Source organism: Sylvia atricapilla, chromosome 8 (assembly GCF_009819655.1).
Source record: "Sylvia atricapilla isolate bSylAtr1 chromosome 8, bSylAtr1.pri, whole genome shotgun sequence".
NCBI classification, from domain to species: Eukaryota; Metazoa; Chordata; class Aves; order Passeriformes; family Sylviidae; genus Sylvia; species Sylvia atricapilla.
Window position 1 is genome coordinate 4,652,493 of NC_089147.1, and position 130,867 is coordinate 4,783,359.

Consider the following 130,867-nt stretch of genomic DNA (forward strand, 5'->3'; position numbering starts at 1 on the left):
CTGGATTCAGAGTGCACAGGAGCAGTTTCCACTGATACCTGCACACTGTGATCAGCTCATCCCCTGCCTTGTGCTTGACATAATTACCTTAAATCAAATGACTGACAAGATGCAGATTCTCCTTCTAGTGCTGTCACTTATTATCAATTTTAAGTTGTAATTACTTTTCCCTCTCTCTCTCTCTCTCTCTTTTTTTTTTTTAATTCAAATGGTCCCCAGCTTTCAGAAACAAGATCTTTCATCCCTACAATTCAGGAAATGAGATGTTGGGAGGAGCAGACACTATGGCAGGGGTTTCTTACCTGTGATGTCGTTTTGTACACCGCTTTCATACCTGTGATGGCTTAAACCACAGAGCAGAGCTGGACTTTATGGTGGTGTGTACAGAATTATCTGCTCCAGCTGTCTGCAGAGAACAGCTGGGATGCAGAATTGCAGCCATTGCTAAAGAACTGCTGCAGCCAAAGGCATTTCTGGGATGCTGAGCAGCAAATGAGTGGCCTGCACAGCTCCTGCTGCCTGCCAGCACCAGCACGGTGGAGAGAAAGTGAAAACTGGTTTTTGCTGCCATAAATGTCCCTCTGTGGCAGCTCTGTGTGTGTGTGCTGATCCCTGGCCACCGGTGAGATCATCTGACTTTTCAAGGGTTAATATCTCGCTTTGTGCATGCTGCTGGCCTTAAAAGCAATTAAAAAGCTGAGAGATTGCACAGCCTGTTCCCGGGAGCCTCTGCTAATCAAGGTGGTTACCCCCAGCTAACTGTGGCTGGTTTGATTCCACTGAGAGATGCAATCCTAGTTCTGTGTTTGAACTATATTTTACAGTAAAAAATTTAAAATGCTACAATACAAACAGCTTTTCCTGAGAACTCCATGAATTCACCAGAGCCAGTGAGGCTGAAAGCTGTTTTCATTTTGTCCTGCCTTGAAGCCCTGACTGTGCTCTGTAAGAGCTGCAGAGTCTGAATCCCTCCCTCATTCCTGGGGGTGCTCACCTGGAGAGGAGAAGCTCCAGGGACACCTCAGAGCCCCTTCCATGGCCTAAAGGGGCTCCAGGAGAGCTGCAGAGGGACTGGGGACAAGGGCTGGAGGGACAGGACACAGGGAATGGCTTCCACTGCCAGAGGCCAGGGATGGATGGGATATTAGGGAGAAATTCTTCCCTGGGAGGATGGGCAGGGCTGGCACAGGGTGCCCAGAGCAGCTGTGGCTGCCCCTGGATCCCTGGAATTGTCCAAGGACAGGTTGGACATTGGGGCTTGGAGCAACCTGGGACAGTGGAAGGTGAAATTATGCAGCAAAGAAACAATTTTCTTTGATTTTTCTGTAGAAACAATAAAGAACAAGAGCATCAATGCTCAACGAAAACTCCTTAAATGAGCCCCTGATTTGGCGCTGCAGCCTCTTCAGGCTTTTCATGCAGAACTAGGGGAGTCTAATCTGATTTAAAATGCATCCAAACTCCCAGCCACAAGCAGCAGGGAAGCAGGACAAAGCTGACATGCAGACAGGCAGCTCTGGGAGGGGACCTGGAGCTGGGACAGGCTGGGACACCTGATGGTCAGTGTCTGTCTGCAGGCACCTCACTGCAGCCAGGGCAATCTTCCAGTGCCACCAACAGCATCAAACATTGTCCCATTTCCAGCCACTGGCTCCAATCCCATCTCCTCTGCCTGACTGGGGCTCGTGGCCACCTTGACCTCAGTCTCCCAGGTATGGAAATAACAGAAATGAAAATGCTTCTGTAGATGCTGGGCAAATCTAGAGCAAAAGTGGTTAAGAGAAGAAAAAATAATAATTAAAAGAGCACTATTTTAAGCCTGTGACTGACTGTATTTCTTGGGCCCCGTGCAGCCCACAGGCCATCTGTCTCCTGCAGAACTGGTCTCTGAGACTGGGCACAGACAGATCCTCGAGCACACCATGGCTTAGAAATCAGCTCCAAGATGGGCAGCAATGTTTTATTTCCTGGCTCAGGACACATCCAGGGGCAGTAATCCCCTCCTCATCCTCCTGAGGAGAGCCAGCTGAAGGAGAGGTCACCAGGATTTGCCCCGAATAGCCTGGGTTCACAGTGCAGGCTGGAGCCAGGGGCTGGATAAGCATAAAAAGCTTTGGATAAGTCCTATTAAAGCAAAGGTCAGATGAGATCACTCGACTCCTGATCAGTCATGAGCTGAGTATTGTTTTCAGTTTCCACAAGGGATCCTGACTTTTGAGGAGATGGATTTTCCAGGGATTGCTTCTCTCTGATGTTAACAGGAGGTGTCAAATCAAAGGGTTTGTTTCCCCCCTGCTTGTCTCATCCTCAGAAGAGTCCCATCGAGGCCAGCTCTGAAAAACTCCCTGGCCTGCACAGTCCCTCATTTATCACAGCAGAAATTACCAGCAACTGATGAAACTCTGCAAACCCCTCCTCATTTCAAAAGCACCAGACATACATATGCTGGCATTCAGAGGAAAAATCCCCTAAATCTAGAAAAAAACAGGTTGGAAGCTGTCGGGAAGATGCTTTAGGAGAAACTCTTCTTGTCCTAAGCCTTGGGGTGAGTGAACCAAACCAACCCAGGGACAAACCTCTCCTTTTCCTCTGCTGCATAAACCAATGCAAAGGAGCCTGGTGGGTCTCTCCTCCTCCTACTCCTGATTACAGGAATGCTGATAAACCTCTGCCAGTGCCCCCCAGCACATCCTGCTTGGATGATTTCCCCAGAAAACATTTTTTCCTGGCCCAGTTCACTGCCCCACTCACGGATTTCCTTCATCTCAGTCACTGATTTGCTCTTCGCAGAGTCTCAATCACTAAATCAGAATATTTCACAAAACCAGACGTGTTTATCCAATATGAGGAGTCATAGTTGGCTGGGAGAATGTGGAAACAAGTGACGGAGACTGCCAAGTACTCACGAGCACTGTTAATGGTACAGTGCAAGAGAGATGTCCAAAAAGCTCCAAAAAGTGGAACTTAACCCTTAAGGGCTGAATGAGTCTTCAAATGCTCAGCATAAAGTAAAATTGGAGCAAAACTTCCCCTGCTGATTAAGGCTGGTAATCACCAGAGTGTGAAGAGGAAATTCAGAGATTACTGAATTACTCCTGTTAGAAATGTCATTCCAGTGACACACAAGGATGAGAACTTGAATTTAGTAACTACACGCTTGTGGACATTTTACTTTCATTGGAAAGCCCTCCAAAAATTGTAAAAGGGCTTTAAAAAAAGTTGCTAAAAGGAGATGAACATCCTCAGGATCTCAAGAATATGTTGCAAAAGCTCTCTTAAGGTTGGGAGAGCACAGGAGCAAACCCACAAATCAGAAGTTTCTTTAGGGAAGATCAGGCTCTGACCTGGCTGAAGAGATACCAGCCAGTCCCTCTGAGCTCCAGATTTACAGACACTGATTCTTTTTTTCACTGAAAATCTGAAACTGAGGATGACTTGACACTGCTTAAAACACGACATTGAATGTCTCCAATGAAGGCAGCAGCAATCAGTGGTTTGGACACCAGGCTGATTTTTTTGGTTGAGTCTCTGCCAGTGTTCAAAAACCTTCCCCCCTTGAGCATTTGAAGGAAAGAATTAAAACCATTTTGGTGAGGATGAAAGGCAGGAAGTCCTCAGAGAAAGGAAAGAGCTTCAAGAGAGAAATTCCTCTTCCCCTGTCAAACATTATCTCATACTTGCAAGTGTTTTGGGCTTACAGCTAAAAGGGTCGTTTAAAGAGAAATATTGCCTGTGCAGCTAATTCAGGCTGCTACAAAAGATGTAAGGAATTTTAGGAAAAGTGCACTCCTTAAGGGATTACTAGTGCTAAGTGTGGAAGAAAGGAGGGTTGGGTGGCTAAAAAAGAGGGCAGGGTTAGATGGGATATTGGGAAGGAATTGTTCCCTGTGAGGGTGGGCAGGGCTGGCACAGGGTGCCCAGAGCTGCTGTGGCTGCCCCTGGCAGTGCCCAAGGCCAGGTTGGATGGGGCTTGGAGCAGCCTGGGACAGTGGAAGGTGTCCCTGCCATGGCAGGATTGGCACTGGATGAGCTTTAAGGTCCCTTCCAGCCCAAACCATCCTGTGATTCTACAGTAAAATGCCAGCCCCATCCTCCCACTCTCATCCCTCTGCTTTAGACTTGTTCCAGAAAAGTGCATCACCTGTCTCCCTTGGAAACCCGTCCCTATGGCAACAGGAATATCTCCATGCAGACATGTCAGAGCTTTGACAGCCCCTTCTTTCGGTGACACTTCTCATGGCACCGTCCCGAGGTTGTCGCAGAGATGATGGGAGCTCGCCTCTGTCAAGACACCACTTGGAAAGATTTTCCACTGAGAACTTGTTTTTGCAGTCTTTCACTCTCCTGGCTCTTGAACTCTCAGTCTGTGTATCACAACTGTGATTTTATCTGAAATGTGTTGCGAGATCCATGTGTTTGCCTTTATCAGCAAAAACCCATAACCTCAAATGAGATGCTTTTGACAAGACCTACTTTCCATGGAGCCACCCTGCCAAGCACCACGAGCTGCTTCTGTGCTTCTTTCCAAACTCAATCCCACACTGGCTTTTCACTTGTGGGTTTTTTTTTTCTCAGATGCTAAGAAAGAGCACCTGTACCTACGCCACCAAGGCTGGGAATTTCTTGCTACACTCTTTACAGGATTAACATTGTTATCATTTTTCCCCACTCTGCTGAGTAAATATGCCATAGCTGAGCATGTCACAAATTTACCAATTAAATATACCCCGTGCACTGCTGGCTGGGGGTGATAAGAAGGAGTGTATGTGCCTGCAGGGTGATAACCTTGGGCTCCAGGAATTGCAGTCAGGAATTCTGATTTCAGAAGCACAAAACTCCTCCCCAAGGACACGTTACCAACCACAGCCAACAGCTCCATGCTGTGTCCTAAACATCTGTAGGTCTAGAGAGGTCAAGACCCTTTGGAGTGATGCTCACAATGAAATCTGTCACAGCTGGGCTTTCTTTGCACACAAAGTCATGGTAACACAGGCTGCAAGCATGTTTTTTGTTTAATCCCTACTGGACAGAAATGCATGACTAAAATTTCACATGAGGAAAAAAGGTTAAAAATAAACTGTGGTTTGTGACAGCAAGATGCACTTGAAACTTTCATTCAATTGCACAACCAGTATTGAGCTGAACTTGTCTGATCTAGATTTTAAAGGCCAAAAGAATTGCTTATTCCTCACTGAAAACAAGGGACAACTTAGAGCCTTGCAATCACTGTGGAAAAGCCAGGTATGGATGAACACTGACATAAATTAAGTGGTACATTCTCACTCTTACAGAGAGCTCAAGGCCCTCCTCAGCTGTGTTCTCCTGAGAAGTCCCAGAGCCTCTTGATGCCCTTGAGAAGACCAGAAAAATAAGGGAACACTGTTTGTACAGCCAAAACCAAGAGGAGAGAAAGGAATAATGGCTGAGAGTTTCTCTCACTTAGAGATCGTGAATCTCTTTGGAGATCGTTCCTTGAAGGTAAGAGGGCAGAGTTACACTCAAACCCAGCACTTACTCAACTGAGCCACTAATAAATCCAGCTGATAGAAAAGATGAAAAACAAGTCCTGTCATTTTTAATGGCAGCAGAAAGTATTTCAACATCAGCCTCTGCTGTTGACTTTGAGGGAGGGAGGAGAAGCCTGTGGCTGCAGCAGGAATTAACCTCAAAACAACCAACTTTCCACTGCACCTGTGACTGGGAATAAATAGCTCTGCACAGTCATGGCAATAAAAACTTTAAAATATTTTCTGCATTTTTAATAGAGTTTAAAAAAATATTCCTTCTATTTAGTTTGTGTTTCTTTTCCCTCTGTCCTTGTCTTCCTGTTAATGCTTATGCCAAGAACTGTCACGAAACCGCTCTGAAAACACCAATCCACAAAAGTGGTTCATCCTTCCTAGATATCCACAGGCTCACTTCAGGGTCAGAACTGAGCAGGAAAAATGTCTTTTTTTTTTGCTGTAAAAAGCAAAGCAGGGCCCGTGATGAGCTGGGAGGCAGGATGGGATGGAGGCAGTGGGAGCTGCCTGAAGATCCCAGTCCTGGCTGCCATCAGGAACGACAGATGGTGTTTGTCAAGAGGATAGAGATTTACCTTCTTATTTTACCAAGGAAATATAGCAGCAAGAACACTACCAACATCCACTATTTTATCCAACAGATTTAAGAAAAATATCCCACATTAAAACACAAACAAAAAACCAACAACAACAAAAGCCAACAGGATTCCTGCAGGAAAACAAGAGCGCCAGATGCAGCTGGAAATCCCAATTAAAAGAAGCAGTTGTGTTTACCACGAGACAATGTCAGCCATTGCATGTAATTTATTTTCTCATTAAGGAAATGCACTGAGCATATACAGAGATTACATTCAATACAGATTTATCATTACAGAACCATATGAAGCTAAAAATATAATCAATACCTGCTTCCTGCAGCAGAAGAGATTGAAGGAACTGCTTCAAGCTGAGAATGAAATGAAAGATACTCCAATTTAAGTGATTTTTATACAGATGAGACACTGCGAGTCCAAATTAACATTCTCAGCCAAAATCTGCTCCGTTGCTGCAATCTTTATATTCAACAGCTTTATCAGACTGGTGCCTAGAGACTAAAAATAGACCAAACTGCCTTGTCTGAGCCCCTCTGAACAAAACCCCAGGAGAACCCAGCCAGTCTGAAGCCACAACCTGCATGAGATGATGGAAGGATCCACAGTGGGCAAAGAGCACAGAAAACAAGGAGACAGCTTGGCCCCTGTGACAGGCAAAGCTACAAGGCAGGCAAAGGGTTACACTCTATGGGGAGGGTTCACTGAGTGACCTTGAAGCAGCGCTCTCTGGAGTTTGCAACCTTAATAAAATTTTGCTCAATGTGAAGACTTCTACTACACACTGCCTGGAACTGATTTTTCAAAGAATTATACTGAAAAAAAGTCACAACACAAAGCTAGGGGGAAAACTACTTTGCCACATGTATTTTCTGAGTTCCATAAATTTCATGGCTTAATCTTTTTCCTACTAGGCAACTAAAACTAGAACTGGAAAGGGAAGTAGACCTAGTAAAACTAGAACTGGAAAGACCACCTGAACTTCAGTTACCAGGTGGACTTTAGGCCAATCCTGTGCATGATGTGTGCCACGGATTGGACCAGATCATCACAGCTGGACATTAAAATCTACAAATATCACTCATTTCCCTGCCTGGTGCTCTGAGTTTTGGATCAAAGGAGGTAGTGATGCACAATGCCTTCTACTATGTGACCCCTTCTGGATCATTTATTTGGTAAAACTTCCATGAATGAGTTTATTAAAAATATTGATTTAGTCTCTAATGCCTCTCAAGACCATCAAGGAATTTCATTTACTTTGCCAAATGGAAAGGATACATAAACCACCTCAACTCAATCACATCACTGAAGGAGGAGACATGCATAGATAAACACACTCTTAGCCTCAACAATTGCAGTTTAGGACAGTGGAGAATTATCTAGATAACTAAAACCTCAAGAAGAATTCTTAAATCAAGTTTTAATTTGCCTACAGGACAGGGATTAATTAATTGTTTTTAAAACCAGCAGGAGAGATAGATTGAGCCAATCTTTGGATGGAGTACTGGTTCAAAACCAGCTTCCAAACCCAGATTCTTTTTTCTTCTTCTTCTGATGCTGTGGTAAGATTCTCAAAAGATCAGGAAAGAGAAGACTAGAAGGTGTTTTTTTCCAAGGAAATACATAAATGCAAAAGCATAGAACCATTGAATGGTTTGGGTTAGAAGGGACCTTAAAGACCATCCAGTTATAGCCCCCCTGCCAGGAATGTATCATATACAATAAAATAGACCTCCATGCATTATTGTCTTAATGACCTTCTCTTACCAGTTTGTATTAATACTAAATTATCCGCATTTCAAGTTTCCTGGCTTTGTCCAGTACGCCTAAGCTCTCTGAAAGATTAACTTGCTTGCTAGAATTTTCAGTCACTTTGTGCTTGAAAATTTTAGCTTGCTTTTGAATGTCTGCCAACAGTAAACAGCATTTGGCAGACATTTGCCCATTGCCTTAGTACCAGGCTACCTTCAGCAAAGACGTCTCCTTATCTAAATTGCAGGAAAATGTTACATATTCGCACAATCAACCCCTCAGGATAAACAGGGCAGCGTTTCTTCCACAGAGATCAAGACCTATTTAGCAGATGAAACAATTCTTATCTAAACATCTGTCAGGTCTTCCTACAGCTTTTTTGCCTAGTGAGATACATGGTACACAGAGCATGATTAGGAAATATTATCATCCCTTGCTAAGAAGGCAGAGTTGTTGCTTCAGGATACTTTTTTTTTTTTTTCTCCTTTCTTTTTCCCCTTTTTTTTTCCCCCTCATGTCAGCTTCAACAAGGGGTGGCAGAGCAGTGTGAGGATGAGGAGGGAGAAGCAGCTGCTGGAGCTGGTGACCCTGGGAGCCAGGCTCTTGGCGTTGCAGTTGTTGGAGTAGCAGCAGTGCACGCTCACCCCGGGCGCCCTCGCTCCGTCCCTCCTGGCCCGCTCGCAGAAGGACCTGAACGAGCAGGACTTCATGATGCCACCTGGAACAGAGCCACAGTGAGCCCAGAGGGGCTGCAAACAGCCACCTGCACCCCCTCAGCACCAGCCTGACCACCCAGCACTGAGCAACAACCTGGGGTTTGGCTGCTCCTCACAGATAAATGAATACGACCACAACAAGCAGCAGCACACCACAAACTCCCACTTAAATAACTCTGATTTATCTTAGAGGTAACTGGTGCACCTCAAATGTCTTTGGCTGCACCCAAGTAAACGGGCACATTAGCTTCTTTTCCATCTTAATTTCCAGGTAAGTCACTTAAGTAAAAAGTGGGCAATGCTTAAAAAGCTTCTTTCCAGCTTTCACACAGAGTGGGTGCAGCTCATCGTGGCACACCGACAAGCCATTCCCAGCAGGATTTTGTGTCAACAAAACTGGGATTGAGACTTATTAATGGGGTTTATTTTGAGCAGAGACATTTACTTTTGGTTTTCTCCTTAGCTTACTATGCACTCTTCTCCTCCCAACACTGATTATTTATTTTTGTGGCAAATGCAACAAGTCTGACACATCTGTGACACTTACTTGCTTGTCCTCTAATGACTGCACACGCATCTGCATGGCCTGGACACTGCTGACTTCCTTGTCTGTTGCAGTCATCATCACTAGAACCTACACAGGTGTAACACTGCAGTGCTTCACCTGGGTGAAGGGAGAAGAGACCACTTAAAGAGTTTGCAAGAAATATTTCAAAGTATCAATCTTTCTAGTATGGTTTCAAGCACACGTAAAAAAAAAATTGGAAGGAAGTTTTGGAAAATCCAAAGGGTCTGCAAATCTTATCAATGGTTCTTTTTTAGAAATGGTTCAGATACTGATCCAAAAAAAAAAAAAAATCAACCACAGATTATTTAGTTGTTATTGTCTGCACTTAAAATAATACAAGGAATATTTCATGTTTTGTAACAGCATCCCTATCTTCTTGTAAGAATATAATACAAGAAACATTTAATACAAGAAATAAAATAATACAAGAAACATTTGATGTTCTGTAACCGCATCCATATTCTTCTTGTAACATTTTCAGAGCAGAACCCACAAGTTGTCTTTCCCCCCTCTCCATCATGATCTTTGGTCCACAGTACCATGAAAAAGCACATTGTATATACATAAAAACTTACAGTGATCCAATTTTCCTTTTCTCCTAAAGTATCAATTCAGCTGGAAAGCAGAAGAGTGTTATCTTGAGTTTTGCTCTTGTTTAAACATTACAACCAGACCTCAATGCTCTTTCTTTTCCTTGTCTCAAACTACATGGTATTTTCAAAGGCAAACATGAATTTGAAAGGTATTTAAAATACCACACTTGAAGTTTGCAGAGCAGAAATCCCACCCTTGCTATCAGTGGGGACATCTGAACCTGCTAGCACACATATTGATCTTTACAGAGGTGCAGTTCTGTGCTGCCAACCACACACACAAAATGAGACCTGAAACCAGCCCAGCCCAGGAGAGGAGCCCAAACAGCAAAGAGGCTCAGCCATGCCTGAGGCAGGAAATGCAAATGAAGTAAAAAAGGAAAGAAAAAAACGAGTTGACTTACTTTTGAGGACAAAAAGGGAGCTGACAAGAACCAGGCTGAAGACTGTCCACATCATGGAGATCCAAGAGATGCACCATTAGCCAAAGAAAGCAGTTTGTTTGCTATTAGAGCCTTAATGCTTCTCCTACATCCCTAATCCTGTGCAGAGGATAACTTACAGGATAAAGAGGTGTTTGAGAGTGCTACTTATCGAGCTTATTCTGGCTGCACCTCTGATCACACCAACCTCATCTCCACCAGCCCTGCCGGCAAATTCTTCCAGGAGGAGCAGGAAATGTATTCACCTTTCAGTGCCAGACATGCTTAAAAACCATCCTGTCACCACATGCCACAGCCTCCGACTCCTCCAACAGCCTCATTACATTTGCCCATGGGATTTGCTGGATCAGGGTCAGAGCATTAAATATTTTGGAGGATTAAGCCTATGCTTGAGACTTGAGTGGTCCAAATCCAACACATATATATATATATATATTTAGAGAGACAGTAAGATATAGACCTAGATATGTGCACATAAGCAGCAGACTCTTGTGACCCACAAAGTGTTCCAAGCAGCGACCCATGAAGTGCTTTCTGTGGAGGAATTAATTCCCAAGAGCATCTGGTGCTGAAATAAGCAAGTGAAGGACACAAACCAGAGCCATACTTATCTTCAACTTCCAACGAAAAAAATTTATTTACAATAGAGAATTTCATTTGTGACATGCATTTTCCCTTTTTTTTTCTTTTTTTTTTTAATTTTATTTTACAAATCAGCAAATGCAGATAAAGTTTACATTCCTTAAGGCAAGAGTCCCCATGCAAGTAATACATGTTTATATTAAATCCAAAAGACATCCAACATGGGAACTCATGTACAAAGGGAAGGCTAGGATCAGCAATTCGTAATTTCTTAGAGAACTTGACAATCTCCCTGATACAGGAACTTTGAGATCAACTTGCTATGAATTATACTATGAAAATGCAAACAATAGCAAGAAATTCTGATAGTCATCTTAGTACTGCATACAATTAAATCAACTTTATTTAGAAAGAAAATACAGTAGTGCATACGAAAAAGTGAAAATATAACCTGTCCACATAAATGTATGGACATCAGTGTGCCAATGGTCATATTGCACTCAATATTGAAGTCCAGAAATTTGGTTAAAAGTTAGCTTTTCCCCATTTTGGCAATCAGTTCGTCACAAATCTTTGTTAATTCTTCTATCTCTTTATTCTGGAAAATAAAACATGAAGTATTATGAAAAGGATTGCTGCATTAAGATGAGGGTTTTTTAAAAATTTATATATTATCTAGCTAGTGGGAGAGGTGTGGGAAAATTAACTGAGAACAGGAGATCTATACATATAGATACATGTGCAGATATAGTACAACTAAGTGTTCACATTCATAGTACAGCTACATGCATTCAAACAAATGCTTCCTTTGTTCCAAATACAGCTCCACCAGTTTTAATAAATCAAATTTAGCACCAAAGCAGACAGCTTCACAGCAGTCATTCCCAGCACACCACAATAATACATAGTGGAATTTTGTTTCTAGGCTGCACTTTTCTATTTTTTTCATTATTTTCACCCTGCCTTGCAGAGCTGCAAGGACGAGCTGTTCTATGCCAAAGCAAGCTCCCTTGGCTGAGCTAGAGAACACAGAGATATAAATAGGTATTTCCTACAGACACTTTGGAATTAGCACTGGAATTACAGCTAGCACTAAAAAGGGAAACAGAACCTGAGATAAAAACTAAAGCAAAGTCTGTGAGCTGAAGCAAACCAAGGCCTGGACTGCAGAGGTGCACCCTGAGCTCTGGCCAAGGCTGAGCCAGCCCCAAACACTTGAGCTCGAATCAAACTTGGGTCCAGCTGGTGCACACAGGGGTTTTGCCTTAAAATTTGGGAAGTGCTGCTGTCCCCAGGGCCAGGGAGCTGCAGGACAATCCTCAGGCAGAGCCTGGCTCCAGGGAGAGCAGACTTCTGATTTACCTTTTGTTCCAGTGTTCTCTCCAAGGCATCCACTTTGAGCTGCTCCTTCCGAAGGCTGGCCTGGTATGCTGCCTGCTCCTGCTGGGCCTTGCCTCTCACTTGTGCAATTTCAGCATTGGCTCTGCAAAAAACACAGGGTTTGGTCACATCAGGTTCTCTACAGGAAAGGACAGAGGGTGCCCAAGGGTGGACACAGCACCTTAATAAATGGGGGGAGAGGGCAAGGCTGCCTTCCGCACATCTTGGGTATATTCTGAGACTTGTTCTTAAAGGCTTTTCACAACTCCCTCTCCTGCTCAGCAGGGGCTGCAGAGTCCTTTCTTACTGTCTGTGTTGCTCCCTCCATGCTTCTCTCAGGTATCTCTGCTGGGGTCACAAATATGACCCAGGTAGAACTGTTTTATGGTAGTTTCCAAACCTGATCTCCAGTTCAGGGGATTGTACTATGAGTTCTGAACTCTATTCCTAGAAATGTTTAATTGGTCATTATGTGGAAATCTAGAAAAAGAAACTGGGTGATGGCTTCTTTCTTGATCCTCCCATGAAGTACATTAAAAAAAGACACTAGCTAAATATAGAAATTTAAGGGGTTCTGTATGGTCAGGAGCTAGAAGAAAAACCAGCACATTGCAGAAATTCTCATTACTGCATTTCTTTCCACCCTCTATCACTGAGCAGCCTGTGCTTTGCATATTGCAGGATCAGTTTGGGATTTTTGAGGTCCAGCCATGGGAACCCTTCCTGCAGCATGAACTCCCAAACAAATGTGTACAATCCATGCACCAGCCCTGGAAGTGTCCAAGGCCAGGCTGCACAGCGCTTGGGGCAACTTGGCACAGTGGAAGGTGTCCCTGCCCATGGCAGGGGGTGGAACAAGATGGTTTAAGACCCTTCCAACCCAAACCATTCTGTGAATCCATGACTCAATTACCTGTCCAGTTTTTCCTCAGCGTGAATTTTGAGTGCCTGATACCTCTGCTCTTCCTTCTTCACTCGTGACAAATATTCCTGCGCGCATTTCTTCAACACTTCCTCGTTCTTAAAAGAGAAGATGACATCAAATTTAGTCCAAGAGCTTCAAATGCAGGACAGGCACCTGTTTGTGGGAGTCACACATAGCTGTCTAAAGGGTTGCAGTCCAAACTGACACCCCCACAGAGGCCACCTGAAGGAGAGTATTACACAATGCAAAGAGCTTTACGTTTTTTCATTTGATAGCTGGCTGCAATCCTTCACCTGAGGATTATGCTCTGTCATGCAGGACATCAGAATTAGCTGGAAACACAAGTCCTGCCTTCTGTTCAGCAGCACAGCACATTTTGGGACACAGAATCTGCTCAGCTCTGCTCTTTAAAGGAGATGTTAACGTGACTCACCTTCCGAAACCCCTCCAGGACCTCTTTCATCTTCTCATATCTCCTGAAAAGATCCGCCAGGGATTTCTCCACTGAGTTCAGATCGGCCAGAGCTTGCTCCTTCTCCACTATGAGCTGCTGAACAGTGTGGTGGGAGACAGATTTCTCTCTCTGTTCATCCTCTGAAAGAAGAGAGGGATAGGGAAAAGAGAGGTTTTCAGAAAGGTAACAGGAGTAAGTCCACTGATTTCACTATCATCAACAATTTCTACTGTACTCTGCCCTACTTGTTTATTAGCAAGTTTACAGGATCCAGAAAAGTCAGATTTATATAAAGACAAAAGCCTGTTTTGGAAAACAGTTGCTAAATACAGTGATACTTAAATATTTTGATGTTGGGGGAAAATGTGAATGTATCTCTGTACTGAAGACTTCTTCACTCTGAACTCGGCTGTTCCCATCAAAAGGCAGGTGTTGGATTTCCCCTGTTTGCCTGAAGATGCACTAGCTGAAGGAAAGGACATTTATGCACATTCCTAGCACTGGCCACAAATTATTTGCCATTGCTGATAAATGTCTGTCATCTCCTGGCATCTTCTAACCCTGCACAAACAAGGCACTTTGTTCAGTGGAATTCAATTCTTCCCTTGGAAAAGCAGCATTTTACCAGCTTTCAGCATTACTGGAGCAAGTGGCAGAAAGGAAACCTAACAGCAGACAGACTTCCTAAGTGCAAAAAAACTGCAAAAAACATCTGCCAAGCTCCTCCTGTGTACAGTTAAATTTGAGCCAGGGACGGTGGGAAGAACGTAACAGGAATACAAATCCATATGGAGGAGGAATTTTCAAGGGAATTGACCTCATAATAAGTTGGAATATCCACATAACACTGGAAGAAAAGGTTTGGCATTGTCTTCTAAATTGCTGCATTGTTTCCTTCACATCCTAAACTATCATTCTTGTGTCCATGTTTTAAGGGCTACTTTGAATGATACTGAAAGGAAAACCCACCCACAAAACACAGCAGTTCTATACTACCATTTTCCTTGGTTTATGATAGAAATTAAAATGAGGTAAAAAGTTCTCCTGTGGAAAAAGTATGGGGCATTTCAGAATATACAACTTTTCAATAGGGACTTTACATTTGGAAACATAAAGAACTAAACAAGTTTGGGTTTTTTATTTGAATAGAGGATTTCATCTGAATTATTTATAGTGCTGGTCATCTCCAAAATGCCAAAGGTGATACTGTCAATTCTCAAACTGAGATTAATCTCTTCCTTTTGCATATTCCATCCAAAATACACACATTTTTGCTGGTCTGACCAAGGCCAGAGCAGAGATGATGGCACACTGTGCATCAGCTCCTGGGCTCCTCTGCTCACCCCTCACAGCAAGTGCCTGGGGCAGAGCCTGACCTGAGCTTATTTTGCATTGTGTGATACAGAAGATCAAAAGAACCAGAGAAGTTCTCAGGACCTGCTTTTAACACCTTTATTTTACTGGTGAACAAACACCTTTGACATGGCAGAGAAGCCCAGAGTCCTGTAATACAACATCACTTGGATATATTGAACACTTTATTAAAAATAAACACTCTTTTCTATTTTGCTTTCTTAGAGACACCCTGTATTTCCTCTGTAATGTCAAAACTAATGTGTTCTCAATTAAAACAAAAAAACATTTGTTGTCTTTTGTTTATTTTTCTAAACCTCAAAGGCTGTCTTCTTGTGTTCCAGCACTAGATTTGTTTCATCGTGCTGGAGATTACACCCTGCCTAGATAATTCCAAACCCCTCCCTGGCAGGATCCTGACCTTTGGCAACACTTCTGTCAACTCCAGGCAGCACAAGAGATCCTTTGCATGATCATCCAAAACACTTTAACTGATTTAATGTCATATCCTTACTTTTTGGGAGACTGTTGTCTGAGGTATTTTAGCAACTTCCTGATTTGTTTCCAGGGCGATCAGGAAGTTAGTAATTCATGTCACACTCCCTCACAACTACTGAGCTCCTTCTCTTGCTCCCAGCACATCATGGGCCCTCCTCTCTCCTCAGCTGGATCAGCTCCTCTAATACTCAGCCTACAGCACCATTTAAATTCACCCATAGGAAACTGGGGCAAATGGTACAGAATCACAGAATGGTTTGGGTTGGAAGGTACCTTAAAGCCCATTTAGTTCCAACACCCTGCCATGGGCAGGGACACCTCCCACTAGACCAGGTTGCTCCAAGGCCCATCCAAGTGATGCTCCCAAGCCAAAGTGGTTAAATACAACAAAATGTAGACACTTGGCTAGTGGGGAACTAGAGTTTTATGTGATATTTTCATTAAATCAGAGAATGGTTTGGGTTGGAAGAGACTTTCTATTTTCTAAGACTATGATTTAGTTTCAATAAAATGTGGTGGTAACACTCTGCCAGTCAAATCTTAGATAAGTGGTTACACATCCTTAATTCTAAATATATTTATGAGGTTATGTGATCAAAATATTTGAATTAAATGACTTCCACGTCTGCAACACACCCTGCCCAGGGCTCACCAACAATAACAGCAGTATGCTCAGGACTAACACTATCCAAATTGACAGAATCAGAGCAGCACCACGGCAGATCCGCTTTCAGGCTCAGCTCACTACTACTCACATGACTTAATGGGAATGCAGCAAACAGAGAACAAAAGCAAAAGAAACTAAAGATGCAAAATGCTGGTGTGAAAGTTGGTGAAAAGCTTTACTTACCAGGCTTGCCTGTTTTGTTTTTGCAAGCAAATAGCAAGAAGCAACGAAAACGGAAGCAAAATAGAAAAATCGGGAATTGTTAGGAAAGCAGCAAATAAGTAATGCAACAACCCGTAATGCACAAAGCATAACATCTGTTTGTTCTTCACAAGGAGAATTTCATAATGTATTCAAATGTAAAAGTAGGAGGATACATTTCCAACAGGAAAAAACCCCAAAAAACATAACCAACGTTAGAAACCTGTCAGTGGAAAGGAATTGGGGTGGGGATTTTGGCTGTGACTCAGGTGGGTGGAGGGTGGGAATACTGAGGTCACCTAAGCTCTGCTCTGTGGCTGTCACAGCAAACATGGGCACCAAGCACAAAGCAGCAGCACAGCCTGGAAAGCCTGGTCTTTCCCCATTCCTCAGTGTAAACTAAAATGTGTTAGGGGTTGAGATAAGTGTAAGGAAAAAAAGGAAAAGATAAAGTACCAGTAAAAAATACACAAAGTGACACTAAACAGAGATCTCCACACTGACAGCTTGCAAGCTCTGGCTGTGCAGTGTGCCATGAAGTAACCACAGCAAAGTTGGGTAATTTTGGGTTCCATATATGTATGACAGCAAATACTAAACCTTCCACAGCCCTTGGAATCAAAGGCAATCACTGTTTGCAATGCACATTGTTCAGTGCCTTTAGAAGCAAACATAGGCAGCCACATATTGTTAATATGGGATATTTTCAGTGTTCATTATGCACACACCAGCCAACAAAAAGCTCAGCAGGACCTATCAACCTCACTGAATATTCATCAAAGGGATTGGTGAAATTGGTTTATGTGCAGTGCCCTTCTAAGAGGGCTGTATAAATAGTTCAGAAGGGTTAAAATGATAAACAGAAACAGCACAGGCATTTCTTTTGTTAAGATGCATGTTCTGCTTTAGCACTGAGGCATTACTGGGACAACAGGTCACTGAAGTACATGCAAATAACAAACACACATTTTCCTCCACATGTGGCATTCGGATGAACGGATTCCTTTATCAGAAGGGACAGCAATTTGCAAGAAATGGCATGACAAACTGGGACAATTAGATCAAAAATTTACATTAAATGCAGGGAGAAGCCTCACATTTAACGTATTACCATGCTGTATGATTTGCATACTGCTCTAATTAACACAGAAAGGATGTTTTCTGTGTTGCTCTTGTTGGTTCAGTTCCTTTGCAAATGGACAGCAAATTAAATTACTTATAGTCATAGCCCTTAAAAACTCACCATAGAGCATCTGAGGGGCTCTGATACTCTGAATCTGAAGTTTAAAGGTCTATTTACTCATAGTCAATGGCTCAATACTTACTGAACCTTCATTTCTTTGCATCAAGAGGAAGTGGCAATGGTGGAATGTGCACACCAAGATTGTGCCTCTGCCTCAGGATTCCTATTCTGTATCTTACTGTTGCACTGCAGTCTCAAAGTTTGATTTTTTTTTTTTCCAAATCTCAGAAACAGAATTCGAATTTATCTGTTGTTAACTGTATGCACAGCTTGGGGAAAAAAGGACAAGTCCTTTGTGTGTCTGTAGCACTGGCCAGGGTCAGGGTGGAAGCCACACCAGGGTATGTTTACTGTAAACTTAAATGAAGTAAGTTCTTTGCATACTCTGGTCACTCCTACTCGAACACCTGCATGATGACAATGACAGACACCACTGTCAGAAGCAGCACATTGCCTCAGTTGTACTTACAAAAGGCAACGGAGGCATAACACCAGAGAAAACGAAGCCTGGCATATTCTTAGTGTTTATTATTCATGATTATATCGGTTTCATTAATTACTTTATCTATTATAGTTGTCATTCTCATAAAATTTATTTGTAGGTCTATTTTACCCTTCACTTGAAAGAAGGATGGGATGTTTCCCAAGAAATCCAGGACGGCAGCAAAAGCACCAGACACTGGTGCTCTTCTGAGCAACTTTGGCCTTGGAGAGCCCAAAATTCCACTCAGTCATTTGTCTTTCTGGGCAACAGCTGGAGCTGAAGCACAAGGCAGCACAAGCCACTGGTGCTTTCTAGAGCCAGACTAATAAAAAAAGCTTTAGAAATCTTACAGGAGGCTTTAAAATCACATCTCAGGGGCCAGACCTCCTGCACTGAGGAACCACATGAGCCCTGCAACCTTTGGGCTTGAAGTGCTTCTGAGCGTAGAGTTTTTTATCTGTGGGACATGCTGTTAGCAAAGGTGGTTTTTAATTACTGAGAGGCAAAACTTGTAATAATTGAGACTTAAAAGGAGACCCCTGTGTCAGTAAGTAACTAGGGGGGTGGATTGGGCACTGGTAACCTCCCAACTGGGATTAGAGTTAATCTGGGGTTTGGTTTGATCGATGCACTTAGCACAGATAATCCCTGTTGTTGTGAAGAGCTAAGTTTGGTATCTGCCCTTAAACAGCTGTGAGCTGATGCCTAAGGGGTTTTTAGGTCACTGAAAGTCTCTCCTGGAGAAACCCATGATTTTGAACCCGTTTCCTGTGGGCCAGTTTGCTCTGCTGCAGAAGGGAAAGCCCTGAGCTTTCTGTGTTACCTGAACTGCCCGGGGGCTGCTGGCTGTGAAACGAGGCCCTGACTTTTCCTTTTCTGGTGTCCTCAGATGCATTCACAATTCCCTGCAGCATCAGCAGATGCAGCCAGCATCAAAATGAAGCCCACAGACTTCAACCAGGGAGCATCTTTCACAGTAGGAACACCTACCTATCATCTGAGCAATCGTCTTCTCATATTCCGAAACTATTTTTCTGTAAGAAGGAAAAAAAAAAAAAAAAAGAAAAACTTTTGGCAAACAACATCATTGCTCATGCTTACTTAGCAAATAACACTAGCAGAGACTGAACTGCTTTTAAGAGATACAGGACCCCATCACACTTTTATATGTTCTTTATTGCCCAAATAACAAATAAAACTGACAGTTTTAACACTGCATCTGATTTTTAACTCTCCATGGAAATCAACAAAGTGAGGGGAGGAAGAAGAGATTGCTTTGAAACAGATTCTGTTTTTTTGAAAGATCACCCTTCATGATTACAAACAGAATCACAGTGGTCTAACTCAAGAATTACAAAGAGCCTGATTTTTCCATTACTTTCTCCTCTCTTCTCCAAATTTGTGTTGGTTTATTTTTAATACAAACTTTAAGTAAACTTATAATTGGTAGCAAGTAAACCTAACAGGAGTAGGCGTTGGCTATCATCCAAAATTATCTCATCTTCTAAATGAATCTTCTCGTGATCAAATGATTCACTACCACTTAAAAGAACGAGATCAAAATATTCAACTATGTAGCACAAAATCCATCATGTTCCATTTCCCAAATCTCTTCTTGAAGCAGAGGTGAAAAAATGCTACTTTTAAGACTGTTTTATTTCATATACTCACGGTAGGCTTTGAATTTCCTTCTTGAAAAGAGGTTAGCCAAAATAAGCAGATTAAATGTGATTTAGAAAGATGATCCATCCCTTCCCAAAGCCAAATAAAGCTAATGAAAAGACTAACTTGATCTGTGCTTTGATTCATGAGCCACTCAGGACTGGCTACAAAAAACAAAATTACCCCACACTTCATTTGAAATGGATATTCAAAACAGCTCGCTGGAGTTGGAATACACCTCTTTTGAAACTCGCTTTCACTTGCTCCATTTTTAGTGCTCTGTTACAGAAATGATGAGGGAAAATCCTAAGAGAAAAGTCGGCAAGGAAAGAAGAAACTTCCAGAGCTCCCAAAAAACTACTACAGTAATTCCAGAACTGCCTGAAATCTGAATCCCAGAGCCCAGAGTCCTGAGAGGGCCACTTGGCCCTAAGGTGGGCAGCATCTCCCCTGCCCTGGTGCTGCAGAGCACTCAGAGAACAAATGCTCTACTCCTAGGCACTGGGATTTTTCCTTTCAACCACAAATGACACTTTGGAGAGCAAAGATAACAGCAAGGATTTGGCCCTAAAAGGAAGGGTTTGGTTTCATGTCCAAAGCAGATTACCTCAAAAGCCTGCTGAAAGCAATGAGGATTTTAAAGCTTTGTCATATCCTTGTGACACAAGGCACCTTTAGGAAGTTTTATCATCCAAGAAAAGGAAGCCAAGGACTCAGGGTACTCGGGGTAAGGAACACAACATTACAACACTGCAGCACTTCCCAGAGAAGAATTTGCTCCAGATTCATGTCAAAGGCCTCTTTCAGTCAAGCAGCCCAAACAATGGTCATTACAGCTGGGGAACCAAAGGATGCTGCCACATCATTCCTCTTTGGGAGGGCACATCTTAACCCCAGGCTGACACATTAATAGGCTTAAATGTTGATATTTGAGATACTCAGTCTATTCACCAACTGCACATTTGTAAGGCATAAAACCATCAGAGTCCAGGGCTACAAAGGGTTTCAGAGGTCATCTGCTTGACTTCCTGTACAGAGTCATAATCCATCAGACCTCCAAATAATCATAATTAAGTATTTCTTGCCCTGCCTCTGGTTTGACTCTTGGATTATGCTACAGCACACTGTGGTTCAGCTCCTCCATAGCTACTGCATTATTAAAGCTTCTCATTTTGGCTTCTGTTCTCTGGAGTGGAATTTCCTCCAACTGATCTTTTCCTGGACATTTAGACAAATTCAGGATATTCCAGCTACAGTATGCAGGACATGGGTACAGGAGCATTGCTCCTCCTTCTCTGGGAAATGATGCTTTTGTGCTTGCAACTCTAACTAGTCCCTTCACTCCCTGCTTATCATTATGTCATATCTTATTGCTGCATCTCTAATTTATCACACATGGACTGCTTGAATGTTTAAACTTCCAAGAGCAATCTTTCGTTGTGCACATATGTGTATTTATCATTTTGTGACAACATTAGCCAGATTTCTTCCTCTCATCCACGCGTTCCAGGCATGTGCCTGTGGGAAAACTGGCTTGGTTATTGTGGGTTTTTTTTCAAAGCAGACTTTACGGAGGGTGGAGACACACACAAGCAAATGACTGTGTGGAGGATGAAGGTGCAGATCTGCAGTGTGCCAGCTGCTCTGTGTCACCCCTGGCTCCCCTTCCATGAGGGAAAAGGCTGGCAGTGCCTGCTGGCAGCCAGCAGACACGTGCACCCCGACACAGGACAGACTAAGGAGCACACTTGAGTGTGAGCTGCACACTGAGGCATTCCTTACAATCCCTCATTTTGTTCCCTCCTTGTTTTGCTCCCTGGGTTTGACTGCTTGCAGCCACTCTGTTCTGTTTCTCCTCATTAAGCATTTCAGGGCTATGCCAGGGCTTTGTTCCCCCATCCCAACAGAGCACAAGGGAGGTGAGAGAACTCAGCTGGGCACTGCGAGGTGGCAAAAAAGAAATAAAGAGGCTGCCCTTGCCTTTTGCAGATGCTTTTCTTAAGATGCTTTGGCTCAGAGCCCTGTGCTGCTGCTATTCCAATCTGCCATGTGCAATTCCTGGCATCCATGCCAGCGTTTGTGGAGCTCTGCACTGCAGCTCCCTTCTACTCTCCCTCCCCTAAGCAGAGTTTTCCTGGATATAAGCAATTGCTTATGTAGGTCATCAGCAGATACAGAGTTTAGCTTTAAATCACGGAAACTCTTCATTTTGGGAAAGTGGTGCTAGAACAGAAGGATTTAAAAGAAAATTCAGCCTCAGAAGCGACTGTATAAATTATTACTTAAACGAGGGATGCTAAAATAATCTGACAGTTTCCTTCTGAGTTCAGAGGGGGGACCATTTTTTCTCATTTTTGAAGGTAGAAAATAATATGCTTTAAAGACTCCACGTAGTATTTCATACATTCTCTTTTGCAGCTGATGGCTTTTTCAGACTCAGATCAATGAGCAGGCCAAGCTCATTGCTTTGTCCTTCTTATGGTCCTATTAACTGGAAAAAAAAAAAAAGCAAAGCTGAACCTTTCAGCTGACTGAATGGGAGGCAGCAGTGCCCTTTGAGCAGCACTGCTAACATCATCCACTACATGGATCTACAGGGATTTTGTTGTCATCCTTGCAAGTGGTAGGACCTGGGCTGGAAAAGAAGGTCAAGCCATGTTCCAGTATACAGATATTTAATATAATAAAGGCAAGTTGGCATAGAAATAGGACAGATACAACCAGAACAAACTGAAAAGCTCGGGGTCCTTCTGTCGGCTCTCAAAGGGAACAAGAAGGCAAAAGCCAAGAGAGCTATTGCTTAACTAAAATCAACCTTAGTGTGTGCAGTAATTAAAAAATCATCTTAGTTCAAAGTAAAGGGTGTAGAATCTCCTTAAAAGCCAACATTCATAGTGCAGAATGGTTCCTTTACAAGAAATGCTTTTCTACTGGCACTGGTTTGATTTCTACTGTTGAGCAACAGTGATGTCCTCGAAGCAGCCTGTACTACTCATAACTATCTGCAAACCTGCACATTCTTCCCTACATTCTTTCCTTTTCCCAAGCAAAACTACTTATGGAGAATGAATTTAACACTGGCCTGTGCACCCCTCTGCCAGCTCTGCAGGCAACTCATCCAGTCTGCAACAGGAACCTCACTCTGCAATCCTAGTGAGAATTCACACAAACCAGAGGAAATCCTTCCCTGACATTAACCTGGAGTAAAACTTCCCTTAACCTCAGTATTCTGAGGGTGTGAATGAAATTAGCAACGAAGAAGTTTTCAATGATTACCCTGAACAGTGGTGCCCATCATACAGAGAAAAGTATCAGTTCAGATCAATGCAAAGCCTGAAGTTAAAAATAATGAAGCCAATTCAGCTAAGGAAAACAACTGTATGAGCATGGCACTCTGTGTACTACCCACAGGCTGAGATGAGGCTCTCTGACAGAGTGATCAAGTTAATAGCCCACCTCATTTCCATCACTTCCCTTCTGCTTTCTTCATATTTCTCTTTCCACTCAGATACTTCCCTTTCCTTGGCCACAATCTGAAACAGAAAACAAAGGGAAAAAAACTCACTGGATTATACTCATCTTTTCATTGCTATTGCTAGCCACACTAATATGACACACAGCTTTGTAAAATACATAATTTTATTCCTATTTCAAGCAGCTTACCATTTTCATGTAATTATACAGCAATATCAAGATGCACAGTGTACACCCGAGATTTATTTTTATATCATATCTGCTTTTTACAAATATAAAACAAGCAAAACTTGCAGTGCAGCAGCACATTTTGCTTTAGCGCCGCTGAGGATGGTTCCAAGAACAGAACCAGCGATCACAACATAAAACATCTGGGAGAAAACAGGCAAGCAGGGAACAACAAAAAGCAGGTTTTTCCTTTCCCAAGTTGTGGAAAGAGTTACCTCTGCTCTGGCGAGGCGCAGTGCAGAGTCCAAGTCCTGCTGGGGGTAGAGCAGAGCCGTGGTGCTTTCCGCGTCTGAGGCGCCGATGCGGGAGTACAGCGCGCTTTTGGAGATGGAAACATCTGCTGGGATAGCAGGTTCTCTCTGTGTGTTTGTTTTTTTAAATACAAAGAAACGAACCATTAAATAGGTGTTTAGCTCAGGGCTTTCCTGGGTGTGGTGCCAGGACTAGAGTTCTGTGCACCTCTAAATTACAACAGCGGTAACACTGACATGGAGCTCTGAATTCGGCAATCATAAAATATACATTTAATATCCATGAGAAGCACCAGGAGGTTCATATTACCTATACAGAGAGAAAATAAAGACAGCACTTTGCCATCAATATTTTAAGGTCATATCTTAGAAAAGGTACTGCTTTTCACCACAACATCCCCGAAAAATGCACATCAGCAGAAGGAACCCAATTTGAAGGCAGAAAGGTTGTTAAGGGGAATATTGCTTCCAGAAAAATAAATCAAGAAAGCAGAAGCAAGAGGACAGCTCACTTTCTTAAGTCTAGCCTGTTAATACATGGTATCTATCATAAAGAATACCACACAAAAAGTGTGAATATGCAGGTGACACTGCTGCCCCACTGGTGTCCAGCATGCGATTAGTCAGTTAAATGAGGCTTTTTTTGCAGCTGTCAATTTTGCTCATGTCAGCAGCCCAGATTAAATAGGGGAGAGCAGCATGGGAAATGAGGAGAGCAAAGAACAGGAACGTGATGCTGAGATGCAGGAGATGTCTCATGAACAACTCTCGATGCAAACAACCCAAGCTATAGGATATTAAAACTGAGGAGATTATGAAAGACAGTTCATAGAACCCAGAATGGTTTGGGTTGGAAGAGACCTTAAATCCCATCCAGTGCCACCCCTGCCATGGGCAGGGATACCTTCCACTGTCCCAGGCTGCTCCAAGCCCTGTCCCTGATCCTTGGACACTGCCAGGGATCCAGGGGCAGCCACAGCTTCTCCAGGCACCCCCGAGTCCCCACCACAAGGGCTGGACCATGAGTGGGGAGGAAAGTCAGGTTGATCAACTCCTTTTTCCATCCACTGATGGAAATGGATATTCACATCCTGTTTTCCTGATGTAGCATTTCCTTGCTGCTGAAAAGAGGATGATGTATTTTCCAGTTTATTTGTTAACTTTGTGCAAAAAACAACGTATTCTGTTCCTTCAAGTTCACTAATGCTGTACCTAAGTTTTTAGGCCTTATCTGCAATAATAAAGAGTAGTAATCAAGAGTATTTCAATATTTTTTTTTTTACAAAGAAGAGAAAATAATTATTTTGCTATATTTTATTGTAAAAGAGGGTGGTGTGTTTTTGTTTTAGTTGTTTTGTTTGTATTTTTTTTAAAGTAAATAGCAGAGTCATGCTCTAGTGACTGAAGCACAGGGATGTGAAATGAAGTAGATAATGTCTGGATCAAAGTTCAGTCCTCATTAATTCCAACATCGCATATTCTCGTCTCAACACTGGTAAAGGGAATTTTGCCAGATGCTATTCCATAAAACATCCTTCCTCACAGTTCTTCTCACACTGCCCAGGATCACAGATAGCATCCAAACCCACTGTTAATTTTGTTGTAATCCCTTGTGAGTTCTCATATCACACCTGACTGAAGAAGCTGTAGTAAAAATTGTACACAATGCACACAGGACCAGATGTTCTGGATATCACATCTGTAGAGAACACGAAGAAATGCTAACAACACTAGAAGACTAGGCAAGAAAATTAAATTAGAGCAAGAATAACCTAAACAGTACTTACAGAACACCTCACTGCATCTTCCTTTACAGGAGACTCTCACTGATTTGCTTGGTACTTTTTGTTTTTAAACCTGGGAGTCAATTGACTCTTACTTCTGGGATTTATGGAGCAGGCTATCCCTTCTCTGGTTTTGCTACCTTTAACATGAACACCCAATATAATGATCAATTCCAGCAGAATTAGGAAGTGCAAACTCAGACTCAGTGGATTTTCCTATCAGAAGAAAAAAGCATTCCAAGATCTGTCAAAACTGCATGGCCTGTGCTCTTAAAATTATCTCCCAATGTACAACAACTACATAGGAAAAAAATACACCTGGGGTACAAGCTCAGACACCTCTGGAAACGCATAAATAATAAAAAAAGGAAAAGTACTTTAGTCTCTCCTTAATCACAAGGCAGGAATAACTGAGAGATAAAAAAGAGCCATTAGATCATCAAAGCTGTCCTCCAAAGAAAGGCCACCCCTCACACTGATCTGTTGAACTGCATCTGTCACATTACAAAAGCCTCCTGCAGCTTAATTTGCTGGATCTCATGAAGAGATTGCTGGAAAATATTCACTGTGCCAGGAAGAAACATAAACTTTTTTCAAGCTCATATAAAAACATGTCAAAGTAACTGCTGGGAGGGTGACAATTTTAAAGAAGATGACATTTAAAGCATTTAATATGTACTTACAGATATTTTTATATAGTGCATAACAGCTCATTAATAAGTTATGTTTTCTCTAGTTCTCTTTGCATTTGAGTAAATTGTACAAAATAATAGCAATAATGACATGCAGAACAGCTTAAAATTTCCAAAAATGAGCATTAAAAACTCTTGGAATTTAACCACTGAGCAGAAATGTTTGTGGTAGTGGTCCAGCCAGTGTTGCCCTAACCCTGGAAACACCCTGCACAAGTCACAGCTGGGCTCTCTCACAGGAGTCACCAGTAAAAGTTATCATGGTTTTACTTCAAAAACAAATTTTACACAGCTCCTAACTGATGCATAACTCAGTAACTGTTATTTGCTACCTGCAAAATATTCCTACCCTGAGAAAATAACAGCACCTGACCACCAGGATGATAGTGTTAGCCAAAATAACGCAATAATAATGCTTTAACACCTAATTGCTGAGAAGGTAAGCAGTTAATTGGGGTAATAATCAGCGTGGGGATTTGTAAGTCACTAAACCTTGCACAGAAAGATTAGAGTCTTCAGGGGAATTACTACAAAATGTAGGTCACTGCAATCTTAGTGTAAATATTTGAGACTCAACACGCTTCTGTTCCCAGCACCTTTCACAGAAACTAGATATTTGACCAGAAGGGAAACAAATGCACATCTATTAACCAGCTGCAGTTATCTCACTTCCAGGAGGTCAGAGAGGAAGAAAACAGAGAAATGGAATGAAAATGAAAAATAGTTTTTATCATAGCAGTTGGAGGAATGTGTGTTTAGCCCTGCTGAAAATGAGGCTGCCCTTTCCAAGCCCTTGAAATGCTGCCTGGGTGTGCATGGAATGATGGACTCTTTTAACTGATGTGTGAGCAGACAGGTCAGTGCAGGCAAAGTGAGACCTACTTGTGCTTGCAAATACATGGAAAGGCAAGGAAAACCCAAGCAGAGGTTTTCTGCCTGTAAAGTTTTGCTAAAATCAATGCCATTGCTGTTTGAAGGAAATAATCCTCCCCCACCACCATGAGAGGCCCACAAAGCTGGAATGCACTAATTCCATTTTTGCCCATGCCTTTCCTTTCAGTTTCCATTTTCCTTGGATCTCAGCACCCTACTCTCCATCACCTCAGCATCCACAGGCTGGACATAAACCCTGTTCAAGCTGCACCTACTAAAAAATTACCTCACTGCATCCAGAGACTGCTCAACAGAAAAGCTTTAATTCACCTCAACACTGGAAGACAGAAATACTTGGCAATGTAAAGGTGACTGGTCCTGCTGTTATTTAAGTCAGTGACAAGAAATTTGGGAGTGGCCAAAGAACTCCCCTCTGCCTGAGAACAACAAACTGCACATCTTTATTCTCACTCCTAGTGCTAGCACAAAATATTTAATTACATATAATTTAATCTTTATTTTAGGTGACCTAATTTGTCATAACAAGTGCTTCTGTCTTTATTTATCACCCTATTCTCATTACCCATCCAGTCATCGTTTAGCAAATGTTAAATATAATTATACAGCATTCAGAAAAGAATGGAGGCCAGCCATCCAGAAGGGAATTCTGCCAGGAGCATCCAAATTTAAGTCACTGCAGTCATCTGCTGGTTTCTGTTCTACTTAATCCAGGCCACCAGTCACTGTAGGTCACAAGGGGTGTCACCACAGGCTAATTTAACACCAGCAACCTCCCACTGAAATAGCAAAGCTATACAAGGACAGAAGTCCCTCCCAGCCTAACATGACACCCATGGTATTGGTCTACAAGTATTGCTATGCCTCAACCAACATGGGGCTTGGTCATCATCAATAACTGCTGCCAATTCTCTGTCAGAGGGGGGAGTTTTGCCTGTTTTTCTCTCCACCCCTCTGCTTATAATTTTGTTATCTTTGTTACACAGATTAATGATATTTTCTAAAAAGTCACATGAAATCGATTCCCTATTTTTAAGTTCTAAGGAGCTCAAAACTTGTTCCAACAAAATAAGGTGCTCTCATGATGCTGAACAGCATCTTTAAAATGTAACCCCACATTCTGTAAAAGTTCTGTAGCTCAGAACCTCCCCCGGGCAACTCACAAGTATTCAAAAACCCACAAACGCATTCTCTTCAGTCTAAAATACTACAATTTTTGAGTTTCTGAACAGTTGGCTGGTTACAAAAATGCAACTTTTAAGCAGAATTTTTCTGTATAATCCATCTATGTTTCATCTCAGGTGTTTCCTGATGCTGGAGAGCCGGAATCCTGCATGTTCCAGCAAAGTGTTGGGAGGACAAGCAATTTGAGAGAGGTAGAGAGGATGAAGAGAGGCTCCCACCTCATTTTCTTCCAACACCTGACACTCAGAGCAAGGGGACACAGCCACACACAGGAAAATTATTTTTGTTTTTCCTCCTTTGTTCTTTATGTTCCTCATTAGTGGTTTCAGCTTGGTTAAGCCTTCTAATGAAGACAACAGCATGTTTTTATTAATTAAATAAAAGACTGTAACCACATACTCTAAAATACTCTGAAATCTGTGAGGAATGTGTTTACCTTAGTAAATGTGTGTGCATAACAGAAACAAGGTGGCTTGTGGGCTATTTAAGGTGTGTGAAAAAAATCAAATATGATCACTTTTTTCAGAGTAGAACAGCTAACCTTAAAAAATATCTTTACTTTTATGAGGCAGTTACTTAATAACTGATCTTTAAAGCACCAAGAAATTCTACCCTGTAGGCAGCCCAAATGCTGTTGTGATGCAATGAACTCCAGAGCATTCAGGATTGGGCAAAAGACTCTCCTCATTTGGAATGAAATTTTCACTGCAGCAGGACACTGCCATCCCCTCAGCATCCCATTGAACTGATATCCTTTCCCAAGAAAGCCACTAACATTTATGGAATGACATTTTTTGGCTTTTCAAACACAGGGTGAGGTCCATGTGCATCCCTACAGCAACGCAAAGCATCACTCTGAGGCACAACTAACCAGCATGGCCTGGAAGTAGGCATGAAAAAGATAAGATTTAGCTCTTTATGAATAAAGACATATTGTGTAGTGAGGCCTTTTTTCCTTTTGAGCTCTGTAGCCCTTCCAGCCCTGCTGCAGTCTCTTTCTTCAGATGCCTGAGGGCAAGGTCGACTGAATTCCTCACTTCCAAACACTGAGGGTCAAAGGTGTCTGACTTCCAGCTGAAAATACCAGCAGAAGACAAAATGTCCTTATGGCCAAAACTAGGCCTGGTATTCTTCACCATCAAGTATTTTAGGACAAATCTTGCTTCAGAGAAACGACAACTGGCCACATGGACTGCAGAATCCATCTCTTGTGGAAGGAACGTCGCTGCTTCTCGCCTGTTGTTAATTGGGGTGTGAGTGGGGTGACAGCATTTCCTGTGTCAGCTCTGCTGCCAGCATGCTGCTGGTGTCCTCCCAGGGAGCCCCAGGACAAGCAGCACTCGGCTCCCCAGGCTGTGCACACTCACACACACAGGGCAGGCACAAAGCAGGTACCTTGGAGCGCAAAGAGGAGAGGGCAATCTGCCTGGCTAACTTCAGCGCTTCTATCCTCATGGCTGCAAACTCTAGCTCCTCCTGTCAAAGGGTTTGGGGAGGGGGTAGTCCCCCAACAGGGAAAAAAATGTGGTAAGAACACGGTAAAAATGTTTGACATACTCAAAAATTGGGTTGTTAAATTTTAATGGGTAATTTGGATAATTCCTGGGTGGCAAACACCCCAAATTCCTCTCATGGTGAGGGCAGTGATACCAAACTCCAGGGCCTGGTTAGTTTTGAGGTAGCTGTATAGACAAATAATTTTTATTAGGTGGTCAGTATGAACAATACTTCATGTAAAAGGAATGTTTTCTGAAGCTAAAGCTGTTTTATCACAGACTCCTCTCCTTTCATTTCCATTTTATGTGAGTTTACACCATGTGCTGGTCTCAGTTCAACCTCTGCTGTTTTAAAATTTCACTGTGAATATTCCAGAAAATATGCCCTGACATACAGAACTGCTCTGCTGATCCGTTTGCTTTTCCTAGAAAAACCCATGCTAAATTCTGTATTAGAGAAATTACTAGAAAAACAAAGCCAGAATTTCATTTCAGCAGAATTAGGTCCTGAACCTCAAAAAATGCATCTGTATATACAGACTTACTAAAGCCAGGTGTCAATACAACTCTCTACAAGTCAACTCCTGTGTTCAAACTTAAAAAAATTTGCTTTAAAAAGACTTCTGGAAAATAGATACATTAGAGGTACAGGATAGGTGCTGATGATATTTAGATTATGAATTATATGAATTATGTGAGTGAAATGAAAATATCTTTGTTCCTCAAGTCTTTGATAGGGAAGTGTTGCTTTGGAAAGAATTAAATAATTATTTTAATTCTTTTCCACATCCCCTCCAAGCCTCCCTCCACCCCTTTTCAAATGAGGCAAAGTCTGTGTATGGACAAACAGAAAGAAAGGTGACATTTATATTTCTGCTACAAACCTGAAGTTTCTGAGCAAATACTGGGGGGTTCTTTTCTGCTAGGTCAGGATCTAGATATTCAGGCTGATCACATATTGAGGCTTTCTTAGATATCCTATTGAGAAGAGCATCAGCAGAGACAAAGGAGTCTTCAGGAGATGTCTGAAGGGTAAAGAGGAGGCTGAATAAGCAACAGAGATTTTGCCCAAGTTGCTGGGGCCAAAAGCAAAATGCAGGATTTCTGGAGGAAAATGATTCCCAAACACTTATCATACAGGACTTACGATTTCAATGGCCTCTGGAGTTGTTCCCAGAGTCATGGGCTCCAGGTCTTTCTGCTTGCCCTTGTCAGGGGACTGTAAAAGTGCCTCTTGGCTGGCAGCTAGGACTCGGGAAGCTGGGTGTGGTATTTTCATGCCAGAGGGCTGCTGGGCTTCAGGGTCTTCAAAACTTGACCTGGAAAAAGATTGTGCACATGTTTTCAGGGTGGAGCAAAAGGCCTTCAATTCTGCTTCTAGTAACAGCTGAGCAAGTCCTCTTCATCACTTTTATGTGTAGGTGCATATATAAAAATCTGTTTATGCACACATTCTTTCTACTCGATTTTACATTATTATAGTTCATAACACTTTGCAGTATCCTTTCAAGACAATGCACTGGAGACATAAAATCCGTTCCATCAGAAATGTCACATTTTTTCAGTATTTCTCACTTGCCTTTTAGCCCTTTCTCATTGTGACCTCCCTCTCTCCCAAAACACAACTCTCGTGAACAAGAACAGATGTCCTTGACAAGCAAAATTATTGGAAGTAAACACAACTCCCACATCTTGGTCTTATGAACAAGAGCCCTTGTTCAGAAAATGTATCCAGGAAAAGCCAAGTGAAAAACTGCAATTAAGAGATTTCTAGATTAACGTGAAAATTACCTCATTATCTGAGGGAAAACCTTTAAGTAGGAGGCCACTGTCCAGCAAAACGGTTGTCACTGTGACTTTTTAGTTAGAATGTGAAGAAGAAATACATGTCCTTATTCCATAATGAAACTTGCATATCTTTGCCCTCTGTTCTCCATCATATGTGTACACAGATGGGAATCTATTTTTAAACCAATAACTTGGCAGCACAGAGGCAGAGAGAGGAAGAAGTGCCTTTGTACATGCTCTGAGGGTAACCCACTCCCCTGACACCCTCCTGCACTCTCACAGTGACCTACCCTGAGCAGGGAGTTGTGGAGTCAGACAATCTGATGGGAGGTGATTTCACTGGGCTCTCCTGCTGGGCATCAAACATTAGGTACAAGGACTGCTTCTTCGGGGCGCTGTCATCCTGCTGGCCACAGGGAAAGAGAAACTCATTAGGCAATGCAACCATTCTCCAGTAAAGCTAATTCAGGTCACTGAAGCCTGTAGTGAGCAAATGAGTTGACAGAAAACTAGTAATACAGGGTTGTAATGCTGATACTGAGATGGACCCTTCCAGGAAGAAACCTAAAGAACAAAATCTAAACAATTCACTCTTCATAGTGGCTCTTCTTCTCCCAATTTGAGGTTAATGAGATTTCTGGTTCTGTCAGGCAGGAGGGCATCCCTTGGCTGAGGGTGTTACTAAAATATCCAGTGAATATTCTCATTGGTTTAAGCACCACATGACTGATTTTCCTAACATCCTCAGTGGATATCCTCTCACTGGATCCAGTCAAGCTATCAAATCCATGGTTAAAAAGGTGAAACAAGTGATAATGTATAATGTTGCATTCCAGACTTCACATTAATTCTGTTTCTCTCCTGATTCCCTCCAGCTTCTCCCAAGTTTTATTCCCAGTTTCTCAAACAGTTCAGCAGTTGGTGTACACAGTTCTGCACTCTGCACTGCTGGAAATACTGATTGGCTTTGAACCTCTGGAAAGAACTACTATGATGCTAGCTTATAAATTAAATCATAAAATGGAACAAGCTTTACAGGACACAGGACAACAAAGCACAGGCAATTTACCCTGGTTATGCCAATTTCAAGGAACTGGATTTGCAAATCTGCTGCAGGCACATTATAATTAATTTAAAGGGTGGTGAAGCTGAGGGCATTATCAGATAGTATATTATGACAAGGGAATGCAAATGAATGGAAATGGAGGTGAGAACTTACAGGCACAGAGGAGCCTATTTTCTCCATATACTCTATTTCATATGAGTTGCCATATTCCAATTCTGCAACAGAAACAAAAAAAAGAGGTGTTAATACATACCATGACATGATTATTTTCAGAAGTAAATGAGAGCTCTTCTCATTGACAAGGGCCACTCCCACTCTGCTCAATACTTTCCAATGACACATTAAAAACAGAATATACAGAGAGAAAGTAAAAGGTGCATTAGTATTCACTCATTTTCAACAATGAATCTGACACATTTCAGGCAAATCAGCTTGCCAGAAAAAAAATCAGCTTTTTAATTTGCCCCAGGGATCAGAATATTAAAAAAGTTTCAGTGCAATTTCAGAGCACAGACAACTTTCCCCTATCATGTTATCACAGAAAACACATTTTTTTCAACAAATGCCAATGCTGATGACAATTTCTGTAAAAAAATATTTTAACAGCTGTTGAGACAAATTAATTTCTATTTTTTCCTGTTTATCACATTCTTAATCTGGAATAACTACTGTGCTATCACTGAAGAAAAAGATATCTAAAATACCTGGATGCTCATGAATCAGGGTGAGACACCAGCCCAGCTTACTGGGCTGTTCTCACATTTTGTTTTCAGAGAAGAGTCTAAGGCAGGTAGATTTACAAAGAACCCTAAGTCTAAAATTTAATAAAAATGCAAATCTTTACTGCTTCTCTGCTTCTAGTCTCCCAGTTACAGTGGAGGGAAAAACCAGCATTTCTTCCTGGTCACCCAGTAGCTGAGACAGAAGCAGACATCTAACACAGGAAAAGAGATCATATGTTCCTGCTATCAAATAAAAGCAAACTACATACAATTACAACTTAATTTAACAATTAAAAGCATAATTAATTTGTCCAAATGCTGTACTTTGTTCTGTTTTCATGACTTAATTCAATAAACCATTTGCATAATTTGATAAATAAATCCTAAGGAAATGCAGACTAGCATTTGCATTCTGATAAAATCATGTGCTAAAATCCTTCTAGATTTGGGCAGCTTTGGAAAAGTAGAGCTTGCATTAAGAAGATGATAACCACCATTAAAATGTTTGATGTTTAAAAACAAACAGTCCTGAAGATTATCTCTTGCCTGTTTTGTTGATTAAAAAAGTTTTAGACGTTTCAACGTGATTTTACAATACTTGAATTTTTTTTGGTTTTTAGTAATAAAAAGGACTGCACAAGGACTGTAATTCCACAAGTTACATATTTTGTGAAACTACAAGAGGAATAGCCAGAAATCCTCAGTACTGGTTGGGGATATTCACAGTAAAACCTGTAAGTGAAGAGAAAGCTGTAATAGCAGGCTCCTCACATTTAAATTCCTAGCTCCACATGTTTTAATGGTAATAGGGAGCCAGGCAAGATGGACAACCTCCTGGTGTCAGATACCAGCAACCTCCTTTTTCATTCACTTTTCTTCCCAGTGAAAGCAAAAGCCAAACCAGAAGGATGAATTCAAACCCCCTACAAGGAGCTGAACTGCAGGAGAAAGCCTGAAATCCCAGGTAACAGCAGCAAGTGTTTAGAAACTGCCTCCCTGTATCCCATTTCTGCACAGACAGCCCAGTGAGGTGCATCAGGAGCGTTTATGGAGCACCTTTATGCTCCAGAGAGCAATCCCTGAGTGTCCAGGCAGAGTCAGGGGCATCAAACGTTCCAGCACTGTCCTCTGCTGGCACAGCCACAGGGATCCTCCACCTGCCTGCAGCACTGCCAGCAGCTCCGCAATCCCAATCCAAACTGACTGCTGGGACAACAAAGATTTAACTTTACTGCTGACAGGAAAGAAAAAAAAAAAAAAAAAAGGCAAGACACAGATGGAAAGAGTCCAAGTAGAAACAAAAGGAATAACACGGCTGGCTAAAGGCAGTTTGTTTCGTCTCACTGCTCTCAGCAGTCTCCAGCATAATTCCTCTCTCTCCTCTCCTCTCAGACATCATCTCCCCTCCAAAATCTTAGGCTCTGGTTATCTCTACACATTCAAAATCAGAAAAGCCCAGGATATCCCACGAAGCAAGACAATTATCTTTTATAAACACGTACAACATCGGACTTACTAAGTGATGTCCTCCAACTCCTCCCACAAATAGCTGCAAGATTACATCAATATTTTCTGCTAATAATTACGGCTTATTTCGGGGCTGTGCAACAGGAAAATGGCAGCAGACACAGGCAGTGCCTGAAACAGATGAGGGCTGGATGCACAGGCTGACTCAGGGGCTGGGCTGTATCCCTACAGAAGCAGTGTTAGGTTACAGGGTAACACATGAGTGTCTGGGAGAGGTAAAAATACCTACACTGAGAAACAGTCCTCCAATTACTCAGAAATTTCTCAAAGCTGCAGGAGCAAGACTGTCACAGGGAAAAATATTATTATTTTTCAGAGATGTGAAAAGCGGAAGCATTGCTGATTATAATGAGTGTGCAATCTGAAACCCCAACTGTACCATGCAGCACACAAGAGACAAGATAATTACCATTTAATTAGGAGCATTGCTCACTTTCTTCTACCCACTCTGAAAGGTAAAATGATTGTTTCAGAGTGTCTCTCACTGTTCTTTTGTTCCATTTCTTCCATATAGTTTCCATTTTCCCAGATTTAGGGGGGCTTATTTTCTAAAAAGTGTCCCTTTAAATTATTTTTTAAAATACAAATACAAGGATGTCAATGGCTAAAATTTATAATTTGACAATACAGCCAAATGAATTCATCCAGACTGAAACACTTATCTGTTTAGAATACTCACCAGATTTCCCAAAAGCCCAGGGCACACAAGCTCATGCATATGAACAAAACCATTGTGATTGTTGTTTCTTTTTGAGGTCAAATACCTTGACCTAAAAGTTCAGCAGTTCTTAATCAGGCAAAAATTTAGACCCAGCCTAAAATGGCATAAAGTAGATTTAATGGTAGACTGGGACAGGGACTTAAAGGCTGGGGAGGAAAAGTGAATTCTGATCAAGAAGAAGAAGTTTAGGCCAAGTCAAACTCAAACATGCTTCCCACCCACAAAGCTGAACATCTGCCTTTGGAGCAGATGTTGCAAAGCAGAATTCCCTCTGGTAGCCCCAAGGAAGGCCACACACAAACTTTTTTCCAAATTTCACAGACCTGGAATGACAGTTCTCTAAACAAAAACTTCCAGCTTTAGCTCTCAGCTGCTCATGGGAAGGTACAGACGGAAAAACTTTAATGGGCTGATCTAGTAGGGAGTTTTATCTGGTAACTATCTTATCGAGGGGATATACTGGACACTTTTAGGCCTGAAGATACCTGGAGCCCAGGGAGCTGGAAAAGAGATGGTATGGTATGAGTATTAATGCAATACAGAAAAATTCAGCAGAATTTTAACATGGGACCTTCTCCCATGCAGGTTAAGGAACAGGCTCAGGCAGAATCAGTAGTTCAGTGACTCTGGAGCATTATCAGATCCCACTCTCCTGTGAAGACACTGAGAGAACACAATGCTCACAGAGAACAATTAACCACACAAAGGAAACAAAAGCCTTTCTCTGAAGGGCCCTCTCATTTCCCTTTAAGCATCTTTTTTTTCCTGAGAACTCCAGGCTGGACTGTGTGGGTCTTACATTCAGCTCCCTGTAATTGCCATGTTTCCCAGAAGGGCCCAGAGAGCACCATTTTAGGGTCCCCTATTCAGAGTCTGCATGCAGCAGAGCACAGGCCAGCATCCTCAGGCAAAGCCAACACCCTATCTCAGTGCACAGCCCCTGTCTGCAGCACACAGTACCCTCAGTGGGAGAGCTGAACTTGGTCTCGTTGACGAAGGTGGACAGGTCAGAGGGCTGTGGGTAGTCCTGCTTGTCCGTGTTCAGGTCCACGGTCATGCAGGTCCACTTCTGCCCCGTCACAGAGGACGCCAGCTTCTCCTCATCCGTGGCGTGGACCACCGTGGAGATGACAGGAGGTGTTTCTGGAGTTGGCAGTGGAGTAGGATCCTGCAGCAAACAAGAGCCAATTAATTCCATTATCTTTCACTCGCACATGGAACAGCTCAAACCTCTGAATTCCTTTGCATTGCCAGAGCCATCTTTTTAATTCCGTAATCTCTGCTGCAGTGCAGTATAAAATACTTAATGGGAAATACTAACTCTACCAGCAGCAAGTTTTCCCAGTATAACTAAGCTCTTTGATGATAAACACTTGCATTGCAAAGCTGCTTTGATAACAGAGAAGAAAGAAGATCCAGAGCTGTTGAAATCTCTCAGGCACTTGACACAAGTGGCACACATCACCCATCACTGAAGTCTCTGACCGCCAAAACTGACTTTTTAGGCTTCCCTCATAGGAGCAAACCCTTGTAGGCCCACAAGGTCATAAACCCTTTCCCCTTTCTTCACTTCTGCGCTGTCAAGCAGCACAAATAAAAGGGCAGGATGGATAACAGGAAGTGGAACAGCAGCATGGAAGGAGCTGTGCCACATCAAAGCAGTCAGGCCTTTGTGGAAGAGCAGCTTTTGTTAACTTCTCTTCCAAGAAAACCACCTGCCAGCAGTTTACAACACGGAATCAAACTAGCCAAGCACATGTTCCCGGTAGATCAGCCCACTTGGTTTATTTCTATTTCCCTTCCAGCCCACCAATTTGGTGCATTTAGTTTCTTACTTTCTAATCTAAAAATTCCAGGGTGGATAGTGATAGTCTCATTTTTCAGACAACTGACTGAAGATATTTATTCATATCCTTGCTCCATCTTAACACAGGGCTTTCCAAAGTACATTTGCCAATACTCTAACAGGAATTCCCAGAGAAAACACTAGATCTACTGCATACTGTGCACACACTTTTAGAGGACAAAAGGTTAATGCTTTATGGTAATAGCCCAATGTGCTGTACTTGGACATATGCATATATTCTTTACAAAAATCTCCTCTATTATTAGAAGCACAAGTCCACAACAAAATTATCTTCTGTTATTAAACATACAATTCCACATCTAAATTAATCAAATTTCCTTCTTTTTGCCCCTTCAAGAACACAAATTACATGCATCAAAATACAGCAGCAGCACTTTACCTGAGAAGGAGGATCTGATAGCGGGGATCTCTTTGGTGATTTTTTCACCCTAAATGTATCACTGAAAATAAAGTTCAAACTGTTAATATGGTAACAGCAGCAAGAATCAGGTCATTTCACACTTAGAAAGAGACAGCCACAGACAATGCAACCTCTGTAAGCCCTTCTGCCTTAAAATCCCATCCATTAGGCAGCAGCACCCCAGAGAAACATGCCATGGGTACATATTTTTGTCATGCACTTGGAACAGGTCTCGATCCCTCAGAAGCTGAAAACAGCAGGATTGCCATATTTTCCATGCTAACTCCTGACACATTCACAGAGCAGAGTTACTGCTCGGCTGAAATTCAAATCCCTGCTCCTCCACAGGCTCCCTCCAGGGCCCTGTGGAAATGATTTATTTAGATTCTGTCTGCTTCAGTTTCACATCCCAAACTTAGGTCTAAGCCACACCTGTACCTGAGAATTAAAACCGTGATAAATTTAGGCTCCAATGACCCCAAAAACCTGGTTTGCTCTAGATGAACTATATAAAACCATCTGAAGCAGATGCTGTTCTCCAGATGCCAGAATGAGCTGTGTCATTCCAAATGGGCACAACAGACCTTTTTAAAAACAAATACAAGAAATATGGCAATTCTGCTTCCAGTTCCCCTGACCCCTCACAGTGCAGACTGGAGCACGGACACTGCAGGCCCCCAAAATCCCACAGGTTTCAATCAAGCGAAAGGAATGAAGAGCGTACATTATGTCATGATGGTGTGTAATAATGAATGTTGCCTTTATTCACAATTGGCTAAAATTTGGCCAAAGTTTCTAACCAGGAATAAACTAATTACCTATCTGTTCTCTTGCTGCACACTGCCAGAGTTATTCAAAACCATTTATGTTACTAACTGCAACAGGGAGGAAAATACCACAGCAAACTCACTGATAAGACTTTATATTTGATCTGAGATGCAGTGGTAAAAAATTACTGCCCACCAGCTCACCCCTGATCAATGATGGCAAAGTTGACACTAGAAATTCTAATGGTGGGTTTCAATTGGCAGTGGGTAAATCAATACCACATCCAGAGGAGAAAATAAATTGGGCAGCTGAATATTGGTGAGTTCAATGCCATTAATTATCCAGTTACGATGACAGAATTAATTAGGATAACTTTTTCCTTCAAGAAAGACAAGCACTTTGAGCAGTATTTATGAAGAATTGATTGTAAAATGTTGTTCAGTGGTAGAAATAAAACTTTCATATTTCAGCACAAGGATACAAAATCTCCATAGTTTTTTAAATGAGGATCTTCTTTGATAGGCAACAGATAATGAGGCAACAGATTCCTCAAACTCACTCACAGTCAGGCATCTTACTTAAGATAGCATTCACATAAGCAAGTGAAGTCATTAACATAAAAGCTTCATGCTGAACAATAACTGATCATGCTGCAAAATAAAAAAGTAAAATTAAAAAGCCCATAAATCAAAGAGGAAATTTGAATTGTTAGCTTAGAATTACTTACAACAGAGAACATACAGACATCACATCTTCTACCATCCTAAGACAAAGAAGACAAAGAAAAGAGAGACAGACAGAAGGAACTGACAAAAAAGATTAACCTACAAATACTGTTAATGTGTTAAGGCAATCTGATCATGCATGTTTTCTACCTGTATAATCTTAACTCCTACTTTTTATTGAGAAATACACAAGGGGAAAAAAAACTTTCATCACGTCCTTCAATGTTTTCTAGTTCAGTGTTATACTTTTGATACGCTTTCATCTTACAAAATACATTTTTCAAAGCTGACACCTTCAAGTTAAGTTTCTTTCAACACACTAACTGTCCTTGCCTTCCCTGGTGGAGGCCACCTGCTTGCTTTTCAGAACACAGTATTTGTTATTACATGAGATGCAAAACTGTTCTTGAGTGGCAGCTAAGCTTAAGGAGAGGGCACAGTTATTCCAGGTTTTGTCACGTTTGCTGATGTGTTGTGACAGCACAGAAAAGGCTACTTGACCATTTCAAACCATTTACCCAGGTCAGGATAGAAAATGACATTTCTTTAAATCTCAGCTGGTTTGGTGTTCTCCAGAACCTAAACTGGTGTTCCAAGAGAACAAACTGGTTTCACCCAGAGCAGAAGCAAACCTTGCCAAACAGCTTAGCCTAAGAGAAGTTTTCATTTACTTATAAGCTTGGCAGCTTCTGCTTGTCTCTCCTCATGTGCAGTGCTCACGACAGCTGGTACCTTCCATTTCTAAACAGCCTCCAGCCATCCAAGAGCTTCCAGAGCAATGACTGCACAAGCAATATCTATCTCTATAAACTACTTCTTTTTACTCATCCCTGTGAGCTGGCACTGGGGAGGCATCAGCTGCTCTTTGCTCAGCATCACCTGAGCCATGTGATTGTCCCCAAGCAGCTCAGCACTCCGGTAGATGACCAGAGAGTAATTTGTGTTGAGCTCACATTTCTTGTAAAAATCTCATCTTTTCACAGGGAGGTCAATGCTTAGACTGCTGCAGTTTCATTCAAGAACAAAAATGGTTTATTTTTATTGATTTAACAGATGTTAGACTGAGCACATGGCTCAGATTCAAAGCAGTACAAGCTCAGAAAAGGCTTAAACTCATGCCTGGCTTCTTCACCTCTAATCTAGAAACCACTGCTTTTCCACATGAGGAACTCATTTTCAAACTGCTCTACAGAGTTTGATTTCTGCATCCCTCAACAGTGCTAATAAAACCTCCTGCCACTGCCTATCCTGGCATCCCCTCTCAAGCCTTAAGGTAATTTTCTTCTAGAAAGTATCCCAGCTGCAGGCTGCAATGGGTTATTAATATGCAGTCTCATCTTTGTAAAAAACCAAACACATGCAAAAGTAGGTTACGGGGCTGCAGTGAGCAACACACAACTCAACCCCGTGAAAGCAGTGCCAAGCATGGGCTGGGAATTCCTGCAGCCCTCCTGACCCAAGAACTTGTGAGCCCTGAGCCTGGGGAAGCTTCACTTCCCCACCGTGATAAACACCAGCACTGAACTTTGTGATTCTAGGACAGGCTTTCCCTGCAATGGATTTTCTCAAGGACAAATGTGGCTTAGCAAACTCTCTGCAAACTCATTTTGCCCCTCAACTATTAACTTTGGAGTTCTCCACAATATTCAAAGCAGATGGGAGAACCCAAGAGGCCCACTCTGGGGGTCTGTCAACTCCAGCTACTGGAAGACACAAGGAGACTCTGGCTGCCTGCAAAAACTTAAAGATCTGGTGGTATTTAAATTCCCCTCTGCACTTCCCTGGTAAGATTCAAATTGTCCCTGTCTTGCTGTCAAGACTTTTAAATCTTCTTGGTTTGGACCAAATCAGTTTGGACTGCAGGCCAAAGAAGGCAGGAGGCTATTCAGAAAAATCTGAATAATCTCCATCTCACACTGTACAGGAGATCAGCTTTTGTACTGCTTTACATTAACCACGTTATCTTCTTATCTTAAATTGGCATTTAAAATTTGTGCTCTCATTTTTGTTAGCTGACTAGAACATTTAAACCATGAAAGAACATGAACTGAGATACTTTCTTATAGGTACACACAGGAGATCAGTTTCAGATATATAACTCAGTGGTCATCAACTCAAAATAACCATATCTGAACAGATAAAGCAACATGCATATCAGCAACCAGCCATAGAGGTTTTTAACCAAATATCTAAAAATAAAAACATAGAAAATTTATCCTGGAATTTGTCACCCATGTCTAAGAGCTGGGTACTTCCCTAACATATAGTAGCTTCAGAGATTTTAAACTTTCTGCACAATTGTAAGCTCTTCCATAAGAAGGATTTTTTTTTCATATTTCTTATTCATGTATCTGTATTTTAAAAAATGCATTTCAATACTGCACTCTTCTGTTTCAGGTTATTTTCTTTTAAATACCATGATTGAACCATCTTCCTGCTGTTTGCAATACGAGATTTGTCACTGCCTTACTATTTCACATCCCACGCTCCAAAACAATGATTCATAAAATAGTTGTGCTAGTGCAATAAACAGCATCAACTTCCCACAATGAGCTTGCAGAAAATTGGGCACATAACTGGTAACATTTCATTTTAACCGGGTTCAAAACTACACTGAGCCCAAAGACTTAAAAAATGTGGTTGCCAAATGTGGCTTGGCAGTTCTGGAAATACCAAATTATTGACGAAACAGGCTGAGAGCAGGAACAACCCCCCAGTTGTGGCCACCAACACCCAAGGTCGCCTCTCCTTCTCCATTCAGATATAAATCCTGTGTAACTGTGCTAAGAGGGGAGGAATGTGCTGCCTCTATTCTAGAAATGCCTCTGCCCTTTAACTTACGTTTTTAGTGGCGTCTTCTTCTTCTTGGCAGGTTTGTTCAGGCTGTCTCCCTCCGATCCGTTGGTTTCGTTGGCACTGGCTGGTATCTCAAAGGAAGCTGGAGATTTGGAAGGCGAGCTGGCTATCTTAGAAGAAGACTTGAAAGGGTCAGTGGAGTCCTCACACATGTCTGGCTCGAAGGTGTACGTTTGTTGAGGCAGTTTGGGCGATTCCTGCATTTTTGTACTGGATGAGAAGGGGTTAAAATTGGGATCGTCCCACTTGTCGATATCAAAAGTGTAGGAGCCTTTCGTGATGGGGATTTCGTTGGGATCAGCAGGCGACTTGGTCGGCGTGGTTGGAGCATTGTCAAGCTTCTCCACTGGTTTTTTAGTCTTTGGCCTCCGTAGCGGCATTTTAGCACCGGGCTTTTTCCCTGCTTTTTTGGGAGGAGGAGTGCTGTCCTGCTGCTCCTCGCTCCCCCCTTTCTCCTCGGAGTAATCGAACTCCAGCCTCACCGCTACGCCCTTGACGGGAGGGTCCTCCTGTCCCCCGGTGTCGGGCGGTGTCACCTCCCCAGCCTCGGGGGCCGTGGTCAGAGGCAGCGTTTTCCTGCTGGCAGGGGGAGAGTTCTGCACCTTGCTGCCTCTGGAGCTAAAGGCGCTAATCCCTTCCAAACGGTCCGGATCCGAAGGGTCGGATCCTTCAGGCACAGGCGGAGCCTCCTCTTTCTCAGCAGAGATTTTGGAAGGTTCAGTACATTCGGGTTTTGCCGAGTCAGCCTTCACCTCAGGTGTTTTATCCTCACAAGCTGCTTGGTCAAGCTCAGGAGGTTCTTGTGGGGTTTCCTTCACCAGTGGAGCATCCAGAGGTTTTTTGGCTGACTGCTTCTTTTTTAAGGAAGCTGGTCTGGGTTTTTTTGTTCTCTTGAGGGTACTGGAAGCACTGCTGGAACCAGTACCGTACACATCTGCTGACGGTGCTAGCGTGTCACTGTTGCCAAGGTAAGATGCTCCATCAAAATCACTGGCCTGCAGGCTGAGAGATCGAGACAACGTGGATTTGGAAACCGGGACCGAATCCGTGGATTTTCTCCGGACATTGGCTTTGGGGTCACGACTCTTGGGCTCTGCAGAGCTCGGTCCTAAGGCGTGGAGAGAATCGACCAGCTCAATGTTATCGAAGTCCAAGTTGTAGGTTCCACTGCTGGCTATGGGCTTGTCCTCGTCGAAGACAGTGGAGAAGGAATGGCAGGGGGGACGGAAAAGGCTCTCCTGAACTGGTTCACTGTGTGACACATCGGTTACGGGTTCAGCCTCTGAACACGGGCCTGTGGGAACAAGCAGAAAACTCAGCGCCACTTCAAACACGTTTTTAGAGGTTTTGTTATCATCTAATATTACTGCAAGTAAAAGAAAAAGGCATTAAAATCGTACAAGTTGACAAAGCAAACCAAAGTGACTTTTCCGATGTATGAACCAGATTAGGGGGAAAAACAGATCTGTTGTCCCCAGAACAGGATTCAAGGCAAGTTTTACGAAAAGACAAAATATGTATGTGCAATAGCCTCTGAAGAACCTCTTCTAAACTACCACTTATAGACATGGATATTACCGTAATATGCTAAATACTGCAAATACTAGAGAAAATGCACATAAAGCACTTTTTTCTCCCGTTTTCTACTACTATAAAGAGTTCACACAATTGTGTCAGAGCTCTCATGAAGTAAACCTCCTGTAAACTGACTGCTGCTTCAGTAATTACATGCCGACCTTAAGATTTGTTTCCCATGTGCTATTTTTACCAATTTATCCAGAGGAAAATGGCTTCCTCTCCCATCAATGCTACTCCTCTATCTGCCCCAAGCAGTCAATAATTGCAAGTTTATAGTAAGACATGAATAATTGAGACCTTAGGATGAAATAAATTATGGTAAAGGTTAAAAAAAAAATCATTTAGAGAACTCCACAAATATTTTCAGCTGAAAAAAATCTTCCTTTAAAAAGCTGGACAGTCCCTACTGATTATTTACACCAGGTTTTTCCAAGTGTAGTTCTAACTTGCTGATGAAAAGAAAATTTTGTAGAGAGATTTATGTTAGAACTGTTAATCCAAGCAGCTTTCCACTGCAATTAAAGGTTTTTTTTATTGAATGGAATCCTAAAATGACTTAGAGAAATCTCTTCACTTGGTATATAACAACTCTATTGGTCAAAACAGAAAAAAGACAGAGTGCATAACAAAAAATCAGAAAACAGAGGCAGGAAAGCATGAAGGTGATGGTCCTTGCTGCCTTCCAGCTCATTAGGTTGATTATTCAAATGTTTTACAAATCCTGCATATGGTTTGCTCCTGCTGTGACTGTAGTACTCTGATGTGGATGCACCACGGTCACCTCTGTCCCTGTGTTTCCCTGTGGGGTACCCAAGACCTGGGACAGATCTCTCCAGCTCCCAGTTCAGGCTGGGCTGAGCCAGCTGCTCACAGCTCTCACAGAGGAGCAAAATGTCCCCGTGTTTCCTGTTGAAGCAACACAGCCTTCTTCATGTTGTCATTTTTTTTTTTTTAATTATGCCATTATAAAGAAAAACAGTCAAACAAAAATGAATGCTTTGCTCGGCCCTAAACGATTTCAGACATTTCTGCTCATCCTTTTCATTCCAATCCTGACATGTTTTGCAGAATAACTCTCATTTTGCCCTGCTACATTCATTAATACTGTTCATAAAAGCAATACAGACAATCAATTATTATTTTAGCGTGAAGCTATGAATGAATTAAGAAAAGGAGGAAAAAAAGTCCTTTGTTTCAAAAGAAATTGAATGTCTGCACAGAGACTGCAAGAATTATTATTTATGGGTGTAGAGGACAGAAAGAGACTTAAGGGAATTGGAGACATTTCCCAAAGTGGCACCATGTACTTCCAGAGACTGTCAAAGGGATGACAGCTATGCAGTTTCTCTTTAAAGACTGTGGAAGTTCACCAGGATACATCAATTAAAATAATATTCTAATGTGTTTTTTTCTGCTAAATGCATGCTAATAGCATGGCAATCCTTCAGAACAGTTTATTTTCCTCCTTAATCCCCACTGTTTTGGGCTTGGTTTCATCCAGGCTGAGGGGTCATTAATTAGGCTTCATTTGCCATTCGGGCTGGTGCTCACTTCACACACACATCACTTGGTGACACTGATGGGACTCCTGTGAAGGGCACTCAGAGAGTGCCACAAACCTCCAGCATTAGCCTAATCTGTCCCTTTCACCCTGAAAGGAGAATGGAAGGCACTTCAGGGGATACATCACAATAAACACTGGGATGTCAGCCGAGTACAAATGTAGGTCAGCATGAAATGAAAGTGGAATCTGAGCAAGGAATCATCTGCAGTTATGCACTGTTTTCATTCCAGCCTACGTCAAAGCCCTCAAGAGCACCGAAGCCCTTGTTCAAAGTAATATAAACATGCATTAAAACAAGTAAAATAAAATAAAATAAACCACTGCCCTGCAGGACTTGGACTGTAAATAAGAAGCTGATGCATCATGCAAAGGCTTTGCAGCTACTCCTAACGAACCAGCATTTCAATTCTGTGTGCTCCACACAGTGCAAGGCTTTAATCTTCCTTAACTGCTTATTTCACTACTTCCTCCTCATCAAATCCTTTTTACTCAAGAGTACAGATTTCTGCAGAGTGTTGCTCGATATTTTTTATTGTTTCTTTATGAAACAAGATGTGAAACTGTCTCAGCAAACACGGCTCTTGGCAGAAGTTAAATGCTACTGTCAGCCTCTTCTTTGTGGCTTTACCACAGGACTGGCTCACTCCTGGTAGCAGCAGAATTGCTGGGGCAGGAGGTATAAATGGTACTCAAGGCTTCACCGCTACAAAGAGACATGAAGACCATACTTTCCTGACATTAAGAGCCTATTCAGAGAGCAGTGACATTTGTGCTTTTACAACACTAAATTAAGCCAATCAGAATCACTACAGTATTTTATTAAAGTGCAGTTTGATCATAAAGGAACATACTTCGACACCAGCTATGGGAATTAAGGCAGGACTTACCTCCCCTAGAGAGAGCGAGACCAGCACAAGGTTTTAAATCAGGTTTACATCTTTTATTGGCAATGAATCACCCACAATTTATGGGTAAGAGCTGCCCACAGGAAGATATTAAGTTTTATAAAGCATTCCAAGAATGTGGAAGATAGGTGGGGAACTTACAGTGCAATAAAAAAATAGGCAAGCTCCTCAAAACCCCTCATTATATGCATTAAAAAAGAAGGTCCAAGTTCTGCTCCTTCCACTAGGAAATTCCTCTGATTTCCACCAAATTTTGACAGGATCTATGACAAAAAAAGATCCCAAACCCAAACTCAACAATATGGAACTCAGACTTCTTGTATCCAGGTGATGAGACCTAAATATTAGAGTTACAAGATATGCTTAATACTTGGCATTTTCACCTGGCACCTGCTAGGGAAGAACCAGAAGAAAGACCATTGAAATCCAACTCCTGGCCCTGCACAGGACAGACCCAAGAATCCCACCCTGTGCCTCAGAGCATTAATAAGATATTTTAAGATTATGTGCATTAATAAACAAAACAAATTTCTGTTGCTTTTTTACAGAAGTAGCCAAAGCAAGGGACTGCTGTGCTGAAGCATCTCCAAAGAAGAGGGAGATAAACTGAAAATACGCCTTAACACTGAGCTGGAAACAAAATGAAACATTCTTCTGACAGGTTTAGCAATAACATTTAAACAGACATAATAAGCAAATATAGAAGAAATTGAATATCAGTTCTGTTTTCTAGAGAAAATGCAAACAAAGGCAAACCTCACGAAAATGCATACAAAAGCAAAAAAAATGTATATAGGAATTGGAATTACCTTACACAGGAAATTTTGAAACACAGTTTATTTCAAGTTCCTTCTTGTTATGAAAACCCTTTGATGTCAGGAAATCAATTAGTACCATTTAAAGTTGTGTAAAAACACTTTTATCATTTATTCTAAGACGTATTCTAACATTGTATATAAAAGTTTCTTTTCAAATTTTCCATATCAGGCTTCAAGATGAAAAAACACCAAAGAAGAATGTTGTCTATACCAAAAATTTAGTTGTTTTTGTCTGGACCATAATGTCTCTATTGGAAAGCCTGACCTCGAATTTCCCTGGCACCAGAAGGACTCAAATATAGGTGCCCCATGTCCTGATTGTTGGGCTGTAATGCACAGAGGGGACTCCAGCCCCCACTCTCCCTTGTGAATACAATCTGAATTCAGTAATCATCTGGGGAAGGCAGTGTGGCTGACAGAAGATCCCTAGGCAGGAATTCCTGGCCAAAACCAGGGGATTTGGGAGAAAGGGCTTGGGGAATATTCTGGTGCTCAGATGGACGGAGGAACAAGGAAGACAAGAGGCCACTGCTATGGGAAACTGAGGAGACAAGTAACAGCAATTTAAAATAATGACAAAAAACAATAACTGCAATCTCAAATTCTCCTATTTTCCTCAAGAGTATAACCCATGTTTCCCAGAATTTATGTAGGGACGAATGGAAGGGCTCATTGGTGGCACTCCCTGGGGCTCAGTGGTAGTTTCAATACTTGCTCTGCTGCTCCTCTTCCCCTCCAGACTTGCCCTCAGACTGACTCCCCTCCTCTGCTCTGCTGCTGATGGACCAGAGCCATGCAGCAGGTTTTACCCCACCAGGAGCTGGCACAAACCCAGCATGAGTCCAGCCCAGTTCACTTTCATCATATTTATTGAACGACCATTGAAGTCAACCTAATTAAAAACTCTCCTCTTGGCTTTCCAGCAGTGGGGTCCAGCTGCTGTGCTAATGATATCATGCACCACCACTGCAGCCATCTGCATAAGTAATTATTGTCAGCTATAGATGAAACAATCCTTTAAACACTTACTGTGCTCCCTCCTTCCACCCAAACACACTCTGTCAACCCATCCCATGTGAAGACAAAGCCATGTGGCTGCTGAACCAGGAGCCCAGCAGGACAGTGCTGCCTTTCCCTGTGCTCTCCAGCTGCCCCATATTCCTCACTCCTCCTCCGGTGAAACCTGTTTTTTTTACCTGTATGGTGCCATCCAGGAACTCTGCTTCAATGCCCCTGAGCCCTGAGGAACGGACTCATTCTCTTTGTGTGCACCCACATGCACAACTTAGGAAATAAATAAACTACAAGACACTCAAATGGTTTATAAAGTACAAAATGTTTAACTTTTCTCATTTTTCAACACCTAAACTATAGTCTTATTCTTTATTTCTTCTAAAGATTTCCAAACCAAATGAATGTTTTGTGCTGCCCTCCTACATTTGGATTTTTTCTGCATTGGGCATCTTCTTCCCCTCCAATAAATTTCCCCGTTGTATAACTGTGTTTTGCGTTGTTTTGGAACTGAACAGATCTCTGTCATTCTCCTGTAACTTGCCTCCCATGGACAATCTGATTTGCAAATGAAGTGGTTTCCCCTCTGCCATCCAATGGCCTCCAGTGAAGTTCACACTGGCTGTGAATAGTCACATTCAGTTTCCCACTTTTCTTCAGAAAGATCTGAAAAAAAGGAGGGGGAGAACTGGGATGGAAAGAGACAAGAATCACATCTGCCAGGGAAGCACATGTGTAATCAAGGGCTTGAAGATAATCTACTGCAGTAATTAAAAGCACACTCCAATCCTGTTCAGCATGTGTGTTCTTTTGTTCTCTGAGCATTTATTTTGTAATCACTGGATTGCCAAAGATTTAAAAAAAGGAAAGAAGATGCAGAATGAGTAACTTTTGCTAAAATGACGAGGGAACTCTCAGAACAGAAAGGAAAAAGCAGCAGGGTGCCTCAGTTATTTACTTTTTATCTTATGAAATCAGTTTGTAGAAAATCCTTGAAGCTTCTTATAAACCTGTACCATAAATCAAGATTCTAAACAGCACTGCTTAATGACTAACTCCCAGAAACGCTCTTGGTGGCTTGCGACCTTCGGTGAGATGCTACAACTCTTTGCAAACACAATACAACTGAGCTTTAGACTGCTGGGAGAAATATTATCTGCATACAATTTAGCCAGGTGATCAAGATGACTTGACTTTCAGATGGAAAAAAGACGGCATAATGGGGAATTCAGTCTCAAACTGTAGAGCTGTCATCCGACAGCCCAAACAAAGCTATTTTGGGCTAATAGCATGCTTTCTACTCCCTCATATTCCATTACTCAATCTGGAGAACAAAGAACACTTTTTTGGGGAAAGAATTTCTTTGGGTTTTAAACACAATTCTTCCTTTTTAAAGGTTTTATTTTCCCAGTATGTTACCAATTTTCACATATGTATACCATACATACATTCATATATAACCCCCTATTCCTCCTATAAAATCAGTATTTTTGCTGTTCTAATGGGCTTTTTGACCACCTCCTGTTTCATTAACACATTTGAAAATGGCATTTTGTTAATTGTCACAGTTAACAGTGCTCACCTGCATCTGCATCTCACACCTCCTTTTTCTACTCATCTGACTCTGTAAAGATCCTACAGAAAGAAGCTTGGTTCAAAAGGAAGAAAAGTTTTTTTCTGGAGAGCTCCTCTTTTCTTTAGTATTTTTCAAATGTTATGGACAGATTCTCCATTACTTTATTCCAGGAGGCAACTTTTTCCTCTCTGCATGGGTAATTAACTAATAATCCGGAAGCCAATTTATTAGCATTAATTCCTTGCCTGTGCTTAGAGAAACAGCTCCCTGCACATTCACCTCCCCTCAGCAACGTGCCCCACTCATTACCTGTATCTTCCACGAGCAGCTGAGGTTTTATTTCTTGCTCTGCTACTTCTGCAACAACTGCTGCTGCTGCTGCTGCTTCAGGGGGTGGGTGTGGAGGTGAAGGTGGTGCCTTGACAGGTGTAGTGGACTCTGGGGTCTCAAAGGCTTCTTCAGAGTCAGAGCTCCTGGGGAAAATCAAAGCAGAGACTGGTGAGCACAGTGAGGATTCACGCTCGCAGGTCAGGCTTGGCAGAGCTGGGCTTCCTGAGCTGGTGGCACAGAGCTCAGCTCTCAGGCTGCCTCTGTGTTTCCCAAAGGAGATTTGACATTCCAGTATGGTTTCCAGAGCAGGATGTCACGGCTGTGGTCGTCTCCCTAGACAAGTATTTATGTCATTTGTGTTACAGAAGTGAACACACACTTGGAAATGAATCCATCCTGCAAAGCCTGCTTCGCAGTGTGAGGGTGGCTCAGCCACACAGACCAACACCCCTGTGCTACTCCTTTGCACAGGCACATCTGAATTAACTAAAAAATATAAATAAAAAGACTCTTTTGGAAAGAATTTCCTAGCTTTATAAAATAAGTCCAAACATCTAAAACAGCACCAAATTTCTTTGTATGCTCTCAAGCATGAAAGCAGACATGAGGATATCTGAGGTGCAGCAAACTCTTGTTCATCCTCCTCCCATGGAAATACTACATCCCATTTTCAGCAGAATTTTACCAGAGCCCTTTCCAAACAGACATTGTGACACAAGGTAAGACAGCCCGTAAAAACCATGGAATTCTGGTATCATCAATAATCCTTTTGTGGCACCATATGCTCACAGAGACACAAAAACATAAGGTTGGTGCCAGCCCAGGAAGGAGACAGCAGCACCCAAACTGGAGTCATGCAAGTGAAACACAAGCTTGAAAGGGAGCAACTCTACAAAATGATGAGCAACACAAACATTAAGTGAAGATCTAAACCACTCAAGGGCACACTACTTGCTCTTAGAGGTTTACAGCCATAAGAAACTGTCCTTCTAGGTCTGGAAACTATAGATCATACTTGTTCTTCAACTGAGCCCAAATTATAAACATTTCATCCTTTCTGGGAGCAAGGAATGCAGTAACAATGGTGCAGTAACAATTCAATATGCACTGAACATATGTTCAAAATACATTCAACAAGCATTTGTGTTGGTCAGATGCAGTTTTGGACTGTTGGCCTGTAATGAAGTAAATTGAACCCAACAGTTTGCTGAAGGACAGGACTCATTTGCCTCTTCCCAGCAATCTGTGTTGCCATAAAATGAGAAGCCATTTCATCCCCCAGAAGCACTCCACAAGCTTCTTCAAATCAAGGACTCCTCATTTTGCTCCAGTTAGACGGTAACTCTGAGCTGCCAGATTCTGTTTGGTGTCCTGATTATTTTAAGCAGCTCCATGTTAGGAGAAGTACAAATACAGGATTTGCATTCACTCGCCTCAATCTATCACAGCATGAAGCCTTAGGAGAGCTGGGGAATAACAGACCTCAGTGTGACCCCTGACATCTCAAGCAGCACAGTGGTCCCAATTTTCCTTCTCCCTCTCCTCTGCAGAATCCCAGAGAGAGCTCCCACCTCCTCCCACCCCATCAGGATACACATCATGACCCTGTGCCAACCAAATCCTGGCTCATCACTCCTACTCCTGAAGCAAAAGGAGTTCTACTAGGTTATAACTTTGGATGTTTGGAGATTTCTTTTTTTCCTCCTCAAACTTACACAGCTCAAACCCACTGTGGCTGGCTTTCCATTCTATCTGCTGTTGCAGCTCCTCAAAAAGCCTTTGTGCCACTTCTTTAACCATCATCATTCCTCAGGTCAGAGAACAGTCAAACTGGAACAGGCACACTGCATCATTTTCAATCATACCCCTACAAAGATGCACCATGTTTGAAGTTCTATATATTTAAGCTTAAAGAACAGCTGAAAACAAAGGGGTTCTGTAAATAAACCTTCACAATAAGTATTCAACAACAATAAAAAAGGTTTCTCCTCTCTGCATGGAGCTGGTTCAGGAAACTTTGAAGAATCAAAGAGAAACAGAGTTGTGTGATATTCTCCCAGTGTCATAAAAATAAACCCAGGAAGTTATCATCTAAACCAACAAAATGAGAAGTAATTCATATCTCTCAGGCTTTCACAGAGTTTTCCATTGTGCTGCACTTAATTAATGTTTCACCCTCTACAATTTGAACTCAAAGTCTAGCTCTGTAATACTCAAACAATAATGTTTAGACTCCTTTTTCCCAAACTGTCTGTACAGCACATGTAACATATACAGTAACTGGAATGGAAAAAAACCCCTCTCTTTTCATGTGCTACTCAAAGGAGGATTTGTTAAACTGCCCTGATGGAGCAGTTCTGTGTCCTCTTTAGTCAAATTATGGAGAGAGTTGGTGCCTGTTTATCTACCTTTTAAAGGAGCTCCCTTTGTTTACTTGGTTTCTCCCTTGGATGAATTGGTCATAACTATTTGAAATAAATAAAAATACTTGGTTCTTTTTAGTTCACTGCATGAGTTTCCACTCTGGAAACCCTCTTGAGTCCGTGGGCAGACAATTGAGGTGCCTAAGCTCCAGAAAAAGGCCTTGTTTTGCTAATATTTAATAACTCCCAAAAGATTCTGATGCTTTTCAGCTAGTTCAATCAAGTAAGAACTGTCAACCATAACTGAGATCCTGATATGCATGTTAGGAGAAGCAATTGTGCTCAGAAAGAAAATTCTATTTAACTAAGAAACATGAAGGGGAGCTTAATACCAGAAAAACCTTCTTTATCATGGCCTGGGATCTGGGCAAAAGCATAAAACCTGGAAGCACATTCCACTACTATGCTCCAAAGTCAACATGCTTCCTGAAAATATTAAATCTTGTGTTCAGTTTTCCTTAGTGAAAATACGGATGGTCTCTCTTACGTGAGATTTTTTTTCAGACTACGGTCCTACATTCAAACACTAAGAAAAGATTTTCCCAGACCAACAGGATTTTCTGTGGAAAGGAAATTACATCTTTCAGCCAGTTCAATTCACAGCGCCTTTTCTCTGAGAAATTCAGGGAATACACGGAACAAAAAGAAATAACGTTGCTGCTCTACAGTTCCTGGTGCAAAACAAGACTGCCAAATTGTGATTCACCCTGAGGGCTGGCACCAATTCAAAGCTGTACAAGGAGCAGTCACCACAGGTCCAGCTGTGGGCAGGTTCTCAGTAAAAGAAGAGTCTTGTACCATCTAGAATATGATTCCAAAGCTCCAGCCCAGGATGAAGCCAAGAGCAGAATGTGAGCCTGCAGGATTTCTTGTGGGGCAGGGATGAAGTGGGAGCTACAGGAAGGAGAAGACATTTATGCATCTATTTAGCCAGCCTGGGAATTTAGTGCCTTTTTCCTTTCATAACATGTAATACATATCTTTCCATCTGTATCCTTCGGATTTTGTATGTAACAGGTGAAAAATTTATAGACTGTAGAAGTCACAAAACATTCCTTCAGTCTGTCTCTTTCATGTCCCTTCTTGAAAGGCAGCAGAAAACAGTAAATACAACACATACAGATGGGGTCCCATGGCAGGGGAGAACAGGGAAATCCAAGAATCACACTAGACCAACCAAATCTGGCAACACTGCATCAACTTGTGCAGCCTGAGCACTCCCACTCTCATCTGGGAAGTCGGAGCTCTTGCCCAGGCTGATACATAAATCTCTGGAGGAAATACTGAAGGCAGTCACCAGGGCTGACCTCTCCTCTTCACCTCTGGCCGTGTGGAAATCCAGTCTCATAAGTTACATTACCTCTTTTTTATAAACCACAGCTTCTTACAATTTAAATCCTCCCCGATTTCAGAATGACAAACTGCCTTTTTGTCAGCGTAGCTGGAAAGCAGTCAGGAAGCAAGATTGAGATCTCTTCATCCCCCTGCCTCTCCTCACTGCCTGCCCTCTGACACAGCCCCTGAAGTGAGTGAAGTCACCCCAGTTGCTACCCAGAAACTCAATTCATTAAAAAGTAGCTTTCAACAGAGCTGTGGCCTTGGGCCGTGGTGGAACACTGCCATGTGCCTCGGGTTCCTCTAATATTTACACTGCAGCAGCACAGGCAGCATCACTGTGCTCCCTGGTTCCATTTCATAGCAGGGAAAGAGAATGGAAAAGAAATTTAAAAGCAGGACTTGGACATGAGGACTGAGCTCAGCAGCACCATCTCCTACAGAGGTGCTCAAGGGAGCAAAACTGGAACTGGGATGTCCCCAAGGGAGCTTTTGTAGAGTTATTTCATTTAATATTAAATCTATAGAGTTTTTATTTAGTGTATAGCCTACTTCAGGAAAAAAAGACAAACATACATGCCTGATTACTTTATGGAGTACTGATCTATTGATGTGCAATATGAACAATCTGCAAGGAAATGGGGGGTGATATTATGAATTTTTGAAGCCAGGAATTGGAGCTGCATTTCTGAGAAGTGCTGCCTGTGTTGGGAGTGGGGAGAGGGGGATGGAGCCAAAGGAGCTGCTCTCTATCAGCCAGGGTTGTGGAATAACAGGTAACAAAGACTGGCTCGAGGGGGATTGGCACCACAAAAGCGAAAGTGAAGAGCCTCTATTTCAATTTGTACGTTTCCTTCTGAACTTTGCACTTAGGAAAAAGTATGGCTTATTTCCCTAATTAGTGGAACATGTCCTGGATTAACTGAGGTCTCTCCTACCTGTCAGCAATATCACTGATGCCCTGCCGGCACTCCATAAACTCAGTCTTCTCTCTGCTACTCAAAAAACTCTGTTCACCAATTGTTTCCTCTCTGTATTTTATTGACGTAGGAACTTCATTCTCATGGGGTATTTTGAAGTAGGACATACTGGGAGGAAATAAACCAGGCAATCTCACAACACACACACAACAACAAAACCAAACTGTGCTCCACTGCCACCCAAGAGTGCTCGGAGGGTAATTCAATGAAAGCAAGGACTGCAAAGGTTCACTGGAGGGCTGCTGTTTGCAGATTGCCCTCTAACTGTACATCTGGAGGTGTATAGAGAAACTGAGGACTCAGAAGGTGAGCAATCCATCCCTGATCAGTTTTAACTGGTAGTAACTCCTACAGTCTTTTCCTGAGGTACAGCTGGACTCCCTGAGGGGGAGGAGACAGAAATGGGTGTTTTGTCTTCTTTTTTTCCCATCTCATCTTTAGATCACATGTTCTTTACACCTGGCCAGAGCTGCAGCTCAAGGGGAAAATGTCTGTCCAAGTACATCCATCGCCTCTAGGAAACACAGAGCCACGCTGAAGTCCTCTGCAGACCCGTTTCCCTGAGCCTGAGGACTCAAACAAGGAATCTGTCAGCAGAGGACCATCACACAGTGCTCCGTATGAGGTTCTGGCAGGGATCTGAGGCAAACACAGAGTCCAAGGCCGTGGCAAGAAGGACCCAAATGAGCAAACACTGCAGTGCTAATGCAAAAGCACCATCTGTGGCAAGACCTAAAGGAAACAGATTCCATCAGGCCTGGCCCTCCAAAGCATTTGCAGCTGTTATATCACAAATTTAAGGTATAAATTTCACATGAGTATTTACTGAACAATTTATCATGCACCACGAGAGGAAACTCAATCAGAGAGAAAAGGAGAGAGAAAAAAAAAGCAACTAACTTTTTAGATTTTTCAATTTAGTACTGAAGATTAATTTTGGCTTTCATTCTTGGTATCTCCCACCGGGAGATGAGCTGGAAATAAAAAGGGGGAATGAGTTCTGTAGTTTCACCTCCATCGATCATTTTCAGAGATGATCTTCATAAAGCCTGCATGAATAATTCAGGTGTGGTTTACTGATGAGCCCAGAACCAAGGGTACAGGAGTGGCTGTATCCTTCTGAGGTCAATCTGGTTGTGTGTTACTTAAGCAGGCACTTTTACTGCAGTGGCAAGGCCCACACAGGCTGACAGATTTGGAAAGACACTCAGTAACTCCGAGCTTTTGAGCTTCTAAAGCCAGAGAGACAAGGCAATCAGAGATATGCACTAATTTCAGTCAAAGCTCATTCACTGTAAAAATCTGAGAAAACCTTTTCAGGTTTCCAGGTGTCATTTTCAATGGTTAAACTAATTTTCTCTTAAAAATCCCCCAAACCTAAGTAAGCTACAAAAAAAAGAGAACACTGAGACAGGATGTTCCAGCAATACATCTCTCCAGATGAAGATCAATCCTGCTCTCAACTCTGCCTCTGAACTGCTGCACATACACAGAATCATAAAATAGTTTAGGTTGGAAGGGACCTTTGAAGTTCATTGAGTTCAGTGTTCTTGGTCAGTTCAGTTTAAGTCTGCCTTACCCACTCAGGCTGGGACCTTTAAACAGCATGAACAGCTTCTTGTTGTAAATGTATGCAGAGTCCAGAGGGGGAAATGACTGCTCATTCCATTTTACATTTGAGGGCTTTTTCCTTTTGTTTATATAGAATTAAATAACTGACAATCTCTCACAATTCATCCTGTGGTATCATTTGTGGTACAGTTACACAAATCTAATACAGAGACATATACAATCTTTTTTTTTTCCTTTTTTTCCTTCAGACTCTTACATATGCAGCCCTGCATCGTAATTCAAAATCATCAGGAGAGCCCAAATGGTAATTCCTTTCCTGGAGATCAAGTTTCCACTTCAGGCCAGCAGCCATTAGCTGACCCAAGGGCCTACTCATGAGGACCAAGAATGTTCTATAGCTACAACAAAAGGTCATTTTCTTAATCCCAGCACTAGGTTAGGATAATATCAAAGATGTGTCAACTTTCTATGCTGTGATTTTTACATAATATTTGCCTACACAGTGACTTCCAGCTAACATGACATTCCCCAATAATTAGTTTCTTTTAACACGATGATTGTTAGCTATTACATGTTTTGAATATCAAACACCCCTACAGATTTTAAATTCTGATATTAAATTTGTACAGCAACTCACAGAAAACAGAGATGCAATGGTGGAGTTATCTGGTTGTTTTAGGTATTAATATTTGGCATCTATCAAAGTGGAATTAGTCTGCCTATCAAACCTAGCAGCCACAGATCTGCTGAATACATGGTTTTAGAAAACAATGCAAATGTATGTGGTGAGTGACATAAACCTCACAAACTTTCTATTATGCTCTAGAGGCATAAACCTCACAAACTATTTTCCCTTTCTCTACTAAAACATACCTTTGAAATTATAGGATGCCTCAAGAGAGTTCAGTGCCCTCTCTGGGGGTTGGAACAGATGATCTCCAGAGGCTCCCTTCCAACTCCAACCACTCTGATTCTGTGAAAACCTTTTGCCCAGAGAAGAGCAAAGGCAGTAACCTAAACCTGCTGGAGCTGAAAGATGGGTGACACTTCAAGGGCCATGGAAAGCCATCTGTCCTGCTGCCTCTGCCCCCTGGGGAATGTTTTCAGCGTTGGATTTGACGCTCTTACTGAGTCAGGAGCTGGGGGAGGTACCAACATGTCACTTACGTGTCACCACACTCCATTTACAAGACAGTTCCTTTAGGGACACATTTCTGACCATTAGCTATTAATGGACCTCTCTCACAGTATTGTAGGGCAAAAGTGACAAGATCATCCATCCTAGGATTAAATAAATTCACAAGAAACCCATGCTGTGAGGAGACCAACCACAAAAGGGGCCACAAGAAGATGGTGTTGGGAAGGAAACAGATCACCAAGCTTTCCTTCAGCTCACATCCTGCTCCCACAGGGACCACACCATTGTCCCACAGGAACATTATTACTGATGAGCACACACAGCATAAGAACAAAGCCTTGAGAATGTAATAAAATTATGTTTGGTACCTGCAAGGTGGGCACAGCAAAAGCACAGGTCTCTGAGAGTCTGCTCCAGTGATGTGAAAAATGCCCCAGATCACTGACCAGAAGTCAGTGGGAATTCAGAGATTTCCAGTGCTGAGTGTGCACTGAACAAGTGCATCACCTTACAGGGGAATCCTTCATTCTGCTAGCTGCTGTGTATGGCACATGTACAGAATATATCTGTGCACAGTAAAGGCAATCACACCTTGTGCTACTCGCCTGCAACACTCGTGCCATATTCTACAGGTTCTGCCTTGCAAAGTCTGACCATCAAAACAAAGCCATAATTTCATCACAGGATTATTTCGGCATGAACAATTACACTGGAAAATAATTTTAGTCCTACTTTGTAACAGTCACTGCTGCTGAGTCACCAGATCTCTTTTCTTTTTACTTTAAAATTGGATATGGCTCAATGAAAGGCACAACTCCAGCTTCTTTCATCACAGCAATTTCAAATAATTTTATAGAAGAAATCCATGAACTGGGATGAGGCTAATTTCCTTGGTATCTTCATTCTTTATTATCCTGCTATCTTTTGGATGCATTAAACTAATTAATTAACACTGATTGAAAACAATACTGTAGAACAGAGAAAGTGAGGGCCATTTTAAAAAAAAAAGGTTTTCGTGAAAGAATGCAATCAAAGCTGGAAGGTTTACACAGAAATCATATTTTGCATTCAAAGTAATATTCCACAAAATCACCTGCAGTTCCCTCCTCAGCAGGGGCTTTCTGCTCAACCCAAGTGCAGGATAACATCACGTGTTCACTTTATGGCCTGAGCTATGAAGCAGCAGAGAAGCAGCCTTTGCAATTCTCACTTAAAATGAGAATGCAATTCTCACTTAGAATGTCAAATAAATCCCATTCCACCGAAACGGCAACTGCACAAGAGCTCAAACTGACAGGGATGTGTGCAGAAAGCAGGGCAGGAGCTCCTCTCTACAGAGAGATTTTAATATTATTTCAGCATAATTGTTCCTACAGAAAACACAGCTCCCCAGAAAAATAACCACTATTACAACAAAGGTGGCACTTTCCAGTCCACAAGGATGTGTTGTGAGAGGCACAAGGTTGGGACATGAGGAGAAAGGTGATCCTGCAGCCACTCCCCTGCCCTGAGTGGTTCTGTGACTCCCCTCAAATCCTCTGCTGCCCCAGAGCACCTCAGACAGCTCAGCTGAGCTGTCAGTGACTGACACCAGGGTAAATTTGCTGTGAATGGGTGAATATGGTCACACACTGCTGCTGATCTGATGCTACTGAGTCGCCTCTCAGCTCTTCCAGTAATGGGGCTTCCAAGCTGAAGTCCTGGGATAACCCAGGGTCTGAGCCCAGAGACAACAATCGCGGTTTTCTTTTTTTTACACAAGTGAGATAACAGAAATAAAGTGCTATGGCTTCCCCTTTTGGATCATTATGTGGCACTTCTGCAACAGAAATTAATACCTTGTGTGTTATCCAAGCCACACAGATCAGTTTGGAAATGTGTCTTCTGCACAGATTGCAAAAAGAAAACGATGAATACCTTAAACATTAATCACTTGCTATAAAAACGCCCAGTTTTCCTCACAGGATGGCTATATTTAGAGAACAGGATCAGAACTGCAGTGCAGGAGAACTAAAAGGGCATGATCATCTCAAAAATAATGTTGAATTTCAGGTTTTAGCCTATTGTCTTCTAAACAATCTTCCTACCATAACTGAAATGGGAAGAAGGAATTATTTTTTCCTGCTTTTTCTCCTTGTTTATTCAGCAATTTTCAGCACATTTTGTGCAGAAGCCAAATTCCCACTCCCCCAACAAAAGCCATTTCCTGCTTTCACACAGCAATGCTAGAGAAATCTCTCAAGCTGTGGGAAACCACATCTGAAGGAAAAAAGACTGCGGGATATAACATGGCACACTTACAGCAGCACTTCAATCTACTTAAATCGTTTTTCTAGCTGATTAGCAAGAAGTTCCCCATATTGCTTTAAATCATGTTAAATTTTTCCTTTTTATTGCTTTTCCTGAGATCTAGCAGGGTATGTTTTTCAACACCACTGATATAAATGAATAACACAACAATTCCCATCCTTTCTGGCCAGCCTGCTTTCTCTTCTACTGGCTTCAGTCTGAATAATGAAAATATCCACGCCACAGAAACAGGACTCAGAATTGAAATTGTTTTTTAAATCCCTATGCTCTTCTCAGGCAGATGCTTTATTCTCAGAGGTACAACAGGAAAAAGCAATTTAATTAAAAGCACTCTTCTTCAGACATCACAACTGCAAATATACTAACATGTCCCTAAATCACTAGAGGCTGCTTAATATTCAACCACAGAAATCTTTTAAGAAAGATGCAAGTTACCCCAATATCAAAGGTTAAAACAATAGTCAAAACAAATATAACCAGTTAATGCATAATAATCCCAGCCAGTGATGCACTTTGCTCACCCTAGTGGGTTAGGGACTGGTGTTTGAATCGGTGGTTGATGTTCAAATATCTAATACCCCTGGCAGGTATTTTTCCTCTTCTTTTAGTACCAAGGTCTAAAATTTTAATCCAGGAAACATCATTGTGTGAACTGTCCCTTCATGAAGAAGCATCCTGTGCTGCTGCCGCACAGCATCACCAATGGGAAATCGATCAGTAATTCCCTGGGAGCCGGAGCCACAGGTTCAGAAAGGCTTCATTTACTGGGACCAGCTTCTAAATGTAACAAGGCTCTGCAGAGCCACATCTCAGCTCTGCCACGCAGCTCCAAAGCAGGACCTGGGGACAAAGCAGAGGCTGTGAAGCACGAGGAGGAATGTGTGACACTCCATTCCTGGGGACTGGCTAATCCTGGGAGCTCGGAGATTGCTGGAAACACCGAGGTATGGAAATAAGGCCATGCTCCTGTGATGCCTGTGGATGGCCCTTCCTTTCAGAAAGAAGCAAGGATTACACAGAGAGGCAGGGAGAACCTTCACTAAAAAGGAAAGAGAGAAGAGACCCTCTGCCTTCAACCTGCTCCATATTCCACCTTTTTGGCCCCTGCACTGCCTCCCTAAAGAACTTTCCAAGATCCTCTCTAACCCTTATTCCTCTACTTCAACACGTAAAGCAGCTGCATGGACAGAAACACGTCCAGCGAGCAGTAGGAGCAAAGAACAAAAATATACATCTCAACCTCTTAACAACAAAATCTCTGCTTGGGCTCTTCTCATTCCATCTCCTGCCTCGGGTGGGTGAGATCCCTCTGCTGCTCCAGCCCAGTGCAGCTCTGGAAGGTTTCCCACTGCCTTCATTCACCTCTCCAGGGGCACACTCGGTGCTGCTCCAGTTCCCAGGGAAACCATCCCATCCCTTTCTGTAGGTGCTGTGGGAATGCCTGGCTCAGGAAGCGCTGACTCAGCACCACAGCCTGATGGAAAGATCAAATCCCTGATCTCCAGTGGCATTTCACCAGCTGGCACCCAGCTGGACTGCCCACAGCTCAGCCAGGTGAGGAGCAGGGTGCTGAACCTTCCCTTCCCAAGCTTTGGTCTTGCACTTGGGAACTTAAACCAAGGGATCTGAATTCCTTGCTCATCTTTCCTCCGCTTTTAGCAACCAAACTCTTTTTCCAGCACAATGCTGGACTCATTTCTAAGGGGAGCAATGGGCTGCTATCAACAAGACCAATAAATGCAGGTTTTTATGCTGAAGGAAATCAAAGCTCTAAAGGAGCAGGAGCTTATGTGATTTTAACTGTACCTTCTGTCAGATACAACCTGGTTTACATTAAGCCCTACAAAAAAGCTGCTTTTGTTTAGGAAAACCATATTGTGCAAATTTGAACCTAAATTCTAAGGATTCCAATTAATCAAAATCAAATAAGCTTAAAATGGAAAGGCACAGATATTCTCAAAGTTTACATATTTTCCCCAACAGAACCAACAGCCCTAGCTCTTCCTCTCGAAGAGATTTCCCAAGCATCCATTCATTCCCTAAATCACCCTTTGCAGCAGAGGGAGAGGAGCTGTAGCAAACAATGCTGCAGGGCAGCAACAAACAAGTAGAGCTCTACAGTTCTCCTGAGGTCTGTCTCAGACATATCCACAGTTGCTTCGACCAAAATTCAATTCACGTGCGAACTCCAATTTCGTTTCCAGAGCCAAGGAAGGATCTCGCTATCTTGTCTAGTGTCACCATCAATGAAGGCTCTCAGGCCAAAACCTGCCTTACAGGAAAATTTAAGACTGTGGTGGAAAAAGGAAACTAATTCAATTTTTTTCCCATTAAGCTGGTTCTAATGGGAATACAAAACATGATATCCACAGCCTGCTCCTAAATTCAGTGGGCTGCCTCAGAGCATTTAAGGATCTGAAGTGAAATAAGACTTTTCTTTTCTTAGCTTTTTCCATAGTAAAAAATACATTTGCTTGTTTGCTTCTTACAGCAAACCCACCCACCTTCTCCAAGAGAATGCAAACTGCACTGAATTTCTAGCTGTAATTACAACTCTGCCTCTTGCCACTCGAAAGCCTGTTTACCCGACTACATAAGAAGCTTGGTACATAGCTAAATCCTTACAAAGCATCAGACATGGATAAGGAAGTGGTATCTAAGACATAAGCAAATATAAAAACTATATATGTATGGTCTTAAAACAAAGAAAGTGTGCTTGTAAGAGACAGAACTGCTTTTTCTGGGTGCTGTAATCATGTTAGAGAAACATTAAAACACCCAGACTATTACCTCGTGAAACACACAGCACTGAAGAGCATCTTTGATTTAAATCTAACAATCAGTTCCTCTGACTGCTGGGTCAAAGCAAGCAAAAAGCAAAAAAAAAAAAAGGCAAACACAGCCAAGGAAGCAGCTCTGCTGGTAAATGACAGCCACAAAATGCATGTGCAGGAAATGCCTTTTCATTCATGTTTTTACCACCTCAAGTCAGTTTGTATTTTCCAATTTGCCTGCGTGTCATAATACATAATAGATGACAGCAACTCCATTACACATGGCACAGGGCACCCCACTCTGTATGGAGAGCTTTAGAGCACACATGGGTTTGCCAGACGTGTGCTGTGCCTTGTTAACAGAAGGGTGAAGGAGGCTGAGGTCCTTTCATTTTGTTTTCAAGTCTAAACGTGACCTGCCTACTTCCAGTGACAGAAGAAGTGGTTGATGTAACCACCTCTCATATCAAAGGGAGCGCTGTCATTGACTTCAGAGATGAGATCCTTTGGGCTCAAATAAGGGAGGCTGGAATGAAAGACAGGGAAGCTTGACTGAAGAATCTCCTCGTTACTTCTGCTACATCTTAAGTAAAACATCCCCATGGCTTCCAGCAATTCACCCTGTTTAGCAGACAAGCCCAGCAGATAGAGCATCCTCTAATTACTGATGGGGATGCTCAATGAAGGCTGTCAGTAAGAGGAAGAAGAAAACAAATTTATGTTTCTACATAATAAGCTGACAATAGGCAGAACTGTCTGTCAAGGGATTAACTCAGACTAAATATCAATTCAGTAACCGCAGCTTCCCCTCCTCCCAAGACTCAAATTATTTCCATATTTTTAAATTATTTTTAATATATATCCCACTCTTCTATGTATATGTATTTATTTGGACCATTTTCCTATGTATGAGCATGCAATACTGTGCGAATATTTCACCAGACTAATTTCTTTCAAACTTTTAAGGACCACACAATGGATTCTTCCAGTTTTGGTAGGTTGAAAAATAAAAAAAAAAAAAAAGTGGTGGCAAGAAAGGGACTTTTTTTACACATATGGAGTGATAACTTTTATAAATACATGTGTATACAGACCCTTACACAAAGAAAACTGCTCACATCTCCTGTGCAAAATGCTGAGATTATCCAGTTTAAATTTTTCTGAGCCTCTCCCGTAACCAACAAACAAAAGACGACGCAGCAGAAGAAATACTGAAAAACAACCCACTTGGAGACCAACGTCCTGGCCTGCTACCAATGATCAGTGACATTCAATTTCTTTCTTGGAGCCTGCTCCAGCTCCCACTGAAGTCAGTGGGCATTTCACTATCAACTTCAGTGGGAGCTGGCTCAGGCTTCAGTCATTTTCCTCTTGGATTGGCAAGGGATGCAAACGTTAGAGACGCAGCACGTAGAGCTCCTGATGGGAGGAAATAACACATCAGCAGCCCTTTGGCTGATCAAGAAATGGGCACTGAATGTAAATCCTGCCCAGTTGCTGCTTGAACAGCAACCATAATGCAAGCAGAAAAGTAAGGTGTGGTTTGTGCTCAAGAGACAGCACAAATTTTTTTTCCCCTTAAAAAAAAATTACAATTCAGGGATGACAAGTGCTTAAGAGCTCCCAGTACTTAAACCCCTAGCAACGTTTCCAGTTTGCCAATACCTCAAAAACATTACCAAGAGACAGAAATGTATTGCCCTAGCAAATGAAAGCACTAAAGATGAAGGTGGTAGCACTCAGCAAGCTGATTTCTGAGCAGGGCAGCACTGGTATCTCAGACAGCGCACACAAGGATCCCGTCACCAGACGTGTGTGTGCACCCAACAAACCCGTGCACGCTGAACATCATCTCACTATCACTGGCTTTTATTTCAGCAGAGCCCACTCCTATTATCTGATGGCAACGTGCCCTCGATTGAGCTCAATCTGTGACCACCAGGGTGCCTGCTGCGATTTGCAAAGCACATGACAGCGCTCATAGCGTCAGCAGCGAGGTCTGAACCACCCCACTTTCATCTGCAGTTAACTTTTATTGTCAGGGGCTTCCCTTGGGCTTTCCCTTTTTTATCACTCCAAATTGACTCCTCTTTTTTCTTTAAATAAAAGGGTAATTGTCTGCTGCCAGTGAGTGCTAACAATCCACAATGAGCAACAGAACACCCCGGGCTGTCAGTACCAATAGCGGGTTTATTGCAAATACTTTTATCTCGGCTGAAACAAATTTACATTAAAATTGGGGAATTTGGCATCCGCATGCAAAAAGGGCATATTTAATCATAAATGCGCTCTAAAATCTTAACCTAGACTGCTTTTCAGCATGGATTCTAATACCAATTTATTTCTACAACTTTCCCTAGTGTTTAATCAAGAAGTCCACCATAGGATACTTCGGAGGAACTCCTAAAGCAACCCTCCTTAGGGCAATCCGCCTCTGCTGATGGCAGAAATGATGACTTCAGGGATGCTGGAACTGCGTGGGCAGCTGCCCAACTTGCCTGGGACACGGCCAGATGTTTCTGCCTCTGAGCCATCACTGCCATTAAGGAATTTGCTTATGTGTGCAAAGCAAAGTCAAATGCAACCTCATTTACAAAGAGTTGGTAAAAGTTACAGTGATAAGGGTATGAAGTCAAGACCTCACACCAGGACTGATGGCCATGACATCTTACAAGGATGTTCTTGTTTCGTAATACAGGCCCATGTTTTCACAAGGATAAAGAAACACCTCCATCCTTATGTCATTTTGAAGAGTATTTAGTTGAAGAAAGCAGCACAATCTCTTGGTGATTTATTTAATACAAGATTAGTAATGCTTTCCACAAACTCATCCCAAGGACATCAACAGTTACTGAATGATGCCTGTGCCAAAAGTGTATTTGTTGATTATGTCAGGCCTTAGATCTTCTTGAAACCCCACAGGAATGACTTAATTCAAAAGATGACTATGTTTATATATAAAAGGAGTCATTGAGAGAGATGACAATATCATTTATTCAAGTGGCCCTCCAATGTATAAATATATACATATATACCTTGAACAATATATTCATCCAACAGAATGCATTCTTAAAGGGCTTGAAAATTTGAGAATTAAAAATCCTAAACCCTGTTTTAACAATGTATCTTTTATTGCCTGCTCCTTGGACCACTGTTAAAAATCAACAGCAGCATGTGCAGATGAAAATGTAATTTATAGTGCTTTAAAGACAATGAGGCATCCATTTATTCCACCACATTATTAAAATAGATGCTTTTTATAGGAATGTCAGACGCACTTTTAGGAGAAAAAATATTAATTGCCGAAGCTACACATCAAAAGAACAAAGGATGCAGAAATGCTGTTAGGCCTGTATCTTACAAATATAACAAGACACTGTCAAGCAAAGCTATCTGCTGATATACTGGAATATGACAATAGGGAGCAGATACCTACTTGTAAGGCCTATTACAGAGGCAAAACTATCAGTTACTGCTCTATCATTCCCCAATGGCTCCGAGGCACTTATCTCAAACACACAAATGATGCCTCAACCATAATCAGAGCTACCTTAACAAGCACACATTACATTGAAAAAAAAAAAAAAAAAAAGAAAATTAAAGAGACCTATATGAGGTTAATTTGCAGACTAGCCCTAATGGATAAATACCTAAAACTTACCAAAAGATATATTCAGTAATGAATGCCGTCATGTAAGATGTTCAGATAAATGTGATTTATATAACTGTAATGACAAAAGGAGACAAGGCAGTCCTCCTAAAATCCATTCAGAGGTAAGCTACATGCTCTAGCATTCCAGCTTACTAGCCTGGGGTGGAGGGTGAAGGAAAAAAGACTGTTGCCTAAATAAACTGATAAACCCTCTACCAATAAACTACAAAATCCTATTTACACGAGGGAAACGATGCTGCTACTCCTGTATGCACACACACGTTTCGGCACTTTTATATATGATTTATCCGCCCAGAAAAGTGCTCACTGGCTCTGAAACAAACACAAATGCTCTGCTTTTTCCTCCCTGCCCCAGCCAATCTTCCCGAGCCGGCCTCCAGTGAGGAGAGATCTAAGGACACCTTGCTTCTGCTTCAGCAGAGGATATAACACGGTGACAGGGATGGATGTGACAAGGTTGATGCCACCAGAAACACAGTATCGGCGCCGAGAAAAGCAGAAAGAAGCCCTTGAAAGAATAATAATAAAAAAAAAAAAATAGCACAGCGAAGCGGAGCTCCACGCCGTGCATTTCAAACCGAAAACACGGAGGTGGCGGAGGGCTTGGGAAGGGGCTGGGTTTTTTTGGGTTTTTTTTTTTTTTTTTTGTTCGCTGGGAACGGTCATTGTGTTTGATTGATCATGCAGCCGAACAACACACGGGAAGACAAAACATACGGCTGGCAGGGCAGGGCTGCACACACACACACACACACACACACACACACAGAGCGCCCCGGCAGCGGCACAAACCTCACCCACAGCCCGGCACCCAACAAAGGCCTCAGACACCCCGAGCGCACTTACATGGCCTCAGACGGCTCCCGGAGCAGGCCGGCCGTCTGTGCCTGCTGCAGGGACTGCGAGCCTCCCATCCTCAGCCCTGGGCTCAGGGAACGGCGACAGCGAGGCCGGCTTCCTCCGGAATGCCCCCGGCGAGCAGCGCCGGCAGCTCCGGCTCTGTGGAGGCTGCGGTGCTGCAGTGCAGATGGAAACAGCTGCTCGCATCAGTGGCAGCACGGGCAGCAACACTTCGGCAGCTTCTCTTCTCTGAACCGCTGCCAGTTTTGGCGGTGGGTTGCTGTTTGGTTTAAGGGTTGTTTGCTTTTTAGGGTGGTTTTTTTTTTTTGCTGTTCAGATGAAGGGTATTTATAAAATAGAACAAAACGCCGGCCGCCGTGACAGGGTAATCATCTGCTAAGCAGCAGCGGTGCAAACAGCTCCGGTGCAGGCGCCTGGAACGGTACTATTGGCTGTGGAAACTGGCTTAAGGAAAAAAAAAATAATAAAAAAAAAAAAAAAAAAAAGATGACTAAGAAAAGCAGACCCTCCCTTTAAGCACACATTGTCAGCTACTGTGGCTCTCTAAGGACCTACAGGCAGGACCATTACATTGTGTTGACTCAGCCGATTTGAAATGCAAATGCACGCGTGCACACACTGCCCCCGCGATGCGCCGAGCTGCGCGCATCGGGACGCTGCCGCACGGCATTCATAAAGGCAGGACGGGCTGCTTTCTCCTCGTTTCGCAAAACCAGCTCATCCCTCTCGCGAAAAAAATAATGGAATCTTCCGTGAGGAACGTAGGGAGTATATCAGCAGCAGCCAAGGTAAACAAGCCAAAGTGGGAGCAGCTCCATCCAACAGTGGGGCAGCGCTTTAACCATTCTGCTCCTGCCTGCACAGACCCCCCTGCTGGGTGATGCTTAGCAGAGGTGGGGAGGATCTTTAAGACCACAAAGTACAGCATTGCAAACCCTGCGAATCAGCTTATCCTTTTTGCCATCGAGGAGGTACCAGGGCACTGGGAATTCTAAGAGGCTGAAAAGGATGGGCACCATCATTCTCTGTCGCTGGCAAATAACACATGATTCACGTACAAGCTGGGTTTCACATCATTAAAGGAGCCAAAAAAAAAAAAAATCTGTTGCACTGCTGCCTGTAACAGGAATTAAACTCCAGGGATACAAATGGCTTGAAGCTATGTAACAAATGGATACATCACAGGGTGGAGGGGTCACAAGGATCAGATAAATTTTAAAAAATATTAAAACCTACTGACTTCCAAGCACCTATCACAGCACGGCTTTTATGCCCTAGTGGATTCCTCATTAGGCTCCACACTTTCAACAGTTTTGGGTTTTTTTCCTCTGCTTGCATAAATGGAAATCCAGTTGGGTTATCCTGCTTGATAGGAGAATGACTGCTGAATACATGTGTAAGGTTCTGATTCTCTGGGTGCACCCACAATAAATTGTTCTTGAGATAAGAGGAAACAAGGATGTTCAGCAAAGATTAAGAACTTTTCATTTCCAGAGGCTGCCTAAAATTTAACTCTGTTTTATGAACAGTATCAAGCTAAATTACATTTTTCTTTTCCCTGGTTTTTCTGAACTATGGGGGAGAAAGCCTGTGAGCCAGCACTTTTTTCAGCCACAAGCTTCCAAGCAAGTTATAATTTTGGGATTGTTTTGTTTCTGAGAAAAACCAAACTCTCATTTCTAGCATCTCGTTGCTCAAGACTGATCCCAAATCCACCAGAGGAGCAGCAGCACTGCCTCACTCAGGGACTGAGCTCCACAACTTCTGGAACAGGGCTGGGTGCCTGAGCCACAGGTGACCCCCAAACTCTGCAGCAGTGCCCAGCTCTGACCCTCCCTTGCCAAGGCGGTGGCAGCTCACTACACCCTCTGTATTTGCTATCCACAAGTACACAGAAAATGAATAAAGTGCATGAAAACGCCCTATATACTCTTTGGCAGTAGATTTGCAATGGTTAATAACTCCAGGATTTCCATCCAGTATGGGAAATCAATGGCACTGGCCAACAGACTAAAATTACATGTCTGTATCCAGAGCCCCTGTCAGGCTGAGGTTACAGCTGAGCTTCACTTCAGTGTGTGACTAGCCCTACCTATCATAATATTGAGTATCATAATAGCTCCCTGCTGGATTTCATTTGTTACAGAGAAAAGCAAGACTGAGAGACAAGAAAAATCCCTAAAAAGGCAAACACCAAGTTAAGTAAAGCCCTACCAGGTACTTGGAAACCAAGAGGGACAAGAACACGGGTTTGTCCTGGCAGTGAGGAAAACAGGGACACTGTCCTGACAGTGAGGAAAACAGGGATACTTCTAACAAGTGCAGTGAATACACTTAAAATTCCTGTGTCAACTCCTTCAAGTTTCACATGTCCATTTATTAAATAAACAAAGCCCTAATAAAAGAAGGCTGGGACTGAATCCTATTCTGAGGCATGGTCCTTTTAGGAGCTGTACAGTGCAGGGTTTTTTTTTTTGGTTTGTTTTTTTTGTTGTTTTTTTTCCCATTCTCCAACGTTTCCCTGCAACAAACATTTGAATTGCACTAGAAATGCAGGTCTTGGCAAACCTGCAGGATGAAGGGTTTCACCCTTTGGAGCCCAGCTGTGACCCTGGTCACTTTGCACGTTCTGTCTGGGTTACAGAGGGCTCTGGGTTATGGTGAGGGGTGTCACAGGCAAGGCATTGCCCCCTCCTCCCCTCTCTCTCACCCCAGTTTTTGTGCACAGCTCTTGGCATAACTCAAGAGATTCACCAGAGGACAGCTCACTGCCTCTGAGCTTCTCCTGCTCATCAAGAGGACAGGATTGCACTCTTCCCTCCGAAAAATAACCATCCAAGCAGCTCAGCTACAGCAGTGTGAACTCCTGATGGTCATGGCCTTTCACAAAAAAGTGTCCTGTAACTGAGCCTTGGGCTGGAGAGAGTTTCTTGCCTACGGGATGCAATAACAAATACTAAAGTGATGTCTCTGGCCAATCCGTGCAAGCCAAAATGTGGGTTTACTTCTGATTTGGCCATAAAACCTGTTACATTACAAAGCTGCAGCCCATCCTGACTGGTGAGAAATACCTCAGATGAGAGGAGCTCTACCTCTCCTGCTTGGCCCCACTTCACCCTTTAGGCCTGCCAAGAAGCATCAAGTTAGCACTAAATTTAGTGCAGGCTTTTAAAAATGTAAGATCTGTGTTGACACTCTGAGTGCATTTTGTAAAAACTTCTCTGGAACCTGAAAAACACACAGATGTAGCTCAAAAAGAAAAAAAAAAAACAAAACCATTGTAGCTTCAAAGGATTTAAAGATGCCATGGGCACTTCAGCCTAGGGATTAAAAGCCATGTAACAACTTATTGTGATCCCACTGCTGAAAAGGCTATTTAAGTATTCAGTACCATCCTTTAAAATTAATTATTTTCTCTGCCTCTTTCACCCATTTAAGCAAGAGCCATATTTTGGCCTCCACTAAATTAATGTTTTATTGAAACTGAATGTCCACTGATTAGTTGCTTAAAACATTCTACAGACTCCTAAATATTTGGTCTTATTTCCAAGTCATGTTTATATATAAATTCAAACTTTAGTCACTTGCACCCAATTTAAAATTTTTGGCTTCCATCAGAAAACAATGCTGAGCAGGACTGTGATAAGGCTCGAGATACTGAAATTTATGTTCTGTTTCTTTGCTCTTGGCTTCGGTGTCCATCGTGCCAGGCATTTACACAAGTGATAAACATGACCACACATACACACACATGGAACATCAAAGAGCCTGCTGAAAGAAAAGCCTCCCTCACACATCTATTCCCTAGGGAAGGAGCAGTGAATATTAAGCTGTACCTCCTAGCTGCCATGCATTATTGAAGTACTGTGCAGAAACAAGCACCATATAAAAATTGCAAAGACAGAGCAAAACCAAACATCCCAAACAAAAAGGGATTTCTCTGGTATCTGAGTGCTGCCGCCACAACTCTAAGGAACAATATTTCCTAAAAAAAAAAAAGAACCAAAAAACCCCAAACCAAACCAAACCACACACAAAAAAAGCTCACAAACAAAAGATGGGGAAACGTTTAAAAAACCAGATTATTGTTTAAATTCTCCCTCTCAGTAGTAAATATATATATATATATATATATATATATAAAAAAATATTTGTAATATGTATTATTTTTTTAGGGATACTGCCTTTGGACCCCAAAGCCTTGCATGCAGCTTGGGAAGAAGCTTTCACCCCAAAGCCTCTCTTACTTGTAGGCTTCCTGGAATCAAAGGGTTCATGCCAAGGCTATCCACAATATCAGACTGCTGAGGAGCAGCAACATCTTTCCTAAAGGACTAAAAGGACCAAACTGCTTGGAAAAAATGACTCTGTACAGACAGAGTGGCAAAGCCAACCGGTGCCTGGGGAGGCTGGCTGTGTTAGAGAACACATTAGCACATAAAAGCACTGACACCTTTTGAAGTGCAGTGGTGACAGCCCTTTTAGGACACCCAAGGCTGGAGACTCCGGTGCTCTAAAAGCCCTGCAGGAGCACCAGCACTCCCTGGCCTCTGCTGATGTGACTCTGCCTGCCAAGTCCTTCCAGAAATCCAGGTCTCCCAGGGCCACAACGGATCTTTGTGTTCCAGGGAAGGTCAAGCCATGTGGGCACTCAGGTTTGGAGTTCATCTTTCCAAAGGTCACACACCAAGCAGCTGAAAGGCTTTTAAAAGAATTTGAGCAATTCTCCATCATAGGCTGCACAAAAATATGTAAGTCTACACATGTTGTGCATATTTCTGTGCTTCTTTGCTCATCATGCATTTTGTCAGTCCTAGGACACCTTTATTTCCTTTTGCTCTGTTTTTATTCTGTAAATCAGACTTTCTTGCTCCTGTAGCAGACTTGCTCTTTGGTCTCATCTCCCTCTCTTAGAGAGCAAGAGAGGATATATCTTATCATTTCCACTTCCCTAAAAGAGAGTCACTTAAAATTTCTTCTCAAGGAGCTGAAGCTGCTGCTGGACACTACAAGGCATTTACTACCCTTCTTTTGCTTCTTCCCATTTTCTTGTTGACTCCAATCCCACATGATGCCCAGAGATGTGCCACAGGAATCTCTGTAAGACCACATTCATCGTGGTGTTTTTTTTTTTTCCACTCCATACTCCAGCTCACCACCTGCACTGCTGTGGGACAGGGATAACATTTAACACTGGCGCTGTCATTACCTCCTTCAGAAAGTCACAGCTAAGCACAGAAACCCAACCAAACCCATTCTCAATCTTTGTCTCCAGAGGTGTGATTTAATTGTTTTTTTTCTTCAGGGAATAGAAGAAAATTAACTCTGTTCCAGCCAAAACCAAGACACCACAGTATTGTATGTGAGCAGACTGTCATTTAAAATTTAAAATCCTTATTATTTTAAAAGATGATAACCCAAACCATCTCTTGGAAGGCCAAGCTGTGACCTCTGGCTGCTATCAAGTATCAAGAACAGCGGATAAAAGGCAAATTTCTTTCTTTCCCTTAATTTTATGAGCACCTTTGTGCTACAAATAGAAGAACAAGTACAAAAAAGTCAGCTGAAAAGCGTGACAAATTTATCCCATTTTGGTATACGGGCAAAAACCAGTGAAAGGTTAACACAAATTTTAACATCTGTGCTTCAGCAGTGCCTAATAAATAGACATGTACTGCAGTTTATGGCCATGGTATAGTTAAGTTATTATTATAATCTATAATTAGCAATTTAAAGATCCATTTATCACCATCCTTCTAAAATCCAGATATCCTTAGCTTAATTCCATTCCAGTGCAGACAAATCAGAAATTCAGCCCTACATGGAGAATGACAGACCTTCAGATTGAAACTATGGTTTGGTGGTTTTTTTGTTAGCTGTAGGTTTTGGATTAGTTTTTTCTCAGCATTTATCTTTTAATGGTCTAAGAGTGGGGCAGTGATTCACAACTGGAAAGTGTAAATGAAATTTGAGCAGTAAAAGAATTGCAGAGTGTTAAATCAGTGGGATATTTTTCAATCCAGTTTTCAAGGAAAACAGAAGCAATTTTTCAACTGCCTCTGTCCATCACCTGGCACAACACCAGCCCTATCCACATCACCACAGTGCAAAATTATACACCACCACATAACACAAGGAGATCCTAGGTGTAAAGCTTCACAGATTTAACTTGTCCTTACAGATCAAATACTTTGATAGACACATGGTCTGCCACTTATCCAGATTATCATAGTGTGAGTGCTTTATTTGCATTGATACACTCTTCAGGAAAACACACAACGTCCCAGAGTTTTAAGCCTGTGCACACTGACAGAATTCCCATCTGCTGATTCCAAGAAAACAGGAGTGACCAGTGATGGACAGAGCCAGGATGGACACTGAAGCTGACAAGAAACAAACATTAGAGTGCAAGAAAAAGAAAGAAAAAAAGGAAAAAAGGAAAAATAAAAGAAAAAAAAAAAGGGGGAAAAAAGAAAAAAGAAAAAAAGAAAAATAAAAGACAAAAGAAAAAATAAAAGAAGAAAAAAAAAGAAAAAAAGAAAAAAAAGAAAAAAGAAAAAGAAAAAGAAAAAGGAAAAAAGAGAGAAAATTAAAAAAGAAATAGAAAAAATAATAAAAAAAAAGAAATCAGAAAAAAAAAAAGAAGAAAAAAGAAATAGAAAAAAGAAGAAAAAAGTAAAAAGAAAAAAAGAAAAAATAAAGAAAAAAAGAAAAAGAAAATAATATAAAAAAAAAAGAATCAGAAAAAAAGAAGAAAAAGAAATAGAAAAAAGAAGAAAAAGTAAAAAGAAAAAAGAAAATAAAGAAAAAAGAAAAAGGAAAAAAGAAAAAAGAAAGACAAACCATAAATTATTGTGTCCCCTCCCCACTGCTCACTGCTTGGTTGCTACGGTCACTGCTTAATCTAAATCACAAGCGAGAATAATGGCATTAAGAGTTATGAATAAGCAAGATGTCTCTTATGTATTGAAATGTGCAGCCTGGGAAGAGCACAGATAACAAAGGGGCGCTGCCAGGATGCCGGGGGAGGGCTCCGGCCTTTCAGCGGGTCACCGCCGCAACGTGAGAACCGCACACGCCGCACGATTCCACGTCCCAAAGCCAAATTCTCCTGCTGCGGAATGCAGGAGCCACACCGAGGGGGAGAGGAGCTTTGTAGGAGCTCGCACCTCACCTGCTGCAGCCTCTGCTCTCTCCTTTGCTTTCCCCTCCTGCCAAGGCACAGACGCTTCAGTTTGGGATTTCGGGCTCTATCACGCTACTGCTCTAAGAGCCAGGCCTGAATTCCTCGGATCACAAACAAAACTTTGAGCTCCTGTTTATCAAATTCTGGCCTGGGCTTCAGACTGGGACCACAAGCATCACCACACCAAAGGAGGGAGTTTGTCTTGCTGCCTCTACAGACCATTCCCACAAACCAAATGCCCAAGTTCTGTTGACATTTCCAAACACCAGAATTGCAAAAAACACCATCACAGACGACAGGAGCTCATCTTGCTTCCAGGCTTCTTTCTAAGTCTCTAAACATGCTGAGGTGTAAGATCCCCACGGCAGCTGGAGCCAGGCTTGTTAGGAAAGGAGCTGCCTAGTGCCAGGAGAGGACTGACATTTTACATTTTTTATGGCTTTCATGCACCTGCCCTCGGCTGACAAGATCAGTGCTGATAATCCTCTCTGGGAGCACCTTGTTGCAGGAGATTTCAGCAGGCAGAAAGAATCCAAAAGCCTCCTGGCCTCAGGGCCCAAGTAAAGAATTAGATTATGAAAATGCAGGATGAAGAAACCAGACAAGAACAGTGTTTTCCCCCCCGGTGTAACGCTTTGCTGTGGCTGCTAAGGATGGGTGGTCAAATGACTGCCTTAAAGAAGTCAAGCTTACAGGTTCAATTTGATTTCATGAGAGTTAGCACAAAATTGGTCTGAAGTACGTCTAAGATGTTTGAATGGTTTCTTTAAGCTTTTGTTTTTAGAAGATTTAGCATTAGAGATAGACTACCCCAAAAGCACACGCCACATTTTAGCGTAACAGTGATTACTGAGAAATACAAAACACGTCTGACAACAGTTTTAGCCCATGTATTACCTGCTCTAGGACAAGAGGTGATCCCATGTGAGTCCTGCACCCTCCTGGCAGTGTCAGGAGCTGTCAGTGTGTGTGCCACAGTGCTGAAGAGCAGCATCCCAAGCCAGGTGTGTGATTCCTGAACATGTACTGCCACCTTTTTTGTAGGATGCAGAATGATCAATGCTGTTCTAAAACTCCTTGTGGATGGTTTAATTAGTGTAACGACATGCTCATTTTCATGCTGCTGAACCTGCTCTAGCAGCAAGGAAATTACCATAAATCGCCTGAGGGAACCTGGAAAAAACACAGGAATGACAGGCAAACAGAGGGCCACTACCATCACCCTTTTGTCCACGGCCCCAGACTGAGAGCAGCTTTACAAGACACACAAATAATTGCTCTCTTTGAGCAAACCTGCAGGCAGAACACCCCAGAGAGCCCAAATTCCCAACCAGCATGTGGCTAGAAAACAGGTGACATTTCCCACTTGTGTCAAGCACCCATTAATGCTGTGCCTGTTAAAAATGGAGCTGCTGGCAGCTGTTTGTTGAACTGCTGCTGGCTGATGGAAGCTGTCTCAGCCAGCACACACCTTGGGTATCTCTGGGCACACACACACAGGACTGTCCCCCCACATCAAGGGTTCACCCAGATAACCCCACCATATCAACCCCACACCCAGCTACAAAAAAATGCACCTAATCCACAACATTTTGGGCTTGAAACAGAGCAGACATCCCAGAATTTGATGTATTAATAATAAATTGAAGACATCTACACAAAGTGTCCTCCTGCCTGGGGCTGAATGGTACTAAACACACCACTGAGGACACAATCTCCTTTAAAAACCTGGAATGGTGGAAATGGTAGATGATAAAAGCACTGTGGCTCATTCCTGTCCATTTTTTTACAGGCTTGCTGGTTATGTGGAAGGTATCTTTATTTCTTGCGCTGTTTTTCAGGAGATGGTAAATGCTTTTCATGGTATCTGTCACAAAGCCTCGACAAAAATTCTTGGGTTTGGTTCACAAGAATTAAACAACTTCATTTCAATGCCTTCTATCTGTTGCTATCCCAAAAAAAGCATCACTTCATTTGTGCATCAGACAGTCCAGACACACACTGCTACTATGCAGTTCACATGACAAACATAAACCCCACAAAACTACGTTTTCTTTCTGCCTCAGAAAATCCCCAAACCCAAAAAAACCTGCAAACTCCCACATTTTGGAAAGAAAGAGGTGTTTGTACTCCTCACTTGTACTTCTCATCTCTTCCTTGCTCAGTGCACTTGTAAACTTAAAACCTGTAACACATTCCTTTCAAAAGGGTTAAATTCACTCAGGGGAAAAAAACTTGAGTTTAAAAAAAATCCCATTTAATCCCTTCTTGGTTTTGAATACATCGTTAAAAGCAACCCAGTCTGGGATTATCAGTGTTGGTCCAAAATGAAGGCAATACATTGATTTTTATTTCCTTAGTTTTACACCAAGTCTCTCTGAAGGCGGGCAAAAGGAGAAAACTTGTTTTCAACACACGATCAAGCAAATAAAACCCAGAAGTCATAAAGCTTATCTTGTTTTTCTGCTTGACACAAGTAATTCGGCTTTGCTTCCTCCCAGGGAACCATTATGAAACGTTTTGGAAACCAACACACAGAAAGCAGAGCTTTGTGTAAACACTGTTGTGACTTTCTGCTTTCAGAGAGATTTGTTGCTGTGCTTCCAATTGGTTCCAGGCTCATTTCAGGAAAATTAGCTAAGACAGAAATGTGTATTTAATTTCAGAGATCTGGAGATCAGCAGACATTCCCTGTCCATCCAAAGTCTCTCAAAATGTTCAGACTCCAGTCTGCTTTAGCTTGTGAAAGAAAACTGACCTGGTATCTGACAACAAAGGGGACCCAGCTCTCCATTCCCATCAGCCACACAGAACAATACATGCAATTTTCAAAGCAAGCAGTCAGGCTACAGGACATGCTCAAACCTAGCACTTAGATTTTGTTTTCCAGATCAAATCATATCCATCTCTCTTCCTCACAGGACAAAGGGATGGATCAGCTCCTCAGAGACTTTCCAGCCCTGTCTATAGGGCTTCCATAGAGAATCAGCTACTCTCTAGCAATATTTGAACACTTCGCTCAAATTATGAAGTGTCTGTGACACAGATCATAATGTGACCATCATAATCACAGAGGAGACTGCAGTGCCTCAAGGATCCATTCTGCAGAAAATCACACAGTGGCCCAGCAGCAGCACAAGTTCAGCACCTTGCCAGGCACTTGCCATCAATGTGACAAAGTGAAACACAACCCAATTTGCAGGCTGTTATTTTCCACGGCTGATTTGACTTGATACACAAGAATCACATACAAATGCAAGGTAGCCTCAGAAACATTTACATAAGGGGCTGATCACAACAGCAGACAGCTGTTTGGACAGGAGTATTTTTGCTTTTCAACAGGGTGCAAGAATGATCTTTTGTCCCCCAGACAACTCTAATTCTCACCTCTATGTGCATCTTAATTTCCATTAAGATACAAACACACCGGTTCAGTTCTGGAGAAAGAAGCTGTGGATGACAGGATCATTACTTTCAAGGCATAAGGAGGATGCTGGGAGTGCACATTTGGGCTGCTGACATCCTTAGGCTGGATTTTGATTCTTCATTAAGAAGTTCTACTAATACATGTGGCCCAAAGAGGCTGTGGATTTCTCATCTCTGGAAATGTCCAAGGCAAAGAGAGAGTTTCTTATGCACACATGGACATTTACATTATTAAACACACTACATCAATATCAAAACAAAACAGAAACTTCAGAGGCACCAGCCAATCTAAATATGTAAGCACAACAGCTCTGCTTGCCTGCAGAGTTCTAAAGTTATTTCTCCTGTCCTTGAAGTGAAAAGGAAAAGAAAATCCCCATGTTTTAGTGGTTCCAATTTGGATTTGTAAACAACAGTCACTTGTGACTACACTACAGCTCTCTCAGAATGTGATATTCAGGGTATCCGTAAAGTTCAAACAATTTTGGATGATTCTCTGGAAAGAGCCAACGTCTTGGGGTGAGTATTTTCCAATTTAAAATCTCACCTACCCATTTTTCTCCATTTTTAGAGGATAACCATTGTATCTGCCCTGCAGAAAATCCTCTCCAGATGACAGAAATTGCATACTGGTGCAAAGCACTTCTGTTCTCCATCAGTGGTACACAGCTCGGTGCACTGCAGTGTCATGGAGAAAAACTACAAAGACTTGGCCTAACTGTGCTTCAGCAGCACATACACTAAAGGTGAAGACACCATTGTTCTGATCAAAACAATCAGGAGTTTGGAAGAAATAATTAATCAACGTTCCCTAGATATCACAGTCGATAGTTTTTTCAGCAGCTAACAGCTCTTTGTGCTCTGTTCCACAGCAGAACACGTCTATTGTGTACATTTTAATTCATAATTCAGAGTATCCTCCTGCTGACAGCAGCATCTTATGACATTTTGAACAGAGCTGTTGTGGCACAACTGCATTTCCTGTGGTGTCTCCTGTCTTGTATCCCACTTGTCACAAGCTGCCAGGCTCTATTGGTGGGGTGGAGAACGCTGCTCTCCAGGGAGTGCCCATTTCATATTCTCAGCTGTGCTGTGACCTTTTCCATTAATAGATGTCACAATAAGGGCAGGTCTTGATTGCTGAGCCTCAAGAGCAGACTGGTTAATCACCCTCAGACAGGCGCCAGCTGAAGCTCTGACAGGAATATCCAGGCACATGTCTCGACTATATTTGTGATGGGATGGTTGGGACATGATCTTTAAGGTTCCTTCCAAACCAAATCATTCCACGAGTTTCTGTTTAGGGGTTTTAAAAAAAAAAAAAAAAAAAAAAAAAAAAAAAAAAAATAGGTGCTGGACCACCTATCAAAACATTACAGCAACAATCGGTGTAAATCTGAGACAGTGAAACATTTAACTTTGATATCAAGGTAGCATTTATCCAGTAAGAGTGAAACCAAGCTGAAAAGCTGCTTCTTTCACTACCAACAGTGACAATGCAAATCAGGTGTGGGGTGGGGAAGTTGCTGGCAACATCTGAAGAGGAATGAGCAGAACAATCCTCTTAAATAGCACCTGATCTTTCACACCCAGAAACAAAACAAAACAACAAACTTTTAACTTCAAGAAAGGGAAATATTGGGGAAATAACCTAAAAAAATTATAGTTTAAAAACAGAAGGAAAGATCAGCATAGTAATAACCAGTGTAGCCTAAGCTCCCTCTTCTGGTATTTTGGAGTAAATACACTGGATTAGCCAGGCCTTGATAAATGTAACATTTGGATTGAAAATCTTGCAGCAAAATGTTTGTATAACTTAGACAAAACACCTGTCAAACCTAGTCACCCTCTTTCACATTATTAAAATCCCTTAAGCAAAAGATGTAAAGACGTGGAAAAGTCTTGTAACAACTGAAATCTCACAATACCTTTTTTTTTCCCCTTGTGAAACCTTTGGTTTCCTGAGCAGGCAGCTCTACATCACCAGGGGCCACAGCCAAAGGTACATCCTCAGAAACGTGGTCATCAACTTCTTTGCAGCCGTCAGGCTCGGAAGTGCTGCAAAACAATTATCAAAATTAAGCTGATAAATTTCAGAAATGCCCATGGAGCTTTAATTAAATCTCTTTGTAGGATGAACTTTGGCTGGATCTACAAGGAGCTGCAATGAGCACATCACCCCCTCCCAAATTCCCTCTCTCTCCCACCTCCCACAAATCACTTCTTCCTACAAACATTATTTCACTTAACTTCTCAGCTGAGCACATAATCAGTAATACTGCAAAGTCCTGACAGCTCTTATAGACCATCACATTAACAGCCAGAGGAATTTAACCGTATATGAAATCAGTATAATAAATAAATTGCTAATGACTCCTTTGCTGTTCTCACACAGCCCTTTCTCCTCGCTGTACAATATAAATATTCAATTATGCAAGTTGTGTTTTAGAAAAAAAAAACATAAAATCTGGGACTAAAACATTCCCTTGCTTTAAAAGCTCTCCCTAGGCTGTAAAGCTAAACACAGTAATCCCAGAACTCATTACATGGATGTCAAGTCCTTCTGCTCAGCAAAGCTCAGGAGCAGGGCAGTAACCACACATCTCCCCCTGCCCTCAGCCACACTCATTAAACCACTGACAGAAAAGGAACTAAATAACCAAGGACTCCATGTCTCAAAAGCAGGAGCAGTTTAAGGTCTTGTCACGCCACACTGTCCCTTCCAGGGCAGCTCAGCCACAGCACAGGGACACAGATGTCCTGGGGCAGCAGCCACACACAACAGCCTCCCCTCCTGCCAGAGATACAGACACAAGTGCTGATGGAAATGTTGATGGAAACAGGACGTGGCTGAGAAGCTTCTTGCAGGTTTCCTGAACTACATATAAACAGCTTTCTTAGTCATTCCCTCTAACATTTTTTTTCTCCTCTTCCGCCAGTAATTACACTGGAACTGTAGGTGGCAGATTAAATTGTGTTACTGATGAAGAGTTGGTAAGGTCCAGGGACAGGCTGTTCCCTTCTCTGGTGCACAAACAGAGGACTCAAACACAAAAAGCCTTAAACCACATCCCTAACTTTAGTCACAATACACAGGAGCAGGAGAACAGCCACTTCCCAAAGTGCCTGTCCACTCGGTTACTCTTTTTGAGTGTAGTTCACCTTGATTAGCTTATATCCACAAAGCTGCTTTGTGCCATATGGGACAATTACTCAGCTATTTCTTCTAAGAAATAATCTCTGCTTTCCTCGCTCCTTCCTTCCTTGCCTTCCTTCTGTTTGTCCAAACTGCAGGAACTGATGCTGACACAGACACCCAAAATTTTCAGCCCCATCAAGTAAACACAAATAAATAAATAATGATTAAAACCCAGGCTGTTTCCTTTTTCATGCAAAGGCCTTTGTCCTTGGCTAAAAATGTCTCTGTACGAATATAGTAACAGCATCCCCTCTATACCAGGGCTCTGTGACTATATAGGGGCACACGGAGAGCAGTGAAAGTTAGATTTTTTAAAGCAGAAAAAAAGTGAGCTGCTAAAAATAAGCGAATGCTGAACATCTGTTTGGAGAGCACACAAAGAGTTGCAAACCCCAAACAACTCACCAGAGGGCCCAGCCAAACAAGAGCACCGAAGGCACCTTAATTATGGCCCTGGTTTTACGGACACACAAAATTGTCCCAGTCTTACAGTAGCACTTGTATCAGCCACACTCTTCACACAGGCCCAAATAAATGATCATCACCAGCAGCCCTTCAGCTTCCCCCATCTAATGGAACAATTTTCAGAGACACTTTGACTAATGAGCGTCACTCCCAATACTAAAGCAAAGTTTGCCATCAACACACGAGGATTTCTAGGAAAGCTCTGCTCCCCATCCTTCACAAAGCCCTGCATCCACCCCTCCTGCTCTGACACACTGCACAGATTGAGGCAGGGCAGCACAGAACAGCAATCCTGTCCAAAATACACATTTTCTGTCCACTCTGAACTCTCCAGCCTAGCACTGCATCAACTGGGGTCCATGTGTCAATTCGTGGTACTTTTATCACCTCAGGCATGAAGCAGCTACATTAAAACCTCTCCACAGCTCTTATTAAAACGAAATTTTCCACTGATCTTTCTTTCTCAGCTAGTAATATTTTAATGGTTGCAGGAAGAATACTACCAAAATGCCCAAGTCTTCTCAGTGCACAATAAACTACACATTGACCAGTATTTATCCTGTGGAGTCGAGCTGATTAAAAACCAAACATCTTCAAGCACCATCTCTTTTTAATAAAACCTCAAAAATAATTTTCTGACTAGCTGTGTGCCCAAACAAACGTGGGTACTCCTCCCTGCTTGTGCTGCCAACATTGACTACAGCCCTAAACACATGCAGCAAAGTGCCTTCTGTCATTTTCTGCTGGGCATTTGCAGGTTTGGGGTTTTTCCCCCACACAAGCCAAGAGGGAAGTTGCAGGGAGCAGAAAGACACTGCTCCAAAGTGTTTCACACCTCTAACCTACAGCCCAGCTAAGCTGTGGTCTTGTACAGACAGGGCTCTTATTTGCCTTTTGTACCTTTCCAACCCAAATATTCTTCATACAACACAGAAGCCCTGCTGCAGAGCTCTGCACCTGCAGAGTCAAGAGAAAGCTGTGCCTGGCCAGAATTTCTCCTACTGCAACATGCCGTGGCAAATCAGAGTGGACTTGGCCTTTCATTGCTAAACAAAAATGCTTGGCAGAACTGCTGGTGAACTTTTTACCTAATTCTTTTCACTGCACTTCTCTGCAGATAAATAAAATCTTACTGAGCAGATGATAGCATGTCGTCCCTGATCAATATGTTACCAGCAGGAGAGAGGCAGTCGGTCACCCTCAAGAAGCAAAACAAAGATAGGGTTTCCTGGCTGGACAGATGGAGGGACAACCTGATCTCTCACTGTGCCCTGCCATCTGGAAGCCATTTAGTACAAACTGACCCCCATCATACAAGCACCATGATTTTTCACCATTATTTTTTCCCTGTCAAAGTGCACACCATCTGACAGCCCTGACGGGGAAATACATAGAAACTAAAGCAAGGTTGGTCAATAACTGAATGTTTTGGAGGAGAACACTTTATGATTGCACCTTACTGCAGACAGACTGCAATAACACCACGGCATTGAGGAGCCCCTGTAACATTTCCATCCCGCAGGGGTACCCAGTAGGCATCACAGAGACATCACATGTGTGCATTAGAGAATTGTATCCAGCCACACTGAAAGGCAGTGGTGCAGTGCTTCTGCACAAAATGCCAAAAAAGCAGAGACTTTATTAAGATTATCTTAGGTACATGGGCAATGATCTGCTCCACGACACAGGTGAGTTGTTGATGACAGATGAGGCAATGACATGGAAGAACAAACATCACTGAGGCTCTTCCCCCAGGTAAGAAAAGCCCAGTCCTGCTATTACTGATCCTGGCTGTGAGCATAATGTTTTAATACTTTTCATCAGCTCAGGACCAAACCCTGGGGAAGTGAGCAGAGCTGCTGCTGCAGGAGGAACTGCTCCCTGACTGAACACACAGGAGTTAAAGCACTGATATAACTCCTCTTCTGCCAACCAGCTGCCACCTGGGGCTGGGCACAGTGGGTTTTGTACTGCTGGGACAGCAGGAAACCCCTCTGCAAGGCTCACAGAGAAGGTGGCAAGTGACACCAAACAACCTGGAAATCAGGAAAATGAGGTGAAGGAGAACAGGTAGGCTTTAATATCCAAAGCTGTACACGGAAGCAAAATAAAGGAGTAAGGAAAACAAACAACACTGACAAGAGTTAACTTGTGCAGCATTTAAAAAAAACAAACGAAAGAGTTAAAACCAACAAACACAGAAGAAGCCTCACAGCCAGCTTCACTCCAATTGACCACGGTCTATTTCTCTGCCAGTTTCCTCTACCTCAGGGACTGGAAAACCACCTACCTCCAACACGAAATACCCCTCGGTTTGCCACTTTTTAGCGCTGAAAAATCCTTGCAAGCTCCCTCAAGGTCAGGATTGGGGAACAAGAGCCAGATCCTGTGGTTGCTGCTCTGTCCTGGTGCCCTCACCCCTACTGGGCTCAGGCAGCCTGGATGGGGCAAACACAGCTCAGCACCAGCACAGCCTGAGCAACTGGGGTGGAGCAAGGAACACCCTTCAGACATCGACAATAAAACATGCAAAAGGCACAAGATGTGAAGCAGATCAAAAGAAAAGGTATAATATAATTAACTCGGAATTCCAGATTCTTATGAGAATGCAAACAGAGGGGATTCATGAGGTTTACAAGAAACAGTGCATTAAAGCACTCTGAGACTGCTCTCCCTAAATGTTTAATCATAGACAGCTTGTGTGCCTTTTCCCCCTGCAAACAGCAAATTATCACCCCAAGGGCACACAATCTTCTGTTCCAGACTGTGGTCCAAAGAGCATACACAAATCTTTCTGGCACTTTTGGTGCTAGTCTTTTTTCATGCTTCCACATTCAGAAAGTAGTTCACAGCTCCACCTCAATTAATGCTCACTCTTTTCTAACTGCCTCACTACTATGGCCAGCAATCCATTAGCAAGAAAAACAGAATCCACAAAAAAAACCCCCATCAGTCACCCAATTACATTTGTTAAAAACAAAAGAAACACAACTCTTTGAGTAAAAACTTACAAGAACTGAAAGAAATCCACATCATTAGCTTCCCACTGTAAGCTTCTCTAGATCATCTTACTCCCACTGTAGGAAAAAGTTTGTTTCTCACAGACTCTCTCAGCCAGCACTGGTGACTAACCAGCTTGGGGACTGGTGGCAGACCAGGACAGTCTAAACAGCAAAGTCACTCAGCTTTTAAGGTGGATTGAGCAAACCACACAAGGTCCCTTCAGCCCGTGACGGGGTATTATTGTGACTTCAGCTAACAAACTTAATGCTGGCTTAAATACACTGTGTATGTTTACACTCCACTGAGCTCCCGGTGACTGAAGGGCACACACACCCTACAAGGCTTCCTCTATTGTTAAGATAAATTTATATACCCAAAGATCCTGACAACCCCACCACCACCAGCACCAAGAGGGCAACAGCTTCCCCTTCTCAGTGCAAGCAAAGGCAGACGAAAAGGCCAGAGTCCAACAGAGATACCTGAATTCTTTGTAATCAACATTAGACTGTTAAAGAACTTCTCAAAGAAAATGCCCCAAGGATTAGTTACCTTGTACTAATAAAAAAAATAAAAAAAGGTATAAGCACCAAAAAAAATATAGGGCATATACTGAACCTTCACAGTCATGACCCTCCTATGTGCTGAAGTGATAGAACTATATTTGACCAGTGAGGGTCATTCCCAACACTAAAGCAAAGCTTGCCATCAACACACAGGGATTACTAGAAAACTCCCAATCCTTCACAAAGGAAGGGTAAACAGCATCTTCTTTTGAAGGTTTTAAACTCTGGTACAGATCTCTGCTGACAGATACAGGCAGACTCAGCAAAGCCACCAGCAGTGGCCCTGGCAGACATTTACCCACCCAAGGAGGGTGGCAGCAGTGCCACAGCCAGTGTCCCTGCCCCAGGGGACAGCCCTGCACAGTACCTGGCTGCAGTCAGCTCAGCAGCTCCCACGGGGACAGCATCTCCAAAGGCTGCAGACACAGCTAAGGGATGCTCACAGGCATCGAGGGGAGAAGCCAACTGAATATCATCACCTGGCCCAGGGCTGTGGAGACAAAACAGAGAGAAAGGCAGCCTTAAATGTCTGAGTTACTGCAGAATTACTGTTGTTTATCCTTCTGAATCGCTGGGCTTGAACACGAATGAGCTAACTTGTGTGGTAGGGAACACAGAGAAAGTTGGCATTTTTAATCTAAGTCGCTTTTGTTCCCACAGGACTGAAGTCTCTCGATTTTTGTCTGACTTACAACTGCAGGAGCAATGAGACAGCGCAACACAACACCAAATGAACCCCACTGTGCTTCTGATTATGAAAAGCAAACAAAAAAATGGAGCTGCTGCTTGAGCAAGAGAAATGACAAGATTTCCTCACTCAGAAACCATGTAAAATACAAGGAGCTCGATGCTGGTTTTCACTTTGAGCTGGGGGGGCTCATCAGTGGGGGCACAGAGTCAAAGGTGTCCAGGCGCTGTGGAGAACACACACAGGGAGACATCCAGCCTTGTCCCATTCCTGGGAAAAGTAGAGTGCCACTGAGCACCAGCAGACTAAAGAAAACAATTTGGAAACACACTGCTGAATCAATAAGGAAAGGAGCCTTGCTGAAAAAGGGAGTTTCCTTATTTTTAAGAGACACTAAACCATGCGAAACCCCCTGAAAACAATGTTTTTGCTGCCTGCTTCAACCTGACTTTGCTATGTGACCACCCAGAGATCAGAACCCTGGAAGCATCAGTTTTCCCCAAAATTCACCCAAATCATCAAGTTATTTGTAAACCATGAAGCGTGACCCTAAACTGCTGATGCAACTTCACAATGCCCTGGACCCCTTCTGTCCATGTTGTTTCCTGCACTACCTGGTGAATACAACACTGAACACACAGGGGTGGTACCTTACTGGATTTGAGGTGCATAAACCCAAAACCATCACTCAGCATTTGCAATTCCAGCTCATAAATTAAAAGCTCTAAATCAGAGAACTCAGCTTTAACTCTAAATGATGACTTCCCTACCTAACTGCAAATCCAGAGATCTTGGATGATCCCTTACTGTAATTTAATTGTGAATTAAAAGACCTAACAAACAAACTGTACTACAACAATGTCAGCGTTATTCTGGTAATGACTGAAGGCTGCCATCTCAATGTACTCACACTTCCCACATTTTATCTAAAGGATTCTGCAGCATGTTCATGTGGGAAAAACAATTAGAGCTCTGAGCAATTGACTACCCACAGGTTCTCTGGTTTAACCACACCTGAGGGCTCTGTCTGTTGTAAGGAACTTTGAGCCAAGGTGTTTACAGGTTCTAAAGTCCTCTGCTTTCTTATCATAAAGGGACTGGTTTTCATTCATTGCTGAGTTGCAACTGGGGTGTCCCCTCTGCTTCGCCTTAAAATGAGTGTTTAGAAAGTAGATTTTGACAACAGCACTTCACAATTCCTTTTTGTGCACATAATGAGCGAACTGAGGAGATGGGCAGGTTTCCTCCTTGCTGTGACAGAGCACTAAGGCTATTTATTCCCCGCACACACGTAGGAAGTGTGCACAAACCCAAACTGCAGCAGAAATGCTGTGCCCCAATCTGGTGAGGAGTGTCTGCTCCCCACCGCTCATGTTTCCTGCACAACCAACTCCTGGACAGGGATTTCCATAGTTTATGGACAAAGTAACCTGAAACTCAGGCTTGGGGAGGTGATGGAGAAGCTGCTCCTTGCAGAGCCACCCTGCTCTGCCATCCACAGGCTGCTCAAACGAGTTCCACAAGTGACATTCCCGGGCACCACAATTGACTGTGGCCCTCCAGGTGCCTGCCACCAGGTCCCTGCTGTCACCCCTCTGCAGCCACCAGCCTTTAAGGCCAATTTCTTTCAAGACCTGAGCCCCATAAAAAGGCCACCAGCCTTTTTCCATTCTGTTGCCTCGGTTCTGGGTCGAGCCTGGAAGAGGATCTACGTGAAACTGCTTCCAAATTCTGCTTATGACAGGCATGACTGAAATAGTTTGCAAAGGAAAATAGCTCACAGTTTAACAAGCAGTTGCTTACCAACAGCTGCAGCGAGCACACTAAATGCAGCCCAAAGACCACGGGCTTCAGTCTGTTATTAGAGTGTCACAAGAGAAAGACACTGCCCATCAAGTGTCCTTAGGCTCTTGAGTTTCACAATTTCACTTTTAAGGCCTCTACTTAGCCTTGAAAACAGATTTTCCAAGTCATTGTTAGAAGGCAGGTATGCAAATAACAAGTTTCAGGCAAAGCTGGACCCACAGTATTCATTATATAGCAATGAATGAATGAGAAATAACTTCATAAACCTGTCTAATTTCTTCTTAAACACAGCAGGTTTGACTCTGTCTATGTAAGAAGGCTTCAAACCAAGGCAGAAAATTCAGATACATACAGGGACACAACCTAGCACACATGGACACAGAGCCAGAGAGTGCTGGGTGCCCTGGTGGTTTTATTTGCTGCTCTCCTCCTGACATCCCTGAGATGCAGACCTTAAATCCCTGCTTTCACAGCAGAGTTATAAAACACTTTGATACTGGTGCTGGAGACAGAAGGCAGCTACGGGTCTTGGCATTTTCTCCCTGTCCATGTTTTTCCAATCAGGAGAGCTGGATGTGGCTCCCTTTGAACAGTCAACAATAGCTCCAAGTTTACTCCAAGGGAACCCAATCAGCATTTCAAACTCTGCTATCTCCCAGTCCCAAACATTTGGCTGTTTTTAACGAGATAGCGGCAAGATTTATGGATCCTGCTCTTACTCCAGAAATCTCTGGAAAATGGCACCAACAACCACAAGGAAGGACTGAGCTCTCAGCGCTCTCATCACCCGCTGGTTTGTTTTCTTCAGGACACAAGATGTTCTCACTGGGTACAGCAAGGCTGACAAACAAAATCCTTTAGATTTCATACTTGCCTTTCTAACATCTTGGGCCAAAGAGTCCAATTTTTTTGAGCCTCAGTTGACCCATACATAAGAATAAGTATTAATCAATCCCAGAAAAAAACGGAGAGAATTTGCTATTTCTGTTAAATCCTTACCACTGCAATTCTTTGGAAAGGAAAAAGCACCTACACCAGTTTGCAATTCATTCATTCAAACACATTGTACCTCATAAAATTTGATCCATTGTATTAATTCCTTCGGAATATTAGCTTTATCTGCTCACAGTTTAGTTTGCAGCTTATCTCTTACATTAACCATATTCACTGAAATAAACTTGGTGTCTAGAAAATCCAACAATAACCTGTCACAGTAACTCTCTGCCTCCTTGGTCTTTCTGCTCTTTAGAAGTATTTCCATGATTACTGTGACTCCTGTCAATGATTCTACAGAGAAGGAGGTAAGAAGTTCTCTCTCATATTAGAAATCATCATTACAGGTATCACTAACTAAAACTAAACTTGTTTAGGGAACAGCTCAGAATTGCTGCATAAGATACAAGCAAAGCATTAAAAACAAACAAACCCCTCTTTTTTTTTTAATCTTCTACACTACTACTTATGAACTAACTTAAAATTGATATTTATATCAACAGCATTTCAGGAAAAATATGAGATTCTAAGATTAAAATGGAAAGTGTGGCCTCATTTGCCAAGAAACTAAGGGAACATCCATCCTCAGGATGAGTCCATACACCAGCTTCAAAGCTCAGACACAGCAACGACTGGGGGGTCACTTTTGCTTAGATTTAGCCAAGGTTTTACTTCTACCAGCTAAAAACGCACTCAGTCTAAAGTTCAAGCTTTGGGCAATACACTGCCTTTTGTAACCCAACAAAAGACCTACTTACGCATTTAAATATGTGATTTTGGAAAAAAATCTCTCAAATCCCATACTCTGAAGAAGAAACTATGCCTTAAGTGCCTCGCCACCAGCACTTTGTATTTAGGCTGAGCCTGGGCCAGGCTGAGTCCTGCTGAGCTGGGACTGTGCAAACACACTAATAAAGGTATCCAAGAGATGAACTGGCATGTGTTAATTAAAAGCAAATAAAACCCCGTCACACAGGGGAAACATGAGGTTTGATGCTCAGAGCACGGCAGAACTGCACTTATGGAAAAGAGGCACTGTCACCAAGACACCAGAAGTGGCTCCTGGGGGAATTATTCCAGATTTCCACGGTGTTCCTCTGAGCAGGACTCGAGGAATCAGCAGAACAGGTCTGGGTGCTGGTGCCTGGGGCAGCCAGGCAGAGCCAGCCCAGCCCAGGGGCAGCAGCACCTGAGTCACAGCTGTCCCCAAGGGAGGGACCTGCCAGCCGGCCACAGTCCATGTGGTGACACGTGGCTGCCCAGCTCCGGACACCAGGCTGTGCTTCCAGCAGCAGGGAGACCCTTCTCCATCCACACAATCCCATCCCAGCGACACCAGAAAGGCGGGAGCTGCTTCTGGAGACATTAAAACACTTTTTTTTTTATATACAAGACTTCCTGCAGGCAATCCCCCACCTGCAGAAAGCCAGCCCAGCTGTGCAGCAGCTGGCAGTGCCCGCAGGTATCTCCCAAAATTCTGCTGGAGCGGGAGCAGAGCGCTGGCGCTGGCAGGGACCATGCAGAGGCATTCTCAGAAAATGTATTTTTGTGGCACTGGTTGTGGAAAGGCTGACAAGATAGAGGAGTTATTTTGGCAGGGGATGGTGTTCAGTCACACATTACCTGAGGGCCGGCACTTCCTCTCTCACCCAACCCTATTTCCTTAGAAATCCCTTCATTTCTGTCACATGCGCACCCAGACTGATCACTGATTTGACTGGCTGTACCAACAAAATAGAATTTATTTTTTTTTTCTTCTGCCGGAGTATTCTACGTTACTGCGGTCGCATCAAAACTTAAGTTGAGTTATACAGTAACCAAACACAATTATATTACATTACAATACTTAAAGGGACTGAAACGTGTGTTAGGGCACTATCTCCCTGGCAAGCTAAAAGAGGGACAGCAGAAAGCCACATAAAAGTGTCAGAAGTATAAATGACGGCTGCACAGGATGAATAAGCATATTTGCTGTAATAACTGTCAACCATTAAAAAAAGCCCATCACGTCACCACGGAGCAACTCTGAGAGCCTGGGAAGGGCTCTGGGTCACGTCCTGGTGTCACTGGAGAAGGATTTCAAAGTTCCCAAATTCCCCAAGTTCCCAGCAGGCAAACCTGAAGCCGAAATTCCTCAGCACACACCGAATCTTCCTCCTCACTCCAGCACAAACCCCAAACCGGGACAGGAGCCACAAAACCATCCAGTGTTTTTTTATTATTATTATTATTATTATTATTATTATTTTGTGGGGTAGGAAGAGGGAAGGAGAGTTAATCCTGACCCGGAGCTGGAGGAGGCAGCGCTGTGCGAGCGGGATAAACAGTTTCTAAAAGCTTAAAAAAAAAAAAAAAAAAAAAAAAAAAAAAAAAAAAGAGGGGGAGAAGAAGAAGAAGAAGAAAAAAAAAAAACCAACTTTCACAAGTGCCCACTTACCAAGGCCAGGAAAGAAGCAGCAGCGCTCATCCTCGCCGGCAGCAGCGGCCCGTCGCTCGGACAGCGCTGCCCCGCCACCATCGCGGGCGGCACCGCCGCTCCCTCCGCTCCCTTCCCGGCCCCGGGAGCGCACAAAAGGCCCAGCCAGAGCAGCAAATACGAGCAAGACGAGCCCGGAGCCGCTGCTGCTCGCAGGCTCCTCCCATGAGGCTCCCCGAGGAAAGGCCGGAGCGGCCGCGGTGCCGCGCCCGGGTCCTCCCCCGCCGGCCCCGGGGCAGCGGCGCTCCGCGACAAAAGGGGCAAAAGCCACCCCCTACACCGGGCAGCCGGCCTCAAGCCTGCCTTGGCTTCTTTTTTTATTTATTTTTTCCTCCCCCCCTTCCCTCGGTTTTACGGTGGAATTTCGGAGTTTCCATCCGCTGGAGGGAAGGAGGGGGGTGGATGTGGAGAGATTAAGTTACGGTGTGTGTAACGCTTAAAGCGCACACACGCAGCTCCCGACTCTAAAAGCCACTTAGGAAGGGCCTGGATTAATTGATGGTGTTTGGCAACTTTTTCACCTTCTTTTTTTTTTTTTTTTTTTTTTTTTTTTTTTTTTTTTTTTTTTTCTTTAAGTTTTAGGCGGCAGGAATGGTGATTTGCCCAACTTTTAGGTAGAACTTTTAAAAATGTTTTCAGGATGCAGGCAACAAGTTTTAAACCTTTCACTGAAGCGTTATGGGTTCATAGCTAAATAAATAACGTTTTTTAAACGTCTAGACCAAACCATTTTTAATCTTAGCTTAATTGTTGGGTTAAATTCCAGCTCCTAAAGTCACCCAGGTTTTCTCATGGGTTTCTCTACCTGCCTTCTTAAAGGCTAACCTTCTTTCTCCATCTTCTTTCTCATGGATTTCTTTACCTGCCTTCTTATAAGTTCCTTTACCTGCTTTCTCAAGAGTTTCTTTCCATAGGTTTTTACCTGTTTTCTTACAGATTTCTTTATTTCTAAGAACATGGAGCAGTTTTAATTAGTTGCCTGCCTTTAATCTCTTGGGTTTCCTATGGGTTTATTACAACACAAAAGAAGGACTTTACAGATAATTAAGTCTGCATGGGGGATACACCAAATTACATATAGGAGCTGCCAGCACCCAAGGAATGAACTGAGTGTCTCCCCAGAGAGATCATTACCATGTCTATAACATACAATGGCCAGAAGCTTTATGATATCTCTCCCAGGGCAGGAGAGTTGGCAGATTGGGCATTTGGTAAGCAGTCGAGATATTTTAGATAAAATGCTGAGAGACTCAATTTAGCTGAGTTAGTTTCCCAGCTGGCTCCATGTCTCCAAACTCTTCAGCTGTGGTTGAAGCCACATCTTGAGGGACAAAACCAGCACATCCTCTTCAGAACTCAGTCCAGCCCTTCACAGGACTGTGCATCTCCTTTCAGTGTTAAGGTACAATAATGATACCTCATGGACTTCTCAAAGCATCCATTCATTACTGGCCTGCAAGGGTCAAAATTATTCAATTTTAATTTTTTAACTCTTTGTTAAAAAAAAAAAAAAGTTAACCGTTTCTACTTCTAGCCCTTGCCTGATCTTCTCTAAGCAAAAGGAGGCAACAGGTTTTTTGTTCAGGTAAATTTTATGTTAGAGGAGAGCTTTCCCATCTAGTCTGAAAGAAGACGACATGGATTTGCCCTCCACGTGCTCATTGCTGCTTTTAGCAGTTCAGATACCTGTACAGGCAATAGAAGACTACACCAAATGATCCTCTAATCAAGCACTGTAATGGGTTAAAATGCTGGAAGATGTGGAGTATCATTTGGGCTGCAGGACACGGCTTTTCCTGGGCAAAACACTGTGTGTGGTATGGGGAGAGCTCACCAGGTTGCAGGAATTGGAGCCAGTAGCACCCACTCTGACAGCAAGAATTAAGATGAGCCTCAGAGTTAAAACTTGCTGGGGAGAGCATCTCTATCATATCCTGCTTCCCAAGCAGTAGGATACCAGGCATGGAAAAATTTACTGTGATTTTTAATACAGGTATACAAGGATCCAGTCCCCCCTCATTTTGGGGGGAATTAACCTCTTTTGCCATCTGGAAGCCATTTAACAAATAACTTCTGCAGGTATAACTGCCCTGGGGGGGAGGGAAACCCTGGAAAGAGGACGAGTCATTAAAATAAACTTTTATTTTCTTTACGAGCAGCAGTCTGGCCCAAAGCTGTGGCCACAGACAAGCCGTGTTCCTGCTAGCAGAACCAAACTGAGCATTTTGGAATAAATTCTCATTTTTCTCAAACACCAGGCCTCTCTACCTGCTTATTCCTTAGCCTTTTGCTGCGCCAAAACCCTTTGACCTACTGTGAAGCGATTTCAACCCACCTTTGGCACAGAAACATTTCCAGTTGTCTCCCAGTGCCCTCTGCTATTGAAACGTGGGAACCTGAGAGGCTGAAACAGCAGGAACAGCGTGCTCAGGTGTGCCTGAGCTGCCTTGGTGTCCCTCAGGTGTCCCTCAGGTGTCCCCTGGGCTTGGGGAGTGCAGAGGGAACGGGCTGAAAATCAACAGGGAAATAAGAGATAATAGACAAGGACAGGGCAGGGCTGGCTGGGGAACATCAAGGACATGCCAAGCCTTGCAAAAGGTTTCTCCCCAGACCAGAGCTGGACCAGAGTGGCTGATGAGAAGGACTGGGAGCAGGAGACATCCCACAGGATGGCTGTGCCAGAGTCCAGACCCTGCCCTGACTCCCAGGGAACCTGATTCTGATTCTCATTTTCTTCTTTCAGTGTGTGTTAATAAATCCATCTTTGTACCCTTTAGGTTTGGGCCTGCTTTGCTTTTCTCCTGATCCTGTCTCACAGAGGGAAAACGGTAAACACTCAGACCACTGCACTAAATTGGCAAACAGTGAACATGAAACCAGTAAGAACTGCTGCAAGAAAGTCCAGAAAGCATCAGGATGGCACACACTGTGGAGGGACACTTTTAAAAATGTAAATCATGGAATCACGGAATGGTTTGAAGGGATATTTATAGGAAGCCACCCCCTCTGCCATGGGCAGGGACACCTTCCACTGTCTCAGGCTGCTCCAAGCTCTGTCCAACCTGCTCTTGGACATTTCCAGGGATCCATGGGGCAGCCACAGCTTCTCTGGAAAACCTGTGCCAGGGTCTCACCACCTTCAGAGAAGAATTTCTTCCCTATATCCAATCTAGCCCTGTTCTCTTTCATTTTAAAGCCATTCTCCCTTGACCTATCACTACATACCCTTGCAAAAAATGTATGTGTGATTTTAAATTGTTCTTCTTGCCCATTTTGAGACCCTTCTGCAAAAAAAAAAAAATCCATATAAATGTATTTCAGTTTGTTTAGATGAAAGAGGAGTTTCTTGCTTCCATTTCCTAAGAGGTTCTCAATCATTCACTCTGCAAAACCACAGACCCAATTAACTGCAGAGCAGCTTGGCTGGGATACCAAGCCTGTAACAAACACCTGAACTTTATATTTCCACTACTTTCCACATACAAATTGCCCACAACCATCATTTGTGGTGGCTGAAAATTAGGTTGTGCATTCTCAGCAATTTTTACTGGAGAGGCTTTAGGATGGCTGTCTCTTTAAATTCCCAGACTTCACCTGAATCTAAAGGGAAGTTTAGTGTTAACCCATCACATCTTGGAGGATGAAAGTGATGGGAAACTGCTGTTTGCAAATTTCCAGTTAAGATTGGTTTTTAGAAAACCCTGAGGCTAGACTCAAGCCTCACTAATTCCAGTGACATCTTCTCTAGCAACCCAAATTCATTTGGAGTTTCTACCAGAAGAACAGATCTGGAGATGATAGACATAAGTTTCATGTACCATCACAACATTCAAAAAGAATAAAAAAGAGAAGTGGAAAATCTTGGAGACTTTTAAATATTGGCAAAACTAACGCTATATTTTGAGTCATTTCATGACATTGTTAGGAAGGGGAAATGGAATTTTTAAGTGTCTATTTATTTTTTTTCCTTAGTTGTTAGTAACTGAGCAATGTATTCATGCTTTTTGCTTCCATTCCAGGAAACAAATCCAATCTTCTCTGTCTGCTGCGGAGTTATTCTTAGCTGGCTTTGATATTTCTATCAGCTAGGAGAGCATAACAATGTTATCATGGTTACAAATTCCAAAGATTTTACATAAGCTCTTTAGTTCCTTAAAAAAAAAAAAAAAAAAAAGGCTTTATTGATTACACTGTTTGTGTTTCATTAGCCAAAGCAGCTAGGGAAAACAGTCTGGAGAAGAATTTTTTTTTTAAAAAAAAGGCAGTTTTTGATGAGTTTCGTGGAGCACGTGCTCCATGTTTTTCAGAGCACCATGGACAAAGAGAAGCCAAGACTGACGAGTTGGAGGCTGGGAATGAATCACTTAAATCCTAATTGTCTACATACAGCCTGTCTTCCTAATTTGATTTTTTAATCTGTTGAAACCCCTGGACACCCCTCTTATTTAAGCAGAGCTGGACACCTGTGGGTATAGTGCTTGTAGGATGGCTTGGGTGCAGAAGGATGACAGGTCAGGGCAGAATTCTCCCTGGCTGACCTGCCAGAGGATCAGGACCAAGTCCTTTACTGGGATCACCCCAGTGGGGCACAGATTTTTGGGGCAGCATTTACCCACTCTAAGGGCAGGCTGCAGCCTCCCAGCTGTCTGGAAAGGAATGCACCGAGAGGGAAAGCAGGTCAATTAGTGCAATCAAATTGGAAACACCTCGTGGAGTCCTGGGGCACTTTTGGACAGCTGGGTTATTTCGCTGAGGACGGTGGATTCCCAAAGAGGGGGAGGTGGGGAAGAGGGAAGGATTGAGCCTGGCTGAACACAGAGGAGGTGCTGAGCACATTTCAGCAGGGAGAAGGAGATTACCATGACATTCCAGGGCTGGTCCTTCCCACAGCACAGAATGGTGGCAACCAGCATTTCACAGGGACTTTAGAATCCAGAACAATTACACCTTTGATCGCAGCAATTAACATTTCTGCGCTTGTTACTGCAATTTGAGAGGGAGAACTTCTTTTAGGCCAAAGAGACTCCGCTGAAAAAATTAACCTGTGAGGTGAATGTAGATGAACAGGCTCAAATGGATCCATATAACATTTTAAAATTATTTTTCCAGGGTGTCCAGTTGTTAAGGAATTGCAACAACTAAGAAATCCCCTCTTGTTTTTAGCATGCGTCTGGGGATTTCCATACACCTGGAATCGATAAGATAGGCTCCAAAGAATCAACATGAAAGAAAAGAGGAAAGAAGAGAAGAAGAAGTTGATGTAAGAACTATGGAGTTGTAGCTCTTCAGATACATCCCTGTGTCTGTAATTGCTGTTTTCAGAGATGCCCTTCACGGGGTTCAAAGCTGGGGCTATCCTACTTGCATATTCTGTTAGACACAGGGGCCATGGAAGAAGCTCCACAGTATATCCAATTTTCCAGAAGGCAGAAGATACTGTGTTGGAACAGAGAGGAAACAGGGGATCTGTAAGATGCAGAAATGATTTTGAGAAAACAGGAGGAATACTTGGAAGAAGCAAGGTTGAAAAATACATCTGGGGAAATCTAATTAGGGAAAAAAAAAAAAAAAGGAAGTAATCTGAAAAGAATTTTTTATTTAATGAGGAAAGAAAGCAAAAAATGATGCTAAACTCCCTTCCGACATTGGACAAAGCACGGCAGTGTCCGTGCTGGATTTCCTCCAGCAATTCCGGTGTTTGATTAATAAATGTAATGTCTTGAGAAACCAAGGAGTGTGTGAAAACAGCAGCTCTTCTCTCACCCATCTGTGTCCATGCCTACTTTGTGAGGGTGTGGCATGGTCTCACAGACCTGGCTTTTCACTGGAATGTGTTTTGAATACAACAGAGCATACTATCCACCAGCATTTTATAAATACTTTAAAAATTTCATAAATACTTAGAGCTGCCTAAACCAGAGGTCAGCTTGGTCATGAGAGTAGTTGGCAAAACTCCCTTTCACTTCCTAGAAAGCAATGGGAGATGTCTGCTGTAAAAGCAAAGTTATCCTAATTTTTACTCCTCTCTGAATAGAAAAATACCAAGCTTAAATATCTCAGACTCCAGACAGATGAAATTCCCACAGAACTGCCCATCCTGTTAATTTAGTTCAGGCCTGCAGGCATCTCCAAAGGCACAACTGTACCAACAGCTGCACCTACTAAGGATAACAATGACAGTAAGAGAGGAGGAAAATAAAGAGAAAGAATTCAGATAGATACAAAGGAAGAAGGGCAGGATTCATTTTGTGCATTTCATTTATGTGTAAATCACCTCCAGCCACTTTTCTCTTGTGAGCCCGAGGTGCTACACACCTGAATTGATTTTGAAGTTAAAAAACAGGAAAATAAGAGCTGCATAATCAGTGTTTTGACAAGTTTCCTTTTAACTCCAAACTCTTGTTTTCAGCTAACAAAACAAAGCCTTCGTGCTCAAAACCCACTTGCCTGATCTGAAAAGCAGTTCTACATTCCCCACCTCATCCAGCAAGACTGTTAAAATATTTAATACTGTATTTGTCATGCAGACAAGAAAAAAAAAGACCAAGTCATATTTACTAAGGAGTGAACATTCTTTTTGGAGTTACTGAACTTGCCAATTTTTGATGGCAAGAACAAAGAATGAAGCAAATCCAAAAGGATGTCTGGGCCAACTTTAGAGATCTTGTCTGACCTGTGCAGAGGACATAAGCAATGTTTTGAAGCAGTTTTGCTGTGCAACTGCTGCCATGTGCTTCCCAGATAAAAATATTGTTTTGCTGGATAAGTGATGGGAGTCAATGCAGCAGAACTCTGAATTCTCTCAGAGCATGGCTGTCACACTTGCAGTGAGTTTACAGCTCTCTGAGCTCGTCCCTGAGAGCCCAGCTGAGCCCCTGAGCATCTCTGTGAGCCTGGAACACCCAGAGGCTTGTGAACAAACTCAGCGTTCTGCCAAAGCAGCAAATCAGCCAACACAGGCAATGTGCTCTCTGTACCTGCACATCTGGGAATGACTTCACAGCCTCCCCTCCAGAAAACTCCCTCAGAACTTCTTCCAAGAGACAATGGCAGCTTGCATGTGCCAGCCAGTTGAGCTACAACAGCTTATCAAAAAATCCAGCCCACCTCTAAACATCCCCAACATTTTGCCATCATTTTCAATTTTATTCCATGCTCTGCTCAACATCTGTCACACTCCATGGTGCAAACAGGAGCATTTCAGGGACTTAAGGACTCCCTGTGCATACAGGAACCTCCATTCTCCCTCCAAAAGATGTGTGGGTTACATTACAAATATCTGGGTTACATTACACGCATGTGGGTATCCATTGCAAAAGGAGAAAAAAAAAAAAAAAAACAACACAAGTTCTGATTTCATTCCGAGTAAACCTCAGACAGAAAATGAAGCAAATGGATGCCCAAATACGTGAGAGTAGTGACATTTGGATGCCCAAATGTGGCCATTAGAAATACAGGTTTTCTGTTATTGACTTGGTAAAGAGAGTTAAAAGCATCAAAATAAGTTTGGGTTTTTTTGGTTGGTTTTGTTTTTGTTTTGGTTTTTGCTTTGGTTTGGTTTTTTGTCTTTTTCAGTGCTGACAGACAAAATCCAACTCTCCCTCCTTCTGCTATCAGCAAGCTGTAGTTCCACAAGGAAGTGTGGCTTCAGCCATAATCTCCTTTCCAAAAGTGAATGAATGTCCTTTTACTGCAGATTTGAAGGGAAGTGACTGGTGCTGTGCTGTTGCCTGCAGACACAAGGGCTCTCCTCATCAGTTGACCAGAGCTGCCCCACTAAAGGTGGGGGGGCAGGAATCACTGCAGGCAGTGCTTGGATTCACTGTTCATCTCAGGACCTATGCTCCTCCCAGGGCATAGCCACAAAGGGAAGAAATTCCTCTATTTCCCCTCCAGGAAGAAATCCCAACAGGAATTTAAGAGTCGGATCACACAACTTTCCCCCCTCGTGCACAGTTCAGTGGGGTTTCAACATAAGGGATCTTGTGAGAGAGGGAGTTATACAGAAGCAGTGGAAGGGGAAGAAAACAAAGCTGGAATAATTCAGAACCTTCTCCTCCTCAGTAAGAAGGTTCTGAAGGGTTCCCAGAACCATCTCCTTCTCCTAAACATAATTTACTTCTTATTGGTATTGATATTTGAGAGCTGGGGGAGGAACCTTTCTCCCTGGAGTTTTTATCAGCTCCATATCCTCACAGACAGCTCTTAGAAAGGTGCACCCATTTTGTGAGGCTGTAGTAGTTTATCCTCTGGAAGGATGACAGGGCAAGAAACCACTGCAAAGCACTCAAGGGTTTGTGGCTGACACACAGAGCATATGGGACACACCTTGAAATTTCATGCTACAAACCAACTCAGTTTTAATCTCAGAGGAAAACTGGATTGATCAGTGCATTGGACCTGATGGAGACAGACCAGCCAGCTCAGCTAATGCTCTCTGCTTCTTGTTTTTTGTGATATAAATGCATATTGCTCTAAACCCAAGCCTGACCAGAGCAGAGGCTCCTCTGAGAGCCCCTAGTGTTTCAGCCTTTTGGACAGCCTCAGTCCAAAGTGAGCAGCTGCCTGTTGATGCAAACCCTCACGCTGGAAAAACAGGTGATAATGAATTCTTGAAGCATATGCAAGCATTAAGCAACTACTCCGTGAATTGTCAGCAGCTGTTTCAAGAGCCCTGCCCTTTGCCACAGGTATTTATTTCAAGTATGATACCCACCCTGATGTGAAACACATGCACAGACTTATGCAGTGCCCAGAGTCCCCTGTGGCTCCTGAGCCAGCCCAGCAATTTGTTTGGGAATTTCAGACCTACCCCCTGTGAAGCTTCTCATCCTATAAAGGAGCAACCCAAAAAGAAAGGACCTCAAATAACAGGGTCTGATTTCCTTGTCATTTTATACACAGATCCTTCAAGGGAAAGTCATAGAGCTGTCCTGGTTTCCAACACTCCTAATATTTTTCTAATATCCATTCTGCTCACGCAATTAGATGACATTCAGCCTCCATCCCAGCCTCACATACAGCAGGCAGAACTCCCCCACTCCTCACCACAACTGAACCATTCCAGGTATCTTCATTTACAATATGATTTTATTACCTCAGCCTTGAAGGAATGTGGCACTGGAACATTGCTCCTCATTGGTCAGTTAGTGCCAAAAATCTATGTTTTTGGGATTCCTTAGAAGGATTCCACCTCTGCAGACCATTCACTGGCACTGTCTGATATAGTTTAGCTTTTCCCTGTAGCCCTGTGCTCTGCTGTTGTCTCAGCCATCGCTGCCTCCTCTGTGCAGAAAAGAGAGGGACATTGTGCAAGGAAGTTCTGAGGTTACAGAGGAAGCAGTGACATGGTCAGATAAAGGTAAATCACCTGTTCTGAGATCATAGTTATCCTGAATTAACTGCATAGCAACTAGGAGTTCAAACAGCAAAGCAGAAGCTCATTAAAAAAAGAATAAAAAAAAAAGTCTTAACTTTATTAAAGCAGTTACTGCTAGGTTTGGAAAATAAAAATAAATAAAACCAAAAAAGCAACTCTGAGGCTCCACAAGTCCTGGCTCAGAAGAATTCACATCTGAAACAACTCCATGTCATTAGAAGCACTGAATAACACGGTGATCAAAGGCACTGTCAGTGCAATTATATTGTACAGGAGGATAAGAGGGAGGCCCAGACAACTAACTGTGAGTAATTGGGTTACTCTGTAGGCTTGTTTTTAAACACTGCACTACACCGTGTGAATGCTGCAGGTCTCATTTAACTGGGTCACCAAAACTGAGGCAAAAGTCTCCTAACTTAAGGCTAGGAAGTGCAATTGTATGCCTAACTTCAGGCTAATGAGGTGAGAACACTGGGAAGCGTAAGCAGATCCACACAGGTGAGGGCAGGGATCTGGCCCAGCAGATGGAACAGCTCAGAACTGTGCTCCTCAGCTTTCAGGACCTCTCTGTCCTTACAAAGATTTTTTTTTTCTCTCATGTAATCCACATTTAGAAGCAACATATATTTAAGATAAAGTTAAGAACAGAGTAAGTGACGTGCCCTCCCAAACTGCCCAGACAACGGGCACCTGCCTGGAAAATTGCACCCCTCTCCAGCCCTGGGCTCCTGCCAACCATTTCACGTAGTAATTCAAAGTAAATACCTTTCAGTGGGTAATCCTGCCACAGCCATGGCTTGAAGTTCACTGAGGTCAAGGTTCTTAGGCTCAGTTAATGCAAGCAGTGATAGCTTTCCTCTGGCATCGTGGAGGGAGCTTTCCTCTTCTGAATTCTTCTTGCTTGGCTGATTTTCAGCAGCAGTGAGACCTGCACGTGCAGAATGCTCACCCTGCTCCAGCACAGGGAGAGCTGGAGAGTGATTTTGTCAGGTCTGCCTCCTGCTCTTCAGTGCTGGCGTTTATAGCTGATTCTCCCTCAGCAGTGACTAACATCCTTGCAGTACCAGTTTCAGGGATGTCTCCACTTTTTTCATCACCTGTCCTTGCTGTGCTTAACACTGTGTCACTGTTCTCTTTCACGTCTCCCTCAGCTGTCCTGCCAGATTCTAGTTTACAGTCAGTTTGCAAGCAATCATCCTGGCTTACTTCAGTTTTTAAGTAATCTATTAACCCATGCATGGTCACTTTCTGTTCTTGCTGTGAATCTCGAGAATTCCCCGATGTTTCCGAGCGTTTCCTATTTACTGCTTCGTCCTGTGTCATCTGCAGGTCACTCCGAGACTTGATGCCATGCACAAAATTGCTGTGAGTGTTTGCCTCCTGCTTTTCCTCGGGTGGCACACTGAAATTGTCTGGCAGTTTTCGTGGTTGTAAGATCCTGGGACAAGAGTTGAAGCTGCCATGTCAGAGATGCTTGGCAAGGTCTGCATCACCCTGCTCACTTCTCTCCTGTTCATCTGGCTTAGGATCCCGGCACTGTGCAGTAGGAAACTCACATCCTCTTCGAGGAACTGGTTCTGCATTGCACTCTGGAATAAAGTTATTTCCCTCTGTGGCAGCAGCATCTTCCACGTCCCTCCCCTGTTCATCACCTGCAGAGACAACAGCTCTGGTGGGTCGCTGCTGGCTGCCGGAGCACGCAGGGGAGTTCTCAGCTGCTGCCCCATCAAATGAAGCTGCTCCTTGCTGCTTTATCTCTAAGCTTATTAGCGCTGCAGGATCAGTGCCACCAGCACACACTCCTTCCTCTCTTTCCATCTCACTGCCCTCAGTGGGTTTGCCTGGATTTTGCAGATTTTCCAGAGCTCGTTCAGCAGATGGAGTGCCATCCAAGCTAGGGACCTCTTCTAAACAGAGGGGGCTGCCTGCTTTCCTCAGTGTCCTGGAGACTTGCTGGTGGCAGCTCGCCACTGTGTTTTCCTGTTGCAGAGATTTGCCCTCGGCAGCTTTGCAGGAAATCTCAGTAGCTAAAGACACCTCTTGCCCCTCTGCTTCTGAGGCGCCCTCGGGAGCTCCTTTGACCACCTCGTTTGGTTCTGAAAAGTTCTCAGCACCACAGAGTTCTGCTGTGTCCTTGGCAGCTGGACTCTGCTTGAAGCCTGCATGGTTTTCAGCTAGACGCTGGGGTAATTCAGCACTCAGTGTGCTGTGGACAGTTTTTTTAAAAATCTGGCTGATGTGCTCCCTGAAGTCTGGGATGCTGGAGCCAATGTCCAGAGAGCTGCAAGTCAGAGCCTCATGCTCCCTTCCAGAGTTCTCTGCAGACTGCTCAGAGACACTGATGTCTGCCCTGGTTATGTTATTATTCTGTTTTGAAAGCTCCCCATTTTTTCTGAATTCCCAGGTTTCTCTAAGATCTTACTGTACTTGTCATCTACGCAGATATTGGTTGCAATTTCCTCATTACAGCCTTCTCGTGATGATGAAAGGCTCAGCAGCTTCCCTTCTGGAGTAGGGAGTGCTAACAGAGACTCTGCTGAACTGTCACTTTGCTGTTCTTTGAAGTTGGCTCACTTTTTGTTTTTTTGGATTTAATTGCAGAGATCTCTTTCTTCAGCTTCTCACAATTGAATGTGATAAGTTTCCAGTTCTCTGCCCTACATTCAAAGTCTCTGACAGGGCAAAAATTCTGTCTCCAGCACCCTGAAAACTTTGGTCTGGACAGTCTTTTTCACTCACACACATATTGCCTGCAGAGCTCTCTTCTGAATTTGCTGCTTTACCCGTGCTTACCCTGGGTGAGGGGCCTAAGGGTGCTGACACCTGAGGACCTGGGGGACCCTGCAAATTGGAGTTTCCTTCTAAGATTTTGGGATGCTACAACTTCCTGCTCATTATTTAGGGATTCCCCCCCAGTGCCCCTGTCCGTGTTGTTTCCAGGTTGCTGGCTGGGATGGCTGAGTGCAGAAATTGTAAAATCTGCTTGACAATAACCAGGCTGCTCTGTTGCATTTCGAATGCAGCTGGATTTAAGTGAGTTATCAGTGGGCATTTCTTCCCTGTGTGCCTGTAATGGTGAAGGGATCCTTGTGCCCCTGGACTTGTATCAGGCTTTTATTGCTTGTTTCTGGGACAGAAGCACTGTCCTCACAACTCATATCCACGTTTCCATCTTCCCGGATGATTCCTCCATCAGCAGTCGGGATATTTTCTGAGTTTTTCGTCATTAATGGCATTTTCCTTTGCATTTCTGGACGAGATATTCGGGGATCATTTTTCTCAGAAGTATGTGCTATTTCTGTATCTCTTGGCAAAGCCTGTGACATGTTAGTGGCACTGCTGAGTCCTGTGTCCCTGCAGGAGTGTTTACAGCAGCAGCAGCAGCAGAGCTTTCACCAAATTATCCTCTCTCCTGCACACACTGCCTGGCTGCTCATTCTTTTCAAGTTCTCGACAAAACGTGTCTCTCTGACATGCTGCTTCATGCTGCCTTGCTGAGATCAAAGAATTATCACCCTGCTCGGGCTTGCTGGGGTTTTGCTGACTGCAGCACTTCTCTTCTGCCTTCAGATGGGTTTTGTTTTGCTCGCTGCAATCTCGCAAACTAAGTGCCGTCACACCAGAAGCGTTCTGCCCGTGTTTGCTCCCGTCCTCAGCGCTGCTGTCATCCTTGTCCTCTTCTTGTGGCCTGTCAGAGCCACACTGGGGCGGTGCTGGCACAGAGGATGGTTTGTCAGGGTTGTTGGAAAGGTGCAGAGGTATTTGTGGTAAGTTGCTGTGATTATCTCTGTCCAGAGGCTCAGGTTGTGGTGCCCTTCCTTTGTGCTGCTGCTCATCTGCTCTCCTGACAGCTGTCAGGCTGCTCTGGGGCTCCTGCTGGTCAAGAGCTGTATTTGAGCTCCAGCCACTGCCACCAGCAGCACACAGTGACTGCTCTGCTTGGGGAAGAGCTGCTGGAACACCTTTATTTTCCTGCCCCTCTCCGATACTGCACTCCAGGACCTCTGGAGAGCTGCATGTGCCCCTCTCAGGGGAGCAGCTGTCTGCAGTGATGTGGCTGTCACCCCTTTCCTCCATGTGAACTTGGTGATCAGTAAGTCCTGAAGTGCTGACTGCAGTTTTGGGGGGTTCTGAATGAGCCATCTGTGTTTTCTGTGACTTTCTGCAGCCACTTGCTCCAGCTGAGCTTGCACATCCAATTTACATTTACTTTTCTGAGCCAAATCTTCATCCTCCACAGAACTTTTCTCTGCAGTTTGATGCTTCTCTTGTCGAGCATCCTCATTTTGATTTCCATCCCCAGCACTGCTGTGTGCAGCTGCAGGTTCCTGCTCTGGATCTCTGTGAGGTGCTTTGGGGATGGGACTGTTCTGTTCTTTGGTTTCCAGAGCCTGTGACCTCCTTGGTTTGTCCCATAGTCCCTGACAACTCACTTAAGGCCTGGAGATCGAGTTTTAATTCAGGCATTTTTGCACTTTCTCCCGACTTGCTGGAGCTCTCAGGCTTCTCTTGACTCTCAGCTTTGCATTCAGAGTCCAGCACAGTTTCTCTAACAAAAGCCTTTTCCCAGGACTCAACCTGCTTACTCTGCTTAATATGATTGTTCCCAGGGTGGAGGAGCAGTGAACTGTGTGCACCATCCAAACAAACCTTTTCAGTGCTGTCACAGCCTGACTGGTCCCAAGTTTTGCCTTCTGCCTCAGTGTGAAACCAATCAAAACTCCGGGGGCATTCCTCCCTTGCCAACTTCTCCAGGCCATCTGGGGCAGCTGTTTTCTCTTTGCTCTTTTCTTGTTCAGGTTCACAACCACCAGACTGGGAATTGTCTTGGGGTGATTTAAAGTTACTGTCTAAATTCAGAGGCTTTCCCCCACCTTCTTCTCCCAGGTCACCTGTTGAAGGGTTTTCAAAAAAAGTGAATTTTTCAGGACCGTGTTCCAAGTGGGTTTTTCCATATCCTGGTGGTAGCTACTAACAGAGCTCAGAAATTGTCTTCCTGCCTCACTCGAGCCCTCAGGTAATTCACTGGTTTCTGACACTTGTGCATCCTCTGTTTTGATTCCATTTTTTCTTGCTGTTACATCCGCCCCCGTTTCTTTTTGATACAGCTCTGTGGATCTGCTCAAAGAAGTACTTAATGCATATTCCTCCAATAATCTTTTATCTCCCACTGAATTTTCCTTGGTGGGACTGATAATGCTTTCTGTTTCAGAAAGTGTGGTGCTTTCTCTAGACACATCATCAGCTTTTATAATTTCGTTGCTATTGGCTTCTTTTGGGCTTTCAGTTGTGACAGCTGATTTTTCTTCTTCCTCTCTCTCAAATGATAAAGGCACACTGAAATGCTCGGCACTAACAAGCTCATCCTCCTTTTGAAGCTCTCTTTGAAAAGGGGTTTGTTTTTTTCAGAGGCTGTTTTCACTGCTCCCTCCTCGCTGGATATTGAGAGCCATTTCCAGGCACATTTTCCCTCGAAGGCTCTTCAGGCTTTGGTACCAGGAAGGGATTTTGAGGACTAGAAGGCAACTGACATTAAAGCACAGAGTTCTGATTGCTTCCTTTTGCTTCCAGATAGAGCTGGATTTGCCTCATTCCCTGTAGCTGTTGTTTCAGCCCCCATCTGTAGATGACAGACCTCAGCGAAGCCCTGAGCATCCACAACTGCTCCAAATTTTTCACTGTCTGAGCCTCCTGTTGCTGGATAATTTGGGATTAAGGTTTCCTTTTCCATTAGCAGACCCTCTCCACCATCTGTGTTCTGTCTACCTTGCTGCATTGCTGCCTGCAGCTGACCTACTTCCCAAACTCCTGGCTCCTCCTGGCCACTCAACCGACCTGCTGCTGCTTCACCCCGGGGAAAGCTGCTGGCTTGGGGCTCCCTCATGCCATGGGGCTGCTCATCCTGCAGGGTCCATCCCAGTTCACCCCAGCTCCTCTGTGCGGCTCCTTGCGTTCCTGAGGATGCAGGGAGTGGCGTTTTGGGCTCATTCTGCACGGGTTTGGTGAAGGCAGCAGTATTGTGCGCTAATCCCTGTCCTCGGTCGCTCCCCGCACCTGGCTGTGCTCTGTCGCAGTCCCGGGTAATGTGTGATTTGTCACCGCTGCCTGTGACAGGTTCTTTGGCACGGTGTGTGACGGGCAGGCTTCTCTCCCGTGTTTCGGCAGAGAAATCCGAGTGTGTCTGTCCTCCCGGCTCCTGCACGGCAGCGTTCTGTCCCGTCCCCTCTGGAGACACCGGGCTGCGATTTGCGCTGCTGATGCCTTCATTACCGATGCTGCCAACAACGGAAACGTTTTATTTGTTTCATGTCAATAAAGAAGCAAAGAATAAGAAGCAAAGAATTACAACCGTTTTGTGCCGCCGATGCTTTCAAAGCCATGCAGTGCATGCACTGAGAAGGTGATAATCTGCTTTCAGGAGTTACACCATCACGCACGGTGATTTAAATGCTTGTTACTCTGCGAAGTATGTTCCCAGTCTGAGTGCCACGGTGCTCATGGCATGCGTTTTAACCATTCCAAAATTTTAGATAAGTGTAGGGAGAGGGGACACGCATCTGACAGACTAAAGGAGCAACAGGGGGAAAAAATAAAAAAACCATATTGGGAAAAGGAGCAACAGGGGAAAAATGGTGGGGAAAAAAAAATCATTCTGGGAAAACCCACAGCACCTCAAAGAAAAGCTTTTGTTTCTGCTTCCAAGAGGCTACAGTGAGTGCTGCTATCTGGCTGGACTCGAGGGTGTAGCAGAAGATTAAGAAGGGGCCCATCTGCTGAATGTTTTCTCCATCTAATCAGCTCAGTTGCTTCTCACCAAAAGGTCAAAGGGCTCACCCTGCCCAGTGTGGGATGCTGCTGTGCCACCATCCACACCCGATGAGCTCATTTAATTGCAGTCTTTGATTTCAGTGCATCTCAGCTATAAACCTTGGTGTGAGCTCTTTCTCCACCCATTAAAGATAAGACAGAAAAAAAAAATGGAATCAGAGATGACTAACTGGGAGAAAGAGGAGTTATTTTAAGTATTTTTCACTGTGTGGACCTCAGTTTTCCACACTGAGGTTTATAGGAGATGAAATAGGTTAACCTTGTTCTCTCACACACCTTCCATGCCTGGGCATGGGAATATGGAAAGGAACATCTGGTTCAAGCTGGATGTAGAACTGTACAGTGTTCACTTGACATGAAATAATGAACCCCAAGCAAAGCAGGGCACAGAAAACACAGTGCCAAGTGCTGGGTGCTCAGTGCACGGCTGCACAAGGAGGGATGGCTCAGAGCTTTGCCACAGCTTAGCAGTGACAGGTTACATTTCAGAAATTCCAAGTCCCCCTTTAGACTGGAGCTAGAAAAGATGCTTAAAACACCTCCTGTGTGGCCAAGCATGGATTGGATTTTAAGTAATCTCCAGAAATCTGAGAAGCCTCTCTCTGCTTCTCTGCCCAAGTTTTGCACATAGAATACTTGATGGAGGAGTGAGTCAGTGACCAGCTCCGGGGTCCCTGCAGATTAGGTTTGTGTTCATTTAAACATAGCGTCTTGGGCTGTGCTACCATCCACAAAATCCACTTCCAGGTGGGGCCAAGCCCCCTCCTTATTCTGAGAACTGCCCAACAAACAATTTCTTTAGGGACAGCTGCATCTAAAGCTGAGTATGAGTCTGTCTTAGGTCCTAAAAACCTTCTTCAGAGTCATTGCAGTGGACTTCAGTCTTTAAACTAGTCTTTTAAACTAGAGCCACCGAAATTTGCCTGTATTAAGGCTAAGCCTCAAATCTAAGGTAAAATATAACTTACCATTCATATAGTTTAAACAAATTTCAGCAATGCTTGACATGAGTTTGAACATTTAATTCATAACACAAATACATTTTATTTAAACGTTCAAAAACCGTTTTTGCCCAGAGGAATTTTTCTATCCCTAGCACACTGAAAACACTTATCCATATCAAACTTACTGACACTGGGAATACCAGAGATGGCAATGCAGCATTTGGTGTCTGCTGGATCACTGACAACATGGGACATGACAGGACATGAGCAAACAGCAGGGAGAGGCCAGGAGGTTTTCCCTAAGCAAGGAATACACTTCATTATTGACGTTAATTTTGCACTCAGGGAAGCCTAATTAGCAGAGAAGGGACAGGGACCACAACAGGAACTGGGGAGGGGTGGAGAAATAGGAGTCCTTTGTTATTCCAGCTTTTTGCTGTGTGTGGGTCTATCTTCTTACTGACTAAATTGCTCATTAGTTTTGTGCCCAGGGTTCTTCACCCTGGAAACGAGCTCCTGTCAGAGATACAGTGATCAGGAGGAGAACAAAACCGGGTGGAGGGTGAGGGGGGAAAGCCCCTCTAACCTCCGTGAAACTGAGCACTGGAAGAAGTAGAAAACACCATCCACAGTTATAATTGCTCCTTATCATTTATCTTTAGTCTCTCATTGTTTACTTATCATTAATCCATCCCATCTGTCAACAGAGCTAGTAAATGCTCAGTAATAAATCGGGATGGAAACGCTGGTAACGTTCACTATAGAACATTCATCATCTTATATTTGCATTTTTCAGATTTCATCTGACTGAATTTTCTCCAAGACTTTTACACACGATGTCTTTGTTACATTAGACTTCTGTTTGCAGCTATTAAATGTGAAACAGTTCCAGACACGCCTGAAGTGGTTTAATATTCTTGACTACCATATCCAAACCCATGAACTATCTACTGCCATACTGGTGGCAACTTTGTCAAGAGCCCTGTAATAAACTTGTGACTTAGCAGGTTCAAGGGAGATGACAATCCTATGAACTAAGTTCAGCATTATGAATCCATCAAACCAATTTTTCTGGCATTAAATAATGCTGGAAAGTCGTTCATTTTACTCGGGAGCAGATGAAGGAATCGGGACAAGTTTGTAATGAATGTGTGCTGAACAGAATTAAAATGACAGTGCTGGCACAGGCTGTGACAGGGAGTTAAACTCTCACTGTTAGAGAGGAGAAGCACAGGTTCATTATCTGTGCTGCTGCAGCTCCCTCCATGTTTTATTCAGAACACAACAGAACTGAAAGGTTTGAGTTTTCAGTCAATAGGCTAGGCCCAGACTGACCTGTCTGGATATCTCAATTTATGTTTCTCCCTCTGATGGAACTAACAAGGAAAACCACGCAGGGAACATATCCTACATCTTCCTTTTCATTATTTGCAATCTTGCTTTTCTGTCTGCAAGACATGCTGGGGTTAGACAAACAGCTGTTGGGAATGCCTTAAGCACATTTGATCCTGCTTTAGGGCAGAAGGATGGACTGGATGACCTCTTAAGGCCACACCTAGTCCCATTATCTTCCACTCTTTTTAAAGGGAATAACACTACTGGGAAATTACACCACATGCTGAGGATAATTCCCCTGAGTAAAACCCAATCTACATTAAATCAATAATTGCTTTCAGGGAACACTGTATTTTTAGACAACCCATTTAATACGATCAACATAAAGCTATGGCCCTAAGAGTTGGTATTTTTAAATGCAGGAAAATAAAGTATGTTCTCTTTTTGTGGGTAATCTGACCTATCTCAACATTATTAAGGGGAAAATTCATTCCTATTTAAAACAAAACATGCAAATGACAAAGCATGGAGAACATTCGAGTTCCTCATAGTTCAAGTAGAGTTTAGGGCAGAAAAAGTCATTTGCTGTGAAAAATTGCTGCATGTGACTGATGATGTTAAAAAAAGAAAATGCAGTCAGGCAGAGACATAGGTGCATCTGTAGCTCGTAATATGAGTGTGTCACTGCACTCAAGAGTTACCAAAGGGAACTTTTCCCTCATCTTAGAAATTAAGCACACAGGTAAGAATTTGCAATTTCAAGGCCCTAACATACCGAGGTATGATATTTTACTTCCAGTTACAACTTCAAATAACAACGAGTTAAATCTTAACATGCCTAAAATGTTTGTTTTGCATAAAGTTATTGACAATTTGCTTGTTTGGAAGTGCATTGCCAATTTAGCAATTAATTTTTAATACCTGCACTTAACTTCTTCCACCATCAGAAGATATCATGGCAAGTCCGAATTTTTCTGGAAAAATCAGGAGTCCTGCCCAGTTACTAAGCTGTTTATTAAGAGAGCACTGCCTGCTCAGTGTTTAGGGTGTGAAGCTATAAAAGATGTTAAGAAATCCATGACTTTTGGTGCACATCCCATAAATACTTCCAGATTAAGAGCTGTACCCAATCTACCAGCCATTAACACTTGAAATCACGACTCCCATTCGTCTGTTTTGTCATCAACAGCAAAGAGAGAGGAGATAAAACAGAAGCAGCCAGACAAAATCTCTGGCATTTAGCATTCATCCTGAGTGGGAGTGTGTGTGGAGAGAGGAGATTACAGATGCCCAAATATTATGATGTGCAGGATAAACAACAAGAAATGAAGGTACCACAACGGAAAATTGTAGATAATTTAAAATTTCCATTTCTAAGTCCTTTTCTCCCATTTTAAAACAAGCAGCAGTTGTTGAAAGGACACGCAGCCCTCCCAACCCAGGCACACTTGTGAGGGAAAAACCATCAAGTGCCAAAGCCTCTGGATCCCAGAGGTCACATACGGTTGCCATCCACACTGCTGTAACTCGAGCCTCAGTGATTATATTCCCAGGAGCAGGAGCCTGAAATCTGAGGATGAACTTAGAAAGCACCGAGGGGAACAAATGCACAGCCAGCTCTGCAACCACAGCACATGTATAGCTGCCTCTGAAATGGTTCTGTTCTCTTTCCGCTGACACATGAGGATCAGCGCCTACATTTTGAGTTTAGGCATTTGGACACGAGCTGGAGGACTCGAGTTAAGGAATCCTGCCTTTTAATCTGTCTCTAAGAGGTATTGAAAGTTAGTGAGGAACATGGGATTCATTTCCATGTTCCCTTTCACAAACAGAACAAAACAAAGCGAGTGACAGCTTTAGAGACAGAACCATTCACTTTTTGAACTTTTCAGTGTAAACAAACACATGAGAAATCCATCATCGCTAAAAGGCTGCCAGCAGCAGCCAGACTCCCCCGTCCTCCCTGTGCATCTAAGCTTTCAGGGAAAAGGAGGAAGCAGGAATAATGATCTATACCATCCTCTGGGGAGCCATCCTCCCCTTCTCCCCCACCCCCGGTCACTTTTCACCTCCTTGTTCAATACACAGAATAAAACGCAAGCCCTGCAGTTTTATGTAGGACCAAAGGAAATTATTCTAACATTAAAGAGGTAAGCTGTATTACTGCAGCAAGCAAGCACGCCAGGTGTCACATTCCAGCTCCAGGGCTGGCTCCTGGTGTCCTTCTGAGATTTTTGGAGGTCAGCAGGAAGCAGGGCACTGACAGACTGTCCACAGGACACCTTCGTCACCCACAGTGGCTCTGTGGGTCCCTCAGCATCTGTGTTCTCACTCTGGGTGATGCCTTCAGTTTTCTCTTTGCTGTATTTCAGGTTCTGTGGTGCCCAGGGCAGCTCTGAGCTCACAGTCAGTGTCACTCAGCTCTGCACACAGCAGGGACACAAAACAAATCCTTCTCCTGCTGCACACCAAGGACAACTTTCAGCCCCAAAGCACAACAAGGGTGGGCTGGAGGGAGGACAAGAAGGATGGGACCTCACAGCCTGGAGCCTGGAATGGGACAATTCAACTCAATAAAGAAATGGACCAAAACTTACAAAAATAAGATCCCATGACAGCTTGTCCATTTGTAACATTTTGGGTCCACCTTGGGTGTAGCCCTGGTCAGGCTCTTGTCCTGCCCAAGGTGGAGCCTAAAGGCCTTTCAATAAATCCCTGCTTTGTTCTCTGGCTCTGTGTCCAGTCTCTGTTTCAGGTCAGCCTTCCCAGGCATCAGGTGGGAGAGCAGCCAAGGTCATCCACAAGGAGTGCTTCATCCCCTGCACTATTTCTGGGTGTGTTATCTTTTAAATTGATACATCTGCTTTTTCCTAAAGCTGCTGGAAGCTGTGCCTCTGGGTAGAGTGTCCAGCTAAGGATGCCCCAGGCTGTGCACCAGGAGAAGGGCATGGTTACACCTCACACGGACACCACTGCAGAGCCACTTCCCAACTCTCCTGGCTCTTCAGCATTTTTATTCCACATGGAAGTTCAGATTAATTACTGATGATCTTATTTCCAGCACAGGACCAGCGAGTAACAGGTAAGAAAAAAACTGGGCTAAACAGACAATTATAAAGTCAGAGCCACGGACATTTTGAGAAAACAAGAATTTAAAAGCTGCTTGTGAGAATTTGTGGAGGATGGAAGAAAGTCGCCCAGAGGAAAAACAAACGTGGTAATTTTCCACCCAGAGATCCTCCATCCGAGGGTCACACGCCCTTGAGACTCCGAGTTCACTTCAGGGTGGAAAAGATGCATTCACAACAGCACAGGGGAGCGAGTTAAAAATAAACAGCTGGAATGTGGGACTTCAAAGATTTTCCGTTTATTGTCTTTGTTCCTATTTTGGCAGGATGTAACTCTAAAGACACCCAAACCAGGCTGTACCAGCACTTCAGGAGCAAGGCTAAATGACAAGCAATTGCCTGAGCTCCCGCCCATCTAGTTAAGTTTCCTGAAACAAGAATCCGATGAATCCTTTCAAGCTGACTCATCCGTGAACATTCATCTCCCACGAGTCAGAATTTCGCATGCTGCAGTGCAAAGCTTTTAGCCAGGTTGAAAAGAAATCAAAGCGTCCCAGGCACTCACATTCTGAAAAGGAACCCCTTACAGAACTGCTCTTATGTTTTGAACAATGTGTTTTTAAAAATGCGAATTAGTTACAGAATAGGATAAAGTCACTGTGCTGATGTTAAAAGAAAAAACAAAACCAAACAAAAAGACTTCACTTGCTGCTGGCAAGCCACAATATTCCAAGGCCAAGGTAAGAGTCTCCACTGCACCAGTGGATGCTGGTACAAATGCTGTCTGTTCTTGTGAAGTTCCACAAACAGCTCCAGTCTGCAGGAATGTTAGTTGTGATAGGTCTACTGTAAATATCACCACTTAGCTGATATTATTAGCTCATCATTTCCTCTTTTTTCCCCCTTCCATAGCCTGCATACTGATTTGAATAGCAGAAGATTGCTGGTTTGCTGTCACAAATCAGAAACGCATCATTTTTTCAAGTAGCATCCTAGTTTATAAAAAAATGATGTTTTCTTCAGTAGGACAATGTGGTTTACACACAAACAATACAGTGATTATGCACAATACCATCAAGAGAAACTGAAACCAGAGGCTAAGTGTGGTGTTTGTTAACTGAAATAACCAAACAAACAAAATGCACATAAAAATCTCACCCTGTCCAATTTTACATCATTACTCCAAATTTTGATTTTTTTTTTCTACCTATTGGGAATGACACCCATAACTTCCCTTGTTAGAGGCACACAAAGACAGGAGATATTCATCCAAGAAAAAGGTGTTTCATGTACAGACCTGGGCTTAACATAGAGGGATGCTGGCTTACACAAGGCATGCATCTCTAGGAAAGAACTGCAACCTTTCATCACTTCAAACTTCATGCCTAAGTATGAATTTTATCACTTTAAATTGACTTAGCAGTCTTAGTCTGGCTCAGACTCTATTATTTTCAGTAGATAATTAAGATGTGCTAGTCACAGTCAGAACAAATAGAATTAATAGCAAATATCCCCCTGTGTAAGAGCTCCACAGCACAGCCAAAGTGTCCCTGCTCTTTTTCTGTAAATCCTTTTAGATTAAGTCATGTGTCTGAATTTCCCTGAAATGTCCCCAGTGTGGTCAATGATGATCATTTAATACCTAAATTAGGACTTCAACTGCCACAAGCTGTTGCATAATACCAATAATTTTAAATTAGACTGGACTACACTGGAAGAGAAGAGAAGAGAGAAGAGACGAGGAAGAGGAGAGAAGAGAGAGAAGAGAGAGAGAAGAGAAGAGAAGAGAAGAGAAGAGAAGAGAAGAGAGAGAGAGAAAGAAGAAAGAGAAGAGAAGAGAAGAGAAGAGATATTGAAAGAGACCCATTGTGATCCAGTCATATGATCCTGAGCACTTCAGGGCTGACCAAAAGTCAAAACAAAGACTCTTCACTGTTGCTCTGTCTCAGGTGAGAGTTTTTAGTGCAAGCCAAAAGCATAGAAAGGTTGGGTGAAGGGTTACTAACAACAGCTGGAGCCTGGTTTATAGTTATGCAGTAAGGCAAGAAAGTCAGTTTGGGGATCAGTGAGTAGTTGGTGGTGTGAGGTGATTTAAGGAATGCATCATCATCATCATCATCATCATCATCATCATCACCATCCATCAGGAGACAGACATTGAAAAATCAGTTCACACGAGTAGAAACACAATCTATCCTCCAAATATCAACAGCATGGCTTCAATGGTTTTCACAGGAAGAAACTTCATGTCCTACCTTGTAGGTCTGGAATGGAGAGGGACAAGCTCTCAGTCAGTGGCACAGCGCAGCAAGAGGATCTGAGATGTCCTGACCCAGACTTTTCTGTGCTCTTTTCTCAGGGCTCCTTTTCAAATTGTGGCCATACCAGGAGGTTGGCTAATTCTGAGTCTTGTGGATGTTCTAGAATGGAAAAAAAAAAAAAAAAAAAAAAAAAAAAAAAAAAGAGAACAATTTAAATATTAAATAGCAGCTGCTATTTGGAGAATGCATAAGCTTAAGTGTGTTTTGTCTGCTCCTTGCCAGACAACCTCTGTAGGGATTTCACTGAGGTTCTAAAGCCAAGCCATTTTTTCCTCAAGCAGCAGAAAAACAGAAGGAAGTGGTTGAATCAAAATTAAGCATTAGGAAAAGAAGAGGGGAGAAGAATGCAGTAATTGTTCTAAAGCAGCCAGGGCCTTTACTGACCCAGGGAGGGTATCATCTTCTCTCTTCCAGGCCTGGCAAATGCTTCCTTGCTAAGCAAGTTTAAAATCAGAAAGGATGCAAACAGGCTATAAACTTGGACACTCAAATATTAGCAGCATATTTGGAGTTAAATTAGAGATAAAGCCAATGCCATTTAAGACCAGCACTTGAATCCAAGTGCAGATTCCTTCCCTCCCACTTCAACAAAGCTCAGAATGCCTCTGAATTGAAACAGAGGGTTTGATTCTTCCCCAGGCTGCCCTTCTCTGATAGCAGCAACAGGAAATGCTGCAGCTTCTGTAGTGACAGCTAGAAATGCTATACTCAACTGTGGCTATGCTGCATCACCTCTTCTCAAAGGGAAATAATTGCCCAGGGTCTTCATCCATGGAGATATGCCTTTACACGAGTGGATTTTTGTTTTGTTTTTATTGCATATTATTGGTTTGCTGCAGGGATGAAGAGAGTCTGTGCAAGCACCAGGGTTGCATCAGATAGCGAGTGACACCTTTCTTCTGAATTTTTTTTTTTGGAGGAAGTATATTTAGAACATGAAGAAGAACTGGAAAAGGCTGTCCTGAACAGTAGCTGAGGATGTTCTTTGAGCATAGTAGAAGAACTGGAGCAATGGAGAGAAATAATCAATAAAAAGCAAAAAAGTCTGAATGAAGGCCTTTTCCAAATCCTTTGGCACATCAAACAATAGTTAAAAAGAAGGAAAGCTGCTCCATCAAATCACCCTTCACATAAAGTTGTTTTAATTCTTCATTGTAGTTGTGAAAAACCTAAGGCACACTTAACCTAAAGACACATAAGTGTATTACTGATGGCAGAACCACTGCAGGGTAACACCACAGATTTAAGCAATTCCAACTCATCTCTCGGGGGTTTTTTGCACTCATTTAACTTTATTTGCTCTAGCAGTAGTCAATAAATTGCAGAGGGCTGTTGTTCAGAGGATTACACTGCTCTGTGCAAACACGGTGTGCTCCCACACGGCCAAAAAGCTCCTGGAGCTCAGAGCCAGGAATGAGACACCCAGTGGACAAGCAAAGCCCGTGTAATGAGCAGCTGAAAAGGTCAGGGCATACTGAAAACACAAAAATACTTCCTTTATACTTAAGACAAATTGATTAACTCTCATATCCTCTGCCTTTCCTGGAGGAGCCCCTTCACTGCAGCTTTGTTGCCTTTATCTCCCCACTTCCCGCTGGGAGAGACCAAGGGCTCTGGTTTCGTGATTCTGAAGCACTTACCCAGCATGTGCTGACATCTGGCATTTAGAATATTTATCTAAGCATATATGTTGGCTGAAAACCCAGAGTATACAGCAAAAAAAAAAAAATACTAGAACATCAAGAATTATACAAGGAAATTTGTTTCTTTCAGCCAAGGGAAAAAAACTAGAGCTGAGTAGGCTTACAGGGCTATTTTGATTTTAGTGCAGAGTTTTGGGCAGCTTGTTTTGTTTGCATGAAAAATCTGCATGGAGAGTTGGTTTCAGTAGGCAGAGGGAAAAAGCTATGAAAAAATGTGTTATTAAATGAATTACCTGGAAAAAAATGCCCTATCAATGGATGGGTAAATTCCCACCAAGCCAGGTGAGGCAGCACTGTGCCATGCTCTTATTAGTCCCTGTATCATATCTTATTGAGAGGTCGAGGGTCAGACACAGAGCTGGGCCACAAACAAATGCCTCACAGCAGCAGCCAAATTAAAAGATCATTTTCAGGCCCCTTGCAGACAGAAGTGACCTCCTTTCCTTTCCCAGCAGGGCAGGCAGGGCCGGGAGAACCACAAAGAGAACCCCGAGAAATTAGTCCAATTTATAAAATTGTCCAGCTGCCTCCAGCAGTTGGCAAGAGCAGTGAGAACTAATTATTCATTTTTTCCTCCTTTCTACTACTACCATCTCAAATTTTCTTCAGCTGCCTCGGGTGCCAGGCAGGAGGAACACCTCACATCTCCCCCGATGAGATGAGCTGTTGTCTTCTCCTAAAGCCTCTGTCATGTTCCAAAGCAGAAAATGCACAGCAATTAAGTCATTAACTAATTTACATGGTGCAGTCTCAGTAGCCACACATTGCTCTCATTAGTCTATCCTTCATAAGATAGCCACTGAGCCCCAAAGGCTCCTTTGGGTTCCATGCTCTGTTCTGCTGACCTGCAACTGCTGCCTGGGAAGGCTGAGCTGAAACAGAGACTGGCAGAGCCAGAGAATAAAGTAGGGATTTATTGAAAGGCTCCAGGATCCACCTTGGGCAGGACAAGGACTGACCTGGGCTACACCCAAGGTGGACCAAAATGGTCACAAAATGGAGAAAACGGTCACGAGATCTTACATTTTATAAGTTTTGTTCTATTTGCATATTGGGTGTAATTGTCCAGTTACAGCTCCAGTCTGTGAGGTCCCACCCTTCTTGTCCCTCCCTCCAGCCCACCCTTGGTTTGTGCTTTGGGGCTGAAAGTTGTCCTTGGTGTGCAGCAGGAGAAGGATTTGTTTTGTGTCCCTGCTGTGTGCAGAGCTGAGTGACACTGACTGTGAGCTCAGAGCTGCACCCTGGGCACCACAGAACCTGAAAATATGAAAGCTGAAACTTAAGGCATCACAGCCACCCCGCTTTTGCAGCCACAGAGTGATGGGGGATGCACACAAACCTCCAAAGTAAAACTCCCTAAGAACCAGGATCCTTTGGGTTGTCACCCAGAGTCACAAATCCCACAGGAGCTAATCAGCCACAGGGGCTGGGTTGTGGCACAGAAGGAAACTCCTCACCAGCTCACATCACAAACCCAACAGCTCATCGCCCCGAGGCTTAAAAAGCCCTACAGATATGGGAAGACCTACAAGCAGCAGTAGAACTGTTTGGGAAAATTGACACCCAAACATGGGGTCAGGATAACTGTCATTGACTCCCCAGGTCACAGAACACCAGGGCAGAATAATTTGGTAAAGTTTGCCGTTCATCTCCAGAATTCCCAAGTGAACTGCAGAATGTGGACATCTATGGCTGCTATACCTGAACACCCCATCTCATCAAAATTAGGATGTTTCCACATTAGACACAGACAAGGGCCCATGTCCCAGTGGTTTTATCAGCTGTTACACCAACATTTGGACTTCATGTCCAAACAAAAACACTGGGAGGGCAGATTCAGCAGAAGAGAGAAAGATCACAGCAAACCAGTCATGTGCACACATTTGAAGACTAAATTTAATACTTTCCATAGATTGTTTGGGGTCAGGGGACTGGTGGATTTTGTTGTGTTGTTGGGTTGATTTTGACTTTTTTTTGTGTTTGTTTTTCAATAGTTTGTGTGTTTCAGGGAACTAATGTTGAAGAAGTTATAGTTCGTCTCCAAACGATCCCCTAAGTGACTGACAGAAAATCTGACTCTTGTTCTTCCAGTTTATTACCAAATTTAACATGTATTAAAACAATCTTAGCAGCACAGGTCCTGTGGTGCAGAGAAGAGTTTGAACTGTGGACACTCTTTATTCTTTCTTTTTACACTGTCAGATGTGATCAAAAAGTTGCCCTAATGCCTAGTAAGGGAAAGCCACACATATGTTCAAAAGAAGCTCAAAAGAGTATTTAACAATAATCTAAGATAAATCTTAATGTAGATATATTACATGCGAAAACTACTAATATGCCAAGATATAGAAAATCTTTATATATTGGTTTTCTACATTTAATGGAGTCATGTAATCATCATAAAAGAAGATGCTTTGTGAGTCTACGCCAGACAACAGAAAAACATAATTCAATTTTGCATTAATTTTTTTAAATTTAGGCTAGTTATGCAAATCAGGCGCTGAACTAGCTTTGCAAAGCATGCTTTTAAAATTTTAATTAACAAGTATGAAAACAATTATAAAGACTATGTTTTGTGACAAGTAGCATCAGAAAGCTGCAGTTAGATAAATTACTTTTGAGTTTCAATACATACAGCCTCTGATGTGATTGACTACAGAAGCTTGCAGCTAAATTTGTTTCAAGTGTAGTGTACTCCTATTTGAAAGGAGCCTCATTTAAAGAATTAGTTAACTGGTAGACCTAAATAATTAAAATAAAAACCAGAAAGCAGAGGTTCTCAGCATTTTTAAGTCTAGGATAATTAAAAAAAACCCAACGACAAACCAACCAGCTCTGTCACAGAGAGCATACAAACAACAGGAGGAAAACTAAACAGCTCATACTTTTTTCCCTTTAAAGCAGCACAATATTTAAATGAATACATCTGATTCTCCTGAAATATGCAATGGAATTTGCATTAAACCCTTCCAGGAGCACTGGAGTCTGCGAGAACACAAAGTAAATCTACAGGATCACTTTATTTTCCCAATGACTTTGAACAGGATGCTAAAAAAAAAAATAATAAAAAATAAAAAAAAGAGAACTCCATTAATAGCGTAGCCAAAAGGATTATGTGCACTGCTGCATGGAGTTATCACAGCAGAAAGAAATGCCTTTAATGCTGCCAGGGAGCCTGTGGAGAGCCCAGCTCCCAAAACCCCAATTCACAGCCACGGCAGCAGCATCAGGCACAGCCACAGCCTCGTGTTCCACCCCAAACCTCGAGATTCCCAACACAGCAGCATCTCCCAGAGAACAGCACAGCTCTGCTTCCAACACCTGGAATTCCCTCTCAACCCTCTCAGAAAGGTGAACTTGCCTTGACTCCCCTCCCTCCTTTCTCTCACTCCAAGTTCCTTCCTCTTCCATCTGCTCTCTGCCACATTCCCCACTGAGGAGGACTTAGAGAAGTTATTTATATCTATATTAAAAAAACCCCAATATATATAGATAATTAATATATTTATTATATTATTAATTATTTACTTGCTTATCTCTCTATCTATCTATCTATCTATATCTCTCTCTATATATATATATCTATATCTCTATATCTCTTCCTTTTATAGCAGTTGCTGGAACATGCCAAAGCTCTGAGTAGCTCAGAGTAATCCTTGAGGGTTACATTCAGTTTCCATTCCACTCACTCCCTGGTTTCGTGGAAGGGAAGCTGAAGCAAGCCTTTACAAATCTCAGTCAATAAACCAGAAATTGCCTTTCCTTTTTCCTCCATATCTTCCATATAAGCTGAGGGGGGAGGTGTTTGAATAGGGTTTTTTTGAAATAAAAGTTGCCTGCTAGAGGTTGTTCACATGGTTGGGAAATCAGTGTTTTTAAATGTGTCTTGAAATTTTAAAGGCAGAACAGGTTTTTTTGAAACCACCTTTTCACTCTTCTGCCTTTGTTGTTCTGTAGGGACACAGTGGCCAAGTAGAAAGTTAGAGTTTTAAAACTTCCTATCTTTGGAAAGCCGTGGTCTCTCCCTTGACTGGAGAAGTGGTACCAAAATAAATAAGTAGATGGTGAGTGGAATATTTTTATCAACTGGAACTTTGCATTAAATCAGTGAACACTGGTCAGCAAAACCAGTGGAGCCATCACAGGAGAGTAACAAATTACCACCCAATACACTGGGCCAAGCTTGAACCATGGGACACTTTAGATCTGAAGAATTACACCAAATCAGCTTATCACTTGCAAGGGAGCTAAATGTGATTTTAGCAAACAACTTGGTGCATTGCTACCCCTGGGGCACAGCAGTTTGGAGGGGATGCCTGTCTTCTTGTTTTCTTCTTCCCAAAAAACTTCTTGTTTTCCTTCCCAAACATCATTACTACTTATCAGTTGGATGTAATTATGACATGATCTGATAGGAAGAGCAGACTCCATCCTTAAGGGAGTCACCATATAGAATTTTGCAATTACAGTAGGTTTTTCTTTCATCAGTAATGGTGTAATTTGCTGTTGCTTCTGGCGTGGTTTATTTGTCTCTCGGGGGAGTAGAATTTTAAGTTCATATCTATTCTAATTAAAACCCTCAAAGGGGCAGGAATGCAAAAATTGGCATTCGCTTCTCATCTCATTTAATTTGCTCCTCACAAATACAAGAAGCAAAGCAAATTGTGACATGGTAACAATGGTATTTGAAAAATTCTTACAGCTTTTGATTGTAGGTACCTATGACCTTCTCTGAGAGATAAAGGGCTGCTTTTCCTCCTGAGAAACACCTACTGACATGACTCTGGCTGTGAACACAAAAATAAACACTGGTGTGTGTAGGGGGGTGTGTTTATATATTTATAGTCACCATCTTATCCTTGATTAGTTTTTTCCCAACACAGTCTCCTCTCAGCCCCAGCAGGAACAATTCAGACCTTCAGGCTTCAGTGCTTTGTGTTTATGACTCTTCCAGTCCACTGAGGGCACCAAATGGTTTATCTTTAGATTCTTGTGATGTCAACACGGGTGTCCTCTCAACAACCTGAGCAGCTTTGCTGTGTCTCAGGAATGTGAATGAATCATGGCTGTGTAACCCCTTCATGGCTCTCCTGAAACTTCACCTTTCCACCTGTTTCATGTGATCTGTGGTCAGCAAGCAAAGGAAAAGTCATAGTTATCTTTGTATCTTCACTAGTCTGGCTGAAATTGTTTTCCTCTGTCCCTTTCCTGATGTTTGGTGAAGAGCTGGTGAGTGCCTGTATTTTCTTAAGGATGGCAGAGGGATGAGATACAGCAGGAGGGAGAGAGAATAAAGTTGAATTTGTGAAGAAAATCTTCATCCTCTAACCTGCAATTTTCAGTCACTACAGTTCTAGCTAAAGCAGCTTTCTGCTGAGTGGTCCTTAGCAGGCTGACAATAAATGACTTGAGAGGATGCTGTTAGATTCAAATAAAGTACTGTTAGGAAAATAATCTCCAAGTTGAGTCCCAAACTCTGTTGTGCTTCCCAGCCAACAGTGTTTGCCTGCCTAGTAATTTCATGGCTGTGGAAAGTGCAGCTCCAACATTTTCACACTATTTTTTATAAACGGACAAATGTAGTAAATAATTACAGAGGAACTTTATAAATATAATATATTTTTCCTTTTCATCTCTCACCCATAAATACACGTCCCATGAGAAATGATGATGGCTTTACAGTTGTGAAGGAAGCTTTAACCATTAATTCAGAAGAGAAGGACCAGTCTCCCAACTTGCTTTTCACTATACTTTCAAATTAAGAACTCTGCCACAACTTTGAATCTTCTCCTTTCATCCCCTCTCCTTCACTCACAGGAAAGATATAAATAACAATGTGAATAATAATTATTCATTGCAGTGAGAGGTGTCCCAGAATTTGCTGCATTTGCAAAAAAGGACATATAATTCTCTGAAAACATACAATGTTCTTTTGAGTAAACTCAAATAAATACTTGGCATTATTACCACAGAATTTTGGACCAGCAGTAATTACCACTGGAAGTAAGAATTAATTAATGTCGTGGCTGGAGGTATGTTAGGACTATGTAAGCATCAGGAACAGACTGGAGCCAACTGACAGCAACATCCTGATATGCACTGGGTGAAATGGATGGAAAATGAAAGAGAATCATAATTCAGGGAGTAAAAGTTGTGAATCCCAGTGGACACAACAAAGCCAGACAGAGCCTGTGTAGGGTAACAGCCAATCACATTAAACTGCTCCAGGCAAAATTACTGTGCAGAAAATTGGGAATGCGTTCTTCTTCCCAGTTGACCACGAAAAATGGAATGTATACAGATGTTATTGCTCTGTTATTGTTCAAAAAGCATGTAAACACCCAGTGTGAGCCCCAGAGCTCAGAGGGGTTTGCCCAGTCCCCATCTGTGGAGTGGTGGCTGGATGCTGGGACAGTGCTGTCCCCTGCTGATCCCTACAGCACCAGTGAAGGGAGAAACACAGCGATTAACAGGAGCATCAGCTCAGAGAGACTGAAACCAGCTGAAAGATGGGAAAGGGAATAATGCAGAATATTAGCTGCAGGATGGTCAGCAGTCAGATTTGTTCATAGGAAATCGAGGGAGGAATCCGAGCAGGATCACAGCACGACGCTGCAGACAACCACCAGGCTCTTGAGAAGTTGTGGCCCCTCTGGCAAGTGTTGCCTGTCTTACACATTTCACAGCAGAAAACAGGAACAAAAAGGTAACCACACGTTAAGATGTGTGTTTAAAGAGAAATGAACAATAACAGAGATGTGGAATAACCAGCTTTGTTTGCTTTTCTGCTTATTCAGAAAACCAAGAGGAAGAAAGGATAAAGCAAAATGTGTAGAAAACTTATGTCTACACTGACTTTGAAATTCCTCTTCAACTCTGGGGCAAAAGATGCATTATCAGAATTTCAATTCAGCAGCAGTTTTCACCTTCAAAGAGCTTTACAATTACTTGGTGACTTTACTTTTCTGTAGTCGTGAGAAAGGCTGTGGAATATGACAGAGCTCCTCTTCAGAACTCTGAGTGGCAAGAATTAAAACTCTGAGTTAAAAGTATTCCATATTAGAAAATCCAGCCTACTGAAGTTTTACAAAATTTTATGCTCGTGTCCCCAGTCACAAAGGACTCTTTCTGTTTAACACCCTCCACCCACCTCTTTAAAATGAGAGCAAAGATGCCCTGGTAATGGAATCATTCTAGCAAAAATATTAAAAAAAAAAAAATCAGTCAGGGAAGTCAATAAACTGACCTGAGCTCTCTGCACAACCCCTGGAGCAGCATGGATGAGGCTGAGATACATCTGGGATCACTCTGCAGCCCACAGACCATGTGCCTCACTCTGTCTGACATTTTAGGGAGCAGATTTGTTGGTCCCAGCTCAGCTTGGTCTCATTCCTAAGTGTGGCTTTATGAGCCCAGACTATCCAGAGGAGCAAGGCTGAGGAAGTGCAGTTACATCAGCCTCTGTGAAAGTGAGTGTTTCCTTTTCTTAAGGCCATGTAGATGATTTTTGGACGTTTGGCTGTCCAGAAAAGTCAAGGAAAAGAAGCCAGTATCATTCCTCCATGATACCCAGCTTTTTTGGGTGGATTAAGAAGGATCTATTTAATGGGTAGCACAACAACTGAGACTCCCCACAGCTCCATAAACTGCAGTACTTTCCACAGCTTCCCCATAAAGAACACCTCAATTACTTCACCTGGATTTTGCCTGCTAAAGGCTGGATCTCAAGCATCAAAGTGGGACAAAATATCTGTTCTTCCAGAATGTTTCTTTTTCCATTTGAAGGCCTTTCTCTTCATGTGGAGTTTCACTATTCAAGTAAAAAGCATAAAAATAGCTTCTATTTAATTCAGCATAAGCCCAACATGCTGTAATAGGGCAGGGCACAATCCTAAAATCTCTCAGCAGTTTGGACTTTGTGTGCTTTACAGCAAACAGACCATGGTTAGTATATGTGAAATCACTTTGTTAAATCTACTGCTGGCCCCAGCCTTGTTTTATCCAAGCGTTACTTTTGTGCATTGCCACTAAATTTAGATGGTATTCTCCTCAGAGGCTGGTCTTTACAAGACAGATTGGCTATTTACTTTTTCTCCAAGTGTCTACTACATTCTTCCTAGTAGCACATTTCTTCCACAGATTCCCACTCATTAAATGAGTTCTAAACTTAGCACAGGCTCTCCCAGCTTTAATGCAAACCGTGTGTGAGGCTTCCAAATGACTCCCTGAGAGCAGGAGCCGTGCAGTGGTGTTCTCTGATAACACATAAACAACAACAACTCAGACCAACTGGTTCTGAGCCTCAGGACAACGCCAACTGAGCTATTTCAGTGGTGTTGGGGTTGGGAGGAAAGGCAGCCAGCAAAGGGGGTCAAGGACAGGCTGCTTCTCTAAAGCATTGATTGTTACAAAAAAAAAAAAAAAAAGTTAGAAGAAACCAGCTTTTTAATTTTTTTTTTTTTTTTTTTTTTTTTTTTACAACTTGCTGAAAACTTAAAGTATCTGCCTTGCAAATGTGCAGCCAGTGTCACAAAACCCAAAAGCCAGAAGCAGATGCAGAAGGGAAAGGGCAGCCAAGCCTGGTGCTGACATTTTGAATGCAAACCATGCACACCAGATTCATCACCCACTACCTGCTGCTCCTTGTCTTGGGGGTATAAGGATGGCTTTATTGACATGGGGGAATTCCTGACTGAAAATCAAAATATTTAAGTTTTGTTGCTACTTGTTATCTTTCTGTTAATAGTGTTTTTAAAATAATTTGGATTCTTAGCATATTTTGTTTTGCATTGGTTTGGAGGGGTTTGGGTTGTCTTTTGTTTTGGTTTACAGTCTGAAAAGGAGACCAGGAACTTCCTTTCTTTTCAGAAGACTTTTTTACTATATTTCTGGATAAATTCAGAAGTTTTTAGGCAAAATCTTTTCAGCCTCAGGATGACTCCTGAACAAATAGATTTGATTTCCAAAAGCTTCCTGAGTGGAAGCTATACACTATGGAGAAAAAATTCTCATTACTTAGTTATAGGAAGTAACACGTTCCCCTCTTCCCAAACCTTGAGAAAAAATTGGGACCAAATCTTGGGCTGACAATAAAACTTGGAAAGAAAACCACGAACTATGGAAGATTTTTCTTCTAAAAATTATTTAGGAGCAAATCTGTAATAGTTTTAATACTGATTGCCTTGAGAGGGTCGACTTTGCAATGCAGAAGGTGCAGCAGATCTGCTGATACCTGAAGTGGAAGCAAAATGAAGCCTAATGCATTTTAGCAGCTACCACAACCTATGGAAGAGGAGAGGATAAAATATATCCTGGTTTGAATTGCTGAAATTAATGAATTACAACTTCTATTCAAACATGTCTGGAGTAATAACTTCTAATGTCACTGTACACCAGCACCAGAGCATTTCACTGCCTTCCTTTCAAAGATCTAAAAATAAACCACCCAACAGCACCGTGCATTAACAGCACACCCTGGGAACACGGGTGTCAGTCCTGGGGGGACACAGACAGTGCAAGGTCACTTCTGACCAGGGAGGAGCTGCTGTGTGCCAGGGCTCTGAGGCCACCACAGGCACTGCTCAGCTCCCAGGGCCTGTCCCCAGCCTGCCCATGGGCCAGGAGCCTATTTCAGCCTCCTCAGGGATGTCATTCCTGTGATGCTGTAGGGTACCTGCCCTGCCAGCTGCCCACCGACATGCCATATTCCTGCCATCCTGGGCCCTTCCCTGTCCTCAGGGATGTGCCTGGTGCCTGGGCTGCCCCAGCTGCCCATGGCTGCCCTGCTGCCAGGCTGGGGTGCTGGGATGAGCCAGCCTTGCTCATCCCATGGGGATCCCCCAGGGATCCTCCCCCAAAGAACAACCGCCCCGAACCTGTGCCATAATGCTTTGGAGCACTGTCATTGCCAAAGGACAAAAAACCACACCAAGCTGCTTTCAATTATCATTAATGACACTTAAATATGAGTGTAACGGGGAGCAGAAGATAAATATGGGGTAAGTGGCCCGTGGAAGCAGTTTCTGAGAGGTTTGCTCTAGGCTGGGACACTCACCTCATTCTCTGCACTGCTGTTCTCATTGCCCATCTCGACTCTGATGTCCAGGGTCACACGGCAATTAAAGAAAGATCACTGGAAAAAAGAAAAAGTTCTTAATGTGCTGAAAAACCCAAAAAATCCACAAAAAAACTCTGGAAATTTTGGAGGGCTGTCATCTCAGCTGCCCATCAGCTGCCCCTCCTGACATTCAGTCTTGCAATGATTCTGAGTCATAAATTGGGGGAAAAGAACTTTTAATGCTTTTATTTCCTAATGTCTCTCAGCTGTCTTCCCGAAAGACAGTCCTTGAAACTCAGCTTTGTTACTCTGTTTCTGGATTATCCCACCACGTTTGAACAGAGAGACATTTTCCTTGCCAAAGTCACTTTGGACTGACAGCCCACAGGAAAATGTTTCTGTTTTAATTGTATTCAAACCGGTTTTATTTCTTGAAATCCCTGGACCAAGCTGCTCCTCACATTGTCAGAGCCATGGTGTTAAACCTGACTGTCACTGTAACAAACAATTTTCAATCAATGAATGCACTCAGAGAAAGAGTAAATGGATTTCTTTTCCTGATCACTGGCTTTTGTTCTTGCTTTTCTTAGGCATTATTCTGTTACAGTGTTGTGTTCTCAACACTTTTAGACTTAAAGGATCTGCCTACCATAATTACTACTGTTTTATACTAGTTCAGCTCTAATTATTTAATTTAAAAAAAAACTCTGAGCAGTTCTAGAGTTTGGTGTCTCCCCAGGCATCGTTCATTTCTGTATTTTTTTGGAAAAGGATACTGAATAGCAAAATTCTACACCAGAGATTCAATTATAGACATTCTTGTCCTAGACATTTTATCTGGGGGCTGCATGAAATTCACTGTATTTATTGTACGACTGAATAGTGTGAAAATTGCACAGCCTCTTCGGGTTTTTTTTTTTTCCCCAAAGTATCTGGGATTGGTCTGCTTCATGTGTCAAGAAAAACTCCATTAAAGTCAGGCTGTAAAAGGGAGAAGGCACTTTGAACGCCAGGGAAACCATACAAGCTCTTAAGGAATGTTGTTACTTGTTACTACAGTACATTTTTTAAAACTTAAAATATTGTTTTTCTTCACGGGAGGCTTGGGGAGGGAGAAGTTTGGTGTTGTGCTCTTCAGCTCTTCTGTTTAAACTTGATTGTCTTCAGGGGATCCAGCAGTGCTTGAACTTGCTCCTGTTGAAATCACTGGGGCCAGGATTGCACTTGCAGTGATTAATTAGCAACGTGAGGTTTTATCTGCTGAGATTGCTGCCAAATCCTCTCCTGCTTTAAACAGTTTTAAAACTGTTTTAAAACAGTTCTGAGCTATGCTGGAGACTGGCTATGACATATTCAGAATCACTGTTCCCAAGTATGAAATACTCATCGTGGAGTAATGTACACACACAAATCTTCCCAGGCTCAGCCCAGTGAAATGTTCTGAGACAACACATTACCAGTATGATATTTTAAGTATGTATTGATATAATAAATATTCTCACACTGTTCGAGCTTCTGACTAAGGTTTAAATGCACAGGAGGGGAAGAATAACTCCATTATGGCAATGTGCTTCCTCAACAGCCAGCACGATTCTTTAAGAGTGAATATTGTGGCATTTCTGTTCCCCTGAACCTGCTGAGCTTTTCTCTTCCCAGATCTTTCTCTACCTCTACAGACATCAGGTGAAAACACCTGAAAATCCAGCTCTAAATCGTCCCCTCACAAGCACTTGCAGTAACAACATGAACTGGGGAATGAATGAAAACTCTCCCAAAACCCCCTGAGCTGTTAGATCAATTGGGGGTGAGGTCTTGTGGATCAACAGTGCAAAAATGCAGACTTTGCTGGTCAAGTTCTAAAACAGATTAGCCAATGTGTGTAACAATTGTGTCCCATTATTTAGAGTAAATTCACTCCAGGGCATAATATACTGTCAATATTGGTGCACCAGCTCAGCCATACTGACTGCAAAGGACAGCAACATGCTAATAGATGCCAAAGTTCTAATATTGAGTTGAAAGATAACAATACTTTATTTACAGTTTTCCTTATTAAAATGCTCAGGAATCACAGGTAGAAAAATGCAGAGCACAGCAGAAGTGCCAGCTGTCAGAAATACTCCACTAACACATCATATCACATTGTCTACCCACTCTTTTCTTTCCCTAGAGCATGAAATTCACAATTTTCACACAATCTCACATTACCATGTGCTTAATAATGAAGATAAATGTCATAAATAGGAATAAAGACATTACAGATTCTCCAGTAATGAAAACAAGCGACAATAATAATAAGTGTGAATTACATTGCAGAGTGCTAAGATAATTTTTTAGATTACAGTGTTACTGTAATCCTTTTTACATACATTTATTCTAAATCATTCAATGCACAAGCATTACTTAGCTTGCAACTACAAGCACTTTATCATTCATATGTATAAGACTTTCAAATAAACATTCAAACATGCTAAAAATCCATCCATTAAATATAACATAGGTTAACCAAAAGATAATCTCCATCATCTACGGGATCTTTTACAATTTACATGTCATTATTGAAATTATTTGAGCACTATAATCTCAAAAACCAGCTCACTGGTACCAAATTGGTCTGCTCGGTCTGCAGAGACTTTTGAGCTGAGCAACTGCTCTCCTGAAAGCAAACAGAAGATGTGTAATGTTGCACTTACATTCCCACATTTATCTGGCACCTTTGGCTCCACTGACGCTTTTAAAGCGGGTCTTCAGGACCATTCCTTCCATCTTCACACCCACCAGTTTTCACCTTGGTTTTCCTCCTACTTCTCCTCAGACTCATGAAATGTAGGTTTTCCTCTGCGGGACCCACCTTCATACCTGCTCAACAACCCAACTTGCCTCCACCCCAGGCGAGAAGGAAAACAAGTTACACCTCCTGAGCCCGGCCTCCCCTGCTCCTGCCAGGCTCTCGGAGTGCCATAAATCCAGCACTGATGTTTTTCACAAAAGCAACCCCAGAGAATGTCGATTTGGGTCAAATATGTTTCACTTCTACCGTTTCTCGGCTTGTTGTATAAGCAGTGCTTCTTGCAAAAATTGTTTAGTGAAACTGTGTCAATAGTACACAGTTATTGAGTTATGCATGAGCTGTTTCCAAGGGAAAATTAGGATTGAGGGGAATATCTATTCTGCACTTTGTGTCCAGGTTTGTTTATGTGTTTGAGCTCATCTTCATTTCTGCATATTACCTTTGAAAGCTGTCAGAAATACCTGCTAGCAGATGTTGATGTGTCCTGTTCAGGTTATGGTGAATCATTTCCCATTTAATCATCCTGAAGGGTGGAGACGTGACAAAAACCCTTTGAAATGTGATGTTGCAAGAAGTACTGGTTTATGGGCGAGCTAATTGTTATTATTAATTCTGATTGTCCTTCCAGCATGCTTCCACAAAAGGGGTGCTCAGAAACCAACTGGTAACCAGAGACAGAGTATTTATCATTAGTGGCAACTCCAGGGATTAACCGAGTTCCTGTAAACACCCGTGGTGCTCTTGGGGCCACAAACCAAAGGAATGGTCCACTGTGGGTTTATTGACCTCGAAGACTGTGAGGCAGCACTGCTGAATCCAGCATGCAAAAGTCATATCTGACATGGCTAAAAGGCAGGATTTCATAGGGGAGGCAGTATGTTCTCTGCTGACTTTTGTCCACAAAATCTTGGTCTAATAACTCCTGACTTGGAAACATAAAGCCTGTGATGAGCTGGAATGCACAGTTGCAAGATCAAGGGCTACATGAATAGCCCTGCCTTTTAAATCTTTCTTCTTTTTATGAAGTTGGTGATCCAGCATTCTCTGGTCTCCCCTCCCCAGTTCAGAATCCAGTAAATCTGAAGTTCATTAATTCAAAATTTTAGTGTGCTCTTCCTTAAAAACAAAGTGGGGCCGTTGCACAATTGATTATTTTATAGACAACAAATTATGCAATGCTTTTTGTTCAGGCTCTCTGCCATGAATTTAAGAGCAGGGATCCTGTGGGAGCTCAGGAAAACACAAGCCTGGTAATACATCCTCACTTCTGCTAGCTGCATTATTCCTCATCAAAACAAACTGAGCTCACATTTGGGGCTATTCCACTTCTAAGCTAAGGCCAGAAAATGCCACAAAGTGAAAGTGAAGAAGCTGCCTTGCAAAACAATTGTCTGGCAGAGACTTTGAGGAAAACAGCCTTCAGTAATCCATAGATGATGATTTCTGATTGTGTATTTTAATTAACACACATGCAAAGCAGAATCCCTCTGTTTGGCTAAGCTGTGTAAGGTTTGCAAAGCCCCACAGGCAACTCCTGCACTGGTGCCAGAACTGTGAGCCCTGTGAAATGAGGGCAGTGACACCAACACAGCCACCCTGTGCTCTGATCCCTGGGCCCACAACAGCCCTGACTGACAGCACTGGCACTGTACCTTCGGGTCAGTTTTCTCACCCACTCTCGTGTCTAAATTAGGATTCATTAATTCACTTCTGT

At 42.8% G+C, this 130,867-nt stretch overlaps 2 protein-coding genes across 2 annotated transcripts; both read right to left on the reverse strand.

The window, feature by feature from the left end:
* Window positions 1-6,346: 6,346 nt before the first annotated feature.
* On the reverse strand, window positions 6,347-10,772 carry LOC136363974 (ly6/PLAUR domain-containing protein 5-like). Its single transcript, XM_066323468.1, has 3 exons — window positions 10,146-10,772; window positions 9,128-9,244; window positions 6,347-8,582 (listed from the first exon to the last, which is right to left on the reverse strand). Exons 1-3 carry the CDS (start codon window positions 10,198-10,200, stop codon window positions 8,377-8,379), a joined length of 378 nt encoding a protein of 125 aa, XP_066179565.1. The 5' UTR covers window positions 10,201-10,772; the 3' UTR covers window positions 6,347-8,376.
* An 88-nt stretch (window positions 10,773-10,860) lies between these two features.
* Window positions 10,861-106,008, reverse strand: TACC2 (transforming acidic coiled-coil containing protein 2). The gene is given in 39 exon segments (XM_066323467.1): window positions 10,861-11,364; window positions 12,129-12,249; window positions 13,060-13,166; window positions 13,505-13,665; window positions 18,962-19,005; window positions 23,090-23,166; window positions 23,551-23,694; window positions 29,534-29,614; window positions 30,519-30,659; window positions 30,782-30,953; window positions 31,713-31,828; window positions 32,642-32,703; window positions 36,419-36,626; window positions 37,705-37,765; window positions 42,060-43,368; window positions 49,836-49,999; window positions 79,458-79,592; window positions 85,132-85,254; window positions 99,465-99,467; window positions 100,872-101,093; window positions 101,095-101,530; window positions 101,533-101,579; window positions 101,581-102,021; window positions 102,023-102,074; window positions 102,077-102,490; window positions 102,493-102,672; window positions 102,675-102,737; window positions 102,740-102,972; window positions 102,974-103,190; window positions 103,193-103,222; window positions 103,225-103,446; window positions 103,449-103,505; window positions 103,508-104,257; window positions 104,260-104,504; window positions 104,506-105,055; window positions 105,058-105,498; window positions 105,501-105,530; window positions 105,533-105,633; window positions 105,635-106,008. Coding segments are annotated over 39 exon segments (8,382 nt in total). The 5' UTR covers window positions 105,991-106,008; the 3' UTR covers window positions 10,861-11,298.
* Window positions 106,009-130,867: the final 24,859 nt, after the last annotated feature.

Coding starts and splice junctions, on each gene's coding strand:
- LOC136363974 (XM_066323468.1), bottom strand. CDS start 10,200: ATGATGTGGACAGTCTTCAGCCTGGTTCTTGTCAGCTCCCTTTTTGTC. Junction 9,245..10,145: donor CTCCCTTTTTGTCCTCAAAA/GTAAGTCAACTC, acceptor CCCTTCACCCAG/GTGAAGCACTGCAGTGTTAC. Junction 8,583..9,127: donor AGTCATTAGAGGACAAGCAA/GTAAGTGTCACA, acceptor GCTCTGTTCCAG/GTGGCATCATGAAGTCCTGC.